Raw genomic sequence first — 140,909 nt, 5'->3', positions numbered from 1 at the left:
TCGGGGTGGGGACCCAAAGACGAGGCTCAGAGAGCCGCTCGGCGAGGAGTCCGTGTTTGTCCCCGTTCGTCTTCGCGCCGCTGAGCGCAAGCCCGTGGAGAGTCCTGCTGGCACTTTCCGCCCCCTTGGGCGGGAGCCCAGAAAGTCACAACAAAGACATGAAGGGGGGCGCATTTTCTAAGAAATTTTCCCCCTGGGGCCTCCAAGGGGGGATCTCTGCGGTGATTTCGCAGCGAGCACACCCCAGGTTCTCACTGCCTGTGTCTCCTTCCCACCCTCGCCCCTCAGAGGAGTGTCCCTTCTAGATGCCTGCGGCGGAGCAGCGCCAGGAGCTGGGCGGCCTCGCCGGGCGCCCGGGAGCCCCGCCACCCCGTCCCCGTCCCCGGCAGCCACGCGGGGGCCCCCTCGCGCATCCGCACCTCGGCTCGCTGCATCGCCGGACTGCGCACAGCCCTGGACTCAAAATTGGCTTAAAAATTAAAAGAGATGAATGTTGCTCGTGCTTTCTGTTCTTTTTAAAGATTGCAAACGGCTGTCCTTTCTTTGCAAGGGGGGTGCGGCCTCCGTCCACGGGTCCCCCTGCCCCAGAGGGGGGAATGAGGCGCTCGCAGGGCCGCCCAGGCCGACCGGGTGTGGGCAGCGGGGGCAGCGCCCAAGGCCGCCAGACCGTCACGCGGCTGAGCATCCCGGGGGGCAGCGCCTGCGCCTGCCTCCCCACACCGCGTGGTCTAGAGCGTGACGCGGTGCTTCGGGCAGCCATTCTGTGCTCATGAGGAAAAGCCACAGGCCTAGAGCCCTGACGCCCGTGACCTGACGCATGTGACTCACTCGCCTTGAGACCTCGTGTTGAGCAAACCCAACGGTCCTGATGGGTCAAAACGCAACTACTGGGGTTTCTGTCGCTTGAGAACACACCAGGGCCCCCCGTGAAGGTGCTTCGACTGAGTCCTCCAGGCTGGGCCGGTCCCTTCGTCCCCTCCTCCGCGCCTGGTGTCTTAGCCCGACCTCCTTCTAAGCCCCCCCCCGCCCCGTGGGGCTCTCAGCCGAACATCGGGCTACGCATGGGGTGAGAGCAGCAGCAGGGGGAGGTGTGTGGGGACGCTCAAAAGGCACATCTTCATGTTTTCAAAACCAACTCCCTTCCAAGTGATACCTCATCCTGACCTTCGTGGCCCCGTAAGTGACGAGAAGGGGGCCGCGTGGGCCGACACGCTCCCGACCGGCCCCGCCACCCTCCTGAATCACGGGCCTACTGAGGATCTCAAGGGTGCAAGGAGGGGACGCAGGGGCAGGGAGGCTGGGACACCTGAGCAACCGCCCATGTTGTTCCTTCATGAGTCACACGTGCCCTCATGCACCGAATAGGTGAGGCCTCTAGTGGGGCCGACGCGGCGGGACATTAGGTCGAGAGGTGTCTCCCTCTAGCTCACGCCCCAGGGAACCGTGTGGCTCTGGGGACACTTCGCATGATGCACAGACCAGGGGCCCCGTGACTCGAGATGCTCCTGTGGCCTGGGGTGTCCAGCAGGGCCGGGTGACAGGGTGACTGACTACGTGGGTCCCCGCCGCGGGAGGGAGGGGGCCGAGGGCCGGCGAGCAGCTCAGCTCGGCCTCCCAGCCTGGGACCTGGAGAGAAATCGGGTCCGCCGTCCACCATGGACTGTCCAGGGTGTGTGGGTGCATGATCTTGGCTCTACCATCCGGACCGCAGACCTAGACAGAGCCGGGGGACGCCTGCTGGGGCGGCCCTGCCTCAGGCGGGTGGGGACACGCGTCCTTCTGTCCCTGTCCGGGAGGTGGGGACAGGGAGCGGTCTCCGCCACTCAGCCTTGCGGAAAGTCACAACCTCCCCAAGAATCCCCCGGGACTGAAGCCGAGGGGAGGCAGAGAAAACAGTCTGTGGCCAGTGTGGGGGCCTGACAGAGAGCCGATGGGGGTGCCCCGATAGCTCCGGGACCCCGAGTTCCTCAGGGGATGCTCAGGGCAGATGGCCATGCACCTGCGCCTCATCCCTGGGTGGCCCCAGCTCCCTGAAGCTGTGTGGGCTGCGGAGCCCGAGGGGTGAGGGCTGAGGCTGCACGAGGGGGCGCAGGGGCCAGAGCTGGGGGCAGGGGGCAGGGGGCAGGGGGCAGGGGGCCCTGGGGACGTGCACCTTCCTCCTCGGGTTCAAGGAGACAGAGGAGGTGCCGGGCAGGACAGGGGCCCAGTGGCGATGTGAGGGGCTGTGTCCTCTGCGCGGGGAACACAGAGGAGTCACCGCAGCCCATGCAGTGGCCCCAGGCCACCCAGCAGGCCCCCTCCCGGCCCCTTCCTGGCCTCCTCCCAGCACCCTACAGACTCCCCTCCTGGCCCCTCCTGCCCCCCTCCTGGCACCCTCCATGCGTCCTTCCTGGCCCCCTCCCAGCACCCTGCAGACTCCCCTCCTGGCACCCTGCAGGCCCCCCTCCTGGCCCCTCCTGGCCCACTGCAAGCCCTCCTCCTGGCCCCCTCCCAGCACCCTGCAGACTCCCTTCCAGGCCTCCTTCCTGGCCCCCTCCTGGCCTGCTGCACGCTCCAACCTGGCACCCTCCAGGCACCTTGTAGACTCCCTTCCTGGCCCGGTCCTGACACCATGCAGGCCCCCCTCCTGGCCCCTCCTGGCACCCTGCAGGCCCCCTTCCTGGCACCCTACTGGCACCCTGCAGGCCCCCCTCCTGGCCCCCTCCTGGCACCCTGCAGACTCCCTTCTTGGCACCCTCCTAGCACCCTGCAGGCCTCCTTCCTGGCCCCCTCCTGGCACCCTGCAGGCCCCCCTCCTGACACCCTCCTGGCATCCTATAGACCTGCTTCCTGGCCCCCTCCTGGCCCTCTGCACGCCCCCCTCCTGGCACCCTCCTGGCACCCTGCAGACTCCCTTCTTGGCCCCCTCCTAGCACCCTGCAGGCCTCCTTCCTGGCCCCCTCCCGGCACCCTGCAGACTCCCTTCCTGGCACCCTGCAGATCTGCTTCCTGGCCCCCTCCTGGCCCCCTGCATGCCCCTCTCTTAGCACCCTCCTGGCACCCTGTAGACTCCCTTCCTGGCACCCTGCAAACTTCCTTCCTGGCCCCCTCCTGGCACCCTGCAGCCTCCCTTCCTGGGCCCCTCCTGGCACCCTGCAGATCCCCCTTCCTGGCCTACCTCCTGGCACCCTGCAGACTCCCTTCCTGGCACCCTGCAGGTCCCCCTCCTGGCACCCTGCAGGCTCCCTTCCTGGGCCTCTCCTGGCACCCTGCAGATCCCCCTTCCTGGCCTACCTCCTGGCACCCTGCAGACTCCCTTCCTGGCCCCCTCCTGGCACCCTGCAGGCTCCCCTCCCAGCCCTCTCCCAATACCTTCTAGGCTACCCTCCAGCCCCCCTCTCCCAGCAGCGAGAATTCAGGGTGGCCAGTTCATGGCTGCCTGGGGCCCCTCGAGTCCTTGAGGTGCCTGGAGAGGGTGGGAAGCAGGCAGCTGTGACAACAAAGCACCTTCGTGGGAACAGTTCTGCTGATAAGGCACGAGGAAGGACGTGTCTCTCACACGCGTGCACACACACACGCATGCAAGCACGCACACAGACTCACATACATTCGGCTCTTAAAAGGCCCTGGGGAAACTGGGTGGAGGGTGGCCACTGGGGGTAAGCCTTCTGCACCCCACAGCCCTGGATTCCATCAGAAGAGTGGAGGCTGCTCTGATAATTTCTATATTTGAGTACAATGCTTGGCAGTGGAAAGTTTTTTATATTTTCTATTTTGTTTTTAGAAACAGGCCTTCTGGGGCGCCTGGGTGGCCCAGTGGTTGAGCATCTGCCTCGGGCTCAGGGCTTGATCCCGGGATCCTGGGATTGAGTCCTGCGTCGGGCTCCCTGCAGGGAGTCTGCTTCTCCTCTGCCTGTGTCTCTGCCTCTCTCTGTGTGTCTCTCATGAATGAATAAATCTTTTAAAAAAAAGTCATGTTCTGACTACCAGGGGTCAAGACTTCAACATACGAATTTGATGGGGACACAACTCAGCCCATGACAGCTGGTGTCTGTTCCTTGCTACCAAGGAGCCCTCATCACTGCAAATCACCAAAGGGCAGGTGTCATGATCATCTGCTGCATTGGAGACTGGTCAATTTTTCCATAATGGTCCCCCTTCCAACAAGGGGGATGTGCAAAACTGAAAATGTGTCAAGTACAGACAGTGGGAAACCTGTGGCCTGTGAGATGTGGGTGGCGCTCCTAAGATATGTGACATGCAGGTAGTTGGTAACCTACAGGACGTGACATAACAAAAAGGAAGGAATGAGCAGGGATGTTAGCATGGAGAGGCGGGGTGGAAAGGCCAAGCCATGAGAAGCTGACCGTGCACGGCTAGGCTGACAGCTTTGACAATCCTAAATCAGGTACCATCAGTGACCCCTGTCATGGCCCAATTGGGTGCATTTGTCAAACACAGACTAATGTCACAGCTGCCCTGTGGGCCGCCGTGGGCTACAACTGGGCCAACAGTGCTTACCCTGAGCCTCTCCAATAAAGCCCCAGCATATGGTGGCCCCCATAGCATCCATTTGTTAGCCCCTTGCTCAATGTGTGGTCACCATGCACTGGTGGAAAGGCTGAGAGCAGGACAGGACATGACCCAGGATCCGGGTACGTGGTCCTTCCCCCCTCCACCTGCACCCCATGCAAAGCATTACCTGCCACTTTTCCTGCCTCTTGAATTTCACACGTGTTATACATCGACTTACCATAGTCTGTGGCTTTGATCCCTGAGCCTTTCTGTTCCATGGTCGTATACTTGGAGGCTGCCATTGTTTCTGGATAATTTCCACACAACAGGATTCTGTTCAGAAAATGTTATCTAAGGATCAGACCAGGAACCAGTTCTTGAAGCCAAATTGTGGTTTAAGGTCATATTTGTAGGGTCACTGGGAAGGTTATTGTGAGTTTAAGAAAACTCCCTTGCCTTTCTTTGCGAGTGTGGGGAGGGGCGGTCGGTGGAAACGTTCAATGCCTGTGACCCTGATAGGAAACATCAGCTAATAAGAGAGAGACACACTTGGCAAATCCAGCTTGGGAACGTAGGGGAAGGTATCAAAGGCTCTTAGGACATAGTTGCCTTTTTAAGGGTCTGAGCAGATGGAAGATTACAGTCAGTCACAGGAAGGGAAAGAAATAGTATTATTTTTTAAAGGATTTTATTTGGGGTGGGGGAAGAGGGAGTGCACAGGGGAGGGGCAGAGGGAGAGAGAGAGAGAGAAAATCTCAAGCAGACTCCCCATGTGGGGCTCGATCCCACAACCTGGTCATGACCTGAGCCCAAAATCAAGAGTCGGATGCCTAACCGACTGAGCCATCCAGGGGCCCCAGAAATAGTATTATTTTTAAAGGTATTTTTAAATTGTTCTTCTCAGCTCTTAACATTGCCCCTGAGCTGGGCATTCTGGAGGTAGCACAGTAAATCAGACAAAAACACACATCGCCACGTACACGTGTGGTGCAACGAGATTGAGCGAACTAATAAGTTGGGGACGTGCATTCTAAAGGCAAATGTTGGGAGGACTTTCGGCCAGCGTGGGGAACTTGGGAGGGCTGAGTTTTGTCCCTTGGCAGCTGACAGACTGCCTGATGTTGGCAGAGGATAGGAGACTCCCGGTTCAGAGACAAAGAGCGTTATTACTCGTGGGACAGCCAGTGGCCTGGGCATCAGCATCTTTGCCCCCGAGTCCTCCTGGGGTGACGTGGCTGGGTCCGGGTGGATGCTGACACACACACAGTAGGTTGTAGTACGAGAAAGCAGCTCTGATCTCTTCGGGGACTCAGATCTTTTGAGGGGCAGCAAGCCTTGCCTGCCTTTGCTCCGAGGGGGACACCGTATCTACCCTCCAAGGTTGTTTGCTGCACAAACCCTGGACCGCCGAGGCCAACAGCGGTTGATTAGTCCCATCTACGCACAGCCCAGGGGAGGAAGGCGTCACACCATGCAGGGCCACATGGGTTGTGCCCTGGGAACAGAGGGAACCACCGGGGCTGTGACACGAGGCTTTGTAGGGACAAGAGGGTGGAGTGCCCTCAGGAGGCTCCCACAGGAGAATGTGGTTGGCTTGTTTAAATAATTCTGTGGCTGGCTGGGGAGTGAAACCCACTGCTCAGGGGTGAGCAGGAACTGTGCCCGGTCCCCTGATAAGGAGGGTTGTTTGGCGAAGGGGTCATATCTGTGGGAGCAGAGCAGGGAGGGGAATTTGCGGTTAGGTGACTCGGAGCCCTCCAATTCCACCGGATGCAGGGCAGCATTTATCCCTGACCTTAATTGAGGTCCCATGCCCTGCAGATAGTTAATGCCTCATTCACGTGCACAAATGTGACAGATTCGGGGAGAATTGTCTCCCAACAACCAGTGTCCAAAACGTATTGTTTTCAGGACCAGATTACAGAAGACGAAAGAAAACATGGTGGCATGTTTCCAAACATTTTCTTAATAAATAAAATAAAATAGAAATATTTCTCTCCATCTTTATTTTTGAAATTCATGTTAGAGAGTTTCAAGACTACACTACAGGGGTATGCAGATTTTTTTGGCAACTACTCAGCTCTTCTATTGTAACTTAGAAGTAGCCATAAACAATACATAAATGAGTGGGTATGGCTGTCTTTTAATAAAGTTTTATTTTAAAAAACAGGCAGTGAGCTTATGGGTCAGTGTTGCTGACTTTTATGATACCCTATTATTTTTCCTTAATCTGAATGGCTCAAATATTTTTAATTTTTTTAAATTTTTTTATTTTTAAGTTTTAAGATTGGCCAGGTCAAGATGCCTGGGTGGCTCAGCGGTTGAGCATCTGCCTTTGGGGCAGGTCGTGACCCCGGGGTCCTGAGATCGAGTCCAACATCGGGTTCCCCGCAGGGAGCCTGCTTCTCCCTCTGCCTGTGTCTCTGCCTCCATCTCTGTCTCATGAATAAATGAATAAAATCTTAAAAAAAAAAAAGATTGGCCAGATCATGGCTTGTCTCAGCATGGTGCCAAATAAAACAAAACAAAGCACCCACTCAGACACCAAAGAGACATCTTAAAGTCATTTAAATCTTGGTAAAAATCAGAGAAGTTCAAGGAGGAATTTCATCGCACAGCACACTGAAAAATGTGTTAAAATTTATGTCTGTCCAATGATATCCCCCAAATATAACTTACTAAGACATCTCCAATGTCATCCCCTCCCAGATTGGGCATCAAAATTCTCATCGGCAATGGTTGATTTGCTGATTTCTTCTCCCGGTTTTGGCCATGTTCTTTATTACATAGATAAATCTAGTCATGGGCTTTAAAAGATTCTGTTATTTAACCACCCTATTGACCAGCACAGCCAAACTGCAGAAACCAAACCAGAAACTTTACAATGCTGGGGAGAGAGGCGGGGGGGACCTCTGCCCTTCTGGATTTGGCGTGACTAGGCAAGTAAATGTTGGAAAGAAAAATATGTTTTCCCCTGACAATAGTGTAAAAATAAGATACCCTACTACTCAGGTTTTAGAAGACATGTGAGACTTTGAAAAGCTTTTTTTTTTTTTTTTTAACAATTTATCTATTTGTTTATGAGAGACACAGAGGGAGAGGCAGAGACACAAACAGAGGGAGAAGCAGGCTCCCTGCGGGGAGCCCGATGTGGGACTTGATCCCAGGACCCTTGGATCACGCCCTGAGCCAAAAGCAGACACTCAACTGCTGAGCCATCCGGGCATCCCTGAAAAACGTTTAAAATTCCTCATTCCACCTCTCCTCTCATAGATGAGGATACCAATCAGGAGACAGGAGGAGGCTTGTCGGGTTTATTTGCATATATTCATATATATGCATAGATACTGTTGTATAGATTACAGAAGATAATTTGGGTCATGGAGAACGCTAGGTGGTATGTTTCTGCCTCAGCGTCCGGGTTGTGACCCACTTGTCCACCCCCTTACCGAGCACGGCTGCCAGGTACACACCCTAGGTCAGGATCCTGGGTTATAGTGTGAGTGAGGTGAGGTCTCAATCTCACCCTCCATGTACTAGCTGTGTTATTTGGGCAAATCCTTTCACCTACACAGACCAGGAAATGGGAGTGAAATCTTAGCCCTCCCTTGAGATTGTTGCAGGGATTAAACGAGATACAGCATGTAAGATCCTTAGAAGATCCCCTGGCCCACGCCAGCCTGCAGTGACTGTTAGCTGTTATTCATAAAGGAACCAAGAAGGTAAAAAAATGCACTTCACAGGGCGTCCAGGTGGCTCAGTAGGTTGAGGGTTTCAAGGTCTTGGATTAAGTCCCTCATTGGGTTCCCTGCTCGGTGAGGAGTTTGCTTCTCCCTCTCCCTCTGCCACTCCCCCCACTCACACGCTCTCTCAAATAAATAAATAAAATCTTAAAAAAATATCTACATCACATGCAGGTGTGGGCAGGTGTTGTGAACTAGGAGAACAAGGGTGTGCGTGTCCGGGTAGTGGAAGGTCCCTGTCTTCACTCAGGTGAAAGTGAATTCTTCTTCGAAGACTTGGCTCCTGAGTTAGGAGCTGAAGGATGGGCGGGTTGAACGGTCGGGGTGTGTCTAGACAAGCTCGAGTTGCTTACGCTGTCAGGGGCCCAGGAGCACAAGAGGGTGGTGGGGGCGTGTGGGTCCAGTTCCCACCGGGTCCTACTTCTCACACGCAGGAAACCGTACTTGGTTTCTACCCTACAGGTTGTGGGGAGTGCGGAGTGGCAGGGGAGTGACATAGATAGATTTCCACCTTTTAAAGGTAACTAAGGAAGCAAACTTTTGCCCAGATTGGGCCCAAAATCTTGGTGGCTGAGACAGTAGATGGGAGACAGTTGCTGCAGAGCAAAGGAGAAGCCTCGTGGACGCGACCGGGCAGCACACGCACATGCGCGCAGAGGCCAACAGGTGCCAGGCTGAACCAACCCGGCCAAGTGGGAAGTGGCTGCAGCCCCTGCGGGGACGCGTTGTGCTCTGTGTTAGGAGCCACCACAACCTCGGCCAGAAGAACGTCCTTGAAAGCTCCTCAGACAACAGGTTTGCAAGTGGCCGATTCTGTTGGCTTTTGTTTATCTACAAAGAAAAAAAAAAAGGGATTCTGAAATCACTGGGCTTTCTTCTGCTCGATTTTGCTGTGAATCCAGAACAGTTCTAAACATAAATAAATAAAATCCATGTTTTATTTTTATTTTTTTTAAGATTTTATTTATTTATTCATGAGAGACGCAGAGAGAGAGGCAGAGACACAGGCAGAGGGAGAAGCAGGCTCCATGCAGGGAGCTCGATGTGGGACTCAATCCCAGGATCCCGGGATCATGACCTGAGCCAAAGGCAGACGCTAAACCACTGAACCTCCCAGGTGTCCCCAAATCCATGTTTTTTTTTTTTTGTTTGTTTTTTTTTTTTTAATTTTTTATTTATTTATGATAGTCACAGAGAGAGAGAGAGAGAGAGAGAGGCAGAGATACAGGTAGAGGGAGAAGCAGGCTCCATGCACCGGGAGCCCGACGTGGGGTTCGATCCCGAGTCTCCAGGATCGCGCCCTGGGCCAAAGGCAGGCACTAAACCACTGCGCCACCCAGGGATCCCCCCAAATCCATGTTTTAAAAGAGGTTTCTGCCTCTATCATTGAGGGATACTCTCACTGAGTATAGAATTCTGACTTTATAATTTCTTTTCTTTCAGCACCTAAAAATCGTCGCTCTGTTCCTTCCAGCGTGCACCATTGCGGCAAGAAGTCAGCTGCGTTGCCCCATCCGCGGCGACTCCAGCTGCGGTAAGACTGCTTCCGATTGCTTGTTTTCAACAATGTGATCGTGCTTTGCCTGGATGTGCCTGGATGTGGTTCTCTTTGTATTTATCTTGCTTGGGGTTTATTGAGCCTCTAAGATCTATGGGTTTATGTTTTTCATCAAGTTTCCCCACAAAATTGTCCATTGTTTCTTTGAATGCTTTTTCTCTCCTCTCCTGCTGGCACGCCAATTACATGTCTGTTAGACCCCTTGATGCAGTCTCCGCAGCCACTGAGGTTCTGCTCATTTATTTTCATCCCCCTTTCTCACTCTGCTTCAGTCTGGAGAATTTATATTTCGATGGCTTCATATGAATTAGCTGTTTCTTCCAGTAAAAATAAATAAATAAATAAATAAATAAATAAATAAATAAATAAATAAATAAAAATTTTTTTCTGGAAAACTTTTTTGTGTGTGTTTTTATTTTATGTCTGGAATTTCATATTTGTTCATTTCTAATTTCTTTTTTAAAAAATATTTTATTTATTCATTCATGAGAGACACAGAGAGAGAGAGGCAGAGACATACACGGGCAGAGGGAGAAGCAGGCTCCATGCAGGGAGCCTGATGCAGGATTCGATCCAGGGACCTCAGGATCATGCCCTGGGCTGAAGGCAAATGCTCAACTGCTGAGCCACTGAGGCATCCCTCATTTCTAGTTTCTATTCACCATTCAGATTTTAAATTTTAATGCAGCTCCTAGGTCTACTTCTATTCACTGGTCTTTCTTATGATGATGGGTCATGTTTTCTTGCTTCTTCACACATCCAGTGATGTGTTGTGTTGAACACATCATGGATGCAACGTCGTGTGTCTGGGTTTTATTGTCAGCCTTAATAAAATGCTGAGCTTTGTTCTGCTGGGCAGTTAATTTACTCACCAGGTGGATCTGATTCTTTTAAGGCCTGTTTGAAGTTCTGCTAGAATAGGCACGAGGTGCTTTCCCTCTGGGACTTGATCAAGCCTACTTTTATGGCATACTGTGAACTGGAAGTTTGTGTACCCCTAAATTGGTCTGTAAAGATCCTAACACAGAATATGATTGTATTTGGAGGTGGGACCTTTGAGAGGGATAGTCTGGTACCAGTTTCTCCATTATAGTCAGAAGCAGAGGTCCACGTGGGTGGTGATATCTGAGGAAGTTCCCATTTTGTTGCTTTCTGTTTTCTCTGTGAACTGATAGACAATATCACCCCCGGATGCAGAATGGAAGTGAGAGGGGGTGGAGAAGGGTAGCTTCAAAGAAGAATTGCAATGCCAGTGAGTGCCAGGATCTGTCTGAGATCCTGCGTGGACAGGGGCCACAATCGGCAGCATGAGTCCAGGGAGCTCAGCTGGAAGAGAGGGCCTGGAGACAGTAAGCAGATGGGTGCAGTGCTGGGCACCAGGACAGTGGATGGAGCAGACAGAGTGGGGACGGTGGGGACCTGCCTGGGAAGAAGGGAGGGAGGAAGGGAGGGGCATCACAGTGTTCACACAGGGAAAGAGAGGGATGGAGGGAGTGAAGGGCCTTGGGATTTGAAGGACAGGTGTGGTGGGAGGAACAGAGAAAATCTTAGAAGTTTAGGACATTCTGGGGCACCTGGGTGGCTCAGTGGCTGAGCGTCTGCCTTCAGCTTGGGTTGTGATCCCAGGGTCCTGTGATCGGGCTCCCCGCAGGGAGCCTGCTTCTCCCTCTGCCTGAGTTTCTGCTTCTCTCTGTGTGTCTCTCATGAATAAATAAATAAATAAAATATTTATAAAGAAGCTTAGGATGTCCTGAACAGAAAGGATGTTAGCATGTCTTATTTCTGAGTGTGGTCATGGAGGACATGTAGCAGACCTGGAATAGGGTGTGACGTTTCTATAGATGAGGAGGAAACGAAAACCCAGGTGCCTAGGCATTTGGGTGAGCTGTCCATTGGAATGCAGAGGCCAGCAGGGATGTTGCTAAGTCTTGGGGTGACAAGGGACACAGAGAACCCAGTGCTAAAATCCTTAACAGAAGTGACAGGCTGAAGGTCAGGAGATGACAGTAGGGCAGGGCCGTGGGAAGTGGTGAGGTTCACACAGCCCGCATCTCCGAGGAGCATGGTTTTGGCATGCACGTGGAGACACGGGGGTGCGAGGCCAGCGTCCAGCCCCCTGGCCTGAGCCCACGTGACGGAAGTCATGGAGGTTGTGCTATGCACAGCTCCCCACTCAGGTAGGGCGCCGCTGATCCTGGACATATTGTATCTATTATCCTGATCTCCCCTCAGCGCCAAGTAACTTGTCTTGAAGCAAATGAGCCATTTTCTAACTTGTACAAAAGCACCGTGTGGGCGGAGAAGGGAGTGGGGTTGCTGAGCACCTCTCCTGGGATGAGCACAAGGGAAGCAAGTCCAGGAAGGCGCTGGCTTCTGCTAGTACCGGGGGCGGGTGAGAGATGGAGGGGCTTGGCCTGGATGGGCAAGTTCTGCACGGCTCCTGGAAGGGCCGAGATGGGGGCAGTGGGAAGAAGTGGGTAGCGGTTCAGGGAGACAAAGCAGAGTGGGGACATGATGGTCCCTCGGGGCCCTTATGTCTTGCTGGTGATCAAGGGTGGTGGGGACATGGGTTGGGGAAAGCTGAGTTTGCAAGGTTTCGAGGAATCTGGTGGTTGCCCGGTGGTGGGTCAGGGGCCTGGTCTGGAGGGACTGGATGGGGTCAAGCAGAAGCTCTGGAGCAGGAGGCCTGCTTTCTGAACCCCAAGAACGCTGGGATTTGGATTCTGTGTGTCTCTGGGTCCCTGGCTGCTCAACCCACGATTCCCAGATGGGTGCCCTCCTGCAAGGCCTCAGCCAGTGGGGGCTCGTAGCCTCCCTTTGCCCCAAATCTTGTCCCTTGGGGTGCCTCCGTCTCCCTTCTCCCCTCTCTCTTGGTTCCATCCACGGACTCTCTTCCCCGGAGCACGGGACCTCTGCACAGGGGCAGGCTTATGTCTCTAGGAAACACACAGAGCTCCCACGGAAGACAAATAGGCATTTCAGGGGTGCCGAAACCAGCTGCTGATTTTTACACACCAGCCTCTCGTCCACGGGGAGCAGCCCCTGCCCAAGCAGGAGACAAGGAGACAGAAGACCAGAGGCTGGCAGAGGCATCGTGCTGCCCTCGAGGTGGGCTCTTCCCTAGGCCTCCGGCTGGCTCCCTCATTTTCCCCAGTAATCTTGGGCCTAATATTTAAAAAAAAAAATCATGCGATAACCATGTACTTTATCAGGAGACATACATAGCTTATCCTTTCCTGGGTGTGACCCTGAGGGTGCCCAGTGCCAGACGTGCATGTGGCTGGTTTTCCACGTCGGCATCTTGGCGTGACCTGGCTCGCGGCCCCGGGGGGCAGGGGGAGGCCTGGCAGCAAGGCAGCCCCTGCCGGAAGCCTCGCCTGCAGGCACGGCCGCTCTGTCCCCTGCCCATCGGCCTATCTCAGCTTCTTTTCCTAACAAAGGACCTGAGGGGTTGGTGCCACAGGGGACACAGAAAAGTTATTTGCATTTGCTGAGCAAACAGAGAGGACATTATAAAACGCCCGATGGCAGTGGGCAGTGCACCTTCTGCAGGCGGCCCTGGCGCGCAGCATGGACATGGGACCTCGAGGCCTCCAGCTGCTGGCGGTGCTCCTCGCCCTGGGGCTGTGTGCCCCGGCGGGGGCCCAGAAACCTTGTAAGTGAGCCCCCGTGAGTCGTGCCGTGCGGCTCAGCGTCCTTGACCTGGCAACAGGGCAACGGGCCCGCGAGCCCAGGTAAACCCCAAATGCAGTGGGGTACGCGGGTCCCTGGCTTTCTGTGGTGCCCCCCTGGCCCTGGATGGGTCTCGGCTCTTGTTTGCCTTCCTCAGAGTCACAGGGTGGAATGATGGGTTCACCTGAGAGCAGAAGCAGCTCAAAAGGCATCCTGACACCTGTGATGTGCGCTGGGGGCATTGGTGCCTCCTTCCCTGCCATTTGGGCGGGGGGGCGCCCCCAGGGCTGGGAGAGGCCTCCTTCCTGGCAAAGGTCAAAGCAGCCACAGGTGCTGGGGGCCAGCTGGGTAGGGGGGGCTGAGGCAGGAGGCCCCCAGGGCACCTGGAGCCCACCTTGGTCACCTTTCATCTTGACTCTTCCTAGGCCCACTGCCTTTCCTAAATTTTTCCCTTATTTATTTATTATTATTATTATTTTTTTAAGTAGTCATTTCTGGGAAGCCCTGTTCACTCCTCAGGACATTGCATAGTTCAAATCCGGGCAAGAGGAGACTTTGCCGTTTCCCGGCGTGGCCACAGGGCCCGGGGAGGTGTCCGGACGTGGCCCCGGGAGCAAGCGGGGAGCGCAAGTGGGGACGGGCTGACCAGGGCTCTCTCCCCAGCCGCCTGCCAGTGCTCGCGGATCGAGGCCTCCCACAGGAAGAACTGTGGCTTCCCGGGCATCAGCGCCGCCGAGTGCTTCAACACGGGCTGCTGCTTTGACTCCAGAGTCCCCAACGTCCCCTGGTGTTTCCATCCCCTCCCGAAGCAAGGTAACCGGCGCCTGGCCCGCCCGAAGGGCCTCCCTGTCCACCCCTGGACCCCCCCCAGGGCCAGCCCTACCTACTCCCCCTCCCGCACACACTTGCAAGAACCGGTCAGTTTTACTGTTAGAAGGAAGGACAGCTCCCGGGCCTCTCCTGGCTGCTGGGGAGCTGCTGGGGGACAGGGAGGCAGTCCCTGGGACATTATCCACCGAACTGCCCACCAGCCTCCAATGGTAGGAGACCCACTTAGGGCTTCCAGGGTTTTCTTCCGAGAACGAGTTTCACGGCGGCGCACGCCAGCCAGATAGAAGGGCGTTCGTCGCGAGGTGCGCGGGGAAGGAAGTTGCATGTGCAGAGCACGCGGCGCCAACGGAACTCGGCGCCCACGGCCGCCCGTCCACGCCCGCCAGTGACTGTGGGTCACAGGCTCCCGGGGCTCCGAAGGGGACGAGACAGATGGGTGGTTACGAGGCAGGGCTTCTTCTCTGGTGGAGGCATTGCTGGCTTTCAGGGCTCTAGCAAAATGCATCACCCGTTTAAAGGATGCTCACCGGCCCGTGCTCAGCAGGGTACGGGGGTCACCCCATTTTACAGATGGGAATATCGGGTCCAGAGAGGCGAGCTGATTTTCCCAAGGCCCTGGAACCTCTGACCTGTGGTGTCTGTGCAGATCCAAGGGTGGCCAGCCGCTGGCTAAGGACCCTTAGACAGTCCTTGGGGGTCGTATACGGCAGCACCTCACAACACGCTGAGGCTGCAGCTCGGTGGCACCCGCGTGTGAGGACAGGAATAGAGGTGCCAATTCCCGAGCTGCGCTAACTGAGTCTCCCTGTTGCTCCTTTCCTGGTGCCTGGGGACGCGTGGCCAGAGTCGGAGCAGTGTGTCATGGAAGTGGCGGCCCGCAAGAACTGTGGGTACCCGGGCATCAGCCCCCAGGAGTGTGCGTCTCGCAACTGCTGCTTCTCCGACACCATCCGCGACGTGCCCTGGTGCTTCTTCCCAATCCTCAATCAAGGTAACGTCCGTGCAGGACGGGGCGGGGTGGGGGTGTTGGGAGCCGGGCCCGGCCGACTCCAGGCCAGACCCCCGAGCGCAGCGGGGATCGTTTCAGGAGGAAGCAGCTCCGAGGGTCACTCTCCACAGTGACAGCAGCTTTGGGATGAGCCGAAAGCCACCAGGGTTCCCACTGGGGCTTGTGTGACAGCCGCAGGTCACCTCAGCCATGCCCCTGGGTCCCGGCCCAGCTGCCGGTGCCGCCCAGGCGACTGTCACGCAGCCCCTGGTTTGCACGGCCACTAAGTGCCATGCGCTGTGCCAGGTGCCGGGGAGGAGGATGTGGGCCTTGCTGTTCGCTCACGCGTGAGCACGATGGACCAGTTGGGCTCACGGAGGCCTGCTCAGGGCCACCCCGGGAGGCTCCAGCCGCCCCATCCCCCTAACATACAGTGTGTCTCCTGACCTGAGTTTGGCAACACGTCCCCCAAAGCAGGCACCGTGCGCTTACCCATCTAGATGCTTTTCTTTCCCTGTTTCAGAACATCAGGGCGAGCCAAAGAGCGCAGCCTTCACGGGGACACTCCCGAGTGATTTTTTATGTGACCTAAGGGTCTCTCTGGACAATTGCCAGTTACTGGGGGAGGGGATGGACCCCTGAGAAGTGTCCTCCTTCCCTCCTCCAGGAGCGAGCTCCTTGGGCAGGAAGTCTGGCCAAGGGCCTGTTGACAGGAGCCCCAGGAGGCTGTCAGGGCGGGGTCCCTTGGTCCCCTGATGTTGTCACCCACCCCCTGGCATTTCATGTTTCCAGATTGTCATTATTAAGAGGAGTCCCTTCGGAGAACCCACCAGCCTCCCTGGGTGTTTGGAAATGAAGACCACTCACCATCACATCTCAGGTCCCCCGAGTGCCGGGCTTTCCTTAATCTGCTTTTTATCCTTGTCACTGGTTCAACAAACAATTCCCTCAAATAAAGAAAACCTTGCTAAATTTCCTCTTGGCTTCATTGACACAGACGCGGAGAGACAGGCAGGGAGTGTGTGTGCATACAGACGTGAGTGTGCGTGGGGGGACGACTCCCCTCGCACACGCAGGCCACGCCAGCAGCAAGGGGGGGGGGATTCAGATTCCACGATCAGTCCCATGCCCCATCATTGGTGTAAGAACTCAAACCACCTTTGCCCCGAAAACCTCTCGGAGTCGCATCTGATTTCAGATTGCAATTACTAAATCGCTTCACTTTTACCACGTGCAGCCCAGGCCACGGCTTTTGCACGGAGTGCAGGGGACCCGCCGTCTAGCCTCCCATGGGTGGGGCGGGCCGGGCCAGCTCCAGGGCCTCCACCAAGGCCAGGCCAGCCCGTGGGAGGGTCTTGGCACAAAACCTCCGCGAAGGGGTGCTGGCATTCTTCCGTCAGGGCTGGGGGTGCAGCGGGAGGAGCCGGGCCAGACTTTCTGTGGCTTCTCCCTCCTTCCTGACACCATCTCCAGCCTGAGCCCGATGGCTTAGCCAGGGTGTCACCCAATGGCCCGCCTGCCACCTTGAAAACCCAAGGGCTCCCCTGCCAGGGTGGGGAGGTGCCAACTGGCTCTGCATTCGATTCCGAAGTGCATCCTTCAAGGAAGGACTTGGCCCACATCGGCTCTCAGGACTCTTGTTTTGAGTCAAGTCACTGTCGTGTCTTTGTCTGGCTCACAACACACTCATAAGCTCAATGAAACGAGGGCTCTCGTTGGACTCGGGGTCTCCGAGGCCGGACAGACGGCCAGTGGAGACAGACTCTGGTCCCCGTGATGCTATTCTCTACAGAGCATCCTGTCCCTGGCCGTGTAGTTCCCAGTGAGCATGGCCCGTGGAGAGGGTCTTTGACACACACCTTCTGGGACATGTGACTTGTTCGTCCCAACACCCCTGGACTGAGAGTTTGGAGGCACCCCCAGGACGGGTGCCGCGGCCGTCCTGCATGCTGGGCTGCGTGGAAACTCCTGGTTTCGTGGCCTCCTTGGGCGTATTCCCGTCTGCGGTCCCTGCCTTCAGGCTGTGGGGGCCCTGGGCGGGGGTCTCCCCGGTACGGTGCGCCCTAGCTTCTGAGCCGATCCTACGTTGCCTTCCTGATAAATGAGGGAGGAATCTTGAAGAGCTGCAAGGCCTTCCCCACGGCCCGGGGGCTCAGCAGATCTACTCTGTTTCAGATACTCTGTCCCCTGCTCACTCCACCACTGCTGCTTACAGGTCACTGTGTGGCCCCCATCGCGGCTGGGATCCTACTGCCCCCCACGTCCTCCTCTTCCATTCATGGGCCATCCGAGGGTCCTCATTGCCCCTGGAGCAACAGATGGTGACATTCAAACCCACCACATCAAGAAAAACAACCTTCCATCCTCTTCCCACAATAAAGTAATTTCTTGGAGCCCTGTGGGGTGTCTACTTCCCTGTCCCTCTGTTTGGTCTCCTCCAGTGGGCCCCCCCCCCCCGAGGTGGGGAGCAGGGAGGCTGGTGCAGAGGGTCCAGCAGGAGGAGGCAAAGGCCAGCTCTGCCCCTCAATCCCACCATCCTGGCCTCCTGGCTCCTTGGGATCACGCAGGCCCTTGTCTGGATGGTTCAGGACAGGGGACCGGCCAGCGTTTCGGCAGAGAGAACAACAGGACATGTCACAGTGCACGTGTGGGTTGACATCCCTGGGTGACCTCAGGGAGGTTCTCTGATCTCTCAGACTTTCAGCCTTTCTGTTTGTAAAATATAGGTACTAATTACATCCCTAGCCGTGTTGTCCTGGGACTGAAAGCTGATCTTCATCCTCCGGGAGAGTCTGGACAGAGGTGACTCTCTGCTGTCTTGTGCTGACGAGACCAAGCGGGGTCGTGTCAAAAAGCCCCCTCCGTGGTGCGGAGCAGCCTGGCTGCGTCCAGAATGTGAGCAGAGCCTGACGAGCACGTGCTTACTCCTTATACGCACGACACCCTGTATACTGAACACGGGGACACTCAGTCCTCCACTCGAGGTAGTTATGTTCTATAAAGTCGTTGACACTGAGTCAGCAAACCCTGAGCCATTGAGGCTGGGAGAAACACACGGTCAGGAGACTGAGCGCCTCTGAACCAAATATTCAATGTTCAGTTCATGACCTTGGGGGCACCTGGGGGCCTCAGTGGGTTCGGCTCAGGTCATGACCTCAGGGTCCTGGGATGGAGCCCAGCATCGGGGGTCCCTGCTCTGGGGGGAGCCTGCTTCTCCCTCTGCCTATGTCTGTGCCTCTCTCTCTTGGTCTCCCATGAATAAATAAACAAAATCTTTAAAAAAAAATTTTTAGCGGGTAAGTGGATTTGCAAATAGGGATCCACGAGTAATGAGGATCGGTTGTATATTCATCGTAGGTGTTGCGTATTCATTAATGTGTTTTGGAGACAGTGTGATACATACACACAAATACCCCCAGCTGTCGCTTTGGGGTCCAGGGGCCCAGCCCCTCTGAGCGGCCGCAGCACAATCTGAACCTCCGCGGAGCACCTGGAGCTGGGGGGTTGCCATAAGAGCGTATGCATCGGATCTCCAAAATACAGACACTGCACTTACTTTCTAGATCTCTGCACGGAGCTCACTTCCCAGCTGTGTGACCTTGAGCAGGTTACTTAGATATTCTGTGCCTAATTTTACCCATGTGCGAAGTGGGGGTACTCACAGCATCGTTTCTTTAGAGGCCCGTCGTGGGGATTCAATGAGTTAATTAATGAGACGGGCCGTCGACAGGGTCAGGCACACGGCGGGTGCTTGGTGAGCATGCAGCCAGTGCTCCCGGGGACATGGAAGTGTCCCCGCCGTCTCACGACACAGTTCTCAGACCCTCCAGGATCCTAGCTGCTGATGTAGGAAGGCCAGGCCCTGCCAAGTCCCCTCCCCAGGGCTCCTCCTCTGACTCTGGCTGCGGCGCGGTGGTCCCAGGGTGCTGTGCTCCTGTCTCGGGCTGGCAGGCTGCTGCTGCCCCCTCCTCAGGAAGGCCCTGGCCAGAAGCGTCCTAGTGAAAGGGGACTGTGTCAGCCCACCGTCCTCCCCTTTGCACAGCCACCTGCCCCTTGCCCAAGGCTTGTCTGCATCAGTGCGAACAGTTGTGGGAGGCTTCCGGGGCACTCCCGGGACTTTCCTGAGCGTGCCTGAGCCCAGATGGACTGTGGTCCACAGCCCCTGAAGGAGCCTGATCCCTGCTCCGGCCCAGCCAGGCTCCCCGGGCAGCTCAGACACGGGTGTGCTGACACCAGGGCTCCCGGGCCGGGCCGGGTGACCAGCTTTCCACAAGGTCCTGTGGTGGCCTGTAATCCAAAGACAGCACAGAGTTCCCTAAGTGCTCCACCTTCATCTGATTCAGTGAGAAATGTGGCTTCGAGGGAAGGACCAACGGTTCTGTTCGTGCTTCTGGGCCAGGTGGCTAAGGGGTGTGAGCACCTGCCCCGAGGATGCCCGGCCCTCCCGCGCCCTCTGCTGGCAGTCTGGGCGCCGCCTTCCCCGCCTTCACCTGCTGGGCGCCTGGGGTGTCGGTGGGTGCCCCCCGGGGCAGCAGAGACGCGGTGCCTGACTCTACTTAGCCCCTCAGCCCCCCAAAGTCAACAGAGTCAGTTCAACAACGATTGCAAGTTACTAAACTTATCACGGGAATCAGAGGGGGCCAGATGCACTGACGTGGGCTTGTCGCGACGTGGACACTTTGCATTCAGCAACGCGGCTCCCTTGTGGCTGGAAGACAGAGTGTGCCTCACATGGCCTTTCTTCTGTGTGCAAAAGGAGAGGCAGGGGGTGGAGGGAGGGAAGGAAGAAGAAGGGGAGGGAGAGAGGGGGCAGGACAGAGATCCAGTCTCTCCTATTGACAGTAATCCCATCAGATCGGGGTCCTACACGTATGACCTCATTTAAGCTTAATTACACCTGTAGAGGCCCCCCCCATGCCCCCACCCACTTGCCCCCTGCACCCCCACCCCTCCACCCTGTCTCCAAATACCATCAACCCGAGGGTCATGGCTTCTGCGTGTGGACTCGGGGGTCGTACCTCAGTCACAGCATCAGGAATCAGCTCACCGCCTTTGCACACTAATTAGTAACACTGGTAATGGTCACAGTTAAAATCTTGAAGGTTTTTAATTTTTTTAACTTAGCTCTATTGAGGTATAATTCAATATAATAAAATTTTCCTGCTTTAAGTGCATTGGTTCATTGAGTCTTGAGAAATGTCCACAGTCATGGAAACAGGACCCCAAGGAAGACGCAGACCTTCTGTCCTGCCTCCAGCGCCCTCCTCCCACCTCCAGCCCCCAGAGCCCCGTGATCCACTTTCTGTCACTACAGTTTATGACTCTTCTGGAATTTCATGCCAGTTAATCCAACGTGGGCCTGGCTTCTTTCACTCAGCACCGGGCTCCCGAGATGCACCAGATCTGTGCATGCAAGGGGGGCTCCCCTGCATCCTTCCCCGCCCCTCCCCTGCACTGCACCCCCTCTCTCCCCCTCCTCCATGCAGGAACATTTGACACCCACACGGCTCACCAGCTGATGGACGGCCCGCCAGGTTCCCAGTTGTTTGGTGTGAACCAAGTCGTAATGAATAATTACGTATTCATAATATGTATAATACCCTAATACGAATAATTACCCAGGTCTTCCTGGGCTTTGGGTAAATACCTTCCCTCACCGTAAAGGTCGGTGGGTGAGATGTCTGGGTGCATGGAGGTGTCATGCTTCACTCTGTAAGAATCTGACAAACCGTTCTCCAGAATAATCCTCCCGTGTTACCTCCCCAGCAACATATGAGGATGAGGATTGCAGGTGTTTTGTATCCCCTCCTGCCCTCGGTATCATTTGTTTTTCTTTTCTTTTCTTTTTAAAGATTTTATTCATGAGAGACACACAGAGAGGCAGAGACACAGGCAGAGGGAGAAGCAGGCTCCATGCAGGGAGCCCGACGTGGGACTGGATCCCGGGTCTCCAGGATCACGCCCTGGGCTGAAGGTGGCGCTAAACCACTGAGCCACCCGGGCTGCCCTCATTTATTTTTCAACTGTAGCCAGGCTAGGGTATGCGATACTGTATTTCATTTTAATTTTAATTTCTATTTCCCTAGCAGCTAGTGATAGGGAGTATCTTTTCCTGGGCTTCTCTTCTCCTTACATCTTCTCTGCTAGAGCCTCTGCCCAAATTTTTATATCATTTTACTCAGGGCCTTTGTCTTTTTCATACTGAGCCGTCAGGGCTCTTCATCTATTCTGCAAACAATTTCTTTCTTTTTTTTTTTTTTTAGAGAGATTTATTTATTTATTCATGAGAGACCCAAAGAGAGGCAGAGACACAGGGAGAGGGAGAAGCAGGCTCCCTACGGGGAGCCCGACACGAGACTCGATCCTCGGACCCCGGGGTCATGCCCTGGGCCAGCCAGGTTCCCCTTAGCAGTACCTTTCAAACAGCAGGTGTGTTTCATTTTGCTGAAGCCCACCTTCTTTGTGACTCACACTTTCTATGTCCCTCGCTTAAAAAAAAAAAAAATCTGCCTAATCCGAGGCCACAAAGATTTTTCTACTATATATTCTTCTAGAAGTCTTATAATTTCAGCGCTTGCCTTTTGGGATTTATGACAGTTTTCAAGTTAATTTTTCAGTATGAATTAGGACATTCTCCTTTATCTTTTATTCTTGGAAACAAGGGGACCATTTTCTGTTTGCAGCTTCTTCAGAATTTCCTATGATCAGCTTTAGTAGAATAGGTATGGTTTCTTCTTTAAACGTTTGATAGAATTCCCCTGGGAAGCCATCTGGCCCTGGACTTTTGTGTCTTGGCAGGTTGTTGATGACTGCTTCAAGTTCCTCCCTGGTTATCGGCCTGTTCAGGTTTTCTATTTCTTCCAGTTCCAGTTTTGGTAGTTTGTGGCTTTCCAGGAATGCGTCCATTTCTTCTAGATTGCCTAATTTATTGGCATATAGCTGTTCATAATATGTTTTTAAAATCGTTTGTATTTCCTTGGTGTTGGTAGTGATCTCTCCTTTCTCATTCATGATTTTATTAATTTGAGTCTTCTCTCTCTTCTTTTTAATAAGGCTGGCTAATGGTTTATCTATCTTATTAATTCTTTCAAAGAACCAACTCCTGGTTCTGTTGATCTGTTCCACAGTTCTTCTGGTCTCGATTTCGTTGAGTTCTGCTCGAATCTTTATTAACTCCCTTCTTCTCCTGGGTGTAGGATCTATTTGCTGTTTTTTCTCTAGCTCCTTTATGTGTAAGGTTAGCTTTTGTATTTGAGTTCTTTCCAGTTTTTGAATGGATGCTTGTATTGCGATGTATTTCCCCCTCAGGACTGCTTTTGCTGTATCCCAAAGATTTTGAACGGTTGTATCTTCATTCTCATTAGTTTCCATGAATCTTTTTAATTCTTCCTTAATTTCCTGGTTGACCCTTTCATCTTTTAGCAGGATGGTCCTTAACCTCCACGTGCTTGAAATCCTTCCAAACTTCTTCTTGTGATTTAGTTCTAATTTCAAGGCATTATGGTCTGAGAATATGCAGGGGACGATCCCAATCTTTTGGTATCGGTTAAGACCTGATTTGTGACCCAGTATGTGGTCTATTCTGGAGAAAGTTCCATGTGCACTTGAGAAGAATGTGTATTCAGTTGCGTTTGGATGTAAAGTTCTGTAGATATCTGTGAAATCCATCTGACCCAGTGTATCATTTAAAGCTCTCATTTCTTTGGAGATGTGCTTAGAAGACCTATCGAGGGTAGAAAGCGCTACATTGAAGTAACCAAGTATAAGTGTATTATTATCTAAGTATGTCTTAACTTTGGTTATTAATTGATTGATATATTTGGCAGCTCCCACATTCGAGACATATATTGATGATTGTTAAGTCCTCTTCTTGGATAGATGCTTTAAGTTTGGAAAGATAGAAAGAGATGTAATACTTCCAAACTCGTTCTATGAGGCCAGCATCACCTAATTCCAAAACCAGACAAAAACCCCCCAAAAAGGAGAATTAGAGACCAATATCCCTGATGAACATGGATGCAAAAATTCTCAACAAGATACTAGCCAATAGGATACAACAATACATTAAGAAGATTATTCACCATGACCAAGTAGGATTTATCCCTGGGACACAAGGCTGGTTCAACACTCATAAAACAATCAGTGTGATTGATCATATCAGCAAGAGAAAAACCAAGAACCATATGATCCTCTCAACAGATGCAGAGAAAGCATTTGACAAAATACAGCATCCATTCCTGAGCAAAACTCTTCAGAGTGATAGAGGGATAGAGGGAACATTCCTCAACATCTTAAAAGCCATCTACAAAAAGCCCACAGCAAATATCATTCTCAATGGGGAAGCACTGGGAGCCTTTCCCCTAAGATCAGGAACACGACAGGGATGTCCACTCTCACCACTGCTATTCAACATAGTACTGGAAGTCCTAGCCTCAGCAATCAGGCAATAAAAATGAATAAAAGGCATTGAAATTGGCAAAGAAGAAGTCAAACTCTCCCTCTTCGCCGGTGACATGATACTCTGCGTAGAAAACCCAAAAGACTCCACCCCAAGATTGCTAGAACTCATACAGCAATTCGGCGGTGTGGCAGGATACAAAATCAATGCCCAGAAGTCAGTGGCATTTCTATACACTAATATTGAGACTGAAGGAAGAGAAATTAATGAGTCAATCCCATTTACAATTGCACCCAAAAGCATAAGATACCTAGGAATAAACCTAACTAAAGAGGTAAAGGATCTATACCCTAAAAACTATAGAACACTTCTGAAAGATATTGAGGAAGACACAAAGAGATGGAAAAATATTCCATGCTCATGGATTGGAAGAATTCATATTGTGAAAATGTCAATGTTACCCAGGGCAATGTACACGTTTAATGCAATCCCTATCAAAATACCATGGACTTGCTTCAGAGAGTTGGAACCAATCATTTGTGTGGAATCAGAAAAGACCCCGAATAGCCAGGGGGATATTAAAAAAGAAAACCATATCTGGGGGCATCACAATGCCAGCTTTCAGGTTGTACTACAAGGTTGTGGTCATCAAGACAGTGTGGTACTGGCACAAAAACAGACACATAGATCAGTGGAACAGAATAGAGAACCCAGAGGTGGACCCTGAACTTTATGGTCAACTAATATTCGATAAAGGAGGAAAGATTATCCATTGGAAGAAAGACAGTCTCTTCAATAAATGGTGCTGGGAAAATTGGACATCCACATGCAGAAGAATGAAACTAGACCACTCTCTTTCACCATACACAAAGATAAACTCAAAATGGATGAAAGATCTAAATGTGAGACAAGAGTCCATCAAAATCCTAGAGGAGAACACAGGCAACACCCTTTTTGAACTCGGCCACAGTAACTTCTTGCAAGATACATCCACGAAGGCAAAAGAAACAAAATCAAAAATGAACTATTGGGACTTCATCAAGATAAGAAGCTTTTGCACAGCAAAGGATACAGTCAACAAAACTGAAAGACAACCTACAGAATGGGAGAAGATATTTGAAAATGATGTATCAGATAAAGGGCTAGTTTCCAAGATCTATAAAGAACTTATTAAACTCAACAGCAAAGAAACAAACAATCCAATCATGAAATGGGCAAAAGACATGAAGAGAAATCTCACAGAGGAAGGCACAGACACGGCCAACATGCACATGAGAAGATGCTCTGCATCACTTGCCATCAGGGAAATACAAATCAGAACCACAATGAGATCCCACCTCACACCAGTGAGAATGGGGCAAATTAACAAGGCAGGAAACCACAAATGTTGGAGAGGATGCGGAGGAAGGGGAACCCTCCTGCACTGTTGGTGGGAATGTGAACTGGTGCCTCCACTCTGGAAAACTGTGTGGAGGTTCCTCAAAGAGTTAAAAATAGACCTGCCCTACGACCCAGCAATTGCACTGTTGGGGATTTACCCCAAAGATTCAGATGCAATGAAACGCCGGGACACCTGCACCCCGATGTTTCTAGCAGCAATGTCCACAATAGCCAAACTGTGGAAGGAGCCTTGGTGTCCATCGAAAGATGAATGGATAAAGAAGATGTGGTTTATGTATACAATGGAATATTCCTCAGCCATTGGAAACGACAAATACCCACCATTTGCTTCGACGTGGATGGAACTGGAGGGTATTATGCTGAGTGAAGTAAGTCAATCGGAGAAGGACAAACATTATATGTTTTCATTCATTTGGGGAATATAAAAAATAGTGAAAGGGAATAAAGGGGAAAGGAGAAAAATGTGTGGGAAATATCAGAAAGGGAGACAGAACATGAGAGACTCCTAATTCTGGGAAATGAACTAGGGGTGGTGGAAGGGGAGGTGGGCGGGGGGTGGGGGGGACTGGGTGACGGGCACTGAGGGGGGCACTTGATGGGATGAGCACTGGGTGTTATTCTATATGTTGGCAAATTGAACACCAATAAAAAATGAATTTATATTTTAAAAAAAAGAATTTCCCTATGAGGCCTCTGGGCATGAAGAATTTCACAGGTTTCCTAGTCTCCTGCGGTGTATTTGAGCTCCCTGTCTCTACCGGAGCAACTGTGGTGAGCTGTGCTTTTTCCTAGGGATTTATCCATCTCATCTGGATTTTTCAACTTGCACAGAGTCGCATAAAGTTGTGTAGAGCAGCTTCATGTAATTTTTAAATTGTATGTTTTAATAGGTTGTTTCCCCTTTGTCAATCCTTATTTTGGACGTTGGGAGGTTTCTCTCATTTCCCTCTGTGATTAGGTTAGCTGCTGGTTTGAACTTTTAGGTTTGTTTTGTTTTTTAGAACAGAGATTTTGATTTGCTTAATTGTAAGCTTTTTCTCTTCACTCCTTCATCAATTGTTTTATTTGGGCTCTCGTTATTGCTTACTGGAAATTTAATCCACTTATCCTTGGTATGTATTTAAAGCTATACATTTTACTGCAATCAATATTTTAAACATTCTTCATAAATCCAGAAATATGGTATTTTTATTATGATTTTTTTTAATTCTGTAATTCTCGTTTGTAGTTTATCTTTTAGCCAAGAGTGTTTACTTTATATTTATTTAAATATCCGTGTGCAAAAACCTTTAAAAAAATGTCCTGAGTCTCTAGTTCTGTTGCCTTTGATCACAGACCGATGTTGAGGCTTCTACTCTGTGCAACGTCCTCATGTTTTCTTTGTGAGCACGCATATGATGAAGCTTTGCGGGTCTTTATAGTGGGCACTTAAGAAGTTGTGTTGTCAGGACTTAAAGCCTGAGGTACGTGCATCTCTAAGACCTACCTTACTGATTATATTGCCGGAGTCTCTATTTTCTTACTTATTTTTTGGCTCACGTGACTTGTCTTAGGCCTGGCATGGGGTCCCCAAAATGCATCAGTTCTGTTTTTTGTCCATACCTGCCTGCACGACCCATTCTTGCCAGTTTGTAAGCAGAATGAATACCTTTGCCTCGCCTTTTGTTGGTACAAACATGTTTGTAACCGTCATATCCTCATGGTGGTTTGTGGCCTGTAAAGTGTCCTTCTTTGTCCCATGTAGGTGCTTCGGCCTGAATTCTATTTTGTCTGATTATTAAGAGGGCATCTCCTCCTCACTCGCTGTCCTACTAGATGAATCGCTTCTTACCATGAGTGCTTTAAAGTTGTACGCTCTTCGCATTATATTGATAAATTTCAACCATTATCATTTTCAAAGATTTTTTATTTTATTTGAGACAGAGAACACGAGTGGAGGGCAGAGGGAGAGGGAGAAGCAGACTCTCTGCTGAGCGGGGAGCCCAATATTGGGCTGAATCCCAGGACCCAGGGATCATGACCTGAGCTACAGGCAGATGCTTAACTGACTGAGTCACCCAGGCGCCCCTGTAATTTATAATCATGATGGCTATTGGTTAAAAGCAGAGAGTATATGAAATCCCGGTCAAGAAATACAGGAAGTGAATGAGAGAATAATACAAATAATTACAATGAAAATCCATCTTCAGATCTTCAGATCTTCCCCAGATAAGTTATCCAGTTGGTGGATTGACCTAAAAATCTTGTCGTGAGAATCCACATTTCTCCAGAAAGTAAAAACAATGTTAAAAAAGAAGGAAATTACCAGAATATAAATGATTATGTTCTTAATGAAACACTTTTCAGAAGTAAAATATTTGTATATCGATTCACTTTACCGTATACCCTACAAAGTTACTGCTGATTATTTTTTGTAATTCCTACAAAAGGGTTTTCGGCCTTGCTTTCTCTGAGAACTGTCCACAGGCGGAAGGGTTGGGAAGCATTGCTCAATGTCTGCTTTTACACCGCCTACCACTCTTGATCTTCACAATAACTCATGAGTTATTTATTAGCTCTAGAATCTGAACTTTTCTGTTGTGTGGTTACTTTGTCCTGCAAAACATAACTTGGCGCACCAAGTGTATTGAATTACACTGGAATCCCACATAGGGTTCCGGTCAGCCTGCTCTCGGTTTGTTTTATCAAGGGTCCAGAAAACTGTGATGATGAGCAAATGCTCAGCCCCTGCTTCCCATTCATGGAGTAACCACTGGGTACTTACCTGGAGCAATGCAATTTGCTAAAACTAACTTCTGGCCTCGGGGTGCAGCATTTGTGTTACAGGGTCCCTCACCCTGAGCCTCAGGCCAGGGTCAACCTGTCTTACTCCCTTCTCTGATCCATCCTTCAGCCACAGATCCCCAAAAGCAGGGACTTCCATCCTCCCACAGGTGGGAGCTGAGCAACAAGCAGCTTCCAACTCAGAAGAGTGGGAAGGTCAGCTGAAGCCAGACATGTGCTCCAGGAACAGTCAGCGGCTCTGGGCATAAAACTCAGGAGTCTGGTTAGTGAGTTAGACCAAACCCCATGGAACTGAGTCATGAAGGACCAAGGATGGCCCCCCAGATCATCCCAATAGTAACAAAGCAGTCACTGTATGGGTCTCTGTCACCAACTCCCGCTGCCGGCAAGCCAATGGCACCTTACCTGTTGCATTGTGCTGCCCGTTGCTGCTTGACTCACAGCATCTTGGAAGGTGTCATGGTCATCCGTCAGGAAACCACAGTTCAGGGGTCCAGGGACACCAAGGAAGCTTGAATCCCAGTCTCTGTCTCTAGACCCATCAGGGCCATCCTCTCTCAGCCTTCCCACCTCACATCAAAGATGAAGATGAAGGACCCAGGCCATGATCACTGTGCTTGGTTCTTGCCATCTGGAGGCCAAGCACCAGGGACCCTTCTGCTCTCTGCGTACCCAACGTGTCTTCCACCACATATTCAAGTCTCAGGATGTCTCACTCTGCTCTGATGTCCTGGAAAGAGGTGCCTTCTTGCTGCATCTTCTTCATATTTGAACAACACATCCCCATTGACTCGATGACATCCCTCCTGCCTTTCACAGCCCAGTACAGAGTATCCTCTTCCTCTCTCACCATCTCCATTAGAAGAGAGATGCGCTAACGTTGATACCCAACGCCCACACATCTTCCCTCCTGCAGCCTGCGTGTGTGTGGGTGACCTCATTTTTGAAGTTAACATATTCATCTGCTGGATCCTTCTCAGTGTGCTGAGCCACTGGAGGGCAGTCACTACAGTGGTGTGCAGGTGGCCAGGATCCCACAATGTGGTCTTTGACTTTATAATGCCCCCTCATGACAGCAGTTTTCTTATCAATGGTGACCACGTCATCCTCTTCCTTTATGACCTCCCACAGCACCTGGGCTGAAGCCCGGGCACACAAAGGATGTTTGGTAAATATTGACCGATTGTCCTTTGTTCAATAACTTATCCACCTATAGGAGCTCGACAAATATTAATGCTTTGGTAAAACCTCTCAAGACATCCAAAACGAGATGTATGTATGAATGATCTACTAGTGAACCACAGTATTTAGCTTCTTGCCACTTGATATGCAAAACAGGGCCATCATGAGTCTTGAGACCAGGTGGGCACCTTTATAAGTAAGAACTACAGAGAGTCATTGGCCACCGAGGCCGGCTCTTGCCTGTGGGGTTTGCCTTTCTTTGTAGTCTCACACTTTTGCTTTCAATTCCCTGATGGATTTCAGACTTAACAGGGTGCATACATGATGGCAGGGCCAGAGCATTCTTTGAAACATTGAGGTGATGGTGAGTACCGACAGGGTCACCGTGAGAGGGATACTGGCCTCAAATCTGACAAATGCCCACGTGGCACCTTTAACACAAACCACCCAGAATCCCTGTGAGCAGCAGCCCTGGGGAGGCGGCTGGTTATGGGGAATCTCTCCCCTGCCCCGCGCAGAGAAACCTCCCACTCCTGCATAGACAGGTGCAAGGAAGCATGTGGAAATACTGGCCCAGGTCGTCTTGCGCATTCTCTTTGCAGCTTTGATGGTATGTTTTTTGCTTTTGGCAAATAATGCATCGCTTAAGGATGGGATCTGCTTTCCATTTCTTTTGAGTTCCCTAAAAACTACTGTAGTTGAGCTAAAATTTCTCTGTGATGTGGTGGGAAGAACCAGGTATGATAGAGGGTTGCATTTTATGAGATGTAAGATACTTTCAATTCTGATCATTCTTATTCTACCTTTTAGTGAAAAATCTTTTTTTTTTTTGAATTTATTATTTTTATTTCTTTTTTTACATTTGTTTTTATTTAAGTTTGATTTACCAATATATAATATAATACCCAGTGCTCATCCCATTAGTGAAAAATCTGATAGACCACTTATCCTCCTCTGATGGATTAGTGCTCATTTCTAGAAAGTCAGAATCATGATCTGTTGTTTATTCTGACGGACTTTGAGGTGAAGGATGAGATGGTGCACAGCATGGGGACACACCCATGGCGCATTTGCGTCGGAGATTAGTAGTATGAACCCATGATCGCTTACTTGGCATTTTCCCACTGGGATACCAAGTGGACACTCATGCACGCTCTTCCTCCCCAACCCAGGACATAGTCAGGTCTTCATATCTAGCAGATTTAGTAAAGTGACTAATATGGATAGAAAGTTGAGACTGTGCTACAGGAGACCTAGGAATCAAAATCCGAAAATTTGAAATGACTGGAGACTTTATTTGCTATTAAGACAGACCCTGGATGGAATTCCAGAGAGGTCCCTCCCTCATCCTGGACCAGATCCCGAGTCTGAGAGTTGGCTTCTCTCAGGTTTGGTCACTCTCAGCTTCACAAACCACGTTATGTTATCTGGATTTTTATTTTTATTTATTTTATTTTTTAAAAGATTTATCTTTAATTTTTTTTTGACACTGGGTTCAGAGTAAGAGTTTAATAAGGTACTTGAGGGCAGTTAAGATTACATTTCACAGTGTTATGTAGAATTCCGCTCCTATGTTAAATCTGATGTACTCAGTTTCAGCCAGGATAGACTACTGGTGGCTGAGAAAACCTCCATAAAATACTGGTTTATATTTAAAACTCTGGACAAATCCTTCATTGACATCACAGTAACGGGCACCATTCCGAAACAATTATTCTCTCCAGTAATCTTTTTCTTTCAATCATAACATAGAACTCTTACAGTCAATAAACCAACAATCTGAAAGTTTATAACAAGGAAACAAAACAGTATAAATGTCCAGAGCTGCTCATGAATATACAAATTAAAATTTACAAGGTAGGAATTTTAAATAGGAAAAACCTTTTTGTCCTAAATGTAATCTAGTCCTTGAATAAAAGCATACAGTTTGTAATTATTTTAATGGCAAAATTTTAATGTCATTTCTTTTGTAGTTTAAAATGTGTGACTAAGTTAAATGTGCCTTAACTATCTTTGAATGAAATATTTGAGAAGTTACATGATGGTAAGATCCTGTCCAGTAAACTTGATGGTTTGTACTAACATTTTCTAGCATAGAGCACCTTCAGTTTCACCTAGCACAACCAACCAAAGAAGCAGAGATATTCACGAGAGACTCAGAGAGAGAGAAAGGCAGAGACACAGGCAGAGGGAGAAGCAGGCTCCCTGCAGGGAGCACGATGCAGGGACTCGATCCCAGGACCCCAGGATCACGCCCTGAGCTGAAGGTAAATGCTCAACCAAATGAGCCACCCAGGCATCCCTACACACTACCCAGACTTATCCATGTTGGACTTTCTATTTGCCTTGATACCTCTCTTTTTATAAAAAGAAATAAAACAGTGAAAGTACCTCTTTTACCCATTCTTTTCCCTCCCTTCCTGGAGATAACCGCCATTCTGAAATCACTATACATTATTCCTGTGTATATCCATCAACAGTAGGTGATGGGTTTTTTTTTTTGTTTTTATTTTATTTTATTTTATTTTTTGTTTTTTTTTGTTTTTTATTTTATTTTTTTTAAAGATTTTATTTATTTATTCATAGAGACAGAGAGAGAGAGAGAATGGCAGAGACACAGGCAGAGGGAGAAGCAGGCATCATACAGAGAGCCCGACATGGGACTTGATCCAGGGTCTCCAGGATCAGGACCCTGGGCTGAAGGCAGCGCTAAACCGCTGCGCCACCGGGGCCGCCCTGTTGTTGTTTTTAAATAATAGAAGTGATATTATAATGTACAGGCTTTGATCTTATATTTTACATTTAACTTCTGAAACATATTCCTATTGACAAAAATAGGCCTGATTCATTTATTTTAATGTGGAATGCATTGCCCTATTGATAAGCAATTATATATATTATTTCCAATTTCTTACTATCAAAACAATATGCACTCGTTCCATTTACTAGGTATTGTCCAAAGGCTTGTCCAAGTAGATGCATTAATTACACTCGGTAACTTTGAGGAAGAGTTCCTCTTTCTCTGTACCCTTGTCAGTATTTTGTGAGGTGGGTACAATCCATGTGATCGAAGTGGTGTGTAAATGTTAGGTGATTTATCGTTCCCCACTGTGAGTGATGTTGGGCCCCTTTCCATCCTTTACCATGAATTACCTGTATGTGTATTTTAAAAACCATGTTTGTCTTTATCTCACTGGTTTGTAGAAATTCTTTGTGTCCTTCAAACATTATATGGTCTCGTTCATTTGGGGAATATAAAAAATAGTGAAAGGGAATAAAGGGGAAAGGAGGAAAATGAGTGGGAAATATCAGAGAGGGAGACAGACACGAGAGACTCCTAACTCTGGGAAACGAACTAGGGGTGGTGGAAAGGGAGGTGGGCGGGGGGTCGGGGTGACTGGGTGACGGGCACTGACGGGGGGTACTTGGTGGGATGAGCACTGGGTGTTATGCTATATGTTGGCAAATTGAACTCCAATAAAAAAAAAAATTCTTTGTGTCCTTGATAGTGATCCTTTGTCCATTACATAGGTTTCAAGTATCTTTTCCTAGTTTGTGACTTGGCTTTTTTAAAAAAAAAAAAAGATTTTATTTATTTATTCGTGAGAGACACAGAGGGAGAGGTAGAGACACAGGCAGAGGGAGAAGCAGGCTCCCTGTGGGGAGCCTGATGGGGGACTCGATCCCAGGACCCCGGGGTCATGCTCTGAGCTGAAGGCAGATGCTCAACCTCTGAGCCACCCAGGCATCCCTGTGGCTTGGCTTTGGCTTTTCTTTTTTTTTTTTTTTCAAGATTTTATTAATTTATTCATGAGAGGCGGGGGGGGGGGGGTTGCAGAGACACAGGCAGAGGGAGAAGCAGGCTCCATGCAAGGAGCCTGATGTGGGACTTGATCCCAGGACCCCAGGATCACATCCTGGGCCAAAGGCAGGTGCCAAACAGCTGAGCCACCCAGGGATCCCCTGGCTTGGCTTTTTATTCATCTGTCATGTCTGGCTGAAGAGATCCCTTGGATTTTAATTGAGTCAGACCTATCGACTGTACCTTCACAATGTGTGCAACTTTAGAAAATCCGAAGAAATCTTCCAAACCACAAAAGTATAGGATACAAAGTCATATAAAAATGAATTGCGCTTTTACGTATTCACAGCAAACCATTGGAAGTCAAATTATCATCTGTGAATAAGGGAAATTTTACTTCTTCTTCTGTGATCTTTATGCCCTTTTCCCCTCTTGCCTTACTACACCTATTAGGACCACCCTGACAATGTTAAATAGAAATGAGGGCAAGAATCCTTGCCTTGTTCCTAGTCTTAAGGGAAGAATGCTCATGTTTTACCACAAAGAATGGTGCTGTGGTGTTTTTTTGGTAGATACTCTTTATCAGCTGCTGAAAGTTTCTATTCCTAATTGAGAGTCTTCACCATGTGTGAGTATGAACTTGGTTAAATGCTTTCAATGCATTTGTTGAAATGATCGTCTTTTTTTTCACTTTTTCTGTTAATGTAGTGAATTGCATTGATTGATTATCTGATGTTAAACCTTCCTTGATTTAATTTAATTTAATTTAATTTAATTTTATTTTATTTTATTTATTTGACACAGAGAGAGAGGACAAGCAGAGTGAGCAGGAGGCAGAGGGAGAGGGAGAAGCAGGCTCCTTGCTGAGCAGGGATCCTGATGCAGGACTCGCTCCCAGGACCCTGAGATCATGACCTGAGCCAAAGGCAGATACTTCACTGATTGAGCCACCCAGGTGCCCCAAACCTACCTTTTTTTCATTAGACAAACCCTTATCATCCATGATGTGTTACTGGTTTTGTATGTTCTTGGGTTCAGCTTGCCAGTATTTTAAGTATTTCTGAATCTACATTTGTGGTGGTGTTTCGTAATTCATAATATATTTGCCAGGTTTTGGTATTAGATTTATGCTGGCCCTGTAAAATGAGCTGGGGAGCAATCCTTCTTCGTTGTCCCCCCCCCTCCTTTTTTTTCCTTATAGTAGTTGGTGTGAGAGGGGAGCTCTTTGACAGAATTCAGAAACCACCTGAATGTGAAATTTACTTTGCAGGAAGACTTTTGCTACTAACTACAAAATTTTCCATAGAAATAGGGATATCTAGATTTTCTATTTCTTCTTCTGTCCATCTGGTAAATTGTATTTTTCAAGGGATTTGTCCATTTCATCTGAGTCATCAGATTTGTGGGTATAAATATTGGTATTATTCTGCCTATCACCTGATTTTCCTTTCGAATGTTTGTAGGGCTACAACGGTAGCCCATCTTTCATTTCTGATATTGGTTATATGTGTGTTCTTTCATTGTTTTCTTGATGGGTCTAGTTAGAAACATATCGATTGTTTTTTTTTTCTCTTTTCAAAGATCCAGTATTAATAATTTTTTCCTTTTTTTTTTTTCCACTTCTGTTAGTCCTTGTGATACTGTCTCACAGGTCCTAGAAACTTTGTTTTTCACCATTTTCACCATTTCTGTCCTTCCACCATGTGAGGCAAAGAAGAGAGCTCTTTGGTGGAGCTCTTCTTCTCTTTTGGAAGAGAGCTCTTCCACCTGTGAGCAAGAAGAGAGCTCTCCCCAGAAGGCGACCGTGCTGGCATCGTGATCCCGGCCTTCGAGCCTCCAGAGCTCTGAGAAATAACCGCTGCAGATGAGCCTCCCCGTCCATGGTCTGCTGTGACAGCAGCCTGAGCACAGTAGGGGCCAGACACACACCCTCACATCCACTTGCAGGTTTTCCATCACTACACAACACGTATGTCAGAACATGACGGAGCATGACACACTCATGTGTGATCACATGGCTTGTGTTTCCAGAGCTTTGAACACTATGTGTGCCTGTGTTTCATCGGAGTCACACACAGACTGGGGGCCTGGAGGGAGGCCCGTTGGCTTAGGATGATCCCCGTTCACACTTCTGCTCCTGGTGTAATCATTACTAGTGCCCTGTATGCTCTGAGAAGTGTCCCAGTTTGGACAACTCAGGACACGGTCACCTCCCTAATGGGCCTCCCCTGGCCTGGGGGGTGGAGCCTGGCCCAGCTTTGACCAGGATACCGGAGTCTCACCATTCCCCAGAGGCCTATGTTGTCTCAGCCTCCCCTGAGACAAGGAAATTGGAACAAAGGACTCCCTGGGGATGATTTGGGTGACGTATGGGAGTGCAGGGAAGGGTTCTACAAACACTGGGGATTGATTTCACATGACCAGCGATTTGTAGAGACCAGCGATTGAAGGCGCACAGGGAGGGCAAATGTAGGCCTAGGGTGGGGATGGAAGCGTGGGCGTGTGGTTGGCACAGCAGATGGGGCTGGGGGGGGCAGGGCCCCGAGCACCAGGCAGAGGCCATGGGAAGCCCGGTCAGGGTGGGAAAGGGGAAGGTCCCCGGGGCCCCAGCTCTCCGGGTCTCTCTCTGGGTGCTTCCCCCCCACCATTGCGAGAAAACCCAAGTGAAGGTAGCTCTTGGGCTAGATGCACCTCGTGTGCGCTGGGGCTGCCGTAGCAAAGGCCATCGGACTAGGTGGTTCCCGCAGAGAGAGCTCCTCCCTCACAGTGCGGGGGCCACAAAGTCTGAAATGAAGGTGCAAGCTGCGCTCCCCACCAGGGCGCTGGAGGAGGGTCCTTCCTGCCTCTTCCACCTCCCACAGCTGCAGGCAGTCCTGGGGGGCTCCTCGGCTCTTCGCTGCATCTCGCCCACTGGGCCCTCCATCATCACATGCCGTCCCCCTGCGCGTCTGTGTTTCTGTCCTTCTGGGGACACCAACCATATTGGACTAAGGGCCACCCCACTCCTGTCTGACCTCATTTTAATTTAAGTACTTACACTTGCAACAACCCAGTTTCAAATAGGCCATACCCGGCGGTTCCAGGGAGGGTATGGATTTTGGGAGGACAGTCTCCACTCCAGCACACTGGGAAGTCACTTGGTGACAATGGCTTGATTCACAGGGAAGAAATCTGAAACCCGAGAGCACAGGGGCTGCCCAGCGCGGCTGGCAGAGGACCATCTTCCGCCTTCCCTGGCTGTCCTCCTGGGACACGGCTCAGCGCAGTGCCAAGGGCCGGCGTGCAACAGGTGCAGGTCGGGGGCATCTCCATGTCCCATGCCCCGTGTCAATGCACTGCCAGAGCCCGGGCTTCCTGTTGGAGCTGGTCCAGCTGCTCAAGAAAGGCCCATCCGGGTCTGCAAGGCGGGGCTGCCAATGAGGGGCCTGGCGCCCCCAGGCACATCTGCTCCCTGGCTATTAGCTCTGTTTATTTCTAACTTATCGCTCTTCCTTTGGTGTCCTGGTCACCAGCTCACTCATTCCTGGGAAACTTTCCTGGTTGTCACAGCAGCTGGGGCTGATGCAACAGCCCCCAAACCCAAAGGAGCTCTGGAGTCGGGGCAACTATGGTGAAACCACCAGCAGTAGGCTTTGGTCTAGACATCGGCTCCTCCGAAACCCAGGGGCTGTCACATGCGCCCGTATATAGTAGGACAGGCACTGGCCCAGTGCTGGGGGCGGGAGGCACAAGGCCCGTGAGGGGGGTCCTGGGGCTCAGGGCCTGTGTTCTGACTCACCAGGGCCCTCTGTCCTCTACCATCCCCTCTTCCAGAGTTGGTGGGGGAGCCAACTGCACAGTGCCCCCCAGCTACCCCTCCATTTATCCACACCAAAGACAGGAGCTTCCAGGAAGTGTCTGAAAGCCCCTCTCCAGAAAGCAGGAGGAAGTTCTGTGCAAGAGCACAGAGGGAGGTGCCCACACCCAGGGCAGCTGCAGAACGGCGTGACAGCAGGTCAATAGGAGATCCCCCAGGGAGGTGTGTGATCCCAGGGCTGACCTAGGCGTGCCGATTAACCGGGCTGTGTATCTTTTCCCTCCATCTGGCTCTCTGCTGCCTTGAATCACCAAGAGTGACAGTCTCAGGGAGCCGAGAGGCAGCACGGAATATGTAAGCCTGTGTAGGTCACGCCGACTCTTGCCTTTGAGTGTTAGCTGTTCCTGCCTGGAACACCCTGTGCCCCTCACCCACCTGGGAACTCCTCTTCACTCCTCAAGACCCAGTTCAGACTGCACTTGCAAAGAGAAGCCTTACTACGCTACCTCGCGATCCCCATGTCAAGCCTTACTCTGCCTCACTGGCCTGTGGGCTCTGGGGTCAGGGGGCTCTGCTTGGTCCTTAGGGTCCAACACTAGAAGGCTGAGCACTTGCCCTCCATCCACGCTCAGTCCCTCCTTGTGACACAGACATGCCATCGGCCGTGCGCTCTGCGGGTGGGAGGTTGTGCAGCCCCAGTGCTCAGGGCCAGACCACCCGCTTCTCGGAGCTTCCTGGAGAACCGCACCTTCCCTGGGACACCAGCACACACAGCTCAGGGCGGGAGGGATTCGGAGGGGCAGGGTCCCAGGACGGTCCAGACACGTGGCCAGGGAGACTGTGGCAGAGGGAAGGCTTGAGAGGAGGAGTTAGGGGTGCACAGGACAGCCACTAGTCAGGGTGGGGCTCATGACAGTCCTGGGCCTGCAGCTCTGGCCCTGGTTTTCATCCATTCCTGGAAGATGAGCTCCCCATCCCCCGAGAGTCAGCAGGGAGGCTGGGGAAGGCTACAGACCTGTGAGCTCTGGAAGGCACAGTGGGCCCTTCGGACCCCGTCCTCTGCCCCTGGCTGGAGAGTTCGCTAGAACAGAGGAGACAAACACACAGGACCTTCCCCCCACAAACACTTCCCCAACGCTCTAGTCCCCATGGGCCAGCTCAGGCCCGCTGGCCGCCGAGAGGTCTGTGCTGTCCCTGCCTGGCAGCCCAGCTCAGGCCCTGCTGCCCCCGGTGCCTCGGCTGCCCATCCATCAGACCTGAGGATCTGGGTCACCCGGCAGGTGATGGACGGACGGATGTCCCCAGGTGCCCGGCTCACTCTGTGTGTCCCCCTCGTGCAGCCCTGGGAGCAGGGCGTGTGTGACAGGACAGGAGACTGGGGCCCAGGTGGTAAAGTGACTTGGGACCAAACCTCTCAGCTTCCCATCGGACGTCCCACACGACCCTGTCTCCCCACAGGGGGCTCTCCAAGGGCAGGGGTTTATCACCTCAGCCCTCCAAGCCCCAGGCTCAGTTGACATCAACTGAGTTCACTGAAGCAAAAGGCCGGGTGGTTTTTCTCTGCGGTGGTGGCTGGGCACTGGCTGCCGGGGAGGATTCGGGGAGGATTCGGGAAGATTTGGGGAGGATTCAAGGAAGATCCCGGGAGGATTCAGGGAGGATTCGGGGAGGGACAGCACCCATACGGTTCCTTCTCCCCAGAGGATCCCAAGTGCGGTTGGGTGGAGACTGGGGCACTCCAGCGGCTTCAAACAGCTGTCCCTTCTGAGCCCGATTCTGGGGTGTTTGCGCTTTCCTGGGACCTGGCTCAGCTCCATGACCCTGCCGGGCCCAAGGATGTTGTGGGGAGTGGGAAGGCAGAGGTCCATCCAGAAGAGGCTCCCGGGGATTTTCTCTACAATGATCTTTTAATAACGCGGCTCCTGTCATCTGTGAGCTCGGTGCACGCTCTCCTGCGGGGCGCAAAGCCAGGCCTTAAGACAACACAGACAGTGCTCTGCCTTCAGCCTGCACTTGTCTTGCAAGAGGGGTGCAAACCAGGTGGAGAGGGTTGGGTCCTCACGGGCTAGGCCTGGGCTGTCACAAGGTGGGACCCAACCCCCATTGCCAAGGCGAGCACAGCCAGGCCCCTCAGTCACCGCGTGGAGGACAGCTCTGTGGACAAACTCTGGGGTGCTCCAGGTCCCCCTCCAACCCTGCACCCCCACCTAGGCGCTGAGGTGACCAGCCAGGTGCACCTGCTTCCAGATCCTAGCTCCGCCTGGTCCATGAGAGGAAGCCCCAACGGGCACCTTATATTGTGAGCCTCAGTTCATTTCTCTGGACCATGAGCATAATTATTCCCATCTCGTTTTGATAGGTTGTGGTAAAATAATTTCCAGGATATGCCCTTCATTTAAAAAAAAAAAAAGGCGGATGAGCAAATGTGTCGCATAAGTTCTCATTTGGGTTAAAAATGTGCTTGGAAAAGATAAAGAAAAAGAGAAAAAGAAAACGTGCTTGGATCTGGAGAAAACTTTTCTGGAAAAATACCTAAGAAAATGTTAAACAGGGCCGCATGGGTAGCTCAGCGGTTGAGCATCTGCCTTCGGCTCAAGTTGTGATCCTGGGGTCCTGGGATCGAGTCCCGCATTGGGCTCCCTGCAGGGAGCCTGCTCCTCTCTCTCTGCCTGTGTCTCTGCCTCTGTGTGTGTGTCTCTGATGAATAAATAAATAAAATCTTAAAAAAGAAAGAAAGAAAGAAAGAAGTGTTAAACACAGGTATCTCTAGACAGGGGAGGGCTTTATTGGTATTGTCTGATTTTTTCAAAACCCACTGCATGCATCCTCTTGTTTTCAAAATATTACAATTTATTAAATTGAATTTCATTAAAATATTGTGTAAGTTTACCGAAGACGTTTATGAAAGTGTACTTAATGATAAAAATAAATCTTGCTGTCAACAATAAAAACAGAAAGGGCGGGATTTTTAAGAATTTCGAGGAGGAAACGAGATCCGGGTGCGCGGTGTGCCTGACTCGCCGGCGGGCCCCGTCTTTTCAGGTCCCCAAGGCCGGTCTGGGACTCCGGGCGCTGTGCTCACTGAGGAGGGAGCCTCCTGGACTGCTCCTGCCTGGGCTGCTGGCCACTGTCCAGCCCTGAACTGAGACTTCATCCTCTCCCCGAGGCCGGCCGAGCCTGGACCCACAGCCCTGCTCCCCGGAGAGGAGTGGAACCCAGAGACTGGAGTCTGGCCCCCCCCGCTGCTTGCTACCGCCCTGGGGTCCGACTGCCTCTCGCCTTCAGGAAGACGAGCCGCTGGGGGCTGTAGGGCCCTGCGCCGGGAGAAGTAGGTGCGGCCAGAGCCAGAGGGAAGGGCCGTCCCCAGACAAACAGAAGCCAGAGGACCTGGGCAAACACAAGGGTATAAATGCGTCTTCTGGGCTGACGCGGCACGATCTCTGAGCGGTCGGGTCCCCAGAGCCCACCCGTGACCATGGAGGCCAGAGTGCTCTGGCTGCTGGTGGTGGTCCTGGTCCTGGGGTCCTCCAGCTTGGCAGTGGCTTACCAGGGCCTGGGTGAGTACTGCTCGGACTTCCTCTCCACTCCGTGGGAAGGAGGGGGCTGGTGGCAGAGTGGGGACAGAGGAGCAGGGGCAGGGACACAGGCCCCAGGCTCGGGGGGCCTCGTGGGGGCTCGGGGCAAGGTGACCAAGCCCCCTCGTCCGTTAGTAACTGCCAATCACCGGACGCACATGGTCCCTCTCAGTAGCACCACAAACTGGATCTTGCTGTTTCCGTTTCACAGACAAGCAAACTGAGGCTCAGAAAGCAAGTGACTGGTCGTGGGCAGCCCTCCCGGGCAGGGCTGGAACCGGGTTAGAACCCAGGTCTGCCCGGCCTGCTGGCAGCCGCTGCCAACCCTATTGCCCCATCGCCCTCTCGGCCGCAGATTTCTGAATTACCATAGAGGTCTTTATGCGCTGTGCTGGCACGTTTATGGAACAGAAAGTCCGGTGGGAGCAGTTTCTTCCAGAACATTTTCGGTACACGCAGGCAGTTTTCACTCAGCGCTGGCACTGTGCCTGCAGGTGGGGGTGGGGGCGTGACTATCCCATCGACCCAAGTTTGAGGAAATTAGGGTGCGGCTCTTATCAGATGCCAGAGGCAGTGGTTCCCAGCTGGGGTGCCCCCCCGGGTCACCTGGGGAGCCGTGCACCTGCTGTAGCCCGGGATGCCCCCACCACGCAACACCGTCTCGGGGGTCCCAGTGGGAGCGACGTTCGGAGCCGCGGGAATGAGAATTTTCCGGGTAGCAGAGATAGGAGAGGATTTCGGGGATCTCCTGCGGGTTCTGTTTTCCTAAGAAAAATCCCGTCAGGCAACGAGGCAAACGTTGCGGAACTGGAGCCAACATAGGCTTGCTTGAGACACAAGAGTTGAGGATGGAAGGAGGTGCCGGGAAGGTGTGACAAACCGAGTAAATGGGGGACAGGGGGACACAGAAAAGGGGCAAAAAATAGCTCGCATTGTGGTCTTCTGTTTTGAGGGTGTATCATCTATTATACTATTTATTTTTTAAGGGGGGCAGTTTTTTGTTGCTCAAACAGTGAAGGGGAACTCTGTTTCTGGGTTCAGGGGCCCCCAGATTTCCAGGGGTTCCTGCCAGCTGGAGGGAACAGCGGCCCCGTGGGCTCCCCGACGGGGCCCTGGGGGCGCACGAGTGCGAGGGGCACCCTGGCAGAGGCCAGAGCTCCCCCCGAGCGTGTGAAACCATCCACGGGCGAGGGTCGTCCTCAAGCAGATGCCGGGGTGGGGCTGGGGTCCTGCGCCTCCACCCCAGATGCTGGGGGAGGCTGCGCACTCGCAGGATGAAGTCAGCAGACCGACCCAGGCTGGCAAGGGCTCCGGGTGCTGACCGGGTGTCATTTGGGACAGCGACGAACCTGTGCGAGGTGCCGCCCAAGGACAGGGTGGACTGCGGCTACCCTGAGATCACCTCCGAGCAGTGCGTCAATCGGGGCTGCTGCTTCGACTCCAGCATCCACGGGGTGCCCTGGTGCTTCAAGCCGTTGCAGGACACAGGTAAGCGGCCCCAGGGGGGAGCCCCCAGGTCCCCAGGAAGCCACGCACGCCCGGGCAGGACACCCAGCGCCGCGGCTTGTCCGGCGGTGGAGGCCTCGGTCAGAGGAGTCGTGCCCAGGGCAGTCGGCGGCCCGTGGCGGTCCCAGATGTCCCTCTGCTGAGGTTTGTGCCCAATCTAATAGCAGCTGTTCCGAAAAGATGTTCAGTCAAGGCACAACGTCGAGGGAACTAGTTTAAAGACTGTCTTGGAGGGAAATGAAAAATGCCCAGGCCTGGGAGGCCGGGCCAATGCCTGCAGCCGCGTTCAGCAAACACACCCCTGCCCTTGTGACGTGGTCCTGGCAGGGCCGACGGTGCAGCAGCGGGCACGGAGCCGGGTGCCCGTCCACACCCCGCCGTCTCCCCCCGCCCAGCCTCCACCGAGGGGCACAGGCGCCCTGTTCTTTTTTATTTTAAAGATTTAATTTATTCATGAGAGAGACAGCGAGAGAGAGTCAGAGGCATACAGGCTCCCCGCAAGGAGCCTGATGCGGGACTTGATCCCAGACCCCAGTGCCTCAGTGGTGCAGTGGGGGCGGGACACCCCTGTCTGCCAGGAGCAGGTGTCGGCGCATGCGGGTGGGTGCCGCCCTGGCTCCATCAGCACCCCCCACCCCAACATCTCAGGCGTGAGGCCTGCTATAAGCCACCTGGCTGTCCAAATGCCTTCTAAGGACACAGGCCCCTATTTGGAAGTAGGTCCCTTCCTGGAGTCAGTACCCGCCCCCTTTGTCCCAGGGTGATAAGGGAGTGGGGCCTCCTTGTAGCCGGTGCGAGCCGCCCCCGCAATCCCCATCGATGATGCCTGCCCCCTGGCCCAGTGCCCGGGGCCACCTGCCCCTTCCTGGCAAATCCAGGCAGAGGCCCACATAAGGTTTTGGGACCAGGAAGGGGTTGTCCATTGCCTCTTTGCTGGCTCTCCTCATTCCTTGGGGCCCCTCCGTGTGGGGTGGGGGCTGAGGGTCCTACCCCTTCTCCTTCGGGGGCTGGCAGCCGCCCTGCTGAGGCCCATCTCTCCTATCACCTGCCCGAACCCCTAGGTTCCGGTGGGCTCTTCTTCGGAAGGTTGGACACTCAAAACACTTTCCCAGGGACTTGGGGTGAATGCAGCCCCAGGCCCTGACCTTGGAGCCTGTCTTGACCTTGAGAAGCCAGGCACCCGGTGGGTGGAGCCGAGGCAGGTCGTGGGGATGCAAGCCTGTGCTTTGTTTCCAGAATGCAGATTTTGAAGCAACGCCCTCGGCCCCGGACACCCTGGGAAGCGACCTCCCCCACTCCGGGACGCCCGCCTTGTCCCCTGGCTCATCCCTGCTTCTCTCTCACCCTGCTCCTGGCCAAAGCTAGCTCTGGGGCCTGATGTCTGAATGAATAAAGATCCCCGTACTCAGCACGAGGGCAGTTCCTCCTTCCTGAGACTCGATGCTCTTGTGTTTTATTTCTCCCAAGCGGCTCTCCTTTCTCAGCCTCACCTCCTTTCTCAGCCTCTGCCACCTGGGGGTGGCTGGAGGGGGTAGGAGCACCTCCAGCCCAGGGCCTCCCTCCTGGGGGGGCCTCGGAACTGCGAGGTGATCCCTAAATAGCTGCATCGTTTGCGTGAGGCTGTCAGAGGCCTCAGACCAAGCCCTGCGGAGGGAGGCAGGGAGGCCGAGCAGCCTCTTCAGTAGGCCAACCGCCCCCTGCGAATTCCGAAAAGACATTTCAAATGTAAGTTTCCAAAAAAAAAAAAAAAAAAGAGGATTCATGTCTTCCTTCTCGGAGAGAGCAAACCAATAAAGCCATGTTTCCAACTGGCACTTTTTCCGGATTTATTTGCAAGTCAAGTTTAGCACCGGTGACCCCTTGGTGGCCTTCTTTTACTTTTTTTCTTCTGAAAACGGATGCGGCTTTGTGAAGAAATGAGCTAGTCTCACCGCGAGGATTCCGTCTGGGGTTCTCGTGGAGGCCTCACGACCCCCTAGGTGCAGGCTGCTGCGCCGTCGCTGACTTTCTGGGCCGCGTAGCTCCCCACGCACGGGCCTGTGGGGAGTCCCGAGAGCTGCCTGTGCTGCCGGCCTCTTGCGGCCCGAGATCCTGATCCGGATCCGGATCCCGAGATCTTGCATGCTCCTCCGAGGCTCCTCCGAGCCCGACGGAAGCGGGGCTTCTTGGTCGGAGGCCTCCTCCTACCGAAAACAGGCACCAGCTCCCATCAGAACCACAGGCTGCGTTTCTGGAGCCCCTGGGGCCGGGTTCCCGGAGCTGAGCATGTCCCTGGAGGTGAGATATTATTAGCCCGGCCTTACGGATGAGGAACCATAAGGAGAAAGACTCGAAAAGGCCCGTGCAATGGGGTCTGCGGTGCGGGGGCCACGGCAGGACGCCCTGGCCTCTGAATCCAAAGCCCTGTGTGTTCCTTCTCATGCCCAGGCCCAGGGAGTGAACGTTTCTGGAAACATCTCAGACCACGTGGTGCATGCAAAGCGCAGCCTCCTCCCTCCCCTGGGCATGCTGCTACCCTGAGCAGCGCTCACCTGGACGTGCCCCCCTCCTTCTGCCTCTGTGTCCCCTTTTCTTCACAGACCAAGCCCAGCCTTTGAGGCCAGGCCTGATCTTAGCTGCAGCCGGGGGACTGCGCTGTGCTGTCACCGTCCCCCTTGCTACCCACCCCGTGCCCTCCCTCCAGGGCGGGGGGCTCTGTTGCCCTCCTGCTCCTCGGCCTCATCAACGGTGACAAACCCCCCACCCGGTACCTCCCAGAATTCCCCTGATCCAGACTCCTCCTCCCACCGTGCTCCACCTGCCCCAGCAGGGACACCGGAGGGACAGGGTCCCCCCAGAATCTTCAGCAGGAGGCCCACCTTCCTCCCCCGTCCCTTCCTCAGTTACAGCAATGCTTCCTGCATGTTCCGGATACGTCACCTCTGGCCCTCGCCGCCCTGCGTGTGCTGGGTCAGGTTTCTACCGTCAGTGGAAAAGTATCAGGAGGGCATATATGTCGCTTGAGGCCCCGGTGGGAGAGCAAGACCCCGCCGGACGCAGCGCATTGCTCCCCCAGGGCAAGTCCTCATGCCTGGGCCTGGCTGGCAGTGTCCCCCAGCTGCTGGTCACCATGCGCCGGCCATACCACGTCCTCCCAGTGAGGGGTCCCCTCCCTTGTCTTTCCTCTCCGACAGTCCTGAGTCTGTGTCTGTGCTCCGTGGCTCCCCCGGACCCACTCCCCGTGTCCATAGACGACTGCAGGGCCACCTCCCTGCTTGCGGCTCTCAGCGCGTGTTCCCATGTCCCTGGGCACCCCTGGGTCCTGGCTTCATGAAGGATGACCCGGGCCCATGACCTACAGCTGAGGAACCAGTATCCCAAAGGCCGGGCATCCCAGGGAGCACTCTGGGTGACCAGGAGCTGCTGGGTCCTCTCGCCCTGCGGCTGGCAGGCCCTCAGAGGAGGCTCACCTCCCCGTGACCACGTGGGCCCCCGGAGCCCTGCGGCTGCCAGGCCTGGCCGCACACCTGCTGAGTGGGGGGCGGGGGGTGCCGAGGCCTGGCCGGTGACAGGGACAGCCCCTGACCCCGTGGAGGCCCGAGGGTCCCCAGGCCTCTGCACCCCACCCTTCTTGGATGCAGCCTGCGCCCCAGGAGAGCCACCGAGCCTCCGTCGCCCGTCAGACACCGCTGTCAATGCCTCACTCGGTGGCCAGATCAGAGCCACCATTCTCCGCCTGACTGCAGGCACCACCAAGGGGGGCAGCCCTGCCCACGACCCCCACCCCCAGGCGATGTCTTCTATCCCATTGTTGGGTGCTCGGGTCTTGAGAGCTCTTCCAGCCAACTTGGGAAGACCCCAGGCCAGACTCGGAGGCCGAAACAACCTTCACCCCCCAGCACAGGGGCCTCCTTCCCATGACCTCCCTGCTCAGGGGAATCATCTGGGTTGGGGGTGATGCTTAATTGTCTCATCCTGGGACTCAAAGTTCTCTCCCCAGACCTCTCTCTCTGTGGTTCCTGCAGGGAGCACAGGGGGTCCTCCTGCAAGTCCATGCTCCGGGGGTCCCAAGCAGCATGAATGCTTGCACTCCCCCACCCCAAGCTAGTAGCCTCAAAAATACCTCGAGGAATGAACGTGGATGTTACAGTCATCTGGGGAGCTTCCAAAAGCCTCAGAGGCCCGGCAAACCTCAGTCCTTGGGTAGGTCCCGGCTCCGGCCCTGGCCCCGTCCAGCCAGGCAGAGGAGCCGGGCACCTCCACCTGCACAGCACAGACACCCGACAATGGACACAAAGCGGGTGGTCGGGGAGGACGGGGTCTCCAAGTCCAAGAGGCAGGTCCTGACCCCGACTTCAAGACTGTGACTCTTCTCCAGCCGGTGTCAAGAACCAGAGGAGCAAGCAAAACCTGTGGCTCACTTGTCCCCATAAATACCATGGACGTCTGGGGACCCTGCAGGCCACTTAAAAAAAATACTCCACGAAAACACTGTTTATCCTGATTGCTGAGATTCAGGGACCCCCTTCAATTTCGGGCCTCACCCTAGCCCTGTCCGGAGCCCATGGTCGGGGGGCTGTGGTGTTCTTGCAAACGAGTCCTGGCCAGACCACTGGTCTTGAAGGAGGGAGACACCCCCAGTCACTACCCCAGCCTGGATGACCTGACCTGAACCCAGGGCCCACCGGCCCCTTCTGCTGGCTCCCGCCTGGCTTCATCCCACCCCCTTCTAGATAAGATATATTAAGATACTCAATCTCTCAGCTACCTCTGCCTCCCACCAGCACCCAAGTCCTTGAGCATCCCCCGAATCACATGACACACACCCAAGTCCTTGAGTTCGTCCTTTCTAACATCGTCTTACATAGATGCCCCGGGATGCACGGTGTCCCTTGGCTCACCAAGTTCCTGTGGTCTTTGGCAGGAGGGCATCGCCAAGACACAGGCTGAAGGCTCGGTGGGCTGATGGGGGCCCAGCGACACATGGCCTTGACCAGTGGTCCTCAGTGGGGCCCTCACGCTGTCGGGGATGTTTGGAAATCTGTGGCACATTTCCGGGTATCGGATGGGAGGGGGACACTACTGGCATCCAGTGGGCTGAGAGCCACACAGGGCAGGGGGCTGCAGGGTGCCAGGGTGACTTATGGACTCCCTGCTGGACGCTCAGGGCAGCCACAGACCTATTTACAATGATTTTGACCCTAGAACCTTCTTCTGCTTCAATCCAAACGCCAAGTTGTGGTTTGGGTTTTTGCGAAGTTTGGAGATACCAGGATCTCCCAGGATGCAGCATCATGCGGCTCGAGGGAAGGCTTCGCGGAGTTTGGAGCTCCGGCCAAGAAGAATCGTCTCAAAATCGTCTCAAACACATCACCACCAAGGACGGGGCCCTCATGGCTTGTGCGTTGTCCCCCGGGGCGGGGGTTGGGGGGGCTGCCTGCCTTCCTAGGGGAGCACTCACCGAGGGCGGCTCTGTGCTGGGCGAGCCACCCCCGCACCTCCTCCCACGCCGTCCCAGAAACACGTAAGGTCGCTCCCTCCATCATTACTCTCCCTTCACTTCTCCTAGTTTATAGGGCATGACGCATATTTATTTTTTCAAAACTTTGTGTTTACGCATGTTACGAAGTATTAAGTTATGAAGTATAACCTCCTTTCAGGAGATCCTTGAAGTCCTTGATATGAAGAGGTGGCCTCTGCTGGGATAAGCCTCACCTCCCAGGGACGCCTCTAGCCTCCTCTTGCCCAGCCCCCAGCAGGGCAGCCCCAGGAGACCCCTGCCTCCCTGGCCTCTGTTTGTTCCCATCCTTTCTGTCTTAAACCTGGAGCACGGTTTTTGAACTCATAAAATCCCAAAGGCGTGCAAATTCTCTGGCTCCCCTTGCACAACCTCCCTAAAGCCCCCTCCTGCCCTCCCCAGTTCAGAGGAGGGAGGGTCCCCAGGCTCACAGAAGCCAGGATAACAGGACCTTGGCTCGCACCGGCCCCATCACTCTGCACCTGTGCTTCCCGTTCAGGGGCTCTGTTCCCTCTTCCCCCAAACAATCCATTTCTCCCCAGTATCCCCACAGCTGCTGAGGCCCAGTGGGGAAAACCCTGGTGTCATGTGCCCCCGGCCCACCCTGCCGAGCCTGAGCCCACCCAAGCACCCTGCTGGAGGACCCAAAGGCAGGCGCCTGGGAAGGTGGGGTCTGAAGCTGGGTCTGTGCCTCCACCCTCCCCACCCCCCCATCCCACCCCAGGGCTGGGATGGAGCCCAGGGAAAGCCCTAAAGCACTGTGGTCCCTCCCTCGTCCCCGTCCTCCCTCTCTCCCCACTAACATCACTACTATACCTACCACAGGGCTCGTTCCAAGACCGGACCCGGGTGTCAAGGTGCGGGCCCTAAGGACCAGGATCCCCGCAGGTGTCGGCAGCTCTCCCTCACCGCCGCGTTTACAAACCCACCTCCAGTCTCTGTCCCTGAAGGGGACACTTCATGTTTGCCAAATGTCAAAGTTCTTCCTCATTCTCCTTTTCCTGTGTTTGAGCAGAACCCATGCCCTCCACCTCCCCACCCCCAGAGGTGCCCTCTGTGCCGGGGGGAAGAACCAGACTGCGGGGAAGGAGGGTCTGGGGGAGCACAGGGTGCCCTGCCCCCTACAAACGATAAGAGAGCAGTGACGCTCCTTTAAGGAAGGCTCAGTGCTGCGGGGCCGCCCTGATCCACACATTGCACCCCACGGAGCCCCACAGCAGCCCTGCGAGGTATGGATCATAAGTGAGAAGGGGAGGCCCAGCGCCCAAGGTCACAGCAGAGAGGGGGACAGGAGCCCAGAGTCTGGCTCCGGGGTCTGCACGCACTCCCCAGCTCTCAGGCTAGAGGAGGGCGTTCCTTCCTGGGTGGGGTGGCCTCTGGGGGAAGCGGGGAAAGAGGCAGGTGGCTCCAGGGCCTTCAGTAAGTAGCTGTGGCTGCTTTGCATCTTCCAGAGACAGCTAGAGGCAGCTCCACCTAACCTGCAGGCTGCAGAAGGTTCTAGAGGGCACCCCAAATGTCCTGGGAGCCCCCAGGGGAAGCCAGAGGGACAAGATGAGCAGGTGTTTGGGGGAGGCTTGCGGAAGTCCACACCACCCACCCCTGCCATCTGGGACCCACTGAGAAGCCCCCCTCAGGGTTAGCCAAGAGGAGCCACCCCCTGGTGGAAGCCAGGACCCCGGCAAGCCCCCAGCTCACGGGACTGGACACCCTGGTCCCAATTTACCTGCAGGGGCCTGGGAGGGGGAGGCTGCAAGTTCAACAATAGAGATCCCAAGGGCAGCAGGAGGGATCTGGAGAGGGACGGGGCTCCCTGTGGCAGGGCAGGGCGGGTTGGGCTGCAGGGGTGTGGTGTTGGGCTCCCCCCACCCCACCCCCTTACCACCGTCCCATGGCGGTGCCGCCCGCCAGGGGCACCGCGGCAGGTGCCCAGCAAGGCGGGTAGAGGCACGACTGACTGAGCACCTGGCAGGGACATCCCGGCAGGTGTCAGACCCCGACTGAGCACCTGGCATTTGCTAACTCTCCGAACGCTCCTCCACGAGCCTGCGGAATCGGGGTTGGGTGGGGGTGGATTGGTCACCACCCCCACTTTCGGAGGAGGAAACAGCACGTAGTATCTCGGTTGGGAATTTGCAGCCGGCAAGGCTGGCCTGTGGGGCCGCGCAGGGCCCGAGCCCTTGTGGAAGAGCGAGGTTGGGTTAGGGCGCCTGCCACAGCCGGGCCACCCCGTCTGCTTCCCGTGCCCGGCCGCAGCGGTCGCCGGAGGGAGTCACGTACTTGCTGTGTTTCAAATTCAACCTTGTGTAAAGGTCCGGGAATAACCCACGAGGTTTAAAAGCACGAGCCAAAATGCAGACAAGCTCGGCTCCAGCGATCACTTCTGATTACTCGACTTGCCAGAAGCCGAAAGCCCCCCCAGAGCCCAGCTCTGCCCCCTGTGGTCTGCGGGACTGGCCGCGGGTCTCCAAGGGGGTGTGGAGTCTTTCTTGGGATTTAAAAAAATTTTTTTTTTATTTTATTTATTTATTCATGAGAGGCAGACACACAGGCAGAGGGAGAAGCAGGCTCCGTGCAGGGAACCCGACGCGGACTCGATCCCGGGTCTCTAGGATCACGCCCTGGGCTGCAGGCGGTGCTACACCGCTGGGCCACCCGGGCTGCCCTTTCTTGGGATCTTTAAACAGTGTTCCTGGCTGGGGACAGCCGAGGTTCATAGAACACGCAAGGGAGAGTTAACCAGTTTTAAAACGGGTGTGGCGGGGAGGCTACGAAGTGCGACAGCGTGGACTGGAGACTCTCTGTCCCTTTTCCCCAAACCGCACCAAGAAATCGTATATTATTCTCCCTTTACCAGGGACGAAGCTGAGAGAAATTTGCCCAAGGACACAGCCTTGCCGGGGTGCGGCGCTGGGACGTGCGGGCTGCGTTTGTGGGGCCTCGGGCAGCACGACCCCCCGTGGCGCCATCGGGCACCCTGGCCGCTCAGCTGACCCCGGGGTGGGGGGGCCCCAGACGGCGCCCACTCCGCTTCCACCTGCTGGTCAGAGCGCCTCTCAAATACGCAGCCATCCGTGGCCCTGAGTGAATTTGCGTAATGAATGGGGTCCCACGGGACCCAGGATCATCTCGAGGTCGAATAACTTCCTCACTGACGTGCACGGGGTACACGTACGGAGAACCTCCCAGAAGCCATGGAACGAGGACGTTGATTTGCTGCTGCTGCGACGGGGGGGGGCGGGGGTGGTGGTGGTAAATGCTGGGCTCTCCGCCCCTGTCGCACACGCGCTGGGGCCATCAAACCTCATATTCCTTCCTGGGATGTGTAGGTGCCTCCCCACCCCCGTCCCCCACTCTCGAGTCCGGCGGGGCATTCAAAGTGTGGCCCCACGTTCCTTGTCCGGCTGCGGCTCCTGCGTAGACTGCGTGGCTCTGTTGTCCCCGAATGCGGGGATTCATCCCTTGTTCGAAGAACCCTTCAACTTTCAAAGGCATAAAGAGGAGGGTTTTTGCTTCACGCTCAGCCCCCAGGGTCTAGCTGGCAACGGACCCAATGGGGAAGCCCGGGAGGGGGGGCTGAGAGATGAGGGGAGCGGGGAGTGTCAAGACCGCGGGGCGCCTGGCGCCTCGAGCGCAGAGGAGGGGGGTGGACCCGCCAAGCTCGGAGTAGGCCTGGGGCAGCCCCGGGAGCCCCTGAGACCAGTCCCTTCTGGGGCAAGAGCAGCCCGGCACGGGAGTCGTGCTGGACCCCGAGGGGCAGAGCTGGGGTCGGCCATCAGCCGTGTGGCCTCTGGTTCCGCCAGATTCTGGGGATGGACTCGAGGGTGGGCGAATGGCACAGCAGTCGTTCTGGAAACTTCTCCCTCACTGTGTCCTTGCTCTGAGCCCCTTCGGGGGCTGGACATTCTCCCCCTCAGACCTCTGGCCTTCAGGGTTAGAGAGGTGCGGTCATGCTCTGCAAAGAGTCAGGCACCCCCTGATCCTCGACGTCCCCGTCGCCAAACCGAGGACAACGGCCATGGCTTCATCAGAGGGTGTTTAATGGTGGTGCCGGCAAGATGCAGGCTCGGGGAAACCCGGGAGGTCAGGGCCAGCACCCCGGGCTCGTCCCGAAGACTTTGGGGCCATAGTGGGGAGGGGGATCCCAACCCTTCTGCGCGGTGGTGATCCTTCTTGTATGTTGTGTGTTGCTTTGGAAAGCGACGTGCGCTTTCTGCGGAGGGAAGGCGACACCTGGGTGATTGCATCTGCATGACACGCCCAGAACAGGCACAGTCACGGAGGCGGGGGTGGGTGGGGGGTAGGTTAGTGACAGCTGGGGGGCTGGGGGTGGCGCTGGAGGGGAGTCGCTGCTGATGGGCTTGTCTTGGGGCCCCCAAGAATGTTCCGGAACCGGAGAGCAGTAGCAGGTGCAGGATTCTGTGAGACCCTGGAAAGCAGCGAATTGTGCACTTTAACAGGACATATTTGCACATTAAATGAGCCCGGGGCTTGTCCCCGTCCAGGTGGACACACCTCCGCCTTCTGACACTCGGGGCCCCAGAATTATGAGCCAGTTCTCACCGGGCCGCTGCCTTTGCACCTGTTGGCCTGGTCGCTGCAGCCCTTCTTTCCTTGGTTTTGTGGGGTGCTGGAGCTCCCTCCGCCCCTCCTCCGCCCCTCTTCCCGCCCCCACCCTGCACTCCTGCCTCCCCGGTGCTCTGTCCTCCAGGAGGGCCAGGTGGCTCAGGGGCCCGCAGGCACAGCCCCAGTGCCCAGCGCCCGCTAGAGGGAGCCCTCGGGCACCCACAGCTACCCTCCCACCCCAGCCTCGGTTCTCACCAACCCAGGGATGTGCAAGGATCCCTTATCCTTCTGCCACCTGCTCTCAAAGATGACAACCGTGTGGGGAGGTCAGGAGAAATGGGACCAGTTCCGGGGTGACAGTGGGACAGGCCGGGCCGCCGGGTTAGCACCCCCCGGGGTGTGGGCCCCGAGCACAGAGCCTCGCAGCTAGCTGCTGGCACAGCACGCGAGCAGAGAGGAGAGGGAGCAGCTGGGGGGCGTCAGCCGATCCATGGAGCTGAAGGTCCGCCAGGCTGACCGTCCCTCTATTTAGAGGGTTTTATCTCTATTCCTTGTGTCATCGTCACTCTATAGCACAAGGCTGCCCACAGGAGCGCTCACTTTGACTGCCAAGGCCACGGCGATGGGGCCAGCGAAGACTAGCACCCATGGGTGGGGTGGGACCCTCTTGGAAAAATCTTTCCAGACCGCATCACTTGAGACCTGGCAGCTTTGTGGGGGTTTCCCGTCCCCCGCACACCTGCAGCCCCAAGAGTCACCACGTCCAGGTGTGACGGGAGGCCACAGGGCAAGAGACAGAGTGCCGGCCACGTGGGACGGTCCTAAAAGCTCCCCCAGGGGACCCGTGGGAGTAGGGGGGGCACGCGTGGGGCCTGCAGGTCCCCACCTCCTCTCTATGCACCTGTGGCACATTTTGGATCTCCTTCCCCGTGCATGTATTTCCAGAAGGGCCTCTGTGATTTGAGTTGTAGGTTGTAAGGATATCAGTTGTTTTCCACAACTGATATCCGGGCTGGAGGCAGCGGGTGCCGTGGCCTCTCCCTGTGGGTGCACCACCGCTCTCCGCTGTCGACTCTGGGCACCTCATGCACCTGGGGTGGGCTGCGGGCAAGATCATCCACTTGGGTATTTTTCGTTAAAATGAGTACATAGAATTTTTGTGACTTAAAGATCCCAGTAAAGGTGACTTTGGAAAAAGTGCGGAAGGAGTGGGGATTTTGGTGGGGGAAGGTGGTGAGTGGTTGGGAGCGTCCGAGGACAGAGAAGCTCGGGCAGGACGAGGGGACTGGACATGCACAGCCTCCTCCACACCTACAAAGGTAACCCTGTCCTCCCCTTCACAGTCGCGGCCAGGTGATGATCCCAGAGTGACACCTGCACCCAGGCCCAGCCTGAACTCCAGCGCTGACCTATGCGGGGCCCTCGGAGATGACTCCTGGGGTCACCCACCCATCATCTTGTCCCTGGGAGAGACTTCCTCTGGTCATAGGGGAGGGATTTCCCCGGCCACTTCCTGTGACCATATGGATTCTCCTCCTTAGTACAGCAGTCCCAAAGGGTCTTCTTCCCACGGCGGGAGGGTGCTGAAGGGATGGAGAGCCCTGGCTGCTCTGCCAGGCTGTCGCCTCCGGAGTTCAGCCTCCACCCCTCGCGCCGGGCAAGTGGTCTGGCTGTGGTTCTCCGGCCCCGCCCCGAGAGGGCGTTTAAATGAGATGGTCCGTGAAACCGCACTTGACCCTGTGCTCCCACAGAACAAGTGGGGGCTGGCACAACACCACTGTCACTCTTTTCTTCCCCACTTAATCCAAATCTGTTATATTGCCGACCGACGGGACTGCTCCATTAAGAGTGAGGCTCTCGGGGCGCCTGGGTGGCTCAGTCGGTTAGGCATCCAGTTCTTGGTTTCAGCTCAGGATGTGATCTTGGGGTCGTGGGATCGAGCCCCAGGTCGGGCTCTGGGCTCAGCTCAGAGCCTGCTTCAGATTCTCCCCCTGTCTCCCTTTGCCCCTCCCAAATAAATGAAATCTCTTGCTCTCTCTCTCTCCCTCTCAAATAAATAAATAAATAAATAAATAAAATCTTAAAAAAAAAATTAAAAGTGAGGCTCCATCAAACCCCAGGCCAAGTCCTCCCGGCAAATGTGAGACCTGGCTTTACTGGAAAGCAAGGAAGAGCGAGAAACCAGAAGTCTGAAAATAACAACGCTTTATTCGATTTATGTCCCATTTTCGTTAAGTGACATCTAATTTCAGAAAACAAAGTTCAAGTCTGCAAAAAACGCACATACAAATCTTCTAAGGAGTCAAGTCTACAGAAAATGTACACAACAGGACCACGGCCTGTAAGGTAGGGTTAGAAAGCTCACATTCTGGGGTCCGCTCGGGTCTCTGTTCCGGGGGGAGCGGGACAGCCCTTGGAACAGGTACCCGGGAGGGCTGACGTTATTTTTAAATATTTTTAAATATAGGAATGCATGTACGTATATACGTGTTGTGTTCATCTACGACGGTGCGAACGTCTCGCAGAGTGAAAGCAGCGTATCCCTAAGTGACACAGCAGGATCACTGTGGAGTCATCCACACGGTGTCATAAAAAACGGGGCGTCTACAATCACAGATCAGATACGCAGATGTGTGCACGTGATTGCGCGCTGCTTGAAAATGTTACTTGCATTGACTCTTGCTTTGGAATAACCAAGGGGTAACACTAAGGAGCTGCTCATCTAATAAAAGGCAACAACAGTTCACACCAGATTCAGCTCTCGCACCCACCTGTCTACGCGGGCGATACAAACAAACGAGGGGGTCAAAGGGTTGGCTACACGGAGTAACTTCTCAAACATACATGTTCTTTTTTTTAATTTATTTTTTATTGGTGTTCAATTTACCAACATACAGAATAACCCCCAGTGCCCGTCACCCATTCACATACATGTTCTGTTGAGTAACTTAGCTTTCACCCCCCTCTCCAGGGATCGTGAGACTCTAAAAATGGGAAGCCCCCACCGCGTGGCTTTGGTGGCCCGTTTTATTAGCAATTTGGAGGATAGGATCTTTTCTATCATTTTTAATTGGCTCAGAACTTAAAAAAATGAAATGTTTATGGTTAAGCCCAGGCAGCCTGTATTCCCAACGTCACAGAGGAGAGAACCCTGGGGTACATGATGATGGAATTAAAAAAAAAAAAAAAAAGGAAAACTATAACAACCAAAGAGCTATTGTGACCATCGAGATACTTTCAGAAAAACTGAGACCCGTGGCACTGTTCGGATTGGGTTGCAGCCTGGGGTCCCCCAGGAACCTATGAGTATAGGGCTCTCGACCTTAACCCTGCAGTCCCCATGACTCACGTCTCCCTCAGGCCTGATTGGTCCAGCAGGAGAGGGCCCCTTCCAGGCCCCCCCAGGAGGGGAGGTTGTTTGGGTAACCTGTCCTGCAGAAATGGGCAAGCACTGTTCCTGCAAGCTCCCCATGCTGGGCTAGGACCCACGGCTGGGCTAGGACCTGCTGCTGGGCGGCCCTCTGGGGCTGGGCGGGGGAGGCGGGAGGTAAAGTGTGCACCCATGTAGGGGCAGCAAGGTCTTCAGCAGCCTCCGTCCGGGGGAGACTGGTCTGGGGGCCTCGAGAACAGGACCCTGCGGGCCAGCAGGGAGCATCACCCTCAGCGCTCTGACGCCCACCTGCTGGGGCCTCCCTTCAGCATCCCACCCAGCTGGTCCGGCCCTGCAGCACGTGGGGAGCGGCTCCCGCGAGCACAGGTAACAGCAGGTGGCCTACAGTGAACAGAAGGAAAAACCATCTACCTGGACACAAACCCAGGGCCACGCTGACATTCTCATGCAAGATGTAGGTCAAAGGCACCCGAAGGTGACCAGAGGGACTCCCTCTTCCCTTTACACTGTCAGCTCCAAAACAGAGGGAAGAGCCGCTCTGCTGGGAAAACTTGAGCAGGATCTCATGATTTTGAGTTTTGCTGCTTCTTAGTCATGTGGCCCCGGGGTGTGTGCTGGTCCCAGGGTTCGGTATTCCTGCTTCAAGGCTGAAAGACGAGCTCTGAAACCACAAGCCCCCTGAGCAAGGCACAGGTGCAAGTGGCCACGTCCTTGGCTTGGGTGGAAAGCCAGGCGGGGGTGGTCGTGGGGTCATGGGGAGCCTCCCGGGAAGCTGGGGCAGATCGGGGAGTCCCAGGCCACCAGCTGTGGAGGGACCCGGGTGGCTGTGAGTGCTCCTTCCCGCAGCCTCAGAAAGCAGAGCCAGCAGGCTCCCCCCTCCTGTCCCCAGGCTGGTGATCAACAAGGACACTTTTATGCCCCTGCTCTTGGCTCTCCAGCTTCACAAGGGTCATTATGCCACCAAAAAGCCCCTAAGCCCTGCTCCCACCCATGGCACTCCCTTGGCCCGGCCAGAACATGCACCTAGCGGGCAAGGCTGTTTTCTCCTTTTTGACACCAGGGGCCTGTTTTGGAGATGAGGGAGGCTGCAGGGGCCCTGAGCCTGACCCATGCTCACAGGCGCCCCGTATACAGACCAGCTTTATATGAATGCAAAACGGGCTTCCTCAGTTGGCCTCGTGTGCGCGACGAGGCCACAGAAATGTCTGTTGGAGGAATGATTCCAAGTTGGCGCGTTCAGAGGTAAGATACTAAACTGGGCTAAGGTTCATTCAACCATCCTGTTTGTACAAAGGTGAGAAAGAGGAACCGGAAAAGCGTGCGGTGGTTCTCCGCAAATCCAGCTACGTGTACCAGCAGAAGGGTGGACTTGAGGGCCCTCCCCACGCTGCCCTCCTGCCCCGGAGGCTAGGATGTTACAGGCTGAGCTGAGCTTGCAAGCGCGCGGTGGGCTTTCTTGCCGGCCTCTGGCTGCCGCTCGCCCCAGGGAGGCCCGGGACACGGGCACTGCAGAGGCCGATTACCCCAGAGGAATCTCCCCGACCTGAGAGCCCGAGGACAGAGACCCCGAAGGACTGCGGGGTGCATGTCGGCTGGGCCGAGGGACAGCTGGCTGGTCTGCAGAGGCAGGTAGGTGCAGAAGGAGAAGCAGGGGAGCCGCTGGGCACACAGCGCCATTACAATGGGGCCCCATATGCGGGGGGCCCTCCGGTTTTGCAGGCCTGTCACTTAGGGAGACTCCTGGGACCATCCGTTCTGGGACTTTGCCCAGCCCGGCCCTCTGCTCTGTGTACCAGAGGTGGGAGGGAAGACCAGTTTGAAGGCCAGGCCGTAAGCACCACCGCCCTTGGACATCCTGGCTCCGGGGAGGCTCAGACGGTGCATAACACAGGCAGCCTTCGGGGTCCTGCCCATGTCCACTCTAGGAGCCAAACCTGGGGAGGACGTGCTCTCCCGCTCGCAGCCGCCTCTACAGAGGCCGGGCCGGAGAGGGGGGCTTCTAGAACGGGGGGGCAAGGAGCAAGGGATGTCCCTCTGAGGAATCACCGCCAGCTTCCGTGTCCCCCGAGACCACTCTAAGGCAGAGAGGGCCGGGAGGGGCCGGGAAGGGAAGACTCAGGCCTCAGCACGTGGGGGCCTTGGCAAATTTTTGAGGTTGTGGCCAACATTAAGGGGGCAGGAGGATGCGGGTGGAGAGTCTGAGAGAACAGAGGGAAAGCACACAATTTGAAGATAGTCCCACATAAAACATGAAGGTGTCCAAGAGAGAAAGGTGACTGTTTACAATCGGGGGGGGGGGCTAGACCAGCACCCGAAGTGATAAAGCAGACCTCTTACTGGGCGTGCCATAGATACATTCAAAATGCAACCTAAAAACCCATTTTGCTGAGTTACATTGAAGCAGATCATTTTGAATTTGAAACATTTAACACCGAACACAAGTAAAACGTTTTATATAAAATATTTTATTAGCAGTCTTGCTTTCTTAAAAGCATCTAACTTCACATTCACACACCCTGCACCTCCCCGCCTTGGGCGTTCGGGGACGTGACGAAAGCCTCAGCGGGTTTTAACTACACTCGTAACCATCTGCTCGGCAGGCACAAAGTGAGGGGATTTCTTCTTCTGGGAGTAAAGGATGACCGAGAATTTAGAGGCGAAGCAAACACTGCAGAAAAACACTATGAGACCCACACCTGGAGCAAGCCCGCACGTGTGTGTGCACGCATGCACACGCACACCCCGCAGCCCACCCCAGCCCGAGTGAGTCCTCAGGCACGCTGCGTTAAGAAGCCAAGACCAGGCAAGGGCAGAGGGAGGCACCTCTCTGCGAGACGGGAGTCAGCTCAGCCTCCAGGCCGGTAGGGACACCCCATGCCAGGTGACTGGGGGCTAGGGGCATGGGCCACCCTCCCACCTCAGCCTTCTGCTTGGTGACAGCAAGTCCGTGATGAGTAGCCACTAAGCTAGTATTGCACTCTATGCTTTACAAAATATTTTCGTGTGTATTTGGACGTTACAAACAGGAGGCAATAAGGCAAAGCGGAAAAAAAAAAGGCTCTGGGGTCAGACCGTGGCTCAAATTCCAGCTGCGCTCTTCCCTGGGGTGGGACCTGGGACCTCACCTGCCCTCCCGCAGCCCTGGGTTCTGCACCCACAGAATGAGTACATCCCCTCCTGCCTGCGGCACTGGAGGCCAGGCCACATCTGGGTTCCCTCCTCTGGGTCCCCGGGGCCTGGGACAGCACCACGCACATGCAGAGGGCCAACCACCGTGTTTGCAGAGTGAGCGGATGAGCAAAGGACCGGGGTGGCCCCGGATGCAGGGCCCGGGACACCTGGCGGGGAAACACCACACCTGTCCCTGACCTCCTGGTAGCGCCCTTCTCAGGGTGGGGCCATGGCCTCACTGTGGGGCTCTAGGAGGAGCTTTTACCTAAAAACTTCGGTTCTGTTTGCTGGCCTGGAAGGCCCCTCACCCAAGACGACTTTGGCAGATTCCAGCATCTTCTATGTAAGATGTTTCCCCGGGTTGCTTCCCACGGCACCCACGCAGGACCCTTTGAAGAGCTGGCCTCTCTGGCTCATACTCAGCGAGGGCAGGAGCAAGGGTGGCAAAACGTGCTCTGAGTGTGGACGCAGGCGGCAGGTCCCAGAGCCCCGGCCCTGCGGCTGGAGCAGGAGCAGGAGTGGGAGCAGTGGCCGGCGTCCCGGCTGCCCCCCCTTCTCTCCCGACAAACTTCACTTAAAAGTGATATCCTTCGGGGATCCCTGGGTGGCGCAGCGGTTTAGCGCCTGCCTTTGGCCCAGGGCGCGATCCTGGAGACCCGGGATCGAATCCCACATTGGGCTCTGGTGCATGGAGCCTGCTTCTCCCTCTGCCTATGTCTCTGCCTCTCTCTCTCTGTGACTATCATAAATAAATAAAAATTTAAAAAAAAAAAAAAAAAGTGATATCCTTCGGCCTCACTCCCGCCTCCGCTAACAAACACGGGAGAGGCTGCTCGTCGTTCATGCAAGATTTCATTCTTCCTTCTAAACCAAGAACCGCCAGCAGGGATGAAAGGAATATGTTGGGGCGTCACGTTCAGAAACCCGGCGGGCGGCCTGCTTTCCGTCCCTGTGCATGAAAGACAGCGCGCGGCCACCTACCTCTTCGCCACGGCGATTTAAAACAACAAATCAGTAGGGTGTTTGGACGTCACCCTAGGCCATTGGAATGAGATGTTTTATCTGACTCCCTGGGGATGCAAACCACACACCTTTGCATCAGTGCCGCCGCCGCCGAGGGTTTGTAAGAGAAGGTGACAGCAAGGGGCACTTGCCCATGAAGAGGGAAGAGGGGGCATCCCAGAGCTGACACAGCCTCGCTCCACACCTGAGCACCCGGACCGTCTTTCTAAGCAAATCCTCCTGCCTGGTGACAGGGGCATACTCGCCGCCGCTGCCACACACCAGTCAGCGCCCTTCAAAGGCCACCCTGTTACTTCGCATATGCGTTTCCCTTGAAGCAGCCGACAGCCTCACGTCCCCGCTTAGTTCATCTATTAAAAGGGACGGATGCGATTTATCAACCGCGGAAAATTGAAATGCGAGAGGCACGAACTCCTAGGGAAATGATTCCTTCTGAGGGCGCAGGTAGAGTTGGAAACCAGATCTGCCATCTCGAGCCATCTCACTGTTTGCTTCTGAAATGGCTGAGACGGGACACGGCGGGCTCGGTGCGGGGGGCGAGCTGCCTGTTGGCGGGGATGGCGGCGCGGCTCCAGGCTCTTCCCTCCTTGCAGGCCACGGACCTGCAGCCCACGGGCCCACCCGGAGGGATGGAGGTCCTGACCGCACCTGCTGTGACGCGGAGGGTGGTCGCCGCCGTCCCCCTGCGTCCCCCTCCCCATTTCACCAGGCTGTTCCTAGACGGGTCTCCCTACCTGTGACATCTTGCAAGCAAATCTATCGTGCAATTAAATGAAAGCTCTTTATACCCCCTAAGTTAGATCCGGGGTAGATGACTTAATCTGGAAGGTAATCCCGCATTTGCGCAGAACACTGAAACTCAAAAGTTACATTTTAATATGCGCGAGCGTGTTCACCATAGAGGATCGAAGGGTGAAAGAGGGATCGCTAAGCATTTGCCAGTCAGATCTGGATGTGAGTAAAATTCGAACTCTTTCCCTTCTCTTAAAGTGGAAAATAGGAGCTTTGGGGAAAAAAAACCCAAAGAGTTGAAGAGCCTTGTAGAGCTGAAAGCGGGCTGTTCAGAGGAGGAGACGGAGACTCAGAGAGGAGACAAGCGTGCCCAGGAAACAGTCCATCGCCAGGGGACCCCAGCCCCCCGGGGGGTGAGTTTCCAAGCGGGAAGCAGCTGTTCCCTCCTTGGCCTTCCCTACGTCTCCCTACGGTCGGCTCTGACAGCTGGCAGGCACACAGGCGCCAGTCAGCAAGCCAGGGGCCGCTGACCTCGCAGCTGCACCTGCCACCGCTGCTGGATTTTGCTTCTGTGATTCCATCACCGGGAAGAAGGAGCTTCTGGTCTATGACATCGACATGAGCGCAGCGCCAACAAGGAGGAGATGTCACGGACACAGGACCCGGGAGGTGGCACCGCCCAGGACCCTGCGCCCTGTCTGACCAAGCCGCGGGCACCGGGGCCACGCGGTCTATGCCGGTTGCTCCTGAGGCCTCAGATGCCTTCCACCTGCCTCCCCCGCTGCAGTGGGCTCCCTCGCCCCCGCACCCCTGCCGCCCTCCTGGGCCCCTCCCAGCTTTGCCGCCCACTCAGCTTCCAGCTCCCGCGGAGGTAGTTGATGTGATACGCGAGCAGAGGGACAGGTGTGTAAAAAAATCAACAAGGCTGATCTTCTAGACATTTTTTAGCAAAATTCAGGTGTTCAGAAAGTTAGGAAGAAATAAACGATATATTTTTGCTTAAAATAAGCGGCACGGGGTGGGTGCAGGGGGGAGAAAAGGCTTTGGGAAGGCTGGCCGATGGCACCCTCCAGCTTTCTGTACTTTCGGAAACGCGTGCAGCCCCAGAGCCCCCTCTCTGCTGGGGACCCCGCCTGCGTCTGTCACAAGTCCTGCCTGAACACGAGACCAGCTCCGCGGCTTCGTCACACCCCTCGTATCTCTAAGCAAAGTGTGTTATTTACCCTGAATAATTTCCTTTAACAGGTACTAAAAAGATACCGTTTCTTAAAATGGATGAGAGTTATCGGCTTTTGGCTTGGAAAATGACTTCTCCCCGGAGCAGGAGGCAAACCGTTAGGAGGCCAGGCTGCCACTGGCGTGGGCCTTCCTCCCCGGCCGCCCAGCCTCCGCTCTGCCGCCGGCCCCCGCCTGCCTGGCCGCCGCGGCGTTCAATTGTGCAACGAGGACACGACATCTTTCTACACCTTCTTCCCAGGTGAAGCCGGAAAGGGAGATGGAGACAGGACCCCAGCCGGCTGGGCGCGGACGGGCAGCACGACACCCGCGACGGAGCGCGCGGCCGGGGGCTGGGTGGCAGGGGTCCCTGTGGCTCTACAAGTGGCCCTGGGCCGCGATGTCTATGTTCATGTCTCCTGGCACTCGGGTGTTTTACCTCTCCGCCCGGATTTTGTATCTCAGGACAAAATAGGCGATGAGGCGCAGGGAGATGAAGAAAATCCCCAGAACGATGAAGTCCAGGTAGAGCTTGGCATCCTCCACGTCCAGCTCCCTCAGGATGGCTTCCGACTTCTGGAAGTGGCACGTCTCATCGATGCCACAGTGCAGGTCCTCTCGATCCAGGCCGTAGATGGACAGGATGACCCCTTCGAAGCCGTACCTGCGGAGGAAGGCACCGGGCATGAGCAAGGCCCTCCCGGCGGCCAGCGGACCCTGCACCCTCGCACCGGCCTCCATCTGCCGAGGGTAACGGGGTCCCCCGCCTTGCCTCCCCAAGACCTGTCTTCACGGAAACACTTCCCAGACTCCCAACAGTCTCTCAAGACAAGCGCATCCAACGGCCTGGCTAAGGTTTTCCCAATTTTTGTTTCCTCCAGAGCCTCTACCCACCAAGCCAAACTGAACAACAAATAGAAGGTATTTGTTCAGTGGGGAAACGAATCAGAAAGAAAGCTCTTTGATCCTCTGACAGAACATATTTATTTTTTTTAAACAGATATAATAAAGGGCCTGAGAGCCTTCAAAGGACTCCAGAGCATTTAAATAAAACCCTTCTGCGCCATCCCATGTCTCATTCTGCTCCGGCCCTACAGTGTCAGAACAAAAACACCAATTTTGAGAAGAAAGACACGGGTGTCTGATTTTCTGGCCCTTGGAACGCGCACGGATTGTTGAAACTCTGTACGAGTGCTTTGTTTTGATCTTGTTTTCCTGAACAATACATCTGGGTCTGAGCTGACATTCTAGAAAAAGGAAGCTTGTTCCTAACTTTGGATTTTATGTGTCACATGGGTCGGCTACAGCTGGGAGCGAAGAGCTCTTGAAGACAGGCACTGCCCAGTGAGGCCCGCGTGCCAGGACCTGGGGCCGAGAGGATGCGGTCCGAGTGCTGAGGCCCCGAGGGGCCCGGATGGTCTTGTTCATGGATATTAGGATGTTTAAAGCACGACTGGGTTTCCACTGGATTTAATAGTCAGAACCTTGGTGGGAGCACCATTCACTCCAGAGAGGAATGAGGTTCGTGAGATGGGAACACGCCCCCCCACGCAGCCCTCCACAACATGCAGAATGTGGGGGTTCATTGCAGTTTCCTCCAGGCACAAACCACTAATATTCATTCTATGCTTGGGTGCATGTGTGTGCATGTGTGCGCATGTGAGCATGTGTGCATGTGGGTGTTCGTGAGGGTGGGGACACTCCAGACTTAGGAAAAAATGAAAAGCACCAATGGTCCTGGACTCATGATGCAAGCTGCACGCTGGCATTCAGCTGGTGGCTAAGAAGTGGCTTCTTTCCCTTCCCTCCTGTCCACATAGAGCTCCCGAGCCACGAAAGCCTCCACACACGCTACCTGACGTAGGAGATATATGACATCCACTGCAGGTAAGTCGGGATGGTGTCGAAGCTGACGAAGAACCCCGAGAAGAGGAGGACGGGGATGGCCGTCACGGGTCCCACGAAGGTTGCCACCTGGGGGGACACACACGGGACTTGCTCAGGGGCAGCAAGCGGGAAGTCCGGCCCGGTTTCCTCACATGGACCCCGGAGGCTGTATCCCACGTGTCTGGGGAGAGTCCCCCCAGCAGCTGGGAACAGGCCAGGGCTGCAGGCAGGTCACCCCAGGCCAGGACGCAGCCTGTCCCGGTGCGGGGCGGGGGGTGGACGTTGTGCTCAGAGGTCAGCGGGCCCCAGCATAGGGGACTGAAGGTGAAGAGAGAGAGCACCTCTCGCAGGAGGCAGGGACCAAGATGCCTGGATATGAGGCTGCAGCGCAGCCTCTGGAGGGGCGGACAGCCAGGTGCTGTCACCGTGTCCAAGGAAGGAAGGGGCCATGCACACCATCCCCCGGGTGCTCAGAGAGGCAGGCGGGGCCACGCGCTTTCCACGGCGATCGGATGGACACCCTCGCTGCGCCTATCCACGGATGAGGGGACCGCCCGGAGGCTAAGCAGTCACTGGCAGAGGGCTCTGGAGACGGAAACGGGGAGTCCGTCATACCCAGCGGCTGGGGAGGGGTGTGTGTGTTGGAAGGCCTGGGGTGCACACCAGCTCTGTGGCTTTGCTTTCGGGGGACAGAACTGACCTAAGCACCCCAAGGTGCAGAAGCTGCAAAAGCACACAGGTTTGGCAGGCTGGGGCAGGACACGTGAAGCCCCAGGGCAGCGTAGGGGCATGGTCTGCATTTGGGGGGTGAAGGGATGGCAGAGTGGATCCCCCAGAGGCAACAAGACATAGGCATCGCGAGCTTGGACTCCCAGCCAGTGGCATGATCCCGACCAGGTCATGCTGCCTCTCTGGGCCTCAGTCTCCCCCACTATGAAATGGGGATAGCACCACGCTGGCCTGGTGGGTGTGCCTGGAGGTCAGTGAATTAAGATGTGGAAATATCTGGGAAAGCATGTGGTGGGCAGGAGGTGCCACCCACGGGCACTGTCAGTGCACCAACCCCGACTAGCCACGACGACAGGATTCCTTCCCAGGGGATGGATCTGGTGAAGCCGATCTGGGAAGTCGGGGCAGAGCTAGGAGGAGGCGTTTTAGGGAGGAGGGGCCCCGGCGACACTCGGGTAGAGAAGGACACCCTCCCGTGCTGTGTCCTCAGCTGGTACCTGCAGGGACGTGGATGCAGCTCCGATCAGCAGCCCCAGGGACTGCGCCACCAGGGACGTCATGGTGCCCAGCGCAGCGAACAGGACAAACCTCACGGCGTCAGACGGCTGTGACGTCATCCAGTACACGATGCTGCAGTAGGCCACGGGGAACATGATCTGGAAACACAGGGTCCGTCAGCCCTCGTGGAAATGTGTGTTTCCCACCCCGCCTACGGGGAACGGTGGAGAATTCGTGCCCCTTTGCTAACACACCTGGAAGGGCACGTCGGCCATGGTCTTGGCTAGGTAGTAGGCCTTCAGGCTGTACCAGTAATTCAGGTGTTCCCGAAGAAATACTCCCATCTCCAGGGGAACTAGGAGACAGAAAGAGGGAGAAAGGGTCAGGCTGACACACCCAGGGGGCCGGATATTTGCCCAGGACACCTCGGGCTGAGCTGAGAACACGGCGTGCACCTGCAGAGCGTGCAGCACTCGGGAGATTGAGCTAAAACACAGATGATTTACCAGCCGGGTGACACCGCCGACCATTCTTATGACCCAAAGAGTCGCCAAGTGGAAAATCAGTGGAGAAGGCCGACATGGGTACTGGGCATTGTTTCAGCGACTCGCACAACTATTTCCTGCCAACCTCAACACTAACCAGTGTGATTCCTTCCACAGGCAAGAGCCCCCAAGCCAGTCCTGAGAATTCAGGGCCATTTAGGGTGGCAGCGCCGGGGGAGTTTAATGCTGGAGTTCACTGTCAGCTGGAAGTGAGCAAGGGCAGCGTGCTCTCCAAACAATCTGGAACCCCATGGACATCCATCTAGAAACAGCTTTATCCACTCACAAATTCGGCCACGGCAGGCTGCCTTACTAAGCCAATGAGGTGACATTTAAACAAGACGCGAGGGATTTCTGATTAGAAAACCTTCGGCCTTCCGCAATGCTCACAGGTCTTCCATTAGTGATTAATTCCTTTAGCTTGGACATGGAATGCATTTTCTCATCTAAGAGAAGACACGACAGTACCTGTCCACAAAGAAAATGATGTTTCGAGAAACCAAGATGTTTTGTGTCAGAAAGCTCATCTATTGGCTGAGCCAGGACCTCAGTGCCCCGTTGGTGGGAGGGTGTGCAGGGCCGGGCACTCACACGTGAGAACGGTGGGCATGAGGGCCGCAAACATGAGGAAGAGCATGGAGAAGAAGAGGAAGCCGGAGTTACTCAAGACCTTCTTGGCCTCGTTCCCAATCCCCAGGTACAGCAGGCCGATGAGGAGGCCGATGCCAATGTGAGACGTGATCCGCAGGTGCGTCAGGACCTGGGGGCACACACGGTTCTCGCTGATGTGCGTTGGGGTTGGGCAAAGACCGCAGGGCCGAGGCCTTCCAAGGCATCGGTCCCTGATTTCTCCTCCCGAAGAATAAACCCCAACCCTAAGCCAACTCTCTCTCTCTCTCACACACACACATGCGCGCACACACACACACACACACACACATGCACACAGCAATTTACTGCTGTTCAAACAGAAGCAATTGGCATCCTCTGTTCAATCCCCTTCACAAACGGCACGAAGGGCAGTCTGCCTTCAGAGGAGGGAGCAGGTGAAACAGTGCTGGGGGGACCAGGGGGATGGATACATCCTGGCCCCTCCTCGGACGGCTCTGGCCCGGCCAGCCTCAAGCCCTCCAACTTTCAAAGTAGGTCCCAGAGGCCCCACTGGGCACACTCAGCCCTTCCCGGCAGGTAGCCTGCCAGGTTGTCCGCTGTGACGGGTGGATGTGATCACAGCTCCTGGTCACTGGCCACCTCCTGCTCGACCACACTCTGGGCCCCTGTGCCCTCAGAGCCTCCTGGAGTGACGAGCACACTCCCACTTGGGCTTGGCCAGAGGAATGCAAGCACGGGAGACGTTTGCCGCCTCCAGCAGGAGGTTTTACAGGCTGGCCCCTGCCATGTTCCAGGAAAGGAGCTGTGTCTCCATGCTGGGACCCAGGATGAGACGTGTGGGGCAGGGCCACAAGCCACAGCTGCCAACACACAGCACCAGTGCAACGTATGTATTTACTGTCATAGCCACCGGCGCTTGGGGAGTGTTTGGTGCAGCAGCATCGAGGACGGAAGGCTGACCAATGCAAATGCAGGGAAAACAGCCTGAAAGTTCCGTCAGGACGAATAAACCAGAAAATGATCCCACAGCTTCCTTTGCCATGAAAAAGTGCTTGCAAACAGCCTTACCGAATCCCTCATGATACTGAGGAAAGTCCTTTTGAAGAGGATGCAGAACTGGGTGAGGCAGCTGGCCGAGAAGCTGTGGCAGCCCTCCATGGAGGTGGAGTCCTGCGGGCGCACACGGGAAGGGGCGAGGTGAGCCGCCAGCCCTGGACGCATCTCCCCTTGGCTCAGAGAAAGCCCCCATGCAGCAGGGTGCAAGATGCAGCATGCAGCTGTCCCGCGGGGGGCCGGGGGTTTGCATTACCTTTCTCAACCCCTGCAATCGTTTTGTCTGCTTTACCTCTTCAGAGGGCCGGTGCCAAAGAAAAGGGTTCACCTCGGCATCCCCCCCAGGCTCTCTCCTGTGCTCAGAGTCACACATGCCCTCCCGGACGGCTCTCACCAGGCGGCTGTTCTGGTCGCCGTATTCGCCGGATGCGACCTCCATGACTGCGGGAGACACAGACGGGTGAGCCCCGGGCTCCGGGGAGGAGCCCCCGTGTTGCTAACGTGAACCCGGGCCTTGTTGGTTTTGCGACAACACAGCCTCGAGCCTCGCGGGAGTACTTTTAGCGGGTTATGGGGATGTCGCATGATAGGATAAGATCATTCCACCACCAATATTTCTAGGGCCCCAGAGAGGGCATTTATCACATCAGGATCCTAGAAATGCAAATTCAGACGGTGATGCCAGGGAGCCTGAGAGGTAACCAGCTCATGCGTCTACTAACTTATTCACCCACTGATGTTTATTGGGTGCCTGCCTCAGGCATTCAAACCCCGGGACTGGAGCCAGGAGATGCGTGGAAGGGGGCTTGCGTGTCACTACGGGCTCAGGTGGGAGGGACGGGGGCAGTGACCGTCCTTCAGCACCACGGACAGCCCTTCAGGCCCACCAGCCTGCTTGGACCCCTCGGCCCCCCCTCCTGGTCCCCGAGGACTGTGTCCTCCACTGCCCCTGCCCCTCACTCCCACGGCCTCTCTGTGGCCCCTGGTTCCACACCCCACACGAGGGCTGCTCCTTCCCACTCGTGACCTGCGGTCTCCCATGCTGCCTTCCCATGGCCCCTTCCCTCACGGACTTGTCCTTGAGGAAGCCCAAAGTTCCCGGCCTTCATCTTTTGGCCCCCGCCCTCTGGCCACACCAGCTATCTGCTTTCCCTGAGCCTGAACCAGGGCAGCCAAGCCCTCTTAGATCCTATCATAAACCAGGACATGTCGCCACAAGAGAATGTCATCATCAGTGACGCCACATGAACCCAGCAGGGCCAGCTCACGTCGCCACTCACACTCGCCATGCTCCAGATTGCCACTCTCCCCTCCTTCCATCCTCTCTCTGGTGATGGAGAGGGAATAGAAGCTGCCAGAAGAGAACGCTCTCACCTTCCCGAGACCTTTCCCACAGTCCCATGTGCCCAATTTCCTACCCCCTAGGTCCTCTCCTCTTTGCAGATGCTGGACCTCCCCACTCTGCCCCTGCTCCGTGGCCCCTGTCCCCACCTGCCTTCTCTCTCCGGGGAACAGGGGTGTGATGGTCATGGGCACCGGCCACTACCTTCACAACACACTGAAGCCTCCATTCAGGTGAAGTTCCCCTCCCCCTCAGCCCCTTCCATCACAGCCCACTTCTCAGAAGACAGAAGCTTGGCCTGGGAACCATGTCTCATGGAACACAATTTGGGGGATGACGTTGTAGAGATATGGAATCCTAGCAGTGCTGTGGGGGGAAAACATCTGGATGGGAAAGGCTGACGGCTGGGACAGAGAAGGAGGGTCACCAGGTTGAGAACATCCTTCCTCACACACCAAATTCACATTCACCTGGAACCTCAGAATGTGGCTTTATTTGGAAAATGCTCTTTGCAGATGTAATTAGTTATGGATCTTGAGATGAAATCATCCTGGATTTAGGGTGAGCCATGAGTCTCATGACTGGTGTCCTTATAAGAGTAGGAGAGGACACCCAGAGACACAGAGGAAAAAGCCATGTGAGGACAAAGGCAGAGTACGGAGTGACCCAGCCACAAGCCCAGATACGCTGGGGCCTGCAGGAGCTGGAAGAGGCAGGAAGGACTCTCCTCTGAGCCTTCTGAGCCAGCATAGCCCTGCCCACACCTTGACTTTCAGCCCAGAACTGCAAGAGGATGAGTTTCTGCTTTTCAGGCCACCCAGTCTGTGGGGCTTCCTTGCAAAAGCCATGGGCAGGATATACCTGCAAAGACTAGACCCCAACACGGGGACCAAGGTGGGGGAATGGGACTGAGTAGGGGGTGTCAAGCACTCGGCGGCCTAGTAAATATGAGGCTCTGGAGAAAAGGAAGGCAAGAGGGATGCCAGGCTCTGTGGCTTGCAGAGTGGGATGGTGGGGGAAGACTTGGATTTGGAGATGCGGCCTGGAGAGGCTGTAGGGTTTGCTGACAGACGTGTGGGGCATGGTGTGCAGGAAGGGTGCTGGGCCCAGAGACCAGTAGGGGAAATGTGATGACTGGCAGGGGCGTCATGGCCCTGGAGCGCATGGCTGAGAGGAGAAGCCAGGGGAGGCACCTGGGAGCAACGCCAGCGTGCAGGCTCCTACATCTCAAGGCCCGAGACACGGCACACTTGGCTGCCAAGCTCGGGACCAAGCTCAGGAGAAGGAACTCGGACCATCAGCTTGGTCTCTTGGTCTCTGAACTCTGAGCATCACCTTTTTGTTATGTTTGGTAGAAATCTAAATCAGCATTTTAACAACTTGGTGAATCAATGTAAAAGGGTCGTTTTTTAAATTTCTAAATGTTATTTATTTTCAGAAAAACTTCGTTTAAATCAGAAACCTAACACAGCAGAGCATTAGGAAAACCAGCACCTAACAACAGCATCCTTGTTCTAGGTCCCAGATATCTTCTCTGGAGGAAGGAAAACCTCTTCACTGTTCTTAAAAGCTCCACCACAGGACAGCGGTCGAACCATGTGTGGAATATGAAAGGAATTTCTGATTTGGGGGCTTCAGGTAAAAGTAGAAACCCACTGAACGTGGAAAAGAGCTTCCTTCTTTCCCCTCCAGCTGGTCAAGGGTCTACTTACCAAAATCAGCCGGGTTGTGATAGGTTGGGCAGTTCAGACCTAAATCCCTCAAGTACGGTACAAGATTTGAGACTTTTCCCCGGTACACACATTGTCCTTGACTAAGGACATAAAGCTGGAAAAAAAGAGAGAGGGAGAACATCGACCTTGTCCCACCTTGTAAAGCAACAGGAGCCGTCAATCCATATACCCCTCGACCTCCATCCATCCATCCATCCACCCATCCACCATCTTTCCACCTACCCATCCATCCACCCTCTCATTTATCCACCCATCCACTACCCATTCAACTTTCTATCCAACTACCTATCTACTCATTAATCTATCCATCTACCCATCCATCCACCACCCATTCCAGCTTCCATCCATCCACCCACCCACCCATCAGCCTTCCATCCATCCATCCATCCATCCATCCATCCATCCATCTACCCATTCATCCATCCACCCACCTACTTATCTACCCATTCATCTACCACCCACTCAACTATCCACCTACCCATCCTACATCCATCCACCCACTCACCCGCCCACTCATCCATCAGCCAATTTCTTTCACTTTCAGGAGAGCTTTCCATTACGTCCCCAAAATGTTAAAGTTTAACGGGAACTTTAAGTCAGGGAAGATATCAAATGGACAGGCATTACTTTATTATATTACTTTTCTTCCCCCTCACACTAACCAGCTGCTAGGAAAGATTTTGAAACTATACACATTTCATCCCTGGGCCTGTGTGTGTGTGTGTGTGTGTGTGTGTGTGTGTGTGTTTTGCTTACAATATCAAAACCTAAGATTTATAATAAAAGAAATGATGTTGTACACATAGGATAACCTATCATTTAATTCTGTAAAACAGGTGTCCCCCATTGTTACAAGGGCAGGGAAAATGAAGCTTTAGCAATGTGTGACCCTGTGGCCGGACATCAGCCCCAGAGGGAGAACACTGGCCAGCTCTTTCTACCCACTACCGCCCTGCTGCCTTAGCTGCTTATGACTCTAAAGTCTTCTGAATCATAACATTTAAGGCCACTCAGAAATGAAGACACCCCTGGGAACTTACAAGAAGCTGTGAGTCCCTGGGATTTGGTGTCACTTGGGCTGTCACCACACGTACCTGGTCAAAGAGTTCGAAGAGCTTGGCGCTGGGCTGGTGGATGGTGCAGATGATGGACCTCCCTCCTTGAGCCAGTCCTTTCATCAGGGAGACCACCTGGAAGCAGGACGCGCTGTCCAGGCCACTGCAAGGCAAGGGGCACCGTGAGATGCCTGTGGGACCCCCCCAAACCGTAGCCCACATTCAAAGCACAGGGAGGAGGTCTATCCTGCAGCCTGAGCTGTCATGTCTTCTAGAGTCAGACAGGGAGAGAGGGAGGGGAGTCAGGTGGGACCAGGGATAGGACAAAAAGGGGCAGGCAGAGCTTGTGCCTCCCCCTCCTGGGGCGACTCAAGGGGCCCCTATAAGAACCCTGGCGGAGAGCGCAGGGCTCTTCCCTCCACTGCCCTTGAGTACCTGGTGGGCTCATCGAAGAACATGACGGGAGGGTTGTTCACCAGCTCCAGGGCGATGGCCAGGCGCTTCCGCTGGCCGCCAGAGAGGCTTCCGGTCCGCGTGTTGGCGCAAGACAACAAGCCCAGAGCCGTCAGGATCTCCTTGACCTGCGGGAGCAGCAGAGCCAGAGTGGCCGTCAGGGACTGCCTGCCACACCTCACCACCTCCAGGCTCACGCGCAAACACCTGCCACCGCCCCCGATGCGCTCGTGGACACACATGGATGGGATTGCATATGAGGGCCCTTCGCAGGCTGCCCGCTGCCAAGTGGGCAGGTGTCTTTCCAAGTCCGAGGTCCTGGTTTGGGCCCCGGGGGCTGGGAAGGGGCGCTGGAGTCCCAGGTCAGCCTCCTGCTGGTGACGCTACAGGCTTCCTCCCTTGTAAGCCCGGCTCAAGGCCAGGGTTCTCGGAAGGCGCTCGATCACCATGTGTAGAGTGGCGGGATTGACAGACACACAGACGGGATGATCAAGCATCTTCTTTTTTTTTTTTTTTTAAGATTTTATTTATTCATGAGAGACACACGGAGAGAGGCAGAGACAACAGGCAGCGGGAGAAGCAGGCTCCCTGCGGGGAGCCCGGCGCAGGACTCGATCCCAGGACCTCGGGGTCACACCTGAGCCGGAGGAAGATGCTCAACCACTGAGCCATCAGGCTTCTGACAGCACAAAGGGGAGGGCCATCGTGGCGGTGCAATGGGAGACGCGGTGAAAACAGCCAGCGCAGCGCTTGGCACGGAGGCAGCAGTGTAATCCACAGCAGCTGCTGAGGGCCCGGGAGCTCCTGCACACACACACCACACAGGCCTCTCGGGAAGAAGGAAAGCCGCCCCGTTGGCACCTGTCATGGCAGAGCCAGGTCTCTGAGGTGGCAGCAAGGCCAGGAAAGGGCTTGAAGCAGTCACTGCCTGCACGGGCCCTGCCGATGCCTGTCTCCACCCCGGGCTCCGGGATACAAACAGTCCGCTGTGACTAAGCTTCCGTGTCTGCTCCAGATTATCGGCCTCGTATTGACTCGGGGAACAGAAAGTCAGCAGACTCGAGCGCAGCGGTCAGGTGTCTTCCTGGAGGCAGCCCTCGGGGCGCTGGGGGTGGGTGGCCACCCGCCCTGCCTCCACCCCAGGCTCACCTCCCGGGGCCGGCCCTCCTGGAGGTCCCACGAGAATGTGCCCGGCCCCCATCTCGGCCTCTGGTGGCGGACCCCAGGCCAGTGGCTTCTCTGGGGAGATGAGGTCATCCAAGAGGAGAAGGAACTCACAGGGAAGAAAATTTCCACTCCAGCTCTTGAGTTACTGACGTATGGTCGGGACAAAATGCAGCCCCGGTGACAGGATGAGCCAGGACACTACTGCTCCGCAGGCCAGGAGTCGGGTCAGACGGACCCGGGTCCGAATCCCGGTAGGCATCTTTCTTATTGATCTGTAAACCCAACGCCCTGCCCTTCTAGAATGCCCTGCATTTGAGGGATCCCAACCGGGAAAGAAGGTCAGAGAGGTTGCCCGGGAAGGGCCATCAAGGCGGGGCAGGTGGGGAGGGCTCTTGGCACACCTTCCCTCCCCTGCTGACAGCATCCGTTGGTCTTCCCAGAACCACCAAGCTTGCGCGGAACCACAGGCCGAACCCCAGGTTCTTCTGGAACCACAGGCCGAACTTGCAGAATGAAGGGTCACTCCGCTCATTTCAGGCTTGCCTCTGGGGCCCCCCGCGGCTCAGCACGGCACATGCCCACTCCTTTCCACCATCTGTCCTCGCAGGGCCCCTCTTTGTGGCTGGGGGTGCCCCGCCCCACATGCCCTCGACCCCCATGGACAGGATGCAGGAGGTGGAGGCAAACGTTGGCACCAGCCCTTCAGCTGCCCCGTCCAGCCCATTTCTCCAATGTTCTCTCAAGAGTGATGCTCCACAGGTTGGTTCTGTTTTAAAACTAGTCAGAAAGAACAACGTCCCAGTCCTGGGAGATGTCGTTCGTAAGCAAGCCCCTTGCTTGGGACCCTCAAGGGCGGGGGCCGCTTTTCTGGGAACCGAGGCAGGCTGTGGACCACACATTCCATTACCTACTAGAACATTCCATTCTATTGTTTCCATGAGACACAAACAACCGCAGCCTGGGTTGGAGGGAAATGAGTCAGGGCAGGCATTCGGCCACTGTTTCATCCTTGAAATAACCGCTCAATCCTGCGGATGCTTTCTGGGGGGAGGCAGGACCTACACTTGGCTGAGGACCGGAATGGGGGCTTCCGGTAAACAGCGTGTGCAGGACCCAAGACCAGCGCTAAGCCCCACAGGGAGGGCTCACGGCCTTCTCCACCCAGCAGGGGACGAATCTGAAGAGGGAGGCAAGGCTCCGGCTCCTTCGGGAGGACTCGGCCACACAGATGGCAGTGAAGCCCTCGCTGACTTGACGTCGTTGCTCCTGTAAAGCCAGCTGAGAACGGCACGCGGCTGTCCTCATGTCCTTGACTTAGGCCAGGCATGCGGAGGACGTGCACACGGGCATGGCTGGCCGGGAGACGCCTCCTCGCCCTACCGAGAAGGCCGCCTTGCCCCATCCCTTCTGCTATAGCAGGAGGAGTGGGCCGCCGTGGGGCTCCCCCAACACCCTGAGCGGCGACGGGGGCCCCGTGATGTAACAGGCAAAGCTGGAGCAGGAGACGAAAGGCCTGGCTGCCTGTGTCTGTCACTACAGCACGTGTTGCCCTCCGAGCCCTTCAGTGAGAGCTACGTCTGTGTTCCCCTTCCACGTGGAAAGGACGGTCCACGCGCGTCACGCTGCAGGAAAATCACCCCATGTCTGTTCTGCGGGGTCATTATCTAAGCTTCACCGCGCCCCGGAGGGCAGGTGCGGCCTGGCCTCTCAGCCCTCGCTATGGCCGGAGGTCCAGAGCGCTGCGGACAGCGGCCCGAGGTTACCCAGCAGGTCCCAGGGGCCAGGCCTGGTGGGGCTCCCCTGTGGACCTCGCTCCGCTTCTCTGTGTCAGCAAGACCCTCGGCCTGCCTCATGCACTCAGCACCGAATTGTGCAGCTGGGAGTGGGACCCTAACTCAGCCCCCATTGCTGCGAGGGGTGTTCCCGTTGCTGTTGTGGCTGCTTCTTCCCACCCCACCCCCACTCTAGCCCCACCACCCCGGGTCAAGGTGGCTGCTTGGGAGAGACTAGGGTCCTGCAGGCTTTCCCCACTCGACCTGCACCAACGTCACAGCCCCCTCCCCACCTTCCAAAAGGGACTCAGCATGCATAACCCCCACATTTGCACGTCTACGTTCTGGGTTCTAGCAATCATTTCGTTCCTCTGGAGTCAGAATAAAAGCTCCCCAGGAAGCACCCCCGACAGCACAGCGGTCGTGTGTCCTTCTCCCGCCTGCATGGGAGGCTGACCCCGGGCTCCTGGGCTGATCCTGAGGATTCCAAAGGGTGCAGGCTGGGCCGGAGGCCATGGGGTGGGGTGGGGTGGGGTGGGGTGGGGGAGAGGATGAGCCCCAGTGATGCCCGGCATTGTTTTCATGACACATTTATGTAACGTTAACTATTATGCACCACGCAAAGGGAACAGGCATGGTAAATAGAATTGCTGTTAAAATATTTCCTGGGACGCCCGGGTGGCTCAGTGGTAAGCGTCTGCCTTCGGCTCAGGGCGTGATCCTGGGGTCCTGGGATCGAGTCCCACATCGGGCTCCCTGCATGGAGCCTGCTTCTCCCTCTGCCTGTGTCTCTGCCTCTCTCTCTGCGTCTCTCATGAATAAATAAAGCCTTTTTTAAAAAAATTTTTTTTCAAAAAAAATTTCTGATGCATCACTCTGGTGTACAGCAAATGTGAAGCCAAGGTGCACCACCAGTGCTCGCCCTGCAGGTCCTACCCATTACGCTGCTGGACCATTGTCTTCCAAGAAGACAAGATAGTATTGCATAAGTGTGATTTCGCCCAATTTTACTCTTCCATGGAAACCCCACCAGCGCCAGGCTAGCCCTGCAGCGGAGGAGGGAAGCTGAGTTTCCCCCAGATGATGTGTAAACATAAACTGGTCACACCTGCTGAGTGGGGCTTCCCGACTCCCAGGGGCTCCCAGGGACTGCTTCCCTGGCACCCTCCCTGGGCCCTGGGCTTTGGGGGAGCGGGGAAAGGGGGATGAAGAGGATTAGAAGGTCTCTGGCATCCTGGAAACTTGAAACTTGTTTATTTGATTTTTTTTTAAGGCCGCTTAATAACGGGTAAGAACCTAATTTCTTCTTGTGAGTGCGTGTGGGTGGAGGCTGGTTATTTTTAAGCGAATGACTAACCATGTTCGTTGTAAATGTTTTATAAAAAAGCAATGGAGTATAAAGCATGTTGAGCACCAGAAGGGGCAGGGCGCTTGCTCTAATGTTGAGGCTGGTGCGCTCTGGCCACCTAAGCTTTCCTGCCATGTCCTTGCTGGTTGGTGGCCTCACCGAGATCTGGACGTTTTGTGGCAAGGAGGCCACTCTTGGACCCCCGGCTGCCAGGCTGGAGCGCACACCGAGATGTCACCGTCCCCCACACCGAACACTAGGTGACAAACCAGCAAACAGAACCAGTGCCAAGAAGTCCCTCCCCACACGTTTGCCAAATGGATTTCGTGAACTTTCTGGACTGTCTGTGGCCCAGGCGCACACTTACCATCTCCCTCCTGCCCTCGTCCTTCTCTTGGAGCTTCAGATGTGCAGATACCTGCAGGGGGAGGAATCAGAACAGATGGCAAGCCTCACTCTCACGGAGGGGAGCTCGGAAACCCCTCGGACGTCTTGGCGCCCACCCCCTTGGTTTAACAAAAGGAGGGCCCAGGAGAGCACTGCACAGCTGGGAAGCTTCCTGTTATCTCCGAGGGCTTCCCTGCTGCGCCCGCCACAGACGGGAGGTGTGGGCAACTGACAGGCCAAGGGGCTCCGGGCTCAGGGGCCTGAAGGTCCCTGTTGTATGTCTAGGAAGCTCACGGGCCATCTGTCAAACCACCGACAGATTAAAATGCTCCACAGTGGAGGGTCTACACCACACAAATCGGCCAGTGCTAAATATAAGGACTCCAGCTTTGTTGCTGTTTTGTTTTGCGTGAGATCCTGAGGAGCCGTCAGCACTCAGTACTGTTACCGGCTAACCAGACGCTTAGGTGGTCAGGGCCAGAGTCCCCCACAGGGAAACAGGGAGCAGGGCAGTGAAGACAGGACCACACTAGCATCCTGATTGACAGCTTAGACAGGACCACAAGAGCCTCCTGTCTAGCAGCCTCTGCAAGAGTGACATTTGCAAAACATCCTGAAACACCACAATTAGCCGTAAAACATTGGCCACTGTCACGAGTTGGGGCAGCTAGTCTCCAGGTGTTAGCCTAACATACCAGCAACACATGAACCATAACCCACCAGGTAGACAGGTGTGTGACCGAAGTCCCGATCGGTGCACCTCAGCGGCCAACCCACAGGGGCCACACTCAGGATGCTTCAGAGTTCCCCGAAAGAGCTCGTAAAAACCCCTAGATTTAAACGCCAAAACAGCCACCCTCCTGGGCCCCTCCCTCTCTGGGAACTTTGTTCTATCACCCAATAAACCTCACTTTGCTGCTCACCACCCTTCATCTGGTCTACGTCCTCACTCTTCGATATGGCACGACCAAGAACCCGGGCAGTAAGGGGACCCAAACCCTGTGGCAGTATCAGCCCTGGTCCTGCCCTGCCTGGTTGTGTGGGTGGTCTTGGTGCACAAGGAGACTCTGTTTCCTCATGGGCACACTTCCCCAGCCAGTGAGCAGGGGAAGAGGCCTGGCCTAGATGGCTCTCAGGCCAACACCCAAGGTCACTTCGCCATCCACCTTGTGGTCATGAGGATCAGAGGCAGCACGTGGAAAAGCACAGCCATCCTGACACGGGACTGGGGTCGGGGGCAGGTGCCCAGTGTCATCCCTACGCCTGTGGCAGGACCTTCAGAAGTAAAAAACAAAAAAGCAAACAAACAAAAAAATGATTCCCTCAAGTGAGGGATGATTTTCAAGCGTTTCGTAAAAATTCTCAAAGTCAGAATCCAATTTAATTTCACTCTGAAAAGGAATTTGACAGCGGAGCCTGGTGACAGGTTGGGGACAGTCACTGGTCTTGTCTGCACAAGAAAGCAGTGATGGGGCTGGAAGTCAAAGGGAAGTTTCTCGGTCAAGGAACCCAGTGAGTAGTTCAATAATCGGCCAAGAAGCTGAACTCTGGTCACCCAAGAGGAAGGAGAAGTAGCAACTGAAGAATTCAGCAAGCTCGAATTTCTAAATTTGCTGTTCTATTGGCAACTCCTCCTAAGCTCCCGGTGCTCCCGTCAGAATGGCTGTTTGGAGGCAGGATAAGCTCCCAGGGGCTCCGAGTGCAGGTGCCAGGCCCGGCAGAGAGCTCTCCCCCTACAGGACACTGGGTTCCAGGGAGGACGTGAATGAGGACACCCCGCGGAGCAGGTCAAGGGGGCAGATGGCATATCCGACATCTTACGCTGCTTCCCTTTGCCCAGATAAGAACCCCTTGGAGTTGGCCTTCAGATGAAACGCCAGGCAGCTACTCTCCATCTCCAGCCCCGCAGAGAGGAAGCTTTGCCCCCTCCAAGTCGGAAGCACAGGGCAAGACCCCGCTTGGCAGGAAAACCAAGGCAAACACCCGCTCATCAACCAGAGGGAGCAGCTGAGAACGCTCCCCGGCGTGCCAGGGGGGCCTGGAGGCCGGGCGCCGTCTTTTGCAGCAGACCAGGGGAGGGCAGAGAAGCAAGCAGCCCCAAGCACAAAAACGTGTGGGCTGCTCCAGACCCCATCGTGCAGGCGCCCGGGGCTCACTGCCTAACCCTGGGAGGTGCCCTTTCTCCTGTGCTTTGCATATTTGGTGACTGCGTGGGCCTTTGTGCATACGGGGCCCGGGATGCAGGGTGTGCAGCCAATGCTGGTTCCACTCCCCGCCGACCCCAGCCGGCAGGGGGTGCCGAAGACCAGACCCTCAGGGCCCTAACCCAGGCGCCAGATCGGAGAACTCAGGCCCAAAGTCACAAATAAGCAGGGACACCTGATGGCCCACAGCAGAAGGGCTGCGGCCACCTCGAAGGAGTCGCCCACACAAGGTCTCGCACACTTGACCACGATTTTGCCATCCAGAGTCTATGAGAACTCAGGGTCTTGGGAGTTTGTTGTCGATGACGCGTCCTAACAGCATGCCTGGCGTCGGAGCCCCACCTGACTGTGCTCGGGTGACCCGCAGCGCCCCCAGCCCCACGCCGGGCACTGGTCGGTCACATGCGGGCGGAAGGGAGGCCTGCCCGGGGCGGGCACAGGCCAGCGGGAGGCTCACCATCATAGCCTCCTGCACCGTGAGGTGTGGCAGCAGCATGTCGTCCTGCATGATGTAACAGGACACTTTCCGGAAGCAGCGCAGGTCCCGGGGCAGGCCGTTGATGAGCACGGCCCCCTTCATGCCGGTCTCCCTGCAAAGCCAAGAGAGCGCATGGTCAGTGCCTCCTCCGGGGCCTCGGGGAGGGAGGAGGCCCCTCCCAGCATCTTCCCAGATGAACCCATTATCGATTTATCGATTATGGCAGGGACGTCAAGGGACAGGAAGGGATGGGGACCCAGGACAGCACCGGGGCTCCCAGAAAGGAGCTGTGGGGAGAGCGTGCTCAGGATGGAACCAGTAAGGAACAAGTGCTAGTAAGCGAAGATATGCGTGGGTGTTTCCCACCTGCCAGCGCGTCACTCAGCCCGGGGTGTCCCCCTAAGAACCTGCCTCCTGGACGTCACGGAGTGCAGAAACACCAAGGGGCTGTGGAGACCAGTGAACTAACAGCTGGTTTCCCACTTCATCCCGGCCAGTACTGCAACCTTGGGCTCTTTCCTCCTGGGGATGGGCTGGGATCCCCCAGCCGCCGTGGGGCCCAGGCGTGGGGCCCAGGCACCTGCAGGCAGCAGTCGGCAGCTCCAGGCTGCCCCAGGCAGGACATCGAGGGCTAACACAGGCCCAGGCTGGAGCTCATGAGCCCTAGGCCCCACCTGATGCTGGTCTTCATTTTTTTTTTTTAATCTTTTGGGGTTTTTTTGAGAGAGAGAGCAGGAGTGGGGAGGATGGCTGGAGGGAGAGAGAGAGAACCTCCAAACTCCCCGCAGAGCACAGAACCTGACACGGGGCTCCATCTCAGGACCCTGAGATCATGATCTGAACTGAAGCCAAGAGTTGGGTCCTCAACTGACTGAGCCACGCTGGAGCCTCCATCCTAAGGCTTCTTACTGCTCAACCCTGAAGGCCTCACCAGTGTCTGTATGGAACCGTCGGAAGTGACAGGACAGAGGGAGGTGGCCTCACTTTCTCTGAACGCTGCCCCAGGCCAACAATGGGGCGAGAACCTCGTTCTCCGCGGCAGGTGTACTCACCTGTATCCAGCCAGAATGTTCATGAGCGTGGACTTCCCAGCCCCGGACGGCCCCATGATGGCCACCAGCTCCCCGCTGTTGAACTTCCCGGAAATCCCTTTCAGGAGGGTCTTGTATCCTGCAGAAAGCACATCACGTTCATTCCCGGCCTTTGCAGGCTCCGTGGGCTGGGCCGCACACCGTAGGGGCAAACCCACCCTTGATGATACAACCAACAGCCAAAACTTCTCATGTGGGGCATAAAATGCTGAGTTCTGGGTGAGAAGTCGGCCCCCTATGTGTCTTCGCGTCCTGCCTCGACTGCATCTCCCAGGTTCCGTCAGCAGCACCAGCACGCGTGTGCCCCTGCAGGGTGCACGAGGCGCTTGCACGCACGTTTTCTGGCCTACAAGGAATCCCCCACCCCATCGTGGGATGAGGAACCAGGTGTCTGGAGGCGGGGGGCGGAGGGGCTCCAGGACCCCACAACCAGTGTGAACAGATCTTAACTCGCGGCCACCCACCGGCCAGGCTGCCTCCACCCCCGAGACGGTGAAGCAAATGTCTTCCTTAATTGCATGATTATCATTTCACTTACTTATAACGTAAATACATCTAAATTATTCACGTAAAATGTATTCAGAAATCATTATCTTGTCATTAAGTAAAACAGCATTAATTAATCAATAATGAGGAGTTTATCATTTTGCAGCCACACCAGGTCGCTTCGGAGTTCCTGCCAAGTCTCCATCCGGGAGTTTCATGAAAGGAAAACACCCCCCGTCGCACGCAGAGCCACGTTCATCTTTCAGGTGGACCGTTCCACGGGCTGTGAACGACGGAATAGAAGCGACTGGACTCCCAGGGGAAGACGCCCCATCTGCAAACATTTTCTCCCTTCCTGAGAAACATCCTCAGAGCAGACCCTTCAACGATCACAACCACGCAAATGAAGCTTCTCACCTCCCGCAGCCAGTGGTTAGAGGGGCCCGAGAAGCACTCTGCGGACCCCTGGCTCTGGCCTTCCTCCCCGGGGGGCTGGCTGCATGCTCCCGGCACCCCCAAACCTGCAGGGCCCTGAGGCGTTCTTGCCGGGCCATCGATGCGTCTCTCACAGATGGGCGGCCTCCACGCCCCACCTGTCACCAGGCGCCACCTCGATTGGGACAGAGAGTCCCCGAGGATGCATTTCATCAGACAGAGAGCAGCGGAAGCAAAAGGCAGGAAGCCTGTGGCCCCGCGATCTGCCTCATTACGGAGAGCGGAGCGCAGCCGTCGCCTGGGGAGGGCTGACTGTCACCGGGTGGGAAGGGGCAGAGGAGCAAAGCACGCACGAGGTCTGGAGGAGGAGCTCACGTTCCTACCCCTGGGACGCGGGTGACTTAAGTCAGCAAACATGCACCAGAGCCTAGGGAGACCAGTGCATGGGGGGTTGGGACCCTAAGCGACAGCATCTGGGTTTTTCCCGTGGGGGACAGACACGCGGGCAAGTTAGGGAATAGCAGGGCTTCTTTGCAAGCTCAAGCTCCCGGCGCGAGGGCTGTCGTCAGGGTCCCCGGGACCCGCATGACATCACCGAGGGAGCGCTAACGCTGGGCGCGCATCCGTTTGCTCCTGGCCTCCTGGAGGCTCAGGTCAGGATCGGGGTTGCTCCCGAGCAAACCCTCCCTCAGGCTGTTCTCCTGAGAACCAGGAACCGCCTGAGGACGTGGGTGGGTCCCTGGGATGACCACAAGATGACCACCGGCCACCTGGAGGCCGAGGGCAGTCCGCTGGCCTGGGGTGGCCCTGCAACCCCGGGTTCTGAGAGGCTGTTTCCTCTCTGGGCAGGGCCTCGGGGCATCCCCTGACAGCACCTGGGCTGTCCCCTGGTGTTGGGGTGCACACGGCTCCTCACACAGGCTGCGATGCCCAGGGCCAGCACACCAGGGTGTGCATCAAGGGTCCGGGAGCGGTGGGGGCAGTGAGCCCTTTCAAGGGGGACAGTGGGCCCCCGGGGGGTGTAGAGCCAGCGGCTGGGACTGTGCATCTGCCCATGAACCCCCGTGCTGGCCGCACGGAAGCACCATGAGGTCCGGCGAGGCTTGTGAGGCTCAAGACTCGTGTCCCAGGGAGGGACGCGGGCTCCCAGCATAACCTGAAAGGACAGGTGGCACGCGGTGGGCTGGCCGGGGGGGCGGGGGGGCCTCCCATGCGGGGCCTGTGTGGGGTCGGGCAGCGGACAGAGAAGGCCCAAGACCTGGCTCGGGGCTGTGCCTTCTAATATCAGAGGCCTGTTTTTCTTTAGAAACAGCAAACACGCATTTGGGATAGAAGGATCACAAGAGTGATGGCGGAAACAAGTCACCTGTCTGTCCCACTTCTGGACCTGGAGAGGTCCAAGTGCATACTCGGCAGTGGGGCGCTGGGTGTGGGGCTGGGGGACCCGGACCCGTTACAGTGGGTTTCGTGGGTGTCCCACACGTGCACGACTCCCTGTTTATGTAACAAAATCGTCCTTGGCAGCAGAGCCTTGCGCTTGTCCCGTTCTAGAAATTCAAAAGGGAGGTGCGGCGTCCCAACCCCCCGCCCTACTTCCCGCTCATGAGCTCGCCCAGCCCAGTTGGTGGCATCACGGAGGGGCTGCCTCTTTCCTCCTTTGGGTGCCCTGGGCGCGTGTTCACGTGGGTGCTTGTCCTGCTCCTGCCGGTCGGGGTGGTGATGCTCGCGGAGGTGGGGGTGGGGGGTCCCAAGCACGGAAACCAGAGGGAGGCAGGGCCCCGCAAGGCCCGTCAGCAGCCCTGTGGGGTGCGGGCAGCCGTCTCTACAACAGCCAGGTCAGAAGCCAAATCAAAACCCAGACAAGAGAGGGGAGGAGAGACAGACAGAGACAGAGACAGAGAGGACAGTGCCCCAGGTCGCTCCATCACGGGGTGGAACCTGCTCAGACACTGAGTCCTCCCATCTCAGAGGATGTTGGCAGGCTCTGTCGCTGCGACCCAGGTTAGCCAACAGTGCTTTAGGGACACAGGGTGTCTGTCACCACCTACAAGGTTCAGGGGACACACAGCAGCCTAACTTCAGTTGAGCGGCAGCGGCAGTGGGGGATGGGAGGGGAGTATAGAGGGAGGCAGGGATGGAGGGATGGGGTGAGGGGATGGGAGGGAGGGAGGCAAGGATGGAGGTGTGGGTCTGGAGAGGGAGGGAGGAAGGAGATCTAGGGTGGAGGGGGGTGGGAGGGAGGGACTAGGGGGTTTGCGCTCTACCTCTGCAGTGAACAAAATACCAGCCCCCAAAGGTGTCCCCGTCCTAATCCTTAGACTCTGTGGACTCTGTGTTACCTTGCAGACGGGATTAAGTTAAGGATCTTGAGAGGGAGACACAATCCTGGATTATCCAGCCGGGCTCAAACAATCACAGGGGTCTCTCTAAGGGAAAGAGGGCGGGCAGGTGGGGCAGAGGTGGCACAGGGATGCAGAGGTGGGGCTGAGGGATGCAGAGGTGGGGCTCAGGGATGCAGAGGTGGGGGCACAGGGATGCAGAGGTGGGGCGCAGAGATGCAGAGGTGGGGGCGCAGGGATGCAGAGGTGGGGTGCAGAGATGCAGAGGTGGGGGTGCAGGGATGCAGAGGTGGGAGGCGCAGGGATGCAGAGGTGGGGCACAGGGATGCAGAGGTGGGGGAGAGAGAGAAATCCGGGGATGCGGCGCTGCTGGCGGTGAAGATGCGGAAGGAGCCAGAGCAAGGAGCGCAGGCACTGGAAGCTGGGAAAGGCCAGGAAAAGAGTCTTCCTTGAAGCCTCCAGAAGGAACGCAGCCATGACTTGGACTCCTGATACCCCAAACTTGAAGACAATCCGGGTGTGTTGTCTGGAGCCCCCGAGTCTGTAGCAGGGACACCCCTACACTCAGCCCGGCCCTGCCCACCCCAGCTCGCGCCCCACCTGTGCCGGGGTGCTCCCTGGGGGGCCAGGCCCCTGGACGACGGGTGCGGGGGGGATGACGGGACTCCCCTCGGGGGTGCTGTGATGGAAATGCCAGCGAGCCTCGGCGAGGGGCAGCTTGGCGGCCGGCCTGCAGGGTGAGAAGGAAGCCCCGGGCTGTTCCAGAAGAGACGACCGCGGCCGTCTGGCGACTCTCTCGGAGGAAGCCATTCTGACGTTCGTGGGTAGTCTGCGTGGCACAAAGCCTGGTTAGCACACGTCCCGGGGTAGACTCTTCGCAGCGAGGTCGAAGGAGCAGATTAAACGCTGCGCCATTAAATGCAAACAGGAAAACGAGGAGGGGGCAGAGCCAGGCGCCAGGAGCAGCCCAGGGCCTCATCCCGCTGCACTCACCGCTGGGGAGCGGCCGCAGACAGGCCGCCCACTATTCTGGCCTCAGTTTCCCCAGGACGAAACCTCCCTCCGGCCCCAGAATCCTCTGGATGTGAGTCGCACGCAGCTTTCTTCCGCTGCACCACCCGATGGCAGCTGAGGTTCGCGCGCAGTTCCCGCTGAAGCGGCCCCGGGCTCCCGAGGCAGGGGACCCCCTGTGCACCCGCCATGCCCCCCGGGGTGGGGGTGGGGTGTCTGCTACTGCGCCAGACCCAGGTCACCATCGTGCAGGGCCTGACGCAGCATCTTCCCTCAAGCTGAGCGGGGGTCTCATTTCACACAGACGTTCTCTGCCCCAAGCAAATTAAAGAGCCAGGTCATTAAACAGAGGACTATTTTGAAATACACGTGATTTTACTCTATTTCCCGGGTGACGTTTTGCGCAGCTAACCCACGGGATCCTAGAGCTGGGGGCACGTTTTCCCGCTTTGCGAGGCAGGACTCGGGGAGCCTGGTGCACGGCCCCTCGGGCCACACGCCACGCGATCCCCCGTCACGCGGAACGGCGCTCCGGGGACACTTGGTCTTCTCTGGCACGAGGCAGAAAGGTGGTCAGAAGCTCCCACCCCCCTGACGAAGACCAGCGCCGATTCCCAGAACACGAAAAGGACCCCGATCAGAAGATTGTGTGAGCTGGTGAGCACCGAGACGCTCCAGACCCTTCTCGATGCTTGGAAATGAGGAACAGCCTGTCAGTGGAGAGATGCGGGGCGGGGCATGGAGCCGTCATGTGGCTTCCGTGGCTCGGGTGTGGGTCCCGTGTTCCGATTGCTCCCGTCACCCCCAAAGTGTCAATGTCCCCTGTGCACGCCGATGCTGTGCATTTTTATCCGGTCTGCACGGAGCCGGTTTCGCCTGTGGGCGCCCTCAGTACGAAGCTCCAGTCTCGAGAACTCCTTGGGTAGCACGGTGGCCGGGGACGCACCTCTGGACCTGGCACATTTCATGGCCGGTTTAATCACATCCTAAAGTATATGCAAGTCTCCTTTGCCCTGAATTTAAACCATGAGGTCAGTGTCAGAGTGGTGGTGTGCCCCGCCGGGCAGTGCTGGCTACAGGCGCTGGTGGCCCCGGGTGACCCGCATGACCTGGGTGACGGGAAGTGGTGTCAGAGTTAGCATCCCCTCGGGGATCTCCGGGATGCTGACCCGCCGTCCTCTGTGGACTCGCGCCCAGCAGCTGAAGACCCCACTGGCCCGGAGGGGGAGACCCTGTCCTGCCAGCAACACTGTCAGCATCTTTCCGTGTAGCTGCCACGGGCCATTTGGGGGCTAAGCCCTCTGCACGTCACCGAGTCTGCCTCGGTGGCCACAGCAGCCCTGGGAGGGAGGTCCTGGCACAGGCCGAGGGACTCGCCCAGGACACCCAGGGAGGAAGCGTCCACGTCCACACCCGGGCCAGGTCAGGGCCAGCCCATCCCCCAGGGTTGCTACCTCTCCGGAGGGGGTAGGGGGCACCCGGGCGCCCAGGTCCCTGCCAGCGCACCTTGGGGGCCGCGGCACACGGGCCAGAGGACAAACTTGCCGTATGACCAAAGTTCTCAAAGACTGGCTGCGATCCTTCCCTCAAATCCTCTGCAGAATCAGGCAGGCAGGCTACGGACGCAGCACGCAAGGAGGAGACCAGTGGGAAGCACCGTTTCTGTGAGGCTGAAGAGCAGGAATTGGGGGAACTTGGAGGCTTTTAGGTGAAAGCGGGGCCACCCCCTCCCCAAAGCAGGGAGGAGCTCGAGCCGCGGTTAGAAGGAAAGAACAGCACAGGACAAACAGGAACAGAGGTCGGAGTCCCTGAGGGTCCCCTGGGTCTCCTGTGAGACCCCGGCGCCGGGTGGGGGGCACAGGGGCTCACTCAGCAATTCTGACCCCGGCTCAACTTCCTGGGCCCTCTCTACCGTCCCCGTAATTCCCATCGGCAAGAGCCCTCACGGCGAGGACCTGCCGCGCACGCTCGGCACACACCCTGCAGGCACGTGCACCGTGCATGCACATACCATGTACATACACACCATGCATGCACACACTTTGCAAACACACGCACACACCACGCATGCACGCACTGTGTACACACACACCATGCATGCATACACTGTACACACACGCACACACCACGCATGCACGCACCATGTACACACACACCATGCATGCATACACTGTACACACATGCGCACACCATGCATGCACACACCGTGTACACACACACCATGCATGCACACACCATGTACATATAGCACACACCATGCATGAACACACCGTGTACACACATGCATACACCATGCATGCACGCACCATGTACACACACGCACACACCATGCATACACACACCGTGTACATACAGCACACAGAATGCATACACGCACCATGTACACACACGCAGACACTATCCATTCATGCATCATGTACTCACGTGTGCACACCACACATACACATGCCCCAAGGCCCACCACACACACACGCACGCACACATGCACATCCCACCACGTACACACTGCACACTCACACACTCCGCACCCACGCCAGCCAGTTAATTAGACCGCTGGCAGCACGGCAGCCCTGCCCCAGCGCAGGGACTAAAAACATAGCTGGGAGTCATTTACATCTGCCTGTCAGGCCTGAAGCAGTTTTTGTCACCATGTTATTTTTATACTTCTAAAAGCAGAACTGGTCTTTTTCACACGCTTCTAAACCTGGCTAGAACAATGAAGAAAAAAAACCCTTCTGATTATTCAAATGATGCCAAAAGTGCCAGTAGCGGTGCCAAATAATCTCCAAGTGTCACATCATGCTCCGCTGAAAACACAGCAGTACCTGGTTTCTGCACCCACGTCGTAACTTCTCTCTGGAGGACGATGTTTGTAAGATAAGCCCTGCTGCACACCTCCCTCCTCCTCCTCCCCTTCCCCCTCCTTCCTCCCCTCCCCTCTCTCCCTCCTCCCCCTCTCCTCTCCCTCCTCCCCCTCCGCTTCCTCTCCCTCCTCTCCTTCCCTCCTCCCCTACCTGCTCCCCTCCCCCTTCCTCTCCCTCTTCCCCTCCCTCTCCCTCCCCTTTCCTCTCCCTCCTCCCCGCTCTCCTCTCTCTCTCCCTCTTCCTCTCCCTCCCCCTTCCTCTCCCTCCCCTTCCCTCCTCCTCTCTCTCTTCCCCTTCCTTTCCCATCCCGTCCCCTCCTCCCCTTCCCCACCTCTCTCCCCCTTCTCCCCACAACTACTCTTGGCCCCAGAGCTAAAAGCACCTCTTCTTGAAAACTGACTCTCACTCTCCAGACCCCTTCCTCTTCCACCTCCAAGAGTAACCTCAAGGCAAAAAGGACAAAAGTCCATACTCCTACACATCCGGCCACGTCATTTCTACCCTACCTGCTTCTTCCCTCAATCTTAAGGGACTTCACACCCACGACTCAGTTTTCCTTATTAAGTGGCAAAGCCACACCCACAGACCAGACCTCTTTCCCCTTTTCTGTGCACCTTTGGAAACACTAAGGGGGCTTTTGAGTTGAGAGCAGGAGCAGGGGCCAGGCCAGGGCAGCTGGGCTTAGTAATAGGAACAAGGGAGATGAGCAAGAGCCCCTCATAAAATGAGGACATGACCACGTGTCCCTAAACCGTGCAAGCGGCTCGTCACCCCCTCTGCCACCCCCGTGAGTGCTGGGGCAGCAGGTCCAGTTCCACTTCAGAACAGCACTGCGACCTGTGTTCCACTGGACTAGGACCATCTAACACCAACACCGGACTCACAACCGTCTCGCGAGTGATAGAAGCCAAAGCTTGCGGAGGCCTGGCCCCTGGGTGCGACTTGAATGGGCTCCAAGGGTCGCCAGGCCACAGTTCAGGATGCCTCTCCACCCTTTCTTCCTTAGGGCCTCTCTGCATCATCATCTGGGTTCTGTGGTCTCCCTCACAATCCACGTCTGTCCGTCTGCCACCCCAGCCCCGGGCCCTCCCGGGTGCCCCCTCTCCCTGGCTCCTCGTTCTTTCTGCCTGCTTGGGCCTAAGTATTTGAAACTGCGATGCCAGCAAATTCCATGGGAGACGGTGCTCAGTGTCCCGCAAGCGCCCCGGGGGAGCACATGCCATCACCCTCCGCACTCCCCCAGTCTCCTGCCCCATCAGTAAGGCGGGCGGCAAGCCCATCCTCTTGAAACATTCCTGCACAATGCAGGGTCCCTGCCGGCCCCTCAAAGCCGAGTTACTCTGCAGCCTCAGAGGAAGCAGAGCGTCTGGGGCCACTCAGCAGAGTCGCTAAAATGCCGGTTCCCTGTCCTGCCCTGGAAGCCAGTCATGGCACCAAGGGTGTTGGACCGGGTCTCTACAGCTTTATAGCACCCACATTCTCTGCCGACAGGCCCCACTTCTGACCCCAGCGTCTCCCACGGGAGTAGCGACCGGCCCTTGACTCAGGGCACAGTGGATGCACTCCCTGGGGACCAGCCTCCCCAAGGCTGGGACCCGGACTTTAGATGCCCCAACCGCATCCTGAAGCCCCTGCTCCATCCATCCTGTGTGACGCTGCTGCACGCGGGCATGCAGGGACTGCGGGAGACGGAGCGTCGCGGGGCAGCCCACTGTGAATTACTCAGGATGGGGAACGTAATTACAAAAATCACTCAGATGGGGAAAGAAGCAAACTCATGCAAAGTTCTTCCTTGCACGGCCCCATCAAATAGCGGATTCCCAGCCTCTGAACCTCGCTGGCTGCCACCACCACCCGCCTCGGATGACATGGGGAAGAGGGCTTCCCTCCAAATGACTTCCCAGGCCCTTCCCCAAAGTGGGTTAAGACCCAAGTGATGAACCTCAAAGCCCCGAAGAAAGGCCCTCTGGAGGCCCATGAAGGGGCTGCGGTGGTGAGGACGGTGCTCACGGCAATGGCCCGCGCTTACACGGCCTGCTGGGCCTTGCACCCTGCTACCCTCCCACCCGTACTAATTTACCTGATTCCCACACCACCCGGCATGGGACGTGCTTTAAAGCCCCGATTTCGTGCATGAGAAAATTGAGCCGGGGAGAGCTAAATTACTTGCCCTGGGCCCCGCAGCCAGCAGGGGGGAAGCCGGAGCTTAAACCACGCATGCACGCAGCCTGGTCCAGAGTCCACCCAGGATGCTACCCTCACTCCCCAACGCAGATGGCGCATTTGTGAGGTGCTGGGAGGATAGAGAAATAAATACACGTGCACCCACCCCCCAGCCGAGGAAACAAGCACAGCGCCAGCCGTACCCCCGGCCTGCCTGGTGCCCCCACACTCTCTGTGGGGCCACATCCACCCCGCTACCCCGAGATCTAAACACTGTGGGAGCTCAGGGGGCTGTCCAGGCGGCTCCGACCCCTTTCTTTTCTGGGGATCTGGCCTCATTACACATCTGTCCTCCACCCCTGCTTCTTCACCTGGTACAGATGCCCACCCCGCTGTGCTCCTGGTTCCTAGAACATTTCCTGCGCATCACTCCTGCCTCCCACGACCCCCTGCCCTGGGTCAATGTAAACTCCTCCAGGACCATGCTTTATTTACTTTTTTCCTTCCCAAGACTTAACAAAAATAGTTTGCTCATAACAGATCATTAACAAGAAATTTGTTCAGCGATGAGTAGATGCTTTATCCCCCCATCACGAAAATGGGGGGGGGGGAATTCATGCATTTTCTACCCTGAAAATTACTCAGATGGGGAAAGAAGCAAACTCATCAAGAAGCAGAAAAAGCGTTGGCCAGAAATTGTTTCTCGAGAGTGTATAACACTTCACATTTCTTCCCGTGGACATTCCTGTCTAATTTAAGGTAGAACAGGGTTTTCCTCATGTAGTTTAAATATATATATTTTTTAGATTTTATTCATTTATGCATGAGAGACACAGAGAGAGAGAGAGAGAGAGAGGCACAGAGACACAGGCAGAGGGAGAAGCAGGCTCCAAGCAGGGAGCCCGACAACCTCATGTAGTTTAAAAATCATGGTCAAGGGACACCTGAGTGGCTCAGTGGTTGAGCATCTGCCTTTGGCTCAGGGCATGACCCCGGGGTCCTGGGATTGTGTCCCGCATCAGGTTCCCCGCAGGGAGGCTGCTTCTCCCTCTGCCTGTGTCTCTCATGAACAGATAATTAAAATCTTTTTTTAAAAAATCATGGTCAAGTTCCCCATCTTGCAATCCTAGACTTTTGCTTATTTATTATTTGAAAAAAAATTTTTTTCTTATCCTAAGCTCGTTATATGAGGCTTTGGTGCTGAAAGTAGGGTCAATGATGTCTCACCTTCTCACTCAGAACAAAAGAAATGAAGGCATGAGATATAAATACAGATGTGGCAGGGATAGTGTTTGATCTCAAAGGCTGATTTATCTTTAATCAAGCTGTGCCAGCCCAGGCCTTGGTTTTCTAGAAGATTGGATTCCGCGTATCTTCACAGACTCTTCCCCTGGCTTAAGAAGAAACACATACAAACACAACCATCTATGTACGTGTTACACACACCAGCACGAATGCCACCGCGTGCCACTGGGTCTTGAAATGACATCTCTTACTTTCTGTAAGGCAAAATTACAAAAAAGAAACTGAAAAAAACCTCATGAGACAGTTCATTCCTTTACATCAGGGAGTTTACGCCGTGAGTGACCATCTTCTCCTGACCCCACAGCTCTGTGTATGCTTTTTTGCAGGGAACTGAGGTTACTTTATGAAAATATTCATTAACGGGTAATTCATTAGCGCGGCTTTATTGTTTTGCCAGTATCAAAACTAGAGTTAAGTTCTGTCCTCCCCCCTTGGTCATCCCTTTATCTACACAGAATGCCCAGAGGCAGCTGGAGAAGACCACAACTTCCCACTCCCTTCTAATCCTTAGGATTTTAAAACCCCAATGCAACAGCTTCTTTATAAGTCAAGCTTATCCACAAGCCAACAGAAAGACTCAAGTTTTCATGTAAATCCCATTTCCTTTGGTTCTTCCATCTATGAAAAGTCTTCCGAAAGTCTTCGGGTCCTAAAGGTTTGCTCCATCCTACATACTTTTGGTTGTGGCATCAACTATTCTGTGGCAGGGAAGCAGCTGCCATGTAAACAGCCCCTTCAGCACAGAGGCAAGAAGTCTTGGGATGGCCCCGCTCACGCTCCAACCATTAGGACCACTTCTGAGTTCCAAGGATAATTTTTAAAATTCATGAATTACAATCCTGCGATTCAGAATCCACCATCTGTGAGACGAGGAAGACGCTCGGGTTCTTTGCCAAAAAGGGAGCAGGGATTGCAGAGTAAGGCAGCAGTCTACGGGGAATGCAGTGCAGACGAGAACAAGGTTTGGAGGGCTTGTAGATGCGCCGATTTATTGGCAAAGCAATGACGGTGGCAGCCGTGTTTCTTCTTGGGTCCCTAGAGCTGGTGCGGAGGATTTTGGAAATGTGACCTTATTCTGATCGAGTATTACCAAATACCGACAAATGGCTCAGGTAGCCTGGTGTTGGAGCCCTGCAAGGGGTGGGGGGCAAGGAGCCACTTGGGGTCCCATGGCCCATCCTGTAGACCCACCAACCCCCCATATCTACTCTGGCCTCGCTTCTCCCAAGCAGGCCAAGCTCAGGCTCCAGCCGCTGCAAACGATTTTGCTGCTCACAGGGATGTTTTAGCCGGAAGAGAACAAATTTTTCCACCGGGTGTTATACTATATGTTGGCAAATTGAATTTAAATTTTGAAAAAAATGCAAAAAAATAAAAAATAAAATAAAATGCAAAAAAAAAAAGGCAATTTTTCCATGAGTCAAGGATAAAGCAGATTTACAAAGAAAGAGAATGGGCAGGTTGGAAGCGTCCTCCTCTGGGCTCTCCCACCGCCTCGGACCAGGGCCTGCGGTCCTGCGGCAGATCCAGGTCCCAGGTCCCAGGTCCCAGGTCCCTTCACGCGGCCCTCTTCCCAGATTTCACGGTGGAATTGGCCCCGTGGAGAAATCCAACAGTGATAGAGATCGAAACAGCCTTATCTGGGGGCTTGAACAGATTTTACAAATAAGCAGGACAAAACTCTTCTTTATCTCACACAGTGAGCACGTGTGCACTTGCGCACTTGCACGGGTGCGCACACACGGTATCTAAACTATCGTTCTCTGGATCAGATGGAGATAAAAACACAGCGTGCATTCTCTTAAGTAGGAAAAATAAAAATTGCTGAATCCAGGCATTCCTGCCCTGTCACCCGGCATCCAGAAGCCTGCTGTGCCTGCAGAGATGTCTGGGAGGACGGTGAGTTTTACTCCCCAGTGGAAGGGAGGGGATGGACAGGCTCCCTCAGGCCACATGGGGGCTCAGAAGCCTGGGCACCTACGTCTGCACACCTCCCACCCTCCTAGGTCCCCAGGGAGGCCCAGCGGGTGCTCTGGAGCTGCTGAGATCCTGACAGCCCTCGAGCCTGGCCCCCTTGGCCTCCCCCACCCCCTCGGGCCTCCAGCGGAAGTGTGGCCAAGGCCATTCCCTGTGCCCGCCTCACAGGTCAGTGTGGCTCTCCAGCGGCAAACGGCTCCTCTGTGTTTTAATTCAACGGTTCTCAAAGTGAGGTCCCTGGATCAGCAGTTATCGGCGTCACCCACATTCACGGGACATGTCGGTTCTCGCCTGCCACCACGTTGCATCATTCTCTCTGGATGGGGATGGGCCACCTGCGTTCCCTGAGCCTGGGGACACTCTGGTGCTCACTCAGGTTTGGGGCCCCTGCTCTGACGGCCTCACGTCACATCAGCTCCTGGAGACGTGAACAAACACAGGCTGCCCCGTCCGTCAGCTCTGTGCTGTGGGCCATGTGGATAACAAAAGAGCTAAAAAAAAAAACCCAGATGGGGGCATTCTTTATAAAAAGAAAAATAAAGATTTTAATGGCCAAAAAGGAAAAGAAAAAAAGAGCTGGAGAAAAGGAAGACGCCCCAAAAGGTCGGTGTTCTCACAGCACCCCCCACACCCCGTTTACGCGCATCCTTAGTTCCCCCGCCCGGTCCTGGGAGGCAGACATCCATGCTCTTACCCACCACACACCCTGCCTCTTGCACTGCAGCTTTTAAAAAGCCAACATGCCCTAATGGAAACCCAGAAAGTCAAAATAGAGTAGTAAGACCAGCACACGCTTTGATCATTTTGCTTAAAAGGAAATGCACCCGCGTCTGCCTCCACACTGGCCCTGTGTTTCTTAGAAATTCATCTCATCCTTCTGGGCTTCCAACCACAGGTGAGCCAGGGAAACCCGTAACCGAGCACCACGGGGCATTCTTAATGCAGCGGGATTTCCTAAGAAACAGGGCACCGTGACGGAAGCCCTACAGATTTTCAAAGCCCCACCAGAAACACAGGCCCGACACGTCCTCCCTCTTCGGGTAACAAACAAGCTCACTGAGGTGAGAACGAAGAATGTCCACATTGCACCCTGAAAACAGGGCTTTAGGGCACAGGTGTGGGGGAGGTGAACATTTGGATGTAGAGAGCTGGCGAAATATGGCCATGGCCGTGGGCCTGGGCGGTCGCAGGATCTGCTTCACGTGATGAAGGGTGAAGAGGAGGAGCGTGGGGGTCAGCCAGGCTGGCCTTGATGCCGGGGTCTCAGTGGTCCCCGCCAGAGCGTCGAGGGGACGTGGACTCGGTGCCCCACGTGGTATTGGGGACATGGCAAGGCAGATCCTGCCACCACCCTCCTGTTGTACCCACACCGGGTGCTTCGCCACCCAAGGGGGTACACAGCACTCCCAGCCTCCTTCTGAGACAAGACCTACACCCTGTGACCCTGGGTGTCCCCGCGGCTCCCCTCCCCTCTCCGGAGCTCGCAGGTGTGACATGTCATGTACCGTGACGACGAACCAGTTCTCCTGCTCTTATTTTAAAGCCTAAGATTTTACCCCAAACATACTTTTACAATGATAACCAAACAGCTTTGATCCATCCTACGGATTCTAGGCTACTATGATTATTTTATTATATCACATAAAAAAACATTTGTAGGGCAGCCCGGGTGGCTCAGCAGTTTAGTGCTGCCTTTGGCCCAGGGCATGATCCTGGGGACCCAGGATCGAGTCCTACATCGGGCTCCCTGCGTGGAGCCTGCTTCTCCCTCTGCCTGTCTCCCTGCCTCTCTCTCTCTCTGTGTGTGTCCCTTATGAATAAATAAATAAAATCTTTTTAAAAAATGCATAAAGATCGTAGCTACTATTTATTGAACATTGCATGTTTGCGGGGGCGCCTGAGGGGACTCAATCAGTCAAACATCCGACTCGGTTTCAGCTCAGGTCACGATCTCAGGGTCATGGGATCGAGCCCAGTGTGGGGCTCCATGCTCAGCGGAGAGTCTGCTTGGGATTCTGTCTCCCCTCCCCCCCAATAAAAAAAAATCTTTAAAAAAAAACAAAACACTGCATGTTGGGCACAGCGCTTCCTATACATAAAGTTATTGGATCCAATGACATGGATATGACGATGGTGGTGGTAATGACGGCCTTGTACAGAGAAGCCAAGTAAGTCGCCCCGCTGCCCAGGCGGTAGGGAGCAGAGCCCGGCCTCAGACACACACTTGCTTATTCTGGAGTCTGCATTCCCAAGCCCATCCTCCTCCACAGAGTGCGTGTGGCTAGAAGGTGCTGGATCTGCAGTTCTTTTATTAAAAGAAAGAGAAAGAGAATGAAAGAAGATTCTAACTAAGCCCCGTGTATAATTCAATTCATCTTAACCTTCGCCTTGTTACACGTTCCCTTATGACTCAAAGGAAAGAATATGCATTTTTTTTTTTTTTGTACAAAACCAACGTAACAGGATTTCACATTTAATGTCTACAAATCCAAGAACAAGATCCACATGCTGGTGATGTAACCACCACGCTGAGACCCTGGCCCATCACCAGCCTGAGAGGCCGCCGGCCCACCACGGCTGCCTGTGCGCGAGCAGTGGGCACGACGTCCTTAATTTGCAGCCATGAAAACCTAGCCACAGACTAACACGCACAGCGCCTGATAGCATCTCACACTCTCCTAAGATAACCCACATGAACCTCGCCCCTGAGCCAAATTCTGAAGTGTAATGTTGCTGGGAACATGGTTCCTACGGTGGAAATTTCCATCCAGTCACTACAGTGTAGACACTTTGATGTCAACAGTCTCAGCAAGGCAACCCGCATCAGCCGGCGAGCTGAAAGTTCTTGAAAGACCCCCCCATGCCCAGAAATAGTGGAACCTCTGCCTATCTCATCCATGGAAGCGCACAAGCCGTAATTAAACAAGCTATTTATCCACATCCCTGAAATGGTGGGGTCAGTCCTGATAGTAATGATAAGCGGGAAGCCCGGGACACAACTCCAAGATGCTTGTTAATGGTCTTCCTCGGACAGGGCAGAGTCCAGGGCGTCGGGACACGAGATCGTGGGTCCCCGGGGAAGGGAGGGCTCTCTGTGCTGCCGGGCCAGAGGACCTCGTCGCTCCAAGCCACAAGAGAACGGTAAGGAGAGCTTCCCGTGTAGATGCTGGGAAGACAACACGCTGGTATCCTTGTTCCCATGTCTGAGTAACATCCTCCAGGAAGCCAAGAACGCGAAAGCCAGCACCTGGGCAAAGCCTGACCCACAGCATGAAATGCACTCCGCCCTACTGGGTGCCACTCCTGGCGTGGGGCAAGCCTCAGCCACCCCCTACTCCAACCTCCTGAGGATGGTACGCCCCTTAGCCCACTCTGCAGATGTGCAAACTGAGCCCCAGAGCCACAGGCTCATAAGGGGTGGAGCCAGGGTCCAAGGGCAGGCTTCCCACCCCAGAATCCAGACTTACCACCACTGAGTCCTCCACCACCTGCCAGCCTCCCCATCTGGGATGCTATTGGGTGAGGCCCGGGGCTGGGCTGACCCAAGGAAACGGCAGGCAGCCCCTCCTCCTGGGTGGGTCGGCCAGAGGTGGCTCGTGAGCTCCACGCGGCAAGGGAAGATCCAAGTTTTCCATCTCCTCGAGGCTCCTGCCTTCCTGAGATCTCTTCCAGGGTGAACGCATGCTCCTCTACCGTGACCTAGGCTTTTTTGCCCTTCCATTCATTCAATTGGCAGTGGGTGCCCAGTGTGCCGGGCCCCGGGCAGGACCACAGGGGTAAGGGGTAACGACATAGCTCCTGTCCAGAAGCTGAGAAAAAGAAAACCACAAAGTCATGTGCTGAGTGCCAGACCATGGGGGCAGATGGGTATGGAGACGCGAGCCGCAGAGGTAAGGATGGGTGAAGAAGGAACGCCTTCACGCCCTGGGGTCCTGGCAGGGCGCACGGTGCAGGAAAAGACCACGCAAACACCGTGAGCAGCTCTGCGCCTGCAGGGTGGCTTCAGAGGAAAGAGGCTGGAGACAAGCAGGAGGGGGCCCAGGGAGAGCCCTTTCGGGGCCTACCCAATACCCAAAGCGAGAAGCACAGAACATTCCCATGAAGAGAGAAAGAGACAAGATGATGGCGATCGTCCTCCTCTCCGAGCAGATAGAGATGAGAGGCCCGAAAAGTTGGGATGCGCACAGGGCACGTGGCACATTCCCAACAACTTGAGGGAAGCAGGATCAGACGCCCGTGGTTAGAAGGCTCACTGCTGGCACCACTGGAGACGTAAGCACCTTCTGGACCGTCCGCTATGCAGGTCTCAGAAAGAGGAAACCCGCAAGCTGCCTCTGCAAGGACAATGGGGGTTCTGATGTGTGGGCTCCCCACCTTCCAAGCAGACGTTTGTGTCTGGTGTGATCTTACGTCCCCAACACGCGTTGCTCCTGTTCGTAATAACGGCACGTCCCAGTAATCATGAAGGTGCACCCTGCTTCTGTTTGCAAATCCTCAAGAAGAGGGGAAACTAGGGTAATGAAACTTCCCCACCACCGCCTCTTACTTCCTGTATTCCATCTTCAGCTCAGAGAACCTCGGAGACTTGGCAACTCTGGAGGTCTCTATGCAAGTTCACAAAAATGTCAACGCCAGTGTCACAAAACCAAACAAGCGACCTGGTAAAACCCAAGACTGTGAAGAAAATCGTGAATCCTTGGCCTCCTCCCATTGGGTCGGGAACCCAAAAGGTTGACTAAAGCATCAAGTGATGGTGTTTAGTGGTTCATAACACACGGAAATGAAGCCCGAAGGAACCAGAGCAGCAGGCGTCTGGAGGAGGCCCCGTTCCCCGGGGGAGGGTGAAGCCCGGCACCCAGTTCCACCGGGGTGTTCCCAGGTCCACCTGTGGAAGTTAGGTCTATCATCACATTTGTGGGGTCACCAAAAAGCGTGCACTAGATGCTTCAGAAAACACACGGCCACTTGGGCTATTTTCTCGTGCCTCAGTGACACGCCGGGGATGGAAGTGACTCAGCAGGGCAGCAGCTGCCTGGCAGCCTGGCCCTGGGGATTCCAGCCGGCTTACTGCATCCCCGCTTCTTCGGATTCCTAAGGGGGAATTCCAGGATTGCAAAGGCCGCCCTGGTCATTTTTAAACGCTGACTGACATAGGGAGGGCGCCAGGGTGTCAGGGCTGGGGCTGGGTGCTTCCTCGCCCAACCTGCTGGGCCCCACCCTGAGCACTTCACCCCGCAGGTGAGCCTCAAACAAAAGGAGCCCGAGAACCTTTTATAGGGATTCAGAAGTCTGTTGTCTCCAAGGGGACGACCTCCTGGCGCCACCTTCCACTTTAAATAGAAGTCTGGAAAATTCGTGAGCCCTGGCCGGGCTGATGAAAGCTCACAAGGGCGCAGACAGGACGCGGGACGCCCGCGGGTTCCCTGTGGATGGCCTTCCTGAAGGTCCCTGTGCTGTCCCCACTCCGGAGAAGCCTCCCGGTTATGCTTAGCCGGGCACCAGAATCATAATCATCGGGTAAAGATTCTCTGCATTCACCAGGTGCATTTTGCTGCATTTTGGCTCCGGAGTAAAATCAGGCTCCCGGGCAGGAGCGCGCGCTGCCCGGGTGCAGGGGGAGCCAGCCCCGGGGTCCCGGGAGCACCAGCCGCCGGGCCGGGGTGGGGTGCAGGGAGCCCCGGGCGCCCCAGGGCCGCAGCATCCCACCCGCGCCCCCTCCGCCCGCGCTTAGCAACAGCGCCCCGAGCGCAGCCAATCGCGCGGCGCCGCCGAGGTTACCCGCGAGCGTTGACCGCGAGTAACCCCGGCGCGGGCGGCGGCGGCGGCGGCGGCGGGGCGGCCACTGCGCACGCGCGGCGGCGCGCACCTGCCCAGCCCGCATCCGCGCGCGCCCGCGCCTGTTAGGGACCCGGGCCGCGCTGCTCTAGCGGCCGTGCAGAATTTAGGGCTCCCGAGGAACACGAAAATCCTCGGGGCAGCCTCCACCCAACCCGTTTCCAGATCTGCAGGTGGGAGCAGGTGCTTCCGGGCTTCCTGGAGGGGACCTGGCCCCCCGGGGGCGGGGGGTGCAGGCCCAGCACAGCCGGGGAGAGGGATGGGTTTTCATTCCGTATTTAAAGCCTGCAGAGCCTCTGCTAGGCCCTTGGCCAGAACCTTGCTTCCCCGAGAACGTGCAGGTGAAAATTGGCCAGAATGAGTCCCTTCAGGGCCAGTGGAGGGCAGGGGCCCTGAGTACCCCCATCCTGGACGGTGAGGGCAGGCAGAGGTGCTCAGCACACCCCCCAGCCAGGTGGGCCCCACGGAGATCCTACGCAGGACAAAGAAATTGCCCCCGCCCCATTCCCAGCCTAGCCCATGTAGGAAATCTGGGAGCCCCCTCCCCAGGGAGGCGGGAAGGCCTTCCCTGGCACCTCAGTCGCCCCCAGGGCCTGGGGTTGTGTATGTCACAGCCAAAGAACACTTAACACGGCCTAGGACATGACAAAAGGAGGTGAGTTCTCAGCGGGGCGTGTTGACAGGCAGGTAGTTAAGACTTGAGGTTTAAGCGGGAATCCAACATCTGCCTCCTTGGAAACCTCCTTTACTTCCTGGGTGAGATGTCCCAGCTGATAGGTCCCTGTGACACACACACCCCCCCCCCCCCCCCCGTGATCCCTTCAGGATGCTGTGAGCTAAAGCCAACAGCGTTTGCTTAGTGAAGTTATTTTATATTAAAAAAAATAAACACTTCTCCCCCCCCCAAAAAAAAGTGGGAGGGCAGAAATAAAAAAGAAATCCCATAAAACTCCTGCTAAAAAGATTCAGTTTCAAAAAGGAAAAAAAAGATTCAGTTTCAACATAGGCTACTGAGCTATGAAGGCGAGGGACTTTTCGTAGGAGCCTACCAGCTTGCCTTATGACAATAAAAGAAACAGAAAGACGGCCTCACATTCTCCTCGTCTGTGAGGCTCCACTCATCTGTTTAGGAGCAAGAGCTCCTGCTCTGCTCACTGCCCTGCCCGCAGCGCCGCCGCTGTGCTGCCCATGCCCAGAGCGAGACGGGAGCCTCGTTTCCTCCAGGGGCCACATGCTTCAGTTCCTGCCTTCTCAGGCCGCCCTTGGTCTTGATGCATTGGTTATTTTTTTTTGTGCTTCGTTAGGCTTTTCTGTTCCCAAATCGTGAGCTCATTTCAAGACCAAAAGTGTGTGTGTTCTGCAAAGTTCCAAAAAGCAGAACTTGGATCAACAGATGAATGCAAACGTGGGTTCCAGCTCAATTGCAGACAGATGCCTTTTCTAAGAATTACGTTGTGCAAGCAAGGACCCGGCCACCCCGGGGCGGGGATGGCAGCCCCTGGATGCTGCAAGTGTTCAGACGGAGGCCGGCCGCCCAGTGGTGGGGATGCAACCAGGAGAGTTGCTCCACCGGTGGGAGGTCAGATGAAAGGAGTTTTGAGGCCCCTCTGGGCCTCCAAGATTCGGACTCTAAATATAGGTCTCAGTTGGACATAATAAGTCCTGAAGTCACTCTGGTGTGTCTTGATTTTGACATGGAACGCCACTTGCCCCACAGAGGACCAGGTGGCTGGCAACACAGCTGAAGAGTGAGAAGTGAAGCTAATGCCCAGGGCCAGCCCGGCTCCCTGCAGGCCCGTCAGCCTCCGCCCTCCACTCGGAGGGCTCCTCTTGATACCTTTTCTCATACTGTGAGCAAAACGCTCAGTATTAGACATATTTCATCTGAAGGTAAGCTTTCCTACAGAGGTTTTGGAAGCCCGTCAGCACGGATTTGATAGGGAACGCACCTCCACTCTACAAAGCCCCGGATGGGACAGGTCAGATTTACTCTCACCACGTGGTTCCCTTTGTTCCTTCAATAAGCAAATCTGTTGATTCCAGAACTGAACTCAGAAGAGCAGGTGTATGGTTACTAAACATTGTTTTCTGCCAGTTTATAAACAACAGAAATGGTTTCGTGTTCAGCGCAATGTCACCTTGGGTGATTTCTTTGCCCTGGCAGATCAGGTTCTGGTTTATAACAGAGGACGTTAGTTCAGGAATGTGAAGTTCTCAAGATACGAGCGTATTTGGGGTGTTAGAGGGAGGCGGGAGGCGGGAGGGCACCCACCCGGCAGGTGAAAACAAGGGTGGCAAGAATGTCTTCAGAAAGTAAGACAAGGACACCAGCGCCCCGCTGAGCAGAGCACAGCCCGGCAGTCTCATCGAAGAGACCAGATGGCTCAAGAACAAGCAGACTCTTTGGGAAAATGACAAAAGGTTAGCGTGCCCGAATAAAGAACCTGCACAAGGGAAGGTGACCGGGTGGCCAGATATGGAAACCTCAAGGAGAAAAGGAAGCCTCAAGGCCAGTGTTAGCTGGCCTTGTCTGCAGGGGCCATCAGTCCCTTTGCATTGTGCACCCCTGATTCCAGGTCCCAGCTGAGGATGCTTTGGCTTCCCTGCAGGGTGCTCAAAGGGAGAGGATGTGTTGGCTGGAGAAGGGGAGCATCCAGACGCCTGGATGTTAAACGTTCTCCTTGTAAACGGGCAAGCCCTCTGGTTCGGGCATGGTCACTACACATTCATCTGTCATGATTCTGCGTGAGAGCCGGCCCATCCTCAACACGATTTCAAAGCCTCTTTCAAAGCCTATGAAACAGAGGATCAAAACTGTTCCAGAAGACCTCATCACCAAAGGCCCTGAGTGGGTGGCCTGCCTGCCTGCCCCAGGGAGCCAGCGAGTACTGAGGACCTAAGAACTGTCCCCAGAGGGGAAGGGAGGAGCTCTCGGGTGTCTGGGCTCACCTCGGCAACAGAGGGCCATGGGGCTTCCTTTGTAAACGCCCCAGCCTCGAGCGAGGAGCCCTGGTGAGCAAGGCGTCGGTTCACCACACTGCACTAGAGGACTATTATGGCCTCAAATAAAGACAAAAGGCAGAGTATTAGGGCACCTTGGTGGCTCAGCGGTTGAGCGTCTGCCTTTGGCTTGGGTCAAGATCCCGGGGTCCTGTGATCAAGTCCCGCATCGGGCTCCCCACAGGGAGCCTGCTTCTCCCTCTGCTGTGTCTCTGCCTCTCTCTTCCTCTGTGTCTCTCATGAATTAAAAACAAAACAAAAACAAAGGCAGAGTATCAAAAACAATTTCTTTCGTACCCAAAAGAAAATCCACCCTCGCTTGATGGTTCCCAAGAAGCACAGAAGTCATGCATTCATGCTGGGGAATATAAACCCTTTTGCACCTGAGCAGCCCACCCCTCCTGCAAACCCACAGCTGCTGTGGGATCCCCACAGTCTTCCTCTCGAGGCCTTGCCTCCCCATCCCTGCTCCTGTGGGCTACGGCGAGCCAGCCAGTCCTTGGTTGGAATCCAGTCTTCTCCTAATGGAATTCCTGAAAGGGATTTATTCGTGGCACATTCCACTCATTTCAGCCAGCCCGTCGTTGCAGGCCCTGGGAGGTAGCTTTGGAAATTAAGAGAAAGCAAACTTTAATTTGAGAAGTGCATTTTTGAAGTTTAGGTGCAAACCAGGACAGATAATCTGATGTGGATCCGCCCAGAAAGTTTTAATTCCTTCCTGCTGTTTAGCAAGGCCGAGGCCGGGAGGGAGGGTTTCAGAGGAGGCCATGCTATTCCATTCCATCGGAGTCACCATGCTGAGACAAGCGCCAGGCTGAACAGTGGTCAAGAAAACTCTCTAAAGCCGCAGATATGATTACTTTCGTTCTCAGCCTGCACTTTGTCACCAGGTAATCATGGAGGTGTATCTAATTTCTCAGAATTGTGTCACCTGTTTGTGTGACAGCATGCCATACACATCAGCTCACGTCCCTGGCGAAGAGACAGGACAGCTGGAGCCTCTCCCAAGGCCTAGGAGATCCTTTATGGGTCCTCATGTATGGCAAAGGGGACCGACATCCCCACTGATCAGTGGAAAGGGAACTATATTGGCATTAAGGGGCAAGGCAGGGCAGCCTGGGTGGCCCAGCGGTTTAGCACTGCCCTCGGCCCAGGGTGTGGTCCTGGGGTCCCGGGATCGAGTCCCACGTCGGGCTCCCCGCATGGAGCCTGCTCCTCCCTCTGCCTGTGTCTCTGCCTCTCTCTCTTTGACTCTCATGAATGAATAAATAAAATCTTAAGGGGGGGGGCAAGACAGCACCTCATGGTTTCGTCAAACGGGATGCAGCACATCAGGCCACCTTGGGACCAGGAGTTCACCAGATGCCTCATTGGATCTCGGCCTCAAATCGTACAGACCTGCTTTCCATTGCCATCTTCTGTGCTCCTGGACCCGGCCGTGTCTCTGAACCTCCGTAGCCCACGAGGAGAAAGGGGAGAATTGGCCCCGGACACTGCCTTCCTTCTACAAATGGAAACTCCCCTGGTGTCCTTGGGGAGCAGCATTACCCGGTACCCCAAGTACTCCTCTGGTTCATTGTGACGGGTCACATCCTGATGAGCGGCGCCTGTGTGAGCCAGGAAGTGCTATTAACTGTGACATGCCATGTCCCACACAACCGCCCCCCGCCCCCACTCAGGTGGCCTGTTCACCTAAGAATTTCATGATGTGGATTCTGTTCTTCATTGGGTCCTAAATACTCCCCACACTTCTTTACAGGAACCAAAGCCACTTTCAAAGTAAGTCACCCTGAGGGTGAATGAGGACCGCCGGACCGCACGGTCCCGACTCATCCCCGACACAGTGGCGTGTGTGACGGTGGGTGCCAACGTCCACACTCCTCCAAATCAGTTGTCCCACCAACTGGTGCTACGCGAGTGAATTCCTTGGGGGAGAGTAATTACTGCATCAGAAGCCGGCGAGATTATCCTTGGGGTGTACTCTGTTCTCCCGAGAACACTTCCTTTCACAATTATGTTCTCTACTAGGAATCTATTACATGATCTAGTTTTTCCTCCAAAGACATCATTAATCATATGGTGAAAACGTTACTACAATTGAAAATGTAGAGGTGTTTGTTAAACGCCGTGTTCGACGCTTGGCAATCTCACGCTCAAGGATTTTAAAGAACCAGTGCCTGACAGCTTACGATCGATGTCACTGATTCACCTGCCGCCTCTCTTCCAAGGATGAGGATGCTGTCTTGCTTTAAAACGATCATGTAGGAGTTTAGGATATAGTCTAATCCCACCGCCAAGCTTTGCTACGGATTCCGTGTCGAGTCGTGTCCCAGCACACGGGGCGTCCCGGCCCAGTGTGATGGCTGCAGGCAGCTCAACGCGGAGCGCTGAATTTTAAACAATTAACAACAGTCCGCAGGGGCGCCTGGTGTTGCTTAAGAGTCTGACTTGGTTTTGGCTCAGGTCGTGATCTGAGGGTCATGAGATCGAGCCCCACGTTGACTTTTCAGCTTAGCTTACTCATGGCTTGGGGCTGAGGCAATCGCCAGCAATCAGAGGACCAAAAGCAGGAAAGGCAGGATCCCACACTGAGGGCAAAGGAGAGGGACCCCAGGAAGGAGGGGGCTCGCCGATGAGGATGTGGAGAACTGGGTGGGAAAGGTACAGGCAGATTCAGGGGTACCAGCCCAGGGATCTGCCTGAGGGCAGCCTTGATGCCTGGTTCCAGATCTAATGCCAATTTTTTTTTTTTTTAAAGATTTTACCCGTTTATTCATGAGAGACACAGAGAGAGAGGCAGAGACACAGGTAGAGGGAGAAGCAGGCTCCATGCAGGGAGCCCAATATGGAACTTCATCCCGGGACTCCAAGATCACGCCCCGGGCCAGAGGCAGGCACTAAATCGCTGAGCCACCCAGGGATCCCCTAATGCCTACTTTTATGATTTGTCCTGGGGGGGTCTCTTAGTTGGGGAGATAGTGTCCCCAAGTTCTGAGCCCACTTGGGGCTCAAAAGCCTGTTGGTGATGACGCAGCGAGTGCTCACTTCCCTTGTTCTGGAAGCTCTGGGTTTCCCTGGCGCAGCTTGCAGCCTAATGGGGCAGCCAAGCCGCCAAGCCGCAGCAGTGAGGCGCTGTGGGCACCACGCCTGGAGGAGCAGCCCTGCTTCCACATGGCTACACTGGGGCACCCCTGAGGCCCTGCACCAGGCAAGGCCCTGGGCACCTGGGTGGGCTACACAGTGAGAAACTGCCTCAGGTTCCTGGACAAGCCCCTTAACCACTCAGTTTCCTTTCTGTTCAACAAGTATTTCCCACCCTAAATTTATGGGGACTGGAAAGCCATCTAAGTTCTGGGTGGTAAGGTATGCCAAAAACAAAGGAAATGATGGGGCGCAGAGCAGGGTGCTGGGCTGGAGGAGCGGAAACAGGTGCCTCGGAGTGGGGCGGGGGAGGAAGCCTGACAGAGAGAAGCCAGCAACTGGGACACACCAGACCGATCATGTCCATCTTCGCTCCTGGCCCTAACCATCTCTGACTCACCCACAGGTCCCATGGGGCACACTTCCTGCCCCTCCCCTCCGGAGCCCACACAGGTTACTGTAGGGCAAGTGTCTGTCTGGAGGCCACCTGGGCGGAGCTTCTGAGGAGGCCGCTGGGAATGGGCAGTGGGGGCCCCTCCCTCACTAATTAAGGAGCCATCACCACTGGCTAACGTGGACAATTAGGGTGACCGGTCCTAACACGTAGAGAATACAGGACTAACGAGCCCCTTACCTAAACAGGAAATGCCGTTCTTCACTTGCAGACGTTGAACACTTGCTGTGTTGGCTGACAAACCAAGGTTCTGCCACAGTTTGCACAGGTTTGCAGGTCTGCACCACAAGCCACCTTCACAAGACACCCGTCCAAGCATCATGACGTTTCCACGGCCACACATAACAGACGTACCGAAATCGACCTCTGCCACTCACAGGTTTGCCACAGTTTGTCTCTACAGACCAATCAAGCCAAGACAACAAGACCCTCCTGGGGGTCGGCGAGTTTTCCCCTAAAGTTGTTGTTGTTGTTTCCCCCGTAAGAAGGAAAAGGTTGTAACCCTGTGTTGAAATCTCAATGGGCTCACAGGAATGGACCCAACGGTGAGCCTGCCATAGACTTTCTTTCCAACACTGGCTGGCAAACTGTGATAATGTTAAGTATCAGATAGCAATGTACAGTCGGCCAGTGATAAGGCTCAGGATGGGTTCCTAGTTGTACAAACAGATACAAAGTCATCCAGCGACCAACGTGGTGTGTGGGGTCCCAGGGGCCAGTCAGTCAAGGGTCCAACACCGTGGTCACAAGGAAGCCCAGAGTGTCCACACCAACAATCTCAACAGTTTGGCTTCAAGGAAATAGCGAGGAAAGACAGGAAAATGAAACCCAGAAAAGTCTTGGTGGATCTTCCTCGAAAAGAAGGAAGGGTTGACTGTGGACTTCGGTTGAGAGTCCTAAAATACAATAATCTAGTGGTACCTGAGTCCCTGTCATTGTTCCAGATTCCTCACAGATTTCCACGTCATTGTAAACGGCTCATTAGAAGCCACGGGCTCTTGTTCCTGGGTGACGTGGGGCATGTCCTCTCCCAACCGGCCCCCCACCCGCCTGAACGAGGGATGCAGGATGAGCCCACGGTGCACAGTGACATGTGGAATAAGTTCCACGGGAAGAAATAGGTCAGGCTGGAAAAAGAAACACCAACCCAGGGAAGCATTAACTCTACACACGTTGAAAATCTAGAGCTAGCACCGGAGCACCTAGGTCACTAAGAAAACTCAAAATCCCTCACTGGTCACCGAATCTCCTTAACATGCAACAAGCCGCGGCACACTCCAGAGCCTCCGAGTCACCCTCCCTCTCTTCTATTTTTATTTCTGTGGCTCAGTTGACAACAGTTTATTTATAGCCCCACCCGTACCCCTATAATATAGATGACTGGTTGCCAACGAGGCCACTGTAGGTCACCACCAGCTACCTTGGACCACTTCAGACTTGGAAGGGAGCCACCTGCCTTCCTTTTGCCTCCCAAACAGTAAGAAATAGTCCCCTCCCGAAAGGCTCACGTGAAGAGCCTCCAGCGAGGAAGGCCAAGCACCCATGGGAAACCAGCACCCAAGGACACTGGCCGGCCTTTGTGATCGTATCGGAATTGAAGAGCCACCATAAATCTAGAGTCTTCTAATCCAGCCTGTTTGTATTAGAGGTGAAGAGAAGTCAGGGCATCAAGCCTTTAAAGAACTTGGTCGCAGCAGCTGACCACGACGATGAAATAGGAAAACTCCCCGTCTCCCCACTTCCAGACCCCGATGGTCCCAGACGATCGACCCATGGGCAGGTGGCCTCCCTCGCAGGCTCCGCCCACCCCCCAGTACACACAGCAGCCCTCCCTACCTTTCTTCCTCCACCAGGGTCCTTCGGGGACTGAGTAGGAGAGGTCCTTGAACTCAATGTTCACGGCCGCCCTGCGGGGCAGGGACGAGAAGCGCTGGGCCTCTGTGAGGTTGTTATCCACCTTTTTCAGGTGTCCATTCAGCAGATCCGTCTCAGTAGCTTCCATGTTGCCGGAGACCACCTCATCCACGGAGACACACACAGACTTGGGCTCCGTCATCGCTGTGGAGTAGCTGCTGGCATTCTAGAAAAATCGGGGAGGAAGCACCAAGAAAGCTTAGGAGCCCCAGGAAGGGAAGGGCACCAGGGACTGGCTGTCGGGCTGCGGGTCATCTATTATCCGTGGCAACACTTGTTGCCTTACTGAGGGGTGCTTACCCGGAGGGATTTGTCATCTCTAGCCATCTCCCTGCTTCTTCTATTTAAAAAAAATATGCTTAAGATAGGATATTAAACTGTTCTACCAAAGTCTCACTTTGGAATCACAAAATCGACTCACAAAACTATAAAAAACAAATCCCTTGACTCAAACACTGGCCACTGTAAAAGACCTATTTACAGCAAGTACACTCATTAAAAGACCCAGTGAAGATGCACGGGGTCTCTAAGAAATGATAATTGAAGGAGGTTTACTTAAAAATGAGCTGTTTTAGTGCCTTCCTGTGGAAAGCTCATAAACATTTCCCAAGAGCCATGACTCCACTAGAACTGCTGGGTTTCATGGGAGTCAGCCTTGTGTCCTCTTTGTGAATTTTCCAATTCACTTCCAACTCTCTCTCTCTCTCACTGTCTCTTTATAATAGCCCCGGAAAGCTGGGAAGTTTGATTTTTTTCTCTCTGTAAGATACAGATGGAGACACAGACAGTCTAGGGGGCCAAACTGATCCAAACTGAGTCCTCAAGAGAAGAGGTGTTCCTCTCCCTGCAACACCAAGAGGACCTGATATTTTGTAGCTACACTGGCTTATGAAGCTTCCACTGGGAGTCCACCGAACTGTTACAGATACGCCAAGAACCAAAAGTATTTATGCAAAGAAAGGAATATCTAATGGTTTGGCAACGCAGAACGGATCAATGTGCTTCAGGTACCTCTAAAACGCAGAAGAATCCTGGGGTGGACAAATTTAATGCTGTGCTTTTCCTGGCTGTCTCTTGAATCCAAAGAGAACATTCCACAGTGCCAAAGTGTGGGCCTTTGGCACCTCTCCTCCATACAGTGGAGGACTGCCTGCCTGATTGCAAGAGCCCATCGATAACCATCTCTGATGATGCAGGCCCTTCTCCCTGCCATGGGACTGGAAAGACACACTGCCACGTCATCATTTGTTCTGAGGCGGAACAACCACACTGTTATTTTTCCATAGGTTTGCTAGGTGTTCCTTTAGCGTTGATAGCTCCTTGATCACTAGTATGTCCAATCAAAAACCCAAAACAAAACCAAGGAGTGGATCATCCATAAATAAACCCACAAACCCTAGCAATTCTAGTGGCCCAAACAAGGCTCTTTCCCCCATTAGAGTACCCCTCTCTGGGGTCCGTGACTGTACCACTGAAGAGCTGGGTTTTTTTCCATCAAGGTATTGAAAGGCTCAAAAACCTCAGAGGACTGGGGCACCTGAGTGGCTCTGTTGGTTGAGTGACAGACTCTTGATTTCAGCTCGGATCATGATATCAGGGTGGTGGGATCGAGCCCCACATTGGACCCCACAGTTGGTGGGGAGTCTGCTTGAGATTCCCCCCCCCGCCTCTGCCCCCCACTTCACAATAATAAATAAATATTTTTTAAAAATCTTGGAGGGCTTGGCAGCCCGGGTGGCTCAGTGGTTTAGCGCCGCCTTCAGTCCAGGGCCTGATCCTGGAGACCCGGGATCGAGTCCCACATCGGGGTCCCTGCATGGAGCCTGCTTCTCCCTCTGCCTGTGGCTCTGCCTCTCTCTCTCTCTCTCTGTGTCTCTCATGAATAAATAAATAAAGTCTTTTAAAAAATAAAATAAAATCTTGAAGGTTTTGAATATTTGAAGCATACACAGGGCAAGGAAAGATGTGGATTTCTGGCTCTCCTGATGTTTGAAAATGTTGCTTTGCTGCTTCAGTAAAAGACAAACACACACAGTCCTCCCAGGCATCTCCTACCTCTGAAAAGCTTAACCAAATCAAAACTGAGCTCACTGACTATAACATTCTGTGGATAAAAATTAAAGTGCAAAGTAAAACTGAGAAAATTAAGCTTGGTTTGCTGCTGGCATCGAGCATGTGAAACATTTCACACGCAAACATAAGTAGGTTCCTACATTCCCGATGCAGAGGCAGGGAAGGCTTGTGTCTGTCTGGCCATGGACGACCCCGAGCCTTGGCGTGAGAATGGGCCTCTCCGGATCCCCGGAGGGACTGCGGGACCCCGCCTCTGCCGAGGGCTTGCCCAGTGCCTTCCGTGGCTGGCGCCTCTCGAAGGAACGATGGCACAGCCTGCCCTAGCTCGGCGCACTCTTGGCTTTGGCCGCTGGGAAAACATGTGCGGCGCCACTGCAGCACCTACGGCACCAAGCGCCACCCCTTTGCCCACCCATCCTGAGCTGCTGGGATACCTGCTGCTGTTCCATTTTCTCAACCGGCTTTGACACCGTAGGTGCGCCGGGGGCTAGTGGGGAAGACAGCGAGCTCCGGGCCTGGTCCCCAAAGCCCATTCTCCCTCCAGCTACCACTTCCCTGGGAAGGCTAAATGTCGGGTTCCAAACCCACATCCTGCGGGCAGACTCGCCTCCAACCCTGGGGCTCCCCAGGGACCGTGTGTTCAGCCGGGAGCAGGAGCATCCCGCAGCTCCTCTCCCGCCTGGCATCCGGGCTGCCACGGCACATCCAGACCGCACCCTCTCCCTGGCACCCACCACAGGGGTCACCCCCGAGGAAGGCCAGGGACCAGTGGCAGCTCTCCTCTGGATGAAACCCACAGGGATATAAGGGACGAACAGCCACGACTCCACTCACGGGCGACTGACGCAGATGCCCAGCCCGTGGCAGGATGCGGGTCTGACTTCCCCTCTCGACTCCAAGCTTATCTCTTCTCCTGCTCACTCGCTCACTCATTCAGGAATGAGAGCCCCCAGCAAAGCCCCGGGGCTCGGCAGGCAGCCAGGCCGGTGGCGGTGGCCTCAGCAAGCTCCCAGTCAAGGTTGGGCCCCAGGCAAGAATGCGGGCAGTCACAATGCCCCGAGGCAAGAGCTAGACCCACACCTCTCCTGACAATCAGAGGCACATCCAAAGCGACGCGGACCCTGGGGTGCGGTGCGAGGCGGGGGTTGGGGGGCACTCAGCACAAAGTTTTTCTGTGGAAATCAAGTCTCTACTAAGACTTGCCAGGTGGGGTTGGAGGAGGGTGCTGGCTCACTCTGCAGGCGTCCTGCAAGGGAGAGGAAGATCTGGAGATCTGAGACAAATTCAGAGGCTGGAGCTCCAATTCCGGGGTGGCGAGGAAGGGAGGATCAGGTGAAACTGGAGCCGCACACGGGGTCTGCGCGTGAAGAGCTTGCAAACCCCGTGAAGGGTTTTGCACTTTATCTGAAATGGGGGTAACGGACTAGAAAGTGTCACCAAAAACCATTTCCTTCAGCAACCTGCAGATAGGAGGGTGACAGTGGCCTTCCCCAGCCAGTGGCCATGCAAGTGGACAGGCCAGTGGGACAAAGCTGGGTGACAAAACTCATCTGGGACAGAGAGAGGGGAAGGAGAGAGGGGCAGACTGAAGTATTAAATGTTGCCTCCTGCCTGCCAGATAAGGGGTCATAAACAACAGAGGCAATTGATTCAGCGATTACATGTGCCCAATAAACTCCAGGCTGCTGCCAGGATGCCTCTTACTATCTCCGCACCAAAGGGGGGATCGCCGTCTCCCCCTCATCCAGAGTTGGGCTCTAAGGCACAGAGACTGCCTCCTGCCCAAGACCCGCGGTTAATGAGTAGCCAAGCCAAGGCAGCTCTGTGTGGCTTCCGCTCTGCGACCCCGTTGTCCCAACCAGTGTCCTTAACAGCACTCCAGCGTTGCTTAGCTCTCTCAAGGCAGGTTGTAAGTGACCTTGGGTCATCCCGGCCCCTGCCCATGGGAGGAAAACCCACAAGAAACTGAGGAAACCATATAATCCTGCCCCCACAAAAAAAACTTGACACCCAAGCGGTGCGTGCCATCACCCACCTTCCTTCCACGGGCGTCCAATGACCTTGCCCAATTAATAAAATCATGAAACGTTGTATGATGGGAGGCAGTGGCTGTCATTCTGAAATAGACCAGCTCTCTGGAAACATCCTCAGATGAGAGCGGCCGGCAATGTAGGTTACAGCTAGCTTGTCCTTAGCCTCCTGAGCTCATTAAAAATGAAACAAATACATCTTCCCTCCCCATTTGTTCCCTTTCATTGTATGCTTCTCTATCCTGTCCAAGCATTGTCTTTGACCTCTCCATCTACACTCAATTTGTGCTGCATAATAAATGATAAATAATAGTAAGTCCATTCTGGGGTGTTGAATGCCGAAGAGACCCTATTTGGATTGTTGCCACCTGCCATACCTGAGAATATTTTCTCGGGTGCCAATTTCAACTGAAACGCAAACATACAGAGATGCCGGTTTAGCTGGGGAGGGTCTCTAACAGTCCCCCAGGCCACTGTGAGGTTGGTTCAGGCTATTTACCCAGGGACACACAGTGAGAGAGGAGAGAGAAACGTCTTCCCACAGCCCATGGGGAAGGGAGGAAAAGGAAGAGGGAGGTGCAGGCACCGGGCATTGGCACAAACTTCTCTCTCAATTCTCTCCCCCATGTGTCACTGCCGGGCTTGGTGCCCACCTAGACCAGTGGACCCTTTGATCGGAGGGCAGGTCCCTCCCGGGTACCCTGGACAGATAAGGGGAAAACACTAGCCAAGAGTCCTCTAGGTCACTGCCCTGGGGAAAACAATCCAAATGTCACACCCTTAACTAAGCAAAAGGCAGGTGCCACTTGTGTGGTCACTAAGACTGTTGACCTCACCATCACCACACCCCACTTCAAACAGCCCCAAATACCACCATCCCATTGGGCCCTCGTGCCTGCCCCTCCCAGTCCTGCTCAGGGACAGGTGCGTTGCCCATCCTCCAAGTCAGCTTCTCCAGATTCACACCTGGCAGTCAGTCCCAGGTGGGACCCCAGAGCAGGGGGCGAGGAAAGAGCTCAGGATCCTGGGGCTCTCTCAAGTGCTCTTTGTTTACGACTTGGGTAGAATTTTTTAAATTAAAAAAAAAAAGTACAAGATTTTCTGGGAGGAGCATGATTTTTCAAACAAAACAATGCTCCCTGAAAAAAAAAAAAAAAAGGAGCCCAGCCATCGGTGTCTCCACATGAGTACAGAACACTAATGAGTGCTGGGTCTGTATCAAACTATGACCTAAAAATTTGTTTAAATCCTGACGTACAAACATCTATACTTTAAAACATTCTGATTCGTTATTTTCCCACATGTACAAGCCCCTTTTGCAGCTTTGAAAGGACTTGGGGAGTCACCTGGCATCTAGAAGATCTGAAGCATTCCTTACCGACAGCTAACAATACTAATCTCCTGAGTTTTCCGTTATCAGCATAATTTAGGAATCCCAAAGAGATGGACAAACGTAAAAGGAAGAATTGCCAAGTGTTACCCAAACATTCAATCAGATCAAAGCAAATGTCACAAGGAGGGGCTGCCTTTTCTGTTTCCATTTCCCCTCTTACGTGAGAAGCCAAGTAATGAAGGCAGGGCACCGGCGGAGAGTGGACCTGGTCATCGAGGCCCCCTGCCACCGGCCCCTGCTCCACCAACCTCCTAAACATGTCTGCGGCCCCATTCTATCGGTTTACACAAAATCATTATATAATGAGCTGGCGACGCTCGGTATGTGTTCTACAGTAACCTGTTTGGAGGCATAGGATGCAGTCGTGAGACAGAGCATGCGCAGACAGCCAGCTATGCTTTTTTTTTTTTTTCTTGGGCTCAAGGCAAGAGGTAACTGTCGGTCAAATCCTGCTGAGCCCTGCTGACTTCAAACACAGGATGCTAAAAATGAAATAAGGCGAGGGGGGTGGGGGTGAAACCCCTGTGCGTGCTGTGCACTGTGGGCTTACAGCCTATGGAGACTAATTAGCAGGATAGTAAATCCATAGACAGAGGATAGAGAGGGATGGATAGGGAGGGCGAGGTGGGTTGGAATACGGAACACTTTCCATTTGTACTTTAGATGACCTGAAATCCAGCCTGTAAGTACCTAACTGCAATGTCGCTGTGCTAGGCATAAGAATGAAAGGCCCTCGGATGGACTGGTCCATGGTTAGCTTGTTGTTTGTTTGGGGTTTACCCCCCCCCCCCCATATGAGTTTATGCAGCTCTTACAAAAGAGCGAGAGGAGACTTTGGACCACCCCTGGGAATAGCACTTGATTCACTGTCTAGCACTGACTCTAGCGGCACCCGGGGGTCCCCCTACGGGGCTGGCACCCTCGGGAACGGGAAATCTGCGTCCCTGTCCCCACCCTGGTCTCTGTCCGGGGTGCAGAGAAGGTGGCCTGCAGGCGCCCGGCTCGCCCCTGGGCTGCCTCCCGGGAATCCGCCGCCCCCTCCCGAGCAGGTCCGGGGAGCGCATCAGCGCATCTCGGGTCCCGGGGAGCAGCTCCCTCTTTTGTTCCCCCAGACCGTGCCCGGCGCTCCGGAGGGGGCGCGAGAAGTGCAGGCTCCCCGAGCCCGGGCGCGCGCACCTGCAGGGAGGGAGGACCCCCGCCCCCACCCCTTCCTGGGGCCCAGGCTGCCACCGTCCCCAGTGCGCTCGCTCGGGAGCCCAGGCCCCAGGCCCCTGCCCGGAGGGGCCGAGGCGGGGCCACCGGTGCGCTCGTGGGGCTGCTGGCCCCTCGGATGGCCCCGCGGCCCGGGCGGGTGCAAGGAGCATCCCGGGGCGCCAGGTGGCCGGGGCGGGGACGGGGGGCGCAGGGGGGGCCGGGCCTCTCCCCGGGGACCCAGGGACGGCTGTCAGGGGGAGGGTGCGGGTCTTTGTGCGCTTCTCGCTCCGCTGGAAAACTGAAGGGAGCCCCGGGGGCGAGGGATGCGCTCACTCACCATGGCGGTGCCGACCGAGAAAGCGGCCATCAGACAGGCCATGCCCCGGGGGCGGCGGGCTCGGGCGGCGGCGGCGGCGGGCACGGGCGGCGGGCACGAGGCTGCGCTCGCTCCAGGCTGGGCCGCTGCGCTGCGCTCGGGCTCGGGCTCCGGCTCGGGCTCCGGCTCCGGCTCGGGCTCCGGCTCCGGCTGCAGCTGGGGCTCCGGCCCCGCCCCGCCCCTGGCCACGCCCCTGGCCACGCCCCTGGCCACGCCCCTGGCCACGCCCAGCCCCGTGATTGGCCGGCGCGCGGGGCGGGGCGGGGCCGGCAGGTGCGCGTGCTCTTGTTTTGCTCCCGCGCAGGGCGGCTGCCCGGCCCCCGCGAGTCCCGCAGCCCCGGCCTCCCTCCCTCCCTCCCGAGCCCGCGGCCTGGCAGGTGCCGGCCCCCCCCCGCCCCAGCCCCGGAGCCCCCGCGGCCAGAAGCTCCAGCAGGACGGGCCAGCGGCCCTGGGCGCCCGCCGGACAGCGGGGCCTCCCTCCGGGACCGCAGCCTCCCAGCCAGCGCGGCTGTGTGCATGGGGCCAAGGGGGGCGGTCAGGGAGGCTGGAAGGGAACAGCGTCTTGCCTTTTCTTTTCTCTTTATTGGGCACCTTTCTAGGCGCGTGAGGACTCAACAAGACATGGGCTCTCCAACACCCCCCTAGTCCAGCTCCGTACCTGGGGTGACCTCCCCACACACACACTGAGACCGTGCAAACACTCATTCCTACACCACTGTTGTGGCCAGTTGCAGGACTAGTGCTGGGTGACAAAAAGGCCCCGCCCCACCCCAATTAAAAAAAAGAAAGGGCTCTTTTCCGGTGCCTGGCTCAGTCCCCGGCCCACCACCGTGTTCAGGTAACTGCATAAAGACTGGCCCTTCAGACACCCTCTCATTTGGCCCCAGACTAGAATATCAGATGGCCTGGCTTCTGCTAATGCCCTTATTATATAGAAGTGGGACTATTTCCCGGTAATCATGGTGACAAGACATCCTTACCCCCAACTCAGAGGCTAATGCTTTTTGTTCAGCGGTTTGCGTGTTGGGACGCAGGTAGGAATGCGTCTCTCCTCACCTCCAGCACACCTGGCTCACCCCTCCCGCCTCACCTCAAATGAGCGAAGCCCCTGTCTTTCTCCTCACCTAGAAAGAAGGCACAGGTTTCAGGCAGGCAGGTGGACTTCACACGCAGAGGTCTGACAACCACAGCCAAATTCTCCTCCCAAGTCAAAGGAGGGGAAGGGGGTAGGATGTAGAGTTCAGAAGGAGGACAACCTGGCTTTTATCTGAATAGTTTTGCATGAAGCTCAATGCATTACCTTTATTCTATCTTTGCTAAGAGGAAGGAACTATGACCACTGTATTTTCAGGTGTCACTCTGCACGCCCGGCCTATCAGGCTGTGTGGTGCCATAAATGTACTGAACAGAGAAGCCGAGAAACTCCAAATGTTCTGGGAAGAGAATTCAAATCCGCAAACTTCTTGGGGAGAAATGAGGCCAAAAGGCAGAGACAGGGCTGGCCTTGCAGCCCACCACCTGCTCCAGGGGCAGACAGGACATAAAGCAGGAACGGAAGGACGTGGAACACAGCAGCGGAGGGTTTTTCCATGAATGTCAGGCTGGACGCTATCCAGTTATGTGGCCAGGGCAAGCGATGTGACATCATAGTCCTGTTGTGCTGGCCTCCATTCTCTGTCCACTATCCACTCTCCTCACTCGTAGGGATGTGTGCAGAATTTCCCCCCTGGAAACCTCCCTACTCTACCCCCTCCCTGTTCTATATCATGTAATTTATAACAATGGTTGGTCAGGAACTAGAGGTGTAAGGCGATGGTTGCTGGGCTTCTGGGGACAGCCAAGGGGACAGTGTGTAGAGCCCGAGTATGAAGCCAGAGAGGGAAGACAGTGGGTGAGTGGATCCTTGTTGGCACAGCTTGGGCTGCTGGCTTTTCCATTACAGGTGCTGAGAGAGTCCTCGCGTGCACATCTGTACACTGGCTAACAAGACTCTCAGCCACATGGGAAATGGTGCATGTCAAGCACTTTCCGCCATGCGTGGCACCCAGCAAGCAAGCCATTCCCAATCCTTACTGGTATTGTCCCTCTTGGGCCAGATTAAGGAATAAACAGTAGACTAAGCCAGATCTATGACATTCGTGTCAGGACTCTTGGTTGTAAGTAACAGAAACCCACCCCTGACCGGCTTATGCTAAAGGTAATGATGCATTGTCTTAGGTAGCAGAAGAGGTCAGGGTGTGCTGGTTTCAAGCCTGTCAAGGCCAAGGACCCATACTCTACCCTTGGCTTTTGGTCTCTAGCTCTTTCCATGCCTCTACTTTCCATCTGCTGGCTTCTCCTCAGTGAGGCTGTCTCTGCAAGGCCCCCCACTGTCTCCAGGCTTGCATCTTATCAGCCAGCAGCTAGTCACTGTCCCCAGGGGTGGGGATGAGGGTGGGGTGGGAGGTGCCAAACACTGATTAGTGGGGCCAAATAGGCCAATGGGAAGAGCAGCCCCAGGGGAACTACGCAGAAAGATAGGGCCATGGGTGCTTCACGAGGCTGTTTTGGGGCACTCTGAACACAAGTGTGTGTGCAGGTAAATACAAGAGGGCTCACGCAGGACTGTCCAGTACAGATCCCAAAGCCAATAGGGATTTCTGCTCATAAGACATCAAGTCACAGAGCCAGGCAGCCCTCCTCCCCAAGTAGGCCTTGAGTTATTCAACCAAGGTGCCATATTTCTCTCTAGGCCTTCACTTCTCTGGGCCAGACATCCCTGCCCATCCCCAAAACTTGCTTCCTCGACCATGCCCCTTCTTCCTGCTTACCTTTCTCTGCATGGGTTCCATTTACTCGGTGTCCCTTGTGAAATTTGGGGCATACCATTGACCATCTATTCAAGACACTCCCTCCTCTTGCTGATGATCCAGTGTCCCCAGGCTCCACTCAGACTGCTGGTAAGGACAAGCTTCCCTGCCACAGAACTGGCTACCTGGTATCCTAGGGACAAGCAGGTGAGTGGCCTCCACCACCAGGGACTGAATTCACTTTCCTCATAATTCTGTCATTTCAATCACCTGCTTTGCACATTATCCCCCAATTTCCTTTTTGAGGACCATTCAATTTATCTCTTCCAGACATCCAGCTACTGAGCTGGGACATGGTGGGGAGACGGGGGCACTCTGAGCACTCGGTCTCTGGTGCAGAGGTTCTGCTCTTGGCATCCAGTGAAGGGGGGTGAAAGGGGGGGTGCGGGTAGGTCAGACATCCAGATGGGCTCACCGAGGGCCTGGGGACTGACGCGAGTGAACTCCTGCGGGGAGCCGGTGGCAAGGGGGTGAGCCTGGCTCGGCATGGTGAATTGCCCCACCCCTGCAGCTCCCAAACACAAGATCCCTCCAAGAGAAACCTTCAGGGACATCCTGTGGCTTCCCAGCCCCCTGCTGCCAGCCGGCGAGGAAGAAATCCAATGAATATATTCTTTATTAATACAGTCTTCTTCATATTTTGGTGATTCGGCTTTCAACATTTATGACCTTGAGCCTTCTTTGATTACACGGTGCCCAGCTCTGAATCAACCTAAGTGGCCCCCATTGGCTGACCTGCTGCTGCTCAACCACAGAGCTACACCGGCCTGAACTTCATTTTCCAGGACCTACGACTTTAGCCCCACGCTCAGCACACACTCAGAGATCGCCTGCTCCGGGGCACCTGCAGTCCGTCGGTTGAGGACCCGAGTCTTGCTTTCGGCTCAGGTCAGGGTCTCAGGGTCCTGGGTTGGAGCCTGGAGTTGGGCTCTGCCCTCAGTGGGGGTCTGCTTGGGATTCTGACTCCTTTCCCTCCTCCATCTCTCTCTCTCATATAAATAAATAAATAAATCTTTTTTAAAAAATTGCCTGCTCTGCTAGGAGCTGATCTCTGCATTGGAACACGGGGTGGGGGTGATGGAGCACAAAACGGAGAAAATCCTGCCCTGAAGAGTCATCAGACGGTAATGAGGAGAGATGGGACAGCTGAGGTTCTTGTCTAGCCTGGGTATGTTTTTAACTTGTTCTGTGAGCTTAACATACTCTGGGGCCGTTCCTTACCTGAAGCTATAGGAGCTCCCACCGTGTGGTTTAGGGGAGAGGCAAAGTGGGGACACATGGGCCTCCTGGTCTCCGGGAGCCGTGCCCCTTCTGGAGCCCACCCTCCAGGCTAGTTCCAGCGTGGGAGAGGAACCCCCAGCGTAGGAAAGTGCCGGCCCGGCTCATATCCCACCAGGGGAACATCCCCTCATTGGACATCTCACCATGTCACGGAGGAAAACAAAAAACTAAAGAAGGGGGTCTCCCTGCCCAGTCCCCAGCTCCTCTTCAAGGGCCGCACTGTGCCAACGTGTGAGGCTTTGTGAGATGTCTTGCCCCAAAGCCTCCAGGAAACTCGATTTGGGAGGGCATGGTGTAGGGAGGTGTTTGCGCAGTTGCGTGATTGCTTTTTACAACCCAAAGCTCCGGCTCTGAAGGTAAATGTTTTCAAACCAATACAAGCAAAAGGCTGGTGCTGCAACAGCCAGTGGGCAAGGGGGCTCATCCCTTCTCTTGGCAGACTGTGGCGGGAAATGTGATGGGGCCTCCTGGAGCTGGGTCAGCGGGGATGAATCCCACCCCTGTTGTACCCCCACCACATTGAGACCTCCCTCTGCTCACGCCCCAACTTGTTGGCTTCTCTGATCCTTTCCTTGTCATGTTAACAGAGAAATTAGGGTGTTGGACCTTTTCTACCTCCGTTTACATAAAAACCAATGCCTGCACTTTAAAAAAGGAAGAGACAGAAAGAATGAGAGAGAGAAAAAGAAGAATTTGGGCGAGCAAGAGAGAAGGCAGGATGGCTGGGGAGGGGAAGGGAGAAAGAAAGACTATTAGGAGGTAGGAGCAAGTGCAGAGGAAAACCATGCCCCAGCCCTTGTGGGCAGGGACGGGAAGGGGCAGCAGACGCAAACAGCACATCCGGGAGGGTGGGTGCCTAAGGCCGGACGAGAACCAAATGGGAACTGCCTGTTTCATTTTAGAGTTAAAACACACCCAGGCTAGATAAGAACCTCAGCTGGCCCGCTGCTCCTCATTATTATCTGATGACTCTTTAGGGCAGGCTCATTCATTTTAAAGAAACATCATTTTCACCTCCATGATTTGCTGGATTCCCTCCTGCCTCCTGTCATGTCCTGCTCCAATGTCCAGATGTCCCCACCTTGCACCCTCTGGCACAGCTCCACCACCCCCCTCCCTCCTCACCTCCCCTCCCCAGGAGATGGGGGCAGGGGATGGGCCCCAGGTGCATGTGGGGTGGAGGTAGGAAGAGGGAGAGCGCCTTGGAGGTGGGAAGATGGAAAGATGAGGTTAATGAGGGAGGCTTTTGGGAACAGAAAAATGCAAGCAAATATCCATAAGCTAAGTTAGGAAGAAGTAAGCGTTGCAGACTATTCCTGTTTTCTTCCATTAGCACAGAACAGAGAGTGGCAGGAAAGTTCTAGGAAACAATTTCCACAAATGAAGAAAGAGGGAGTAACATCTGGCAATGAAATGACCTTCAAAGCTGAAGATCAGGACAGAGGTCTCCGAGACAGACACCGGACAATTGCTGGAGGCCTCCTTCCACACAGACATAAAAGCTCCCACCGCCCTCAGTCAAGGGCCCAGCTGGGAAACATCTGGTAGCCCGTGGAGTGCACCCCACTTTTCCTCTGCAGACCTGCTCTCCCCTAACTGCATGTAAGCAATCCTAGAATGCACCCCCTACCTGGCACCAGTCAGAACATTCCATCCCTAAGGTCACTGTGTTTGCTTTGTAAAGGATTGACCAGTCCGGGGGGGTGGGGTGGGGGTTCATAAGAGTTCTCCCTGGGACTTGCCAAGGCCCTGAGAAGGAGAGGGTTTCTTGCTTTATGGGGGTTGACAGCCCCATACGGTGGCCATCTTCTCTGCCTGCAGGGAGTGGCCAACTGGGAAGGGAAACCACGGAGGCACAGAGGCTGCAAGACATGGTGGGAGGCACTGGGCACCTAGAGCACGTTCACGTCTCTGGATGCCCCTGTGACTGCAGCCACAAAGTGATAGTCATGCTCACCTCAGGATTGTTGGGAGGGTTACATGAGTCAATTTTTGATAATCACATCTGACTCATAGTGTGTGTCTTATCCATAAATATTGGTCATCCTCATTATGAGAACCAGGACTCTCCCTCTGACCCTGAACCAGCATAAAGTAGGTTTCAGTTCACTTGCAGCCTAAAAGTCCTGATTAAGACAAACAGGCTATTTAAAGTCCGGGGGCCCGTAAGCCAGTTTATGGGGGAAATCCTTACAAATAGTTTCTAGGTCAACCTCACAATCCTGTATTGCCTTAGTTCCTGTTCACCTGGGCACTTGACTTTTCTCCTCCAGGAGATCATAAATCCCAAAGTCTCTTTGTCGTCAACATCATTCTTGGCATAGCATCTAGTCAGAGTAGGTGCTTGATAAAAATCATGAGTTACGTTGAACAGCCTCCAGTGTTTTGGAAAGTACTGTAACGTGCATTATCCCATGGGATGCTCAGGATGCCCCTGCAGGCTAGGAGGGCAGATGCCATCACTGGAGCACAGATGAATCTGACACCCCACCCCCAGGTACAGGGCAGGCCACATTTTACTTTCCTTAGCAGTCAAATAATCTGCTTCTGGTCCCCAGAAGGCAATGCCTCCATGCCATGACACTTGGGCACAGATCTACCCTCTTAGCTCTAAAGACCACAGCTCAAGTCCTGTATGATCAGTGCCTTTTGCCTCCCTGGGACACCTGAGCTCTCCTGTGATTTAGAGACCCTACCCCGCCCCTCTCCAGGCCTGAAATGTTCTTCCTGCCTCCAGAAGAACAGGATCTCTCTCCTCCAGGTCCCCAACCCCCTTCTGCTACCTCCTAGGAAGACCTGGGCAATCACCTATTTGAACTTGGGCTTTTGAAAGCAAAAATTTGGTTGCGGGTGATTATCTTCTGCATGCCTGGAAACTTCTGGGCAGGGCCCTGCAACTCAAAAGTCCCCAAGGCAAAAGAAAAACAATTTAATTAAAAGAAAAAAAAAAAACTTGGCTACTTTTTAAGGGATGGAAGGGAAAATTAGCTAAAGCAAGGAAATTAGCCTCAGAAATTATCTCAGTAAATGATCCTGCCACTGGGAAATAAGGAGATTGAGGTTGCATGAGGTTTGAAAAGCCCCAGGACTCCTGCTGAGTACTTCTTGCACTTGAGCATCATGGCTCTTTCAAATAGGGACAGAGAGCTGAAGAAGCTCACATTCAATCTGTTAAAAATCACAGGCAGGCTAGTGGGGACATGGAGCAGATATACTTTTCTCTATTCCCCTTACCTAGGCACAACTAAAAACTCTGAACTATACAAAGCACATGAGGAGACACTGACAGGTGCAGAGCATGAAGCAGATGGCCCAAGATGGAACCTTGGGACCCAAAGAAACAACACTGTAGTGAGATCCCTCGGTTTTGTTTCTGCCTCATATATCCCAGACTTTCGTTTGAAGAAACCGACAACCTAGAAATGCTCAAGGGCACAAACAAAACAAGCCCCGATGAACGGCTACTCACTGTAGCCAAAAGGGCACCCTAGAAATATAGAAATTTTTTAGATGATTGCTCTACTCCAGTCTAATACCAGATAATAAATTATGGTCCCACACCCACCTACACCAATAAAAATGAGTTGGGAACCTAGGTTTCCACCCTCCTCAGACTCTAATGAAGCATCCAAACTGCCCCCATCCTGAGTCAAAATGGTGTCAGAGAATGACGTATACATAGGCAGGAACCAGGCAGTAATGAGAAGTCACTCCTTTCCTCACTGGGATGGAGGCAGAAGCGATCCAGTAGACTCAGGACTTTTACCACCACACAGTGTTAACAAAGACACTACACTCCCCTCAAGTCATGCCAGTGGAGATCATGTCAGGACAATAATGAGGTCTCCTGCCTCCTTCAGCGAGGGAGGTGTGGGTGGTGGCCAAGTGGAGAGCCAGAACTCCAACCCTTCCAGCAGTAATGAGGAGCTCCTCCCTTGGATGTCAACAAAGACTGAGCAGGGAACCTGGACTTCTACCCTCATCTGGCAGTAATGAGACAGTGCCCACCCACTTCTTCTACCTGAGTGATGTCAGAGAAAGCCAACTAAAACAGAAAGTTTAATAAGATCCAAAGTCTTATAACATAATACCAAAAATATTTAGGTTTCGATCAAAAGTCTTTCATTATCAAAGAATGAAGATTCACAATTCAAATGAAAAAAAGCAATCAGTAGATGCTAACCCTAAGATGACAAAATGTTACAATTACTAACAAAGATTTAAAAGCAGACATCATCAAAATGTTTCAGTGAGAAATGATGAACTGACATGAAACAAGTGAAAAGATAGAAAGTCTTAGTAAAGAAATAAAATAAATTTTAAAAATAAAATAGGAATTTTAGAACTGAAAAATAGGATATCCAAAATGAAAAACTCAGCAGATGGGCTCAACAGCAGAATGAAGAGGAGAAAGGAAAGAATCAATGAATTGGACAACAGAACAACAGAATTACCCAGTCTGGACAACAGAGAGAAAATAAGCTGTATGGAAAGTGAGCAGAAGCCAAGGAACATATTAGACTATAATGGAAGATCTATAGATTCAGAAGGATGGTTGCAGGTTGAAAATTCTCAGAGGGATGCATGAGTGGCTAAGTCCGTTGAATATCCAACTCTTCATTTTGTTTCAGACTATGATCTAGGGGTCGTGAGATCAAGCCCTGAAACAGGCTCCACTCTCAGTTGCAGAGTCTGCTTGAGATTCTCTCTCTCCCTCCCCCTCTGCTCTTCCCCCAACTCATGCACAGTCTCTCTATTAAAAAATAAAATCTTAAAAGAAGATGCTCAAAGAAATAGTAGCTACAAACTTCCCAAATTTGGCAAAAGACAGAAACCTCCATATTCAAAAGATTCAAGAAGTTGAGTAATTCAAAAAAGGGTAAATCCAAAGAAATCTACAATAAGACACCCCATAGTCAAACTCCTTATCCTAAAGGCAAAAGAGAGATCCTGAAGGCAGTAAAAGATACAAGACATGTCCCCTGGAAAGAAAAAAACAATTCAAATTACAGTATATTTCTCATCAAAAGCAATAGTGGTCAGAAGGAATTGGCTCAACATTTTTCACTTGCTGAAAGTAAAGATCAACCCAGTTTCTTACATTCAGAAAAGATATCCAAGGGAAGGGAAATCAAGACAAACTTAAGAAAATTTGTTACCAGTAGACATACTTTAAAAGAATGGCTGAAGGAAGTCCTCTAAAACATAAAGGAAATGGCAAAAGAAGAAAATTTTATAAAGCAAAAAAGGGAAAGAACACTGTAAGTAAAAATATGAGTAATTTAAATAAACTTTTCCTCCTCTCTTGAGTTTTTCAAAATGCGTTTGATAGGCAAAGCAAAAATTGTAATATTGTCTGATGTGCTTTTAAATGTGTATGGAGTAAATAATTAAGACAATTATACTATAAATAGAGGAGGGTAAATAGTTATAAAGGGAAGTAAATTTCCTACATTGCACTCCAACTTGTAAAACTATGACAAGACTGATGTCACGTATATATAATGTAATACCTAGATAAAACACTAAAAAAGCAATACGAAGAGATACTCTCAAAAACATTATAGAGGGTCAAAAAGCAATTCTAAAACTATGTCCAGGGTCACCTGGGTGGCTCAGCAGTTGAGCATCTGCCTTTGGCTCAGGTCATGATCCCAGGGTCCTGGGATCGAGTCTGTCATAGGGCTCCCTATAGGGAGCCTGCTTCTCCCCCCTGCCTGTGTCTCTGCCTCTCTCTCTGTGTGTGTCTCTCATGAATAAATAAATAAAATAAAATCTTTTTAAAAAATAAAAATATGTTCAAATGACTCCTAGGAATGCAGGAACAAGACAACAGGGAAATGAAAACCCAAGAACATGGAAAATATAAAATAAAATACACTCTTAAGCCCAACATGTCAATACTTACATTAAATGTAAATGAACCAAATAACAGAACTATAAACTATGTGAAGCAAAACTTGATAGAACTGACAAGAGAAATAGATAAATTCACCATTTTAGTTGGAGACTTTATCACTTCACTCAACAACTGCTAGAACAACTAGACAGAAAACTTTGCAAGGATGTAGAACCCAGCAGCACCACTGACTACTGACCAACAGGATCCAAGTAGTATTTATAGAACATTCCACTCCAGCCAACGACAGGAGAATACACATTCTTCTTAAACGTTCACGGAACATGTACTAACATAGATCATATCCTGAGCCATAAAACAAATCTCAACAAATTTAAAAGAACTGAGATAATGCAGAGTGTGTTCTCTGACCCAAATGGAATCAAATGGATAATAGGAAAATCTCCAAACAATGCATTCCTAAATAATCCATAAGTCCAAGAGGGGATCTTAATGGCAAACAAAACACAGTTAACTGAATTAAAATGAAAATACACATATCAAAGTACACATGTGAGAGCCACGTCAGTGTGGAGCAGAAATTTATAATATCAAAAGCATATAAAGTGAAAATGAGGAAAAGTCTCAAATCCATAATCTAAACTCCCACCTCAAGAATGTAGAAAAAGAAAAGCAAAATAAACCAAAATTAAGGAAATAATAAAGATAAGAGCAGAGATCAATGAAATTAAAAATGGAAGAATAAAGAAACTCAATGAAACACAAAGCTGGACTGATCATTTAGAGATGATGGATAAAATTGAAAAATCTCCAGCAAGTCTGACAAAGAAAAGACATGGAAGACACAAATTACCAATATTAGAGATGGAGCAGGAGATGTCATTACAGATCCCATGGACGTCCAAAGGACAATAAGCCAACACTACAAACAACTCTGCGCATCTAAATTTGACAATTTAGATGAAATGAACAAATTCTTCAAAAAGCACATACTACAACAACTCACTGAATATAAAATAGGTTATTTGAATAGCTCTATAACTATGAAGGAGACTGAATTCATCATTTTAAAACTCAGGAAGGAGGAAGGAAGGGAGGGAGGGACGGAGAGAGGGAGGAAAAGAACTATCCAGGCCCAGACAGCTTCGCTGGATAATTCTACCAAATGTTTAAAGAATTCACATCATCTCTTTACAATCTCCTCCAGAAATAGGAAAGGAAGAAATAACTTCCCAATTCATTTTATTTAACTAGTATTACCCTGTTATCAGACAAAGATAATATTTTAAAAACTACAGACCAAAATCCCTCATAAATATAGATGCAAAAACCACTAACAAAATATTAGCCAATAGAATTTATAAACGTTAGAAGTATGTTGTACAAGCATTTGTGAATGTGTAAAATAAAAGTTACAAATAATGCTTCTGTTTAAAAAAAAAAGAATTCAGCAATATACATTTAAAATGACACACTATGGACACCTGGGTGGCTCAGTTGGATAAGCATCTGCCTTCAGCTCAAATCATGATCTCAGGGTCCTGGGATCGAGCCCCGCATCAGGCTCCCAGTTCAGCGGGGAGTCTGCTTCTCCCTCTACCACTGCCCCTCCCTCTGCTTGTGTTCTCTCTTTCTCCCTCTCAAATAAATACAAAAAATCTTTTAAACATTAAAAAAAATGATACACTAAGTCCAAGTGGAGTTTATCTCAAGCATGCAAGTCTGGTTCAATATTTGCACATCCATGTAGCACACCATATTAACAGACTAAAGAAGAAAAATCACATGATTGTGCCAATTGATATGGACAAAGAATTTGACAAAATTGAACATCTATTCATGTTAAAAAAAAAAAACAACTCAGAAAAATAGAAATAAAAGGCAATTTGCTCAACTTCCAGCAATTATACCCCTGGACATTTGTCCCAAAGAAATTAAAACTCACATTCAGATAAAACTTAGCAAAAAAAAAAAAAAATAGCACTCAAACATTCACAGCAGTTTTGTCTGCGATTAGCTAAAACCTACCAACAACCCGGATGTCCATTGATAGGTAAATAGTTAAACTATGGCCCCGTCTACACTATGGGACACTACTCAGCAATACAAAGAAATTAACTACTCAACGGCCAACAACCTCTGGATAGGTTGCCAGAGAATTCTTGGAAAAACCAATCTGAAGAGGTTGGACATTGTACAATCCCATTTATGTGACATTCTTGAAATGACAATATCACAAAAATGGGGACAGATTTGTGATTGTCAGGGGTTAAGGAGGGGACAGAGTGGAAAGAATGAGAACGGGGCTACTCACGGGTGGCATGAGGGAGTCTTGTGTGGACTGTATCAGTGTCAACGTCCTGGATATGATGTTGTACTACAGTGTCACAAGATGTGACCAAGGGGGGAGCTAGGTAAAAGGCACACAGGATCTCCCTGTGTTCTTTCTTACAACTCCACGAGAACACATAATTATCTCAAAATTCAAAGGTTAATTTTTTAAAGTCACAGGACAGTCCTGAGTGAGGCCACTCTGGATGAGGTGGCCTCAGACCACCTGTGACAGCAAGTAGACAGCACATGGACGATGCGGAATGAGAGGCAAGTGGCAGAGTTTTGGGGATGAATAAGGAGAGGACATGGAACTGGAGAGTACCAGGTCACTTGGGACCACACAACGGGCTGCGGGACAAGGAAGCATTTGTGGCCGTTCTTTGTCAACTGAGAACTTGAGAAGGTGAGGATGGATGGGACGATGCTCTTCCTCCTTACTCTTGTGTGTGCGTGCTCAAGCACCCAGGCACCTGCAGGATGGTGATGGATGGGAGGCCGGCCCCATCCTTAGCCATCTGTGCTGCTGGGCTGCTCCTCACCTCTCAAAGCCTCAATCTTCAACAGTAAAATGGGAATACCAAGAGTACTATGGTGATGGCTGAATAAAATGGGGTGGTTACCATGTGGGGAGCCCAGAAGACAGGAAAGCAGAGGCCCGTGTGCATTGAACATTGTCTTCCCCACCCTGAGGCCGCTACCTTCCCCTGACCCTCCCCCACTGTTGCTATTGCTCACCATCTTCCCAAATGGCATACTCTTCTTTTCCTCCTGTGACGAACCCCTGTGCATGGGACATCCTACAAGGAAAAATGGATGGATAAATGTACAAAGGAGGGCTCCCAGCCCAGAGTGACAACAGCCCAATAGTAAATGTTAAGGCATCAATATGGTGGTCAAAAGGTTAAAACTTCTAATGATAAGATAAATAAGTCCTGGACAGTGTGACATACAGCATGGCGCACATTACCATATCGTGTATCTGAAAATTGCTAAGAGAATAGCTGAAAAGTTCTCATCCCAAGGGGGAAAAAACTTATAACTATATGAGAGGAGGAGTGTTAACTAAGCTTATTGTGGTGATTATTTTGCAGTATAAACAATATCCAATAACATTGTGTAGCTTGGGACTAGTACAATGTTATATGTCAATTCTTTCACAAAAAAACTAGGGAAGTAACTAAGTCATCTTACTTTTCCCTGAGAGGCAACCCATGCACATTCACAGATTGCTTGTTTCCCTCGCTGGTCTATGGCCCGGAGGACAGAGGGAGACTCTGGCTCACTCTCCCCGAGCCCCAACTTCCAGCAGATGCCTGCCTCCTACTTGGCTCTCCAACATTTGCTCAATGCTTACATGACAAATTATTGTCTGTGCCTATACTAACCCACACGACTTGGTTTCTTGGACCTACAACTAGTTAGTTACATTTACTCCAGACATTTATATTGAAAAAAAAAATTTTTTTTTTTTTTTACTAAAAAGCACTTTGTGAGTGACTTACCCCCAAGCTGAGGTGTAAACATGTCCCAAGGAGCCCTTCTGCTGTGAAACAGACCCATCTGCGGTGAGGTGCACGTATTGTGAATAATGGGAAGCAGCCCCTTCCTTATGTAGGACAGAATTTCAATTTTCATCACTGCAGACATGTGAAAACCCCCAAACCACAAACAATGATTTCAGTTTCTGCTCTATGCACATACAGGGCGAATTGGGTGAAGGTAGAAGTAATGCAATCACATGTGTAAAAAACACGGCCGGTGTCGCTGCTCCCGCAGCCAACAGGAAGCATGTGAGGTTACTAAAGGTCGGTCTGCTCCCTCCGTGGTTACTGTCACAAAATAGCACCCACTACCTCTCTATCCACAGATGGGCCTAGCGTGAAATCTACTGATTTCCCCACTTTGGGTCAGATGATAGATTTCACGTTGGACAACATTGTGGAATTTATTTTTTATTAAAAACAAGGTTAGTAAAGACTAAAAAAAAACAAACAAAAAACAAACAAAAACAAAACAAAACATCTAGGCCTCTAGGGTAATAGTTAAGGATAAATGGAGTACTTCCTGGTGGAAAGCCTAGAAAAACGTAAATAACGTCACGTAGGGACCTCTCTGGCCAATGATTGATGCTGCAAAGTGGGGGCAAAGTGGGCTAGTGGCACGTCTGAGGCCTCACCGTGTTAGGGGAAGTCAGCCATCACCTAATAACAAAAACTGAGAGCTTGGGAGGCCATGGTGGGGTCCAGACTATGCTTTGAACTTTAAAGCCATCAGATCATTTAACCCTCATCCCAACTCCGCTATTATTATCCACAATGGGGAAGTAGGGCCCAGAGAGGTTATGTAACCTGCCTGAGGTCACACAACAAGAAATTATCCAGTCTCAGATCCAAAACAGTAAGTCTGGCTCCAGAGATTGCAATCTTTTTTTTTTCTCCCCCATAAGAGGGATTTTTTTTTTCTTTTTTAAAGTAAAGCACAAAACCGTTAACATAGGCTTGGTGAACCCTACATATCCACACGCTTGTATATTCACCACCCAGATGGCCATCTACGACCTTCCCACCTAGAACATTTCCACCATGTCAAACGTTCCTTGGGCCCAATCCCAATCAATCCCCATCTCCAAAGATAAGCACTACTCTGGCTTCGATCACCGCAGATTAGCCTAGTTTATTCTTGGTGCTCGTGTAATCGGCCTACAGTGTACGTGCTTCTCCGTGTCCGGGTTCTTCCGCTGCTCAGCATCATGCTCCTGAAACTCATCATGCTGTTGTGTGGATCCACACTCCCTCCCTCTGCAGTTTATTTTTCCTTTCTGCTACTGACGGGCCTGTGCCCTGTGGAGGCTTTTCAGCCGCTATCAGGAAAGCTGCTGTTAGCTCCTGCTCCGGACTCCAGGTGGACACGGACACTCATTTCCCTCGAGGATACCCCCAGCAGGGAAATCTCTGGGTCTTGGGATAAGAATGTTTAATTTTAGTAAATATTACCAATCAATCAGCTTTCCAAATTTCTCCCAGTTCATACTCCCAACACTCCTGTTGTTTCACGCACTTGCCTCCACTTGGCATTCTCAGTATTTTTTTTTTTAAATGTGGCCACCTTGAGAGGTGTGTGGTCATTGTACCACCAAGGTTTTCATCTGCTGACTAATGATCTGTCTGTTCAGTTTCCCTTCGTTTTAAAATCTCATTGTTTTTAGTATTGCTCTGTAGGATTTCTTGATATATCCTAGGTTCTGTTCTCCATCACGTGGATACACCACAAATGTGTTCTCCAAGTCTGTAGCTTACCATCTTTTTAAAAAAGATTTATTTATAAATAATAGGAGAGAGAGAGAGCATGTAGCAGGGAGGGGCGTAGGGAGAGGGAGAGAGAGAGAATCTCAAGCAGACTCTCCAGCGAGTGTGGAGCCTGACGTGGGGCGCGATCTCATGACCCTGAGATCATGAGCTGAGCCAAAACCAAGAGTCTGCAGCATAATTCACTACACCACCCAGGAGCCTTTGCAGCTTGCCGTTCTTAATATATATATATTTTTTACAATAGGAGTTCCTTATTTAAAAAGATTCAATTTATCGATATCTTCCTTTATGGTTATGGGTTAGGTTTTTTTTCCTATGTGTGTCTTCTCTAAGAAATCTCTGCCTACCACAAGAATATGAAAATAATTTGTGTTTTCTTCTAGAAGCACCACTGCTTTGGTGTTCACGTCTATGTTTATGATCCATCTTTAATTAATTTCTACGTGAAAGGCAGAGGTCAAGGTGCACGTTTCCATATGCTCGCTCAATTGCTCCAATGCCAATTTCCTAAAAACATCATCCTCTCTCCATCAAATTGCATCAGTTCTTTGATATAGTCAAGCAGTCATAGTTGGGAGAAAGAGGCATTTCTAGACTATTCTGTTCCATAGGTCTGTGTGTCTGTCCTTATATCATTACCTCGCCACCTCCATTACTGCAATTTTAAAAGAAGTCCCCAAATATGACAGTGTTCTAGATCCTTTGTATTTCCTTTTTAAAAAATAATTTATTTGTTCATGAGAGACACAGAGAGGCAGAGACACAGGCAGAGGCAGAAGCAGGCTCCTCATAGGGAGCCCAATGTGGGACTCGATCCAGGACTCCAGGATCACGCCCTGGGCCGAAGGCAGATGCTCAACCACTGAGCCACCCAGGTACCCCAGATCCTTTGTATTTCCACATACATTTTGGAATCCACTTGTCAATAGTCATCAAACAGGGGGACAAGTAAAGGAAGAAAGCAAACCTATAAGAGTTTTGACAGGGATCATGTTGATCTACAGATCCCTTTGAGAGCAGACATCTTACAACCCTGAGTCTCCTCACCCACGTCTGTGGACTATGGCTCCATCCAATAAACATTTCTACAATGTAAAAATTCTACATGGAGACTTCGTATCTTGCAACTTTGCTAAAATCACTTATTTCTGCCTCATTCTATTATTCCCTTCTTTCTGCTTGCTTTTGGTTTAATTTGCTCTTCTTTTGAGAAGTTCTCAAGGTGGAAAATTAGGTTATTGATCTGGAGATCTTCTTTAATATCGACACATATGGTTATAAACTTCCTTCTAGGCATGATTTTCTCTGCACCTGCGAATTTTGGTATGCTGCATTTTTAATTTTTATTCATAGCAAAGTATGTTCTAATTTCCCTTGAGATTTCTTTCTTGAAGTATTGGTTATTTAAGAGCATGTTGCTTAATTTCAACATGTTAGTGAATTTCCTAAAATCATCTATGACTGATAATAGTTTATAGATTGATTTATAGATAGTTTTGCCTTGATGTGCTTACATTGGATTTTCTTCTCCTTCTTCTTCTTCTTCTTCTTCTTCTTCTTCTTCTTCTTCTTCTTCTTCTTCATTATTATTATTATTATTATTCATCCTGGTTGGATTCAGCTTCTTGAACCTGTGGGTTATTACCTTTCATAAGATTTGGAAAATATTTGGCTATTATTTCTTCAAATACCACTTCTCTCCCACCTTCCCTCTCCTGTCTGTCCTCTTCTTTTTCTAGGACTCCAGCTCTACCTGTGTCACGATTGATCATGTCCTTACACTTTATTCTGTGTTTATAATTTTTTTCTTTCTTTCTCTGTGATTCACTTTGGATATTTTCTATTGATCTGTCTTCAGATTTATTTTCTTGTGTTCTGCTGTATCTAGTCCACTGTTACAGCCTTCTGAAATAGCCTCACTTAAAATATTTATTTGTGCATCCAGAATGTCCACTTGATGATTTTTTGTAGATTCCAATCCCCCTGTGAAATGTCCCTTCTTTGCATCAATTTTCTCTCTCTTTTACTCTATTTCCCACATATTTATCATGGTTATTTTGAAGTCACAGACTGCTAATGCTTTTCTGAGTTATTCTCTGACCTCTACACATGCAAGCCATTTCCACAGAAGAGATGCAATGAAGCCTGGTTCCTGATTTCTGTGGCTCTTGGAGCTGCATTACTTCTCACCTACAGCTTGTGGTTGTTGGGGGTGGTTTATTTTAGGGTGCTCACTGCACTCCCAGGAACCGGTCCGGAGACAAATGTTGCAATCCACACTTAGTAATAACACCAATGCAATAAGCCAAACTATGTCATCACTGGAAATCAGGCGGCATCTGTCCCTTCCATGAACAACACTCAATTGTCTAGGCAACACCAAGCCTACAGATAAAAATCACTTCCACCATTTTCCTTGAATTGGGCCATCTGTATTGAAGATGGCCAATTCCCCCATATACAGCCCACAATTTGAGTAAAATGTTCCCAAACCAGGTTTCCCAGTAGAATCTTCTGGGAGACGGGCTCTTTAATAAAGATATCAACACCTCCTTTCACCCCAGATCATGAATCAGTACCACTGGGAGACCAGGGAAAGGGGTCCAGGGCCATGCCTCAGAGTTGCTGCTGGGCCATCTCCAGTGGCCCAGGATGAGGGCCAGGTGGCCTCCACCTCTTTTATGAACCTTGGCTACCACCCAACCCACACTCCTGGGAGCTTTGCATCCCAGCTGGAAGTAACTGATCCTCTTTCCTAACTTGGCCTGCTGGCCTGAGTCTGTCCAGCTACCCTCCCTCTATGCCCATCTCATGGGGTGGTGTGGTCTGAGGTCACTATGGGACAAGACTGTGGCATAGTGAGGGTGGGGTTTTCCTGATTAAGAAAATGAGAAGTAGAGCATAAGCCCAAGTTAACTGCCTTATTAGCTCTTCCAAAAAAGTCCTGGAATATTTTCTTGATATGCCAAAGGTCAAATGGGTTTGAGAAGAACAGGCACCAAAACAACAACAAAATAGGAAGTTGAGGCCAGAGCCTTTTGTCCCCAACATAGGAAGAAGGGTCCTAAGATGTTCCCAGTCAACAGCAGCAGCTTCCTTTTATATAAAATATAAATATAAATATGTATAAAATATATTTTATTTATCTATTCATGAGAGACACACACAGAGAGAGGCAGAGACTCAGGCAGAGGGAGAAACCCATTCCCTACAGGGAGCTCAGTATGGGACTGGATCCCAGGACCCCGGGATAATGACCTGAGCCAAAGGCAGATGCTCAACCAGTGAGCCTCCCAGGTGTCCCAACAGGAGCAGATTCTAGTAACCACCTCTCTCTGCTAAATGATTTCAGAATGTGAACACTGGAAAAGCCCCTAAGAATATCTCACATATTGGGATTGAAAAACATACCTATACAATTTGATATAAGTCACAAGGATGTTGGCAAAACCTCAAATCTGCTCACATGGCAGGGACAGTCCCAACGGCCATGGGAAAGGCTGTTTGTGCAACTCCAGAGCCAAGAGGAGACAAAAGCAGACCAAGCAAGTGCCTCCCCAAGGTCAGAGGACTTGGAAGGCAGGATGAATGGCTGTGGGTCTGCACGAGAGCTCCTCCTTTGGTCACCATCAGACGTGGACAGGTGTTCTGTCCCAGTCAGGTCTCTGGGCTAAGCTGAGTAGGAGGGTTTTACAAGCTGGCGTTGAGCATGGAGCAGCTTGTGGACAGGGCCACAGAAACATCATCAAATGTCTAAAACCCATGAGAACCAGCCTTGACCGCTGAGTGACTGAGAAATTTCCATCAGGGCAGCAGCAGAGCCCAAGGACAATGAGGGAGCACAGTGCCGCTCCACTCCAGCCTTGTCTCCTGAGACTGCTCTTTAGGCCACACTGACCCAGAACGTGACCACGCGCCACTGTTACCAAGACATCAACTTCCAAAGGCTTTGCTTTTGAATCATAGAAGTCCCAACTTAAAGATTTTGACTCTACAGGAAACAACCAATGTTGGCAAAGATGGGGAGAAAGGGGAACCTTCTTATGCTGCTGGTGGGAATGCAAGCTGCTGCAGCCACTCTGGAAAACAGTATGAAGGTTCCTCAAGAAGTTGAAAATAGAGCTACCCTATGACCCAGCAATTGCACTACTGGGTATTTACCCCAAAGATGCAAATGTAGTGATCCGAAAGGATACCTGGGTGGCTCAGTGGTTGAGCATCTGCCTTCTGCTCAGGTTGTAATCCTGAGATTGAGGTCCTAGGATCGAGGCCTGCATTGGGCTCCCCATGGGGAGACTGCTTCTCCCTCTGGCTATGTCTCTGCCTCTCTGTGTGTCTCTCGTGAATAAATAAAACCTTGAAAAAGCTTTCATGACCCGAAGGGGCACCTGCACCCCAATGTTCATAGCAGCAATGTCTACAATAGCCAAACTATGGAAAGAGCCCAGATGTCCATTGACAGATGAATGGATAAACAAGATGTGGTCTATATATACACAATGGAATTTCAGCTTTCAAAAAACGAAATCTTGCCACTTGCAATGACATGGAAGGAACTAGAAGGTATTATGTTAAGTGAAATTAGTCAGAGAAAGACAATTATCATACGATCTCACTCATGCAGCATTTAAGGAACAAAATAGAGGACCATAGGGGAAGGGAAGGAAAAGTAAAACAAGACAAAATCAGAAAGGGAGACAAACCCTAAAAGACTCTTAACTCTTGGAAACAAAATGAGAGTCATCAGAGGGGAAGGAGGTGGGGGGATGCGGTAACTGGGGCGGGGGGATGGACATGGGGGGAAGGAGGGCATGATGGAGGGCACATGATGTCATGAGCACTGGGTGTTACATACAGTGGTGTATGACGAATCACTAAACTCTACCTCTGAAACCAATGATACATTATATGTTAATTAATTGAATTTAAATAAAATTGAATTAAATCTTTAAAAAGAGATGTTGGACTCTGGACCTCTTTACAAAATGCTGGTGGAGCACTGTAGAAAGGACTTCTTGTGCTCGGCACCTCATCAGCCCTGCACCCCGCGGAGTGCGGGACGCAGGGCACATGGTGGCAGTGTCACCCCTCCACCTCGGCCCGGCCCCAGTCCATGGTGGGGGGGGGGGTGGGGGGACGCGACACATCCGGAGTGTTGGCAGCCCCTGCGCAGGGCGGGCCAGCGCTTTGTCCCGCTTATTGTTCAGAATTTAGAATGCATTTTCCCATAGACACAGGGGTTAGGTTCCCAGGCCAGGCCATAAAAGCCCATTTTTGTTTCACTGGTAGATACACTGCATTACTGCAATTCTTCACCGCACTAAATTGTGGAACTCAGTATAGAGAGCTCTACAACACTGTTTGTCGGAAAATATCCCAATTCAGCCTTCAGCCTCCAGGATGTGGGGTCTGGGCTGGGTCTTCCTTCCTGCAGAAGACCAATCTTCAGGGACACCTGGGTCCAGGTTGGGGCCAGTGTGTGGACCACCATCCCAGAGGTGGCAACGCCAGGGCCCCGGAGGCAAAGCAGGGAAGTCGTGGGAAGAGCTGAGTCCCAGGCAGACACAGGGATTCGTAATAAAGGTATCAGACTTTCTGAAAGTGGAGCCCTGAGCCTGTGCTGGTTTGTGGGTCTCCCTCACAATCAAGGACACATGAGGTAAGCCAGGCCAGAGCTCCCTGTTAGGACAAAGACTCTAACCTGGAGCTGGGCAGTGAGGGTTCATCTTGCAGCCCAAGTTGAATCCGCCAGGATGGACGTCATTGCTTTAATCCCTGTGGGGCCAAGTCTGGACTCAACAGGACCAGCACCCCGATTGATTAATGGTGTCTACCAAGAGAAGGGGCAGGGATGGTCTGTAGGTGTTTAGCCAACCCTGGCTACGCCCTCACTGGGAAAGTCGGGCCCTGCCATATTTTTAGCATTCCCCCAAGGAGAGACATGGTCTTCTATGCAATAAGACACTTAGTTTTCAGAAGTCCCTAATAGAAGCATTCCTTGTCAAGGATCCTACAGTTGGGCACATAAATCTGAAAATGCTATGTGCCCAATGATGTCCATGCAGTGTGGGGGGAAAAAAGTGATCATGTTCTGAGGGAAAAGACGTTCTTATACATAAAATTATAGCTGAAACCACTACCACTGAAAGGTCCCCATTTCTTGCTTCAACGTCCAGAAGAACATACCTACATAATACACTTATAGTCACCGTGCCCTGTACCTGACCCATTATAATTTCATCTTACCATACTTTGTGTGTCTTCATAATTGTACATCAAAGTATCAGGAGAAGTAAAATGGTACCTTATTGATTGATTTACAATCTAATGTGAAGGTGCTTTCTCTCTAAAATGCTATGATTCTATTATTATTATTATTATTATTATTATTATTATTATCATTATTATTATTACTATGTAAAAATGTTTTTCATCCCCAACTACTCCCTCAAACCCTGTGTTGCAATGGACACTGCCAGGTGCTCCAGGGCTCAGGGGAGGTGCACCAGGAACCCAGTGTGAGGCAGGTATCTTTACACAGCAGAGAGGGCAAAACTCCTGACAGCTGCTGAAAAGTTCACTGCACACCCACCGCCGGCTCGGAACCAAGAGGGGGGCCGGACCTACGGGTAGTCACATGACCTGCAGCCCTGGTCTCCGGCCGAGCTCGAGCGGGGCTGCAGCCTTGGGTGGGAAGAAGTGCCTAGTTCCCCAACCCTGCCCTGTGGAGTTCAGGTGTCCCCTAAAATCCACCCCAAACCTTTCAGGTTCTTTAAATTCAAAAGCTGTCTTGTTGTCAACATAGTGAACTCAACTTGCATGAAGCAACTGTATGTAGGATGTCCTTTTGAGAGGAGGGATGAAAGATGGATGGATGGATGGATGGATGGATGAATGAATGGAGGATAGATTTATATGGTAGATAGTGGAAGATTAGATAGATAGATAGATAGATGATAGAGATTTTAAACAAGTAAACACCCAGGCTAGGCCTTCTTGGTGGTCTGTATTTGACCTCTCCTCTTTGGTCTGCGAGGCCACAGTCCCCGGCTGCAGGTTTGCTCCACATTCCAGAGCCCTCTCCCTGCTTCCCCACAGCTGCCTGGCTGTCATGGCCTCAGCTGTGACATTTCGTCATGGAAAATGCCCTGATGGCTCCATTTGGCCTTGTCGTTGCTAACGCTCCTGCAGCCCCTCTCCACCCAGAGAGGACAAGGGGACGCCAGTCAGGCCCCTGCGCCCTCTGTAGTCTGCGGCCGCAGACCATGGACGGCCGGGCAGGTGGCCTCTGGGAGTATCGTCACGGGGGCATTTACTCTAGCTGCCTCTCAGCTGAGCAGCTGCCAGTGTGGAACAGACCTGGAGGTGTTGGTCCTGCCAGCAGAGGACGGGTGTGCCTTCCTGGCAGCTGGTACCAGCCTTCCCTTCCGCCATCAATGGGCTGCAGAGTTAAGTAAAATATAAATATGGCCTTCTGATCAGCCACTTAAGCTAGCGTGTTTATCACTCCTAATCTGTTTTGTACACCGAATTTTAGTATTTCACACTTTATCCCAAGGAGAAGATGTCTCTAACTGTTGCCATCATTATGAAAACAACAGCGGCCTTTGATCAAGTGTCTACCGCATGCCTGGCTCCTTGCTCAGCTGTTTATGCACTTTGTGTACCTTCCTCGTTAGGACAACTGAGAGGTGGAGGTATTATTTCTGGTGACCAGTTGTCCTGGTTTTCCCAGGACTGGAAGCAGCAATGACAGGAGTCCCTGGGATGTGGGACTTTTGGTGCTAAAACTGGATGAGTTGGTCACCCTATATTACCCCCACTTTGCAGATGAGGTGACTGAGGCCCAGAGTTTATCCAGAGCACGCTGTGAGGGAGGCGGCCGGACCCCAACCCCGCTGGTTCCGAGTCCAGGCCCTGGGCTCCAGGCCATTCCACCAGGGCTTCCTCTGAGTGATCTTTTTTATCCAGAACTATCAAAACATCTTTCTTAATTCTAGTCACAAACCGAGAGTGTGCTGAGAATGTCTCTTTCCAAGCCTTAAATTAATCCTGAAGACATAAGGAACAGAAAGTGGGACAGGCTCGTCAGGACATCAGCTGTACCGGGCAGTCCCTCCAGGGACACACTTCCACGTCGCTGCCCCCACCTCGGACGCTTCCACACCTCAGTCTGGTTCCTACGCCCCCTCACCCCCCACCTCTCCCCTCCTTGTGGATGAGCCCCCTTCTGCTCAAAACCCAGCACCTCCCTCTGAAGATAGAAACAGGTTTGTAGATGGTTCTTAAAGCCATATGGAGGATACACGATGGTTTGTCATACTACTCTCTCTGCTATTATGCTTAGAAGTTTTTATATTAAAATGGGAAGAGGAGACGCCTGGGTGACACCGTCGGTGAAGCGTCTGCCTTCAGCTCAGGTCATGATCTCAGGGTCCTGGGATCGAGCCCCAAGTCAGGGTCCCTGCTCAGTGGACAATCTGCTTCTTCCTCTCCCTCTGTCCCTCCCTGCATGCTCACTCTCAATCTCCTTCTCAAATTAATAAATAAAATCTTTTAAAAAAAAAGTAAAGAGAGAAAAAAGAGAAATAACAGGAAGATATTAGTCAAAGAATACATATTAATATCAGACAAAATAACATTTAAAGCAAAAGTGTGAGCAGTAAATCCAGAGTCCAGTGCTCACGCTAAGGCTCTGCTCACAGGACAACGGAAGCCTCACAGTGCACGGGGCCCAGGGCCCCCGTCCTAAGTTCCCATTCTCACTCTTGATGGCTTCCCGCGGGGCTGTCGATCCCAGGCCTCTCTGCCCTGCCCTGCCTTCTAGAGTTCCAGAAAAGCCTTCGGACACTGAGAGGCAAGCACTGGTAGTTGGAAGTTGGACAAAAATCCCAAAACGTCAAGCCCCGAGGGACCTGGATGAGCACGAACAGGATCCGCCACATGAGAGAACTCAGGTATTTCTCAGGTGAGCGCAGAACATATATAAAAGTTTCCCCTACGTCTGGGGCACAAAGCGAGTCTTAAAAAAACCTCAAGTTTGGTTTCATCCACATCATATTTCTTTGTCCATTTTTGGGTGACTAATTAACCACAAGGATAATGTGGGGGAAGGAGACGTGTGTGGGAATTCATAGGTACACTTTTAACTAACCTGTGGGCCGAAGAAAGAAACTATGTTGGAATTAGAAAATACGTAGTGAAATAGCCATATTAAACCTGCCACATCTTAAATCTTCAGGGAGGCAGGGATGCCTGGGGGATGCAGTCGGTTGAGCCTCCAACTCTTGATTTTGGCTCAGATCCTGATCTCAGGGTCGTGGGATTGAGCCCCTCAATGGGCTCCATGCTCAGTTGGGAGTCTGCTTGGGATTCTCTCTCTCTCTCTCCCTCTGCCCCTCCACCCTAAACCCCGGCTTATACTTACTGGCATGCTCTCTTACAATAAATAAATAGGTCGGTAGGTTGATAGATAGGTAGATAAGTAGAATAAATAAATAAATAAATAAATAAATAAATAAATAAATAAATAAATAATTTTTAAAAATCTTGAGGGATGCAGATACAGTGTTTCTCATGAAGATGTTTAAAACCCTAAAAGCTTCCATTAGAAAAGAGGAGAGGCTAAGATAATAATGAACTAGATTTCCAAATGTAAGAAGTCAGGAAAAGAATGAGCAAATAAGCCCAAAGAAAATGGAAGGAAGTCATAAATGCCAAACAGACATTAATAAATTAGAAAACTAATTGCACCAGATGTCTTGTCTGCAGCTCAGATCCACCGGCTTCTGTCCCATGCCAGCTGTGGCCGCGGCAAACAGGTGCGTGCAGCTTCGGCTCCCTTCCGGCCGATGGCCCTCACCTCAAGCTTGCCCAGCCCCACATCTCTCACATCCTGCCCCCTCGCTTCTCCGATGCCTTGGCAGGAGGTTGCCAGCAGGACCCTACTTGCCGCTCAGCCCTGAGTCACCCAGAAGCGCAGGAGGTGATGCCTCATGGAGTAACTTCACCTGTCAGGAGGCGGGAGCCTCAACCTTCCTTCCTTGGACAAAGAAGTCTGGAAAGTTCTATGCCTTTCCCAATAGGTCAAGCCCAGCTGCTAACAGCAGCGGCCAGCATCTGGTGTCTGAAAGATTGAAAATGTGCATTCTTTCAAGTGCACATGGCACTACGTTAATCAACCACAAGAGAGGGGTTTTTTCCCAAAAAGTTTCAACACATTTTAAAAATTGCCATTATCCAGAGCACATTCTTAGACCTCAGTGCAATTAAACTACAAATCAACAACACAAACACTTCAAAAGTATGTTGAGAGAATGTAAACACTCTGCTAAATGACTCTGGAGTGAAGAAACCACAATAGAAATCATGAGGCGCTGGCCCCCCTGAATGGCTGGCTAGTGAGAACACAAGATTCTGTAACAGCTAAACGCCACCCCCAGAAGCAACGACAAAAATCAACAAACCTAAAAGTGAGTTCTCTGTAAAAGCTCAGAAAATAGACAAATCTCTAGCTTGCACGATACAGAAGAGAGGGGGCGGGCGGGGGGAGGGAGAGAGGGAGGCAACAAGTTATGACTAATAAGAATGAAAAATGGGACCTAATTACAGCAAGAGTTAAAAACACACTGGGGCGCCTGGGTGGCTCAGTGGTTGAGTGTCTGCCTTGGGTTCAGGGTGTGATCCTGGGATTGAGTCCTGGGATTGAGACCCGCATTGGGCTCCCTGCAGGAAGCCTACTTCTCCCTCTGCTTATGTCTTTTATGATTAAATAAATAAAATCTTTTAAAAAAAAAAAAGAAAGAAAAGAAAACACACTAAAGAGATACTATGGATAACTTTATCCTATGAATCTGGAAACAGCAGTGAAATGGGTGATCTTTCGAGAGGTGAAAATCACCAAAATTGAATCAAGAAGAGAACAAAAGCCCAAATAAACCCTTCACCCTCACCAAATGGAATCCAAATAGTATCCAAAATTCCCCCACCTCCCTATGCATCCCCGGCTGAATGGTGAAAGCTGTTCCGGCTGATTTTCAGGTGAATTTTACCAAATCTTCATGAATTTCATCACTTTCATCTTATACAAGTGTTTCAAAGAACAGAGAAAGAGAGTATGTTATATAATTTGTTGTGAGATGCCAGCATAGGTTTGACAAGAAAACTGGATTGGGAAGATACGCATGCGCAACTCAACCCCAAAGACACAATATCTAGACAATGTAAAGAATTCTTACAAGTTAGCAGCACACAAAAAAATCTGTCACTTAAGATGTGCAGAGTGGATGAATAGGAAATTCACAGAAGAAACTCAAGCATCTAAAAAGCACGTGAAAAGGTGCCCAAATTTGTCAGTAAGCGTGGAGCTGGAAATGAGAGCCGCGACCTCCCTGTGGACTGGTGAATCCTTGAAGTCTATCTATAACGAGTGTCCCCAAGCATGTGGAGGAGCAAGACTTCTTGTACCTTCAGTGAGGGGCATAAAAATGGTACAACTCCTTTGGAGGGCAATTCGGCAGCATTTGGTGAATTTGAAAATTATTATTCTTACTCTTTACAATGTGATTCTTTCAAAGCTGAAGGAAAGGAGGGGTGCAGTCCCGGTTACCTG

At 53.3% G+C, this 140,909-nt stretch overlaps 4 protein-coding genes and 1 long non-coding RNA gene across 8 annotated transcripts in view; 4 read left to right on the top strand and 1 right to left on the bottom strand.

Annotated features, from left to right (window-relative positions):
- TFF1 (trefoil factor 1) overlaps positions 1-496 on the top strand; it is a 3,330-nt gene extending 2,834 nt beyond the window's left edge. The window contains exon 3 of the mRNA XM_077879300.1: positions 289-496. Within this exon, the coding sequence (XP_077735426.1) occupies positions 289-305 (17 nt within the window). The 3' untranslated portion in view covers positions 306-496. The remainder of the gene's footprint in view (positions 1-288) is intronic.
- A 12,794-nt stretch (positions 497-13,290) lies between these two features.
- TFF2 (trefoil factor 2) lies at positions 13,291-16,258 on the top strand. The gene is made up of 4 exons (XM_077879299.1): positions 13,291-13,450; positions 14,131-14,280; positions 15,143-15,289; positions 16,079-16,258. Exons 1-4 carry the CDS (start codon positions 13,366-13,368, stop codon positions 16,090-16,092), a joined length of 396 nt encoding a protein of 131 aa, XP_077735425.1. The 5' UTR covers positions 13,291-13,365; the 3' UTR covers positions 16,093-16,258.
- Positions 16,259-40,044: 23,786 nt separating this feature from the next.
- On the top strand, positions 40,045-43,164 carry TFF3 (trefoil factor 3). Its single transcript, XM_077879298.1, has 3 exons — positions 40,045-40,206; positions 41,566-41,712; positions 42,967-43,164. The coding sequence occupies exons 1-3, from the start codon at positions 40,125-40,127 to the stop codon at positions 42,978-42,980; spliced, it is 243 nt and encodes an 80-aa protein (XP_077735424.1). The 5' UTR covers positions 40,045-40,124; the 3' UTR covers positions 42,981-43,164.
- A 17,869-nt stretch (positions 43,165-61,033) lies between these two features.
- Positions 61,034-127,554, bottom strand: ABCG1 (ATP binding cassette subfamily G member 1). Of its 4 annotated transcripts, none has more exons than XM_077879292.1 (16): positions 127,493-127,554; positions 126,726-126,787; positions 106,523-106,766; positions 79,638-79,755; positions 78,565-78,697; positions 75,884-75,934; positions 71,212-71,357; positions 70,816-70,939; positions 69,701-69,815; positions 66,903-67,087; positions 66,662-66,763; positions 65,573-65,741; positions 64,691-64,791; positions 64,436-64,594; positions 63,178-63,296; positions 61,034-61,986 (listed from the first exon to the last, which is right to left on the bottom strand). In XM_077879292.1, the coding sequence occupies exons 1-16, from the start codon at positions 127,548-127,550 to the stop codon at positions 61,758-61,760; spliced, it is 2,115 nt and encodes a 704-aa protein (XP_077735418.1). In that variant the 5' UTR covers positions 127,551-127,554; the 3' UTR covers positions 61,034-61,757. The 4 variants fall into 4 exon arrangements, with proteins under 4 accessions (XP_077735418.1, XP_077735419.1, XP_077735420.1 ...); XM_077879293.1 differs by having other exon boundaries at positions 66,939-67,087; positions 127,493-127,553; XM_077879294.1 differs by lacking the exons at positions 126,726-126,787; positions 127,493-127,554 and adding an exon at positions 113,628-113,782.
- LOC144302012 (uncharacterized) lies at positions 72,270-75,005 on the top strand. Its single transcript, XR_013368932.1, has 3 exons — positions 72,270-72,647; positions 73,004-73,155; positions 73,565-75,005. It is a non-coding gene; the product is annotated as an uncharacterized LOC144302012 (long non-coding RNA).
- Positions 127,555-140,909: the final 13,355 nt, after the last annotated feature.

The sequence above is a fragment of the Canis aureus genome, chromosome 30 (assembly GCF_053574225.1).
Source record: "Canis aureus isolate CA01 chromosome 30, VMU_Caureus_v.1.0, whole genome shotgun sequence".
Lineage (NCBI taxonomy): Eukaryota > Metazoa > Chordata > Mammalia > Carnivora > Canidae > Canis > Canis aureus.
The sequence above is the reverse complement of the archived record's forward strand: the minus strand, read 5'-3'. Positions and strand labels throughout refer to the sequence as shown.

Excerpts from the sequence above, each read along its gene's own strand:
- TFF2 (XM_077879299.1), top strand. The coding sequence starts at position 13,366 with ATGGACATGGGACCTCGAGGCCTCCAGCTGCTGGCGGTGCTCCTCGCC. Across the intron at positions 13,451-14,130 it reads GGCGGGGGCCCAGAAACCTT|CCGCCTGCCAGTGCTCGCGG; the intron begins GTAAGTGAGCCC and ends CTCTCTCCCCAG. Across the intron at positions 14,281-15,142 it reads CCATCCCCTCCCGAAGCAAG|AGTCGGAGCAGTGTGTCATG; the intron begins GTAACCGGCGCC and ends ACGCGTGGCCAG.
- TFF3 (XM_077879298.1), top strand. The coding sequence starts at position 40,125 with ATGGAGGCCAGAGTGCTCTGGCTGCTGGTGGTGGTCCTGGTCCTGGGG. Across the intron at positions 40,207-41,565 it reads AGTGGCTTACCAGGGCCTGG|CGACGAACCTGTGCGAGGTG; the intron begins GTGAGTACTGCT and ends CATTTGGGACAG.
- ABCG1 (XM_077879292.1), bottom strand. The coding sequence starts at position 127,550 with ATGGGTCTGTTTCACAGCAGAAGGGCTCCTTGGGACATGTTTACACCT. Across the intron at positions 63,297-64,435 it reads CTGCATCCACGTCCCTGCAG|GTGGCAACCTTCGTGGGACC; the intron begins GTACCAGCTGAG and ends GTGTCCCCCCAG. Across the intron at positions 61,987-63,177 it reads TCATATATCTCCTACGTCAG|GTACGGCTTCGAAGGGGTCA; the intron begins GTAGCGTGTGTG and ends CTTCCTCCGCAG.